The sequence below is a fragment of the Eublepharis macularius genome, chromosome 12 (assembly GCF_028583425.1).
Source record: "Eublepharis macularius isolate TG4126 chromosome 12, MPM_Emac_v1.0, whole genome shotgun sequence".
Lineage (NCBI taxonomy): Eukaryota > Metazoa > Chordata > Lepidosauria > Squamata > Eublepharidae > Eublepharis > Eublepharis macularius.
In genome coordinates, this window is record NC_072801.1 from 79,128,591 (window position 1) to 79,264,822 (window position 136,232).

At 52.6% G+C, this 136,232-nt stretch overlaps 9 protein-coding genes across 10 annotated transcripts; 7 read left to right on the forward strand and 2 right to left on the reverse strand.

Moving 5' to 3' along the window:
* The first annotated feature begins 4,629 nt into the window (after positions 1-4,629).
* Positions 4,630-14,350, forward strand: EIF5A (eukaryotic translation initiation factor 5A). 2 transcript variants are annotated; one of them, XM_054995226.1, is made up of 6 exons: positions 4,630-4,736; positions 10,167-10,354; positions 12,016-12,120; positions 12,774-12,905; positions 12,992-13,065; positions 13,179-14,350. In XM_054995226.1, the coding sequence occupies exons 2-5, from the start codon at positions 10,190-10,192 to the stop codon at positions 13,052-13,054; spliced, it is 465 nt and encodes a 154-aa protein (XP_054851201.1). In that variant the 5' UTR covers positions 4,630-4,736; positions 10,167-10,189; the 3' UTR covers positions 13,055-13,065; positions 13,179-14,350. The 2 variants fall into 2 exon arrangements, with proteins under 2 accessions (XP_054851201.1, XP_054851202.1); XM_054995227.1 differs by having other exon boundaries at positions 4,642-4,736; positions 10,164-10,354.
* A 1,097-nt stretch (positions 14,351-15,447) lies between these two features.
* Positions 15,448-26,972, reverse strand: GPS2 (G protein pathway suppressor 2). Its single transcript, XM_054995182.1, has 11 exons — positions 26,790-26,972; positions 24,608-24,717; positions 24,416-24,528; positions 23,905-23,984; positions 22,782-22,864; positions 21,935-22,085; positions 21,655-21,741; positions 18,476-18,555; positions 16,850-16,945; positions 16,345-16,428; positions 15,448-15,700 (listed from the first exon to the last, which is right to left on the reverse strand). Exons 1-11 carry the CDS (start codon positions 26,881-26,883, stop codon positions 15,617-15,619), a joined length of 1,062 nt encoding a protein of 353 aa, XP_054851157.1. The 5' UTR covers positions 26,884-26,972; the 3' UTR covers positions 15,448-15,616.
* A 1,257-nt stretch (positions 26,973-28,229) lies between these two features.
* NEURL4 (neuralized E3 ubiquitin protein ligase 4) lies at positions 28,230-64,350 on the reverse strand. The gene is made up of 30 exons (XM_054994552.1): positions 64,223-64,350; positions 53,943-54,237; positions 50,986-51,364; positions 49,685-49,750; positions 49,128-49,411; positions 47,815-47,926; positions 47,529-47,617; positions 47,331-47,403; positions 46,662-46,926; positions 45,968-46,149; positions 45,201-45,286; positions 44,816-44,978; positions 44,030-44,228; positions 43,054-43,130; positions 41,979-42,057; positions 41,175-41,350; positions 40,224-40,352; positions 39,924-40,069; positions 38,785-39,000; positions 38,235-38,333; positions 37,747-37,896; positions 36,365-36,523; positions 35,126-35,284; positions 34,319-34,498; positions 33,994-34,087; positions 33,017-33,124; positions 32,205-32,349; positions 31,873-31,985; positions 30,284-30,479; positions 28,230-29,829 (listed from the first exon to the last, which is right to left on the reverse strand). The coding sequence occupies exons 1-30, from the start codon at positions 64,348-64,350 to the stop codon at positions 29,625-29,627; spliced, it is 4,752 nt and encodes a 1,583-aa protein (XP_054850527.1). The 3' UTR covers positions 28,230-29,624.
* ELP5 (elongator acetyltransferase complex subunit 5) lies at positions 64,335-74,671 on the forward strand. Its single transcript, XM_054995192.1, has 8 exons — positions 64,335-64,400; positions 65,951-66,011; positions 66,547-66,627; positions 67,759-67,985; positions 69,146-69,339; positions 70,096-70,200; positions 70,623-70,723; positions 72,305-74,671. Exons 1-8 carry the CDS (start codon positions 64,349-64,351, stop codon positions 72,411-72,413), a joined length of 930 nt encoding a protein of 309 aa, XP_054851167.1. The 5' UTR covers positions 64,335-64,348; the 3' UTR covers positions 72,414-74,671.
* A 26-nt stretch (positions 74,672-74,697) lies between these two features.
* Positions 74,698-88,122, forward strand: CTDNEP1 (CTD nuclear envelope phosphatase 1). Its single transcript, XM_054995208.1, has 8 exons — positions 74,698-75,078; positions 81,411-81,477; positions 82,083-82,201; positions 82,700-82,771; positions 84,521-84,637; positions 85,448-85,559; positions 86,399-86,483; positions 87,567-88,122. The coding sequence occupies exons 1-8, from the start codon at positions 74,977-74,979 to the stop codon at positions 87,625-87,627; spliced, it is 735 nt and encodes a 244-aa protein (XP_054851183.1). The 5' UTR covers positions 74,698-74,976; the 3' UTR covers positions 87,628-88,122.
* A 2,470-nt stretch (positions 88,123-90,592) lies between these two features.
* Positions 90,593-94,397, forward strand: GABARAP (GABA type A receptor-associated protein). The gene is made up of 4 exons (XM_054995230.1): positions 90,593-90,821; positions 93,046-93,124; positions 93,464-93,582; positions 93,807-94,397. The coding sequence occupies exons 1-4, from the start codon at positions 90,732-90,734 to the stop codon at positions 93,873-93,875; spliced, it is 357 nt and encodes a 118-aa protein (XP_054851205.1). The 5' UTR covers positions 90,593-90,731; the 3' UTR covers positions 93,876-94,397.
* Positions 94,398-95,828: 1,431 nt separating this feature from the next.
* On the forward strand, positions 95,829-101,339 carry PHF23 (PHD finger protein 23). Its single transcript, XM_054995176.1, has 5 exons — positions 95,829-96,046; positions 96,391-96,422; positions 96,825-96,917; positions 97,859-98,570; positions 99,969-101,339. Exons 1-5 carry the CDS (start codon positions 96,025-96,027, stop codon positions 100,217-100,219), a joined length of 1,110 nt encoding a protein of 369 aa, XP_054851151.1. The 5' UTR covers positions 95,829-96,024; the 3' UTR covers positions 100,220-101,339.
* Positions 101,340-102,421: 1,082 nt separating this feature from the next.
* On the forward strand, positions 102,422-113,830 carry DVL2 (dishevelled segment polarity protein 2). The gene is made up of 15 exons (XM_054995125.1): positions 102,422-102,715; positions 102,814-102,883; positions 103,775-103,926; positions 104,149-104,258; positions 104,511-104,643; positions 105,992-106,082; positions 106,245-106,314; positions 106,964-107,103; positions 107,248-107,324; positions 107,423-107,490; positions 108,052-108,186; positions 108,867-108,998; positions 109,180-109,356; positions 109,963-110,187; positions 110,545-113,830. Exons 1-15 carry the CDS (start codon positions 102,513-102,515, stop codon positions 110,988-110,990), a joined length of 2,229 nt encoding a protein of 742 aa, XP_054851100.1. The 5' UTR covers positions 102,422-102,512; the 3' UTR covers positions 110,991-113,830.
* Positions 113,831-117,328: 3,498 nt separating this feature from the next.
* ACADVL (acyl-CoA dehydrogenase very long chain) lies at positions 117,329-135,218 on the forward strand. Its single transcript, XM_054995135.1, has 20 exons — positions 117,329-117,462; positions 117,653-117,713; positions 121,732-121,806; positions 123,192-123,264; positions 124,922-124,986; positions 125,182-125,316; positions 125,654-125,798; positions 125,995-126,124; positions 127,131-127,256; positions 127,544-127,742; positions 127,848-127,952; positions 128,481-128,567; positions 128,728-128,790; positions 130,551-130,652; positions 131,086-131,183; positions 132,101-132,173; positions 132,888-132,960; positions 133,323-133,395; positions 133,571-133,646; positions 134,545-135,218. Exons 1-20 carry the CDS (start codon positions 117,398-117,400, stop codon positions 134,680-134,682), a joined length of 1,962 nt encoding a protein of 653 aa, XP_054851110.1. The 5' UTR covers positions 117,329-117,397; the 3' UTR covers positions 134,683-135,218.
* The last annotated feature ends 1,014 nt before the right edge of the window (positions 135,219-136,232 follow it).

A 136,232-nucleotide genomic window follows, 5' to 3' on the forward strand; every position in this document is an offset into this window, starting at 1 on the left:
TGTAGTGAGTGGATCCTAGCTATGCAGAGATTGTGTAAAGCTACAGCAGGCGAAGGCGGCCGCATCTCTAGAAGCCTTACCTGAGAGAAAGCACCATCCCCAAAGTGGAACTTACGTGTGGCTAAACGTGTTGAGGGTCGCATTGCATATGGCAGATATATTCCATCTGCCAGATCAGTGGCATTCATGGCATTTACAAGTTGAATACTGGTTTGGCTTGCAGGGCTGTTGTAAGAATTACAAGAACCAGTTTTGCCATCTTCTGGGCATGGAGCAGGGGGCACTGGGGGTGTGGGGAGGGGAGGTAGTTGTGAATTTCCTGCATTGTGCAGGGGGTTGGACTAGATGACCCTAGAGGTACCTTCCAACCCTGTGATTCTAAGAAAATATATATTTTGAAAAATGCTACACTCATTTATGTTGTTTATGAATTCTTTATTACATTTTGTATCTCAAATATGTAGGCATTTAGTGTAAAATTGGCTTCTGGTTGTTCTAATTTACATTACATTATATTATATATCCTTTGTATTCACAATCAGCCACCTGCAGCTGCTATCCTGTGTCTGTCATCTCATGCACACACTTACTTTAGAGCAGCTCATTGAACTTAATGGGACAACTGAGTCATCAGGCTGTGTGGCTACTATGCATTACTTAAGGATAAAGTTCAAGCAGCTCTGGGGGAGAAGCAGCTTTTTATTCAGGAAATTGAGTTTGCAGCCGTTTTTGCAAAGCTTTTGTCTCTGACAGGACAAGGAGTGGACTCTGGGGAGAGCAGCAGTACCAGGTGTTTTATGGCAGGGTGCAAGCCATTCTAGGCAGGTCACGTATCTGGTCTCTGCCACACTGAGACGTGTTCACCCTAAAAAGGCGCTGCCTAGAGCCACTGTAGACTGCCCTCCCCAGATTCCCTCTGCCCTCTGCTTGCACCATCCAGACCCCATCCTAACATCTGATACAACAAAATGGCATGAATTGCCTCTGCAGTATCCCCCCATGTGGCAAGAAAGGGTTCTGGAATCCCCCCCCCCCCGTCCTGTTTCACCTACTGAACAAGAACTTGATTTTTTCCCTCTAAATCAGTGCATTCTAATCTCCTTTCTGTTATCCAGGGAAGGGAAAAGTCCAATGTTCTTTCTTCCTGTGTAATCATTAACAAAATAGGGAATGCCGTTCAATTGCTGGGAGCGTTGGAAAGTCATGTGTCTTAGTCTTGAATAAAGCAAGCACCTTGTAGATGGTGTGTGTATGTGTGTGTGTGCCTTTGTGAGATACAACAATGTAACCAAATGCTACTTCCCAATACACTCTTTTATCACCTCTCAGCTTTTGTATAGAAGTCAGTGAAACTTGGAACTTGCATCTTGCATGTTAAGACTTTTGCCCTATCTGTAGCTTACTTGGAAGTAAGTCTGCCACTGAGCCAGGGAAGCACGCACAGAATCTGGGTGCATCCATACAGGCTTGTCTGTTCTCTCTTTGTTCAGCTGTTTTTCTTCCCAGCCATTTCTCATTGGACTTGGGAGTTTGCTTTCAGCTCTCAAGTGAGGGACGTGATCAGTAAAATGGGGATGGTAACCACCTCCCCTGTTGTAGCTCAGCCTGCAGTCCTAAACATTTGTACTTACTAGTGACCATTGAAATTGGATACTGTATTTTTAAAATATATTTAACATCAGCAAAAAAGGACACACAGACTGTTACAGTTTAGGGACATCCCTGACAGATATAACCCAGAGGTAAATATTCTTTAATGAAAAGTGGCATGGCCTAGCTTGATGCTGTCAGATCTCAGAAGCTAAGCTGGGTTCAGTACTGGGGTGGGGGATCTGCAGAGGAAGGCGCTGGCAAACCACCTCTGCTTCTCATTTGCCTTGAAAGCCCCTTGCTGGGATCACCGTCAGTCAGTTCTGGCCGACAGCACATACATACATATAAATTAGTGTTTTTGACAGTAGTGAAAGCTGAAAATGCAGGGAAATCATCTAATTATACAAAACAGCCTCCTATTTTTTTTAAAAAAAATCTTGGTGACAAAGCAGGGGTTGGGACAAAATCCAAGACCAGAGGAAGGACATGTGTGTATGTTCAGACATTTTATCCCTGGATGACCCCTGTAGTCTGCTGGCTTGGAGCCTTCGTGTAGTCCGTAAATACAGATTGCTGAGGCCAGCAGTTGGTGTTGCTCACCTGCCACCCATTTCTCTACACACAAGGTGCAAAATCAGGCCTGTGGGGACACCCCAGACTTCTCTTGAAGTGTGCATGGACCAGATTATTCCTTGTTTCCATTCTGGGGATTGTTCACACGGACTGGAGCATCCAGAAGCATGTGTGGAGGAGGTAAGGGAAATGTACCCCCTCTCTTATCAGTACTTGTATGGGCTCTCTGCAAAGGAGAATGGGCTTTCTGTACCTTCAGCGGTTGTAGAGAAGGGAGAGTCTGAAGGAGAGAGGGAGCTTTGCCCGCCGATATTTGCTTTGTAGGCTGATGCCCATCTGTGCACTTTCTCTACTCATGCTGTTTGCTGTGACTGCCCCCTGGTGTCTATACTGGTACTCTGTAGTTTTTGCAGTTCATCTACTTAATCTCTGCTTAACAAGAGTAATAAAACGTTAAGACTGTAATTATCACCCAAAAGAACAGAATTGTTATTAATTGCATCAAAAGTTAAAAGCAACAGCCCACAACTCTACAATTTGAGTGAAAGGCTTCTAAAGCCTTGAGGTAAGCATGTGCTTAGTGGCCTAAGAGGTTGCCCACCTATGCAGGTCTGTTCGAGAGATTTGCTGGGCAAGGGGCAAGTCAAAAGGACCTTTGTCTCGGATCCCACCTAGAGCTGTTGCTGGCTGTATGTAGTCAGGCCCCTGCAGAATGGGACGGAGGATGCTCTCTCTTCGCTGATCACGGAAGATGCTCTCTTCTGGCAAAGGACAGGTTACTCTTCGGCCTGGCAGTATGGAAAATGCAAAAGTGCCCAGAAAGATTCTCCTGCAAGGAATATGGCCTTTCTGCAAGTGTCACTAGGGTTGCCAACTTCTAGGCATGGCCTGAAGTTCTAGAATTACAGCTGTTTTGAGATCGGTGCCCCTGGAGAAACTGCAGCTTCGAGTGCAGACTCTGTGGCATCACCTCCCTGGTGAACTCTCTTCCCTCCCCAAGCACTGCCCTGCAATCTCCAGGAATTTCCCAAACTAGAATTGGCAGCCCAAGGTGCCATGAGGGCTGCTATAACCCTTGGGCATGTACTAGTGTTTTCTCCATCCCATCCCTTAAGATTGTCACACTAAACCTTGAAAGTTTCTGCTAGAATAAAAACAGGTTGGCATGTTGAAGTGCCGCCAGACTTTCCACCAGGGGAGGGACCCTGGAAGCACCAGTCATGGGGAGGGGATGATGTATGGTGACCCCTCACAACCCCAGGCATATTGACGGCACGAAGGAACACAAACTGCTGGCACTCCTCAGGCTGAACAGTTCACCAGACTACTGCGAGGGCCAATTGGGCTTACGGTTGCCACCTCCAGGTTAGGAAATTCCTGGAGATTTTTGAGATTTAAATTCTCCATCTTGGCCTCCGGTCATGAGTTACTAGGCTGCATTTTTTTGGTCAAGTGCTCTATCATTATAACTAGGCCTGTTACACATCCTACAGGCCTGAACGGAACAACAGAGAGCCGCTGATAAGGGGAGAGTATTTCGATTAAGGACGTGCTTATTAGTCTTTAGTTTGCCAGCTCCAGACTGGGAAATTCCTGGAAGCTTGGGAGGTGGAGCCTAGGGAGGGTTGAGGTTGGGGAAGGTGAGGGGCCACAGAGGGAGACAATGCCATAGAGTCCCCTCTCCAAAGCTGTTGCCTGGAGAGCAGCTGTAATTCCGGGAGATCCCCAGCCACCACCTGGAGGTTGGCAACACATCAGAACTGCAGGTACATAGCGCGTAAATCAACACAAAGCGCGTGTCGATTATGTGGGGAGCAGATCGGATGGTTATTCGTTTGGCTTTTCCCGAATAACGCGGCTTGGATTTGCACCGGGCGCACCGCTACACGGTTGCCATGGCAAACATGGCGGCGGCCACCTCTCCCCCAAGATGGCCGGAGACCACGTGGGTCCCCTCTGGGGTTGGAAGAGCCCTGGGCCAGCCGCTCTGTCCCTCCTGCGCGCCTGCTCTATGGTAAGCGGCAAGAGTTCAGAAAGGGGCCTCGGAGAGCTGGAGCAGAATGCCGCCCGCGCGCATGCGCTCTGGCGGAGACGGCTTGGAAGCCGCGGCTGGAAAGAGGCGGAACAGCCCAGCGCACGTTACCAACACAAACGCCCGCAGTTCTAGGCGCCTGCGCGCTGCGATAGGTGTGGCCCTTCGATGACGAAGCGGGGCCTCTATGGACGCATGCGCACTGCAGAGGTAACTCCACCTCCTCCGATGGAGAGCATGCGTGTAGCGTCAGGGTGTTCCGCTCTGGTTGCTGCCCCCTCCGCCCCTTGCCAGGCAACGCGCATGCTCAGAGGCGGCCAGAGAGGGAGGGCGGCTTGCGCGGGCTCCGTCCCCGGTCAGTGCGCAGGCGCGGGGGGCGGTGCCGCCCTCGCGGCGGCCGCCTCGCTTTGGGCTGGGCGCGCGTAGTGCGCGTGCGGGGAAAAGGTGGCGGGGGAAGGGCGAGGGGAGGCGATAAGTGCGCGTGCGCACTGCGGGCTGGGTTGCAGCAAGCGGCGGCGGCGGTTGAGCTCGCGGGCGGGTGAGTGAGGGACGGCGCCGGGCGGGAGGCGCGGCCGGGCGGGAGGCCCCAGAGCGGCCCGCGCGGCTCCCGCGCAAGGGCGGCCGGGCGGGGCGGGGCGTGGCGGCGGGCCGGCCGGCCTCCCTCGCTCCCTCCCCCGCCTGCCTCGCGTGGTCGGAGCGGGCGGGCGGGCCCAGGCCGCGGCCTCCTCCGCCTCTTGCTGAGGGGACGCTCCTGTCGGGGGGCGGCAGGCCGGGGCAGGAGGAGGGCCTCCCCGCGGGGCTGCGGGGCGGGGGCCCTTCCCCTTCCCTGCGGCGGGTCTTCGCGTGGGCGCTGCGCCCTGGGCCGGGCGGGCGGGCGGGCGGGCGCCTCGGGGGGGGGGTGCCCGACGCTGGCGGGGTGGTCCCTGCAGCCCAGGGGGGATCTCTCCGTGCTCCCCGGGTCGGGAGGGTTCATCCCTGGGGCCGCGATTGGACAAGCGCCGTGGATCTGGGGAGAGACCCCCCACTGCTGGGCGAAGGGTCCCGGGGTCTTCGCGGGCTGCCTGCCGGCGTGGGAGCGGGCCTTAGGGGAGGCCGAGACGTGGCTGGGGTGGGGGCATGGGGGGCTCCCGGGCCCTTTCCAAAGGGTCTCTGCTCACGGCGGGTCTGTAGTGACTCTGGGGGCGGGGGGCGTCGGAGGCCGAGGATCTCGCTGGACCCCGAGGCGGGCGTGTCCTGGACTGAACTTGAGAGGCGGGCGGGTGGTGGGACTCCGGCGTCGTGGGAGTTCTGCCTGCATCGCAACCCACACGTCAGGGGTGGGTTTCTCCAAGGCGATGCCCGGGACTGAAGGGTTGGGCTTTTCCTGGGAAGCTGGGGTCTTAGGCTGGTGCTTATCTAAATATGCTTTGGGTGCATAGAGAAGTTGTAGATCCCCCCCCCCCCCCAGTCTTCATGTAGAAGGTGGGTTGAGGGGACTGTGATGGGCGAGGTATGCAGTAGACCTTGGAGTGGCTGTGGGAGCTCTGGGAAGTGGGTTCCCCTAAGGTAGAGGTGAGGCCAGGGGGTGGCTGGACGGAGGGGGTTGTGGGGTCAGATGAAGGGCTCTGCCTTTTGAGGAGAAGGGATGCCTTTGTGTTGGGGGAAAGGGTGCTAGGATAGGGGCAACAGGAGCTTATTCTGCTTGGGGTAGGAGGTTCAGGTGGTCTGCAGAGGGGGGAGGCATATTAGGTGAGTAGCCATGTTGGTCTATAGTAAAGAGCAAGATTGGGGTCCAGTAGCGCCTTAAAGACCAACTAGATTTCCAGGATGTGAGCTTTTGAAAGTCAGAGTGTGGATGCAAGGAGAATTGCGGCCATCTGTTGGTTGCAAGGGCGGGTGAGGTGCGGCAAGCATGTCTAAATCTGGCATTGGGGTACCCTTCAAAAGGAATTGTGGGAGATCAAGTTAGTCCAGTATGGGAAGGGGTTGGGGGGCGTTTACCCATGGAGGAGAGTGATTTGTTGGAAGAGGCAAGTGGTGTGGCTACTAGGGGGTGCTTAGGCAGGGGAGTAGGTTATTTAATTCCCAATGAGACAACCAGTATGCATAGCCCCCCAGGGTTGAGAGTCCCTTACTTCTTAAGATGGGAAGGGGCACTGGGATACATCGAGGCTGGGAATTCCTCCCTTAATAGCAACTGTATGGAGGTGGCTTCTTCCTTGCCTCGGGTACACCCTTTAGAACAGCCCTTCATTTCCCTCCCATGCACATGGCCTCTGAACCAGTGGGCGGAGAGGCAGGGAATGGTGGCTGGGTTTACATTGCATAATGGAGACCCTGGGCTGGGCATGAGCCAGGACTGGTGCGCTATTGATGGCTGCTGCTGACTCAGGTTTGAGAATGTGGAGCAGTTTGAGTATAGGGGGAAACAGTGAAAACCAGCAACGGAGAGTGCCACATTTGGGTAGGGGATGTTTTTCCTTCCCCTAAAATAGTTCTGGATGTGGGATGGCTATGGGGAGGTGCTGCCTTTCTTTTTGTAGAAGAGGGCTCCATGCACTACCGCCCCCCCCTCCCTTTGGCCATGTGGTTGAGGCTGGCTCTCTGCAGTAGCGGCTTAGCTGAATCATGCTTGGTGTTGGCAGGAAGAAAGGGAGTCTCTCCAAACATGTGGCATGGAGAGCCGCTTCTCGGGCCGCTTGTGAAGCGGGTTAGAACTTCCTGCCTTGCTCCGCAGCTCCCTCCCCCTTTCCCACTGCAAAATCGGAAGCACGTGGTAGTGCTCCAGGGTTATGGGCGGTGATATGGCTGCTGCCGTCTAGAAGGAGCTGTCATTCCGTTCTGCATGAGCTATTATGGTTGACAGTTGTCCTAATCAATTATCGGAGGGTAGGGCAGGTTAGGAGTGGCCTGGAGAGGAGGTGTGGCAGCTGCAGCAGCACTAAAATGAGCTCGGGAGCTCTCTGGAGATGGGAAATGAATCTCTTCTCCAGAGCTGAAGCAGCCGGTTTGGAGTGGCAGACTGGGGCCTGTGTAGTAGTGAGCAGCTGCAAGCGCCTTGTGCCTCTGCTTTGTCTTAATTCCGGGGCCAGTCTGCATCATATCCTTGCAAGTTCCCTCTATTTTTCTCTGCCCTGATGAAAGATGGGGAGGGTTCAGGTCACCTATAGAGCCGTGTGCCTGCAAGAGAGAGCACAGCCTGGGCTTTTGTTCCAGCTGTATCACAGTCTCCTAAGAAGCCACGAGCGGAACTGAAAGTTGCAAAAGAATGGGGATGACCTTGATCCCGTTCCTGATCTTGGGTGCGGGGGCAGTGAATCGCTTGAACAGGGACCGAGTACAGGGTGCGTGGATACTGGACTTCCCCGCTGGGGTTGTCATCCTCTACCCAGAATTCATAATCTGGGCCCCACAGAGGGAGAGGGAAGGGTGTGGCTTTTCTGGCTGTCTTGCAGGTGCAGGAGAACACAACACAGGAATAAAAGCTTATGTTTGGCAGCACAAACCCCGGTGAGGCAAAGCAAGGCAGTCGGAACAGGAGAGTGTGGGGGTGTATTGATCTTGGTTGACTGAGGAAGTGTACAGAACTGCCTTTTTCCATCTTCAGCAGGCCAGGCAGCTTGCCCCCTATCTCTCAACCCATGACCTAACGACAGTGATCCATGCAATGGTCACCTCCAGATTAGATTACTGTCACTAGCTCTACGCAGGGCTTCCCTTGGGCCTGACCCGGAAACTGCAGCAGGTCCAAAACGCTGCTGCTCATGTCCTGACAGGAATTTCTTTCAGGGCACATGAGACTCCAACTCTGCAGCAGCTGCATTGGCTCCCCATGGAGTTCCGGATCAGGTTCAAGGTTCTGGTTCTGACCTATAAAGCCCTAAACGGACTGGGACCAGCATACCTGAGGGACCGCGTCTCCCCATATGTACCTCGGAGAGCTCTTAGATCTGCAAGTAAACACCTACTGGTGGACCCTGGCCCCAGGGAGGCTCGGCTGGCCTCGACCAGGGCCAGGGCAGTTTCTGTCCTGGCCCCAACCTGGTGGAACTCTCTGTCGGAAGACACTCGGGCCCACCAAGATCTTGTATCTTTTTGGCGGGCCTGTAAGACAGAGATGTTTCGCCAGGCATATGGTTGAGGCCTGCACTGGATCCATCTAATTAGCCTCCCTGCCGGTCTCCTGTCAGTGGGGGGGAGTATATGGCCCATCTGCCTCCCCATGCTTGACCAACCCACACCTCCACCCTTTTCTTCCCTTGTGTATGGTGGGCAGGGAAAGGGAGAAGGGTGTCCCATTTGGATTGTGGATATCCACGAGATGTTACTATATTGGTTTTACTTACTGTATCTTATTTATGATTGTGACCCGCCCTGAGCCTGCTTACTGGGAGGGCGGGCTAAAAATCCAATAAATACGTAGCCAACTCTCCAGAGGCCTGTGGAATTGCTTCAGGGTTCAGCTACTTTAGGACTTGCCTCGCTCGTCACTGCTCCTGTGGCATAAAGCCTTGTTCTTTACTGTCCCCAGGATTCGAGGTTTACTTTATACAGAATGAAAACGGAAGTTCTCCTGATTTGTTTTTCCCCTCAAAGAGCCACAGTTACGATTGCCTGGCAAGCTGGAATTTTGAGGATGAGAGTTAAGGAAAGAATGAGATTCTGCTGTTGGTGCAGGGAGAATCCGTAGTTGTTTTTTAACATCTGAAAAGTGTTATGTGATACTTGTTGACAAATTACAAGATGAGTTTGGCGAGTAGTGTGTTTAATTTGTGTCTACATTTGCTTCCTCAGGCCCCATCTTCATTGCTGTTCTTTCTGGCTTCAATACTGCAGTAGTTTGTACACCTCAGAGATACAGCCTCCCTGGTGTGGCTCGGCAGGACCAAGTCACAGTGACAGCCCTTCTGTGCTTCTTAAAGCATCCTCATTCCTTGCTTCCTTTAGTGGTAGCGCCTGGTTTCACAAAGAAGCTCGTGCACCGTGAAGGGAGTGGGTATTGCCAACAAAGCAGGTTGGCTGGGGAGGGTTAGCTAGCCTCTGGCCTTTTGGCACAGTGTTGAGCAAGTAACTGTATAGGACAAGAGGTGAAAAGTTTGACCTTCTTCTCTAAATGCTTGGAGCCTGGTTAGTAAATGGCTGCATCCTGAGGGAAGTGCGTGTTAAAATGCATTAGGGGCTGGGTTGTCGTTTTGGAGGGCACCATTGTGGGGCCCTTGTATGAGCATTGCTGGTGAAGCCTCACTTCAGTCCTGAGGTGCACAGGAAAATGTCAAATTCCCAGGCTTAGGCATTAGATTTTTGAGGTACCAGTCTTGCTTGCCCCTGGTATTCTCCTGTTGAGTTAGAAATTGCCCAATTTCAGGTAGAGGAGGGGCTTGTTTGAAGGTACCCTTCCCTTTGCCTAGAGTCCGTATGTTGATGTACGGATACTCTTGCCTGGTCATACAGCTGCAGATTCCTGCAGATGCATGCTGGGTTGCATGCTGCAGGTTACGTGCAAGCAGTGTACTCTCCTTGAGGCAGACTGCTACTTAAGGGGTCTTGTGGTCACATGCCAGGGAATACCCACAGACGTCTCCGGTTGTCTCCTGAAGAGTTGCATGGGCTTGAGAGGCTGGCACAAGGTAGGCCAGGCGAAGAACTTTGCACTGACAGCTGAATGGAGTCTCCAGGCAGCCACTTGGTTGTCTTCCCACCAAGACTTTGCCAAATAGTTGGGCTGTGTCAGTCTCTTCAGCCATGGCCTCTACAAAGTATTCAGGGCTGAAGTTCTGAAATTGCTGGTTAAGGTGCTGGATGCAGAAAAATTTCTGCACACAGACAAGTCATACAAAAAATGCAACGCTTGTTCATGCCTAGTTCTTGGCACTTTCCTCTTTATGCTGCCACATTATTTTGGGCTATCTGAGCCCCTTCCCACAGAGGCTGATGTTGAAAGGCTCCTTCCCTTCGATGCGTCTTCATTCTCTTTTCCTTGTCCCAGCAGTTTCCCATAACACCTGATCCACCATGGCTGATGACCTAGACTTCGAGACCGGCGATGCCGGTGCCTCCGCCACCTTCCCCATGCAGTGCTCCGCTCTCCGCAAAAATGGCTTTGTGGTGCTCAAAGGACGTCCCTGCAAGATTGTGGAGATGTCCACCTCCAAGACTGGCAAGCATGGGCATGCCAAAGTAAGTGCGCATCATCCACAACAGGGAACTGTGTCGTCTCGGTTCATCGTGGGCTCAGTGGCTTCTTGTTGCAGCCTCTCTTGTTGTGGGCGGTGCTGTCTAGCAGGTGTTGGTTGTGTATGAGTTTCCGTGGGCAGTACTCGGGAGGGGGTATGAGTTTCTGCCTTGCCTTGGTTATCTCCCAGTGTACCTTGGCTTGTGTGTCTCATATGTTTTATCAGCTCACATCATGCCCAGACTGGCCGAATTCATATGTACAGAAGCCCATGGTATGCAGTGGTGTGGGTTTTCCAAGCAAACTTTCCGAGTCAAATTTAAATGATAGCAACATTTTAATAATGTGAGTAAAAGAAGGCATATAACCCATGTACAAGTACCAGGTTTTTCTGTATTTAGCCTGCGTGATGAATGATTTGCAGCACATTAGCCTTGAAAACTATAAATAAATAGACTATATACATGGTGCAGAAAATTTACCACAAAAAATAGAGTATCGGAAAATGTTCTTTTGAAAAACTCCCACCCCACATAACCAGTAGCTTGTTAAACTGGCTTATTTCAAGGGAGAGGGACTCTTGTTTGGAAACGAGCATTCAAGCTGACATTCTGACTGCGGGATCACGCTCGCCTCCCATGGGAAGAGATTAAATAGAACCCTTAATACGGGCTAGAATGCTGCAGCCAACAATTGGCCTGTTGGTCACATGAAAAGTGATCTTCTGCTCTCTGCCCTGCTCCTTACTCTCATTTCCCTGTAATGGTTGTCAGGTCATAATGACAGAAGCTATAGCTGGCAGAATTCCCCAGCAGACCAGTTCCTATTGTTTTATGTAGCTCCTTGCTTCAGCTGCTTGCTTCTGCATGCTACCCTTCTGTTGCCTTGTTTCCTGGGCTCTTCCCAGGCCAGCTTGTCCCACAAAACTGTATTAATGTCCTTCAGGTCTGTGTGAGAACTTGAATCTGAATTGTGGAAGTTCTCCTTCAGTTGGTGTCTTCATTGCTGCTGCTTTGGCCTTGCCAGTTGGTGCTGGAGGCTGCATTACAGCAGATACCTCATCTCCAGCGTCCACCTGGCCGTGCAGGCGTAACTGATAAGAGGTTGTCATGATTGCCATGAAAAGTAACCCAGGGCTGTGCAGGTGGATGAGCCGTAACATAGCAGGCCAGGCGTGGAAAGACGGAACAGTGTGAATGCTGCCGTTTAATTTTGGAGTTGGCCCATAGGGGGCAAAGAGGGAGCAGTCAAGCTTTTGGGTGTTTAAGGATGGCATTGGTGTCCAAGAGAGAAGGGGGGGGGGCTGGCAGAGTGGCCTGGAGGCTTGAGCATGAGGCAGAGAGAGAGGGCAGACACGGTGGAGCCAAAGAACCAAAGGGCTGTATTGACGTTGGGAGCTGGAGGCACCCAGAGAGGGCAGGGCTCCTGTTCTGGAGCAGTTTCTAAAGCTGTCTTCTGGGAGGGCAGTAGGAAGAACACGTTCCCTTATTCCTGCCTCTTCACAAGGAGCTTGGAGTGGCTTACGTGGTTTTCCCTTCTCTATTTTGCCCCAGAGCAGTCCTGTGAATGACGAATGAGGCCTGAGACACAAGTTACTGTGTGTGAGCTGTGCATCCAGTGCCCTTGCAGGGATGTCTGGTTAATGCTTCCTCTCCCTTATCCCTAGGTGCATCTGGTTGGCATAGACATCTTCACCGGGAAGAAATATGAAGATATCTGCCCTTCGACCCACAACATGGATGTGCCCAATATTAAGAGAAATGACTTCCAGGTAGGTGGGCGGAGGTGGTTCCCTCCATGAAGTTTAAGGTGCAAGGCAGCAGGAGGCCCCCTGTGTCTGAAACTGGCCCCACCCCCCATAAACAGAAGACATCGGCCGTGGGTAGCAGGTGTGGCTTTAGAAAAGGTTCAGTGACTGTTCTGAGGAGTGCTGGGCTGGCCGCGGTTACTAGCTGCAAGTGCAGAAGTGCCTTTGTGGCCACTGCCTGCTTCCAAAACCAACCCAAGAGTTCTTTCATGGTTGCTGGATTGTGCTTGCATGACCTGAAGGTTGACTGGGGTGGTCTGAAATCTGCCATGGGGTGGGGGCTTGAAAGACTGCCGAAAGCCCAGATCTTAAGGACTGCTGTTTGTTTCCTTGCCTCTGGGGTGGTGGGGAGGTCATAGCACCAGGCTGCTCTTCGTGGTGGAATTGGGGCTGCCAGAGCAACCCTGCTTGTGAGTGCTGGGTTGGGTGGGGAGGCTTTCTGACCTCTCCAGAGTGAATCGGGCAGATCATTTCTCATGATTCCCCGTTGGGATATGGCAATGGGCTGCTTTTCTGGAAGCGGATGCAGCCGCATGGGTTGGGTGGGGGAGCCGTCTGCTGCTTGCCCACTTAGGGTGTTTCTTCTCCTGTTCATTCTCTCTCCCTCCCGTCCCCAGCTTATTGGGATCCAGGATGGGTACCTCTCCCTGCTTCAGGACAGCGGGGAAGTGCGGGAGGACCTGCGCCTTCCTGAGGGTGACCTGGGCAAGGAGATTGAACAGAAGTATGACTGTGGCGAGGAAATTCTGGTAAGCGATGCCTCTGCTCTTCCCAGCGTTTGGGTGGGGGGAAGCGGCAAGCCCCCGTGAGATAACTCTCCTCGATTTCTTGCCAGATCACCGTGCTGTCTGCAATGACTGAGGAAGCTGCTGTTGCTATTAAGGCCATGGCTAAATAAAGGAACCGCAGGTGAGTCTGGTTACTTGGTGGCCAGGGCAAGAGGGGGAGCCAGGGACAGAAGCCTGGCGCAGCCCCTTCAGAGCAGCCACAGGGCCTCATGGCTTCCTCTCTTCCTGTTCCAGGGCAGCAGCTCCACCTTGTCATGAACCAGAGAGGATCGCAACCCGCAGACTGGCTCGATTTGGCTCCAAACCACCCAAATCTTTTTTTCTCTCTCCCCATCCTTTAAAAAAAGCAAAATCTCCCCCACCCCCTTTTGAATTAAACAAGAGAAAACAAACTTTTTATTTTGTGGTCTTTTAAAGGAGAAAGCTGGATGCTGATGTATTCCTTTTAATTTTTTGTTCCTCTTCCTCTCCCATCCCAGTTCCTTCCCTCTCTCCGGTGCTAGTAACACTACAGCTGTTTTCTGGCAAGAGATGTTGAGAATTTGCACTTAAGGAAAATATTTAAACTGCTAGGAGGAAAAAACCTTGCAAGAGACTCGTGTTGGAATTGTTCTTTTTTCAAGCTTAATGCTTCTGTGCTGAGGTGGTTGGGGTGGGAGAGAAGCTGCCCCTTTGCAGGAACAACTGAAATGGAGCTAAACAGCAGCGAGAGCTGAGGACGGCGCAGTCTTTACCCTGTCAAATGTGTGTGTTCTTGTGAGCCTTTCTGTTGAGGGGAGGTGGGAGGGGAGGTGTGGCCCTTCCCCCACCACACTTTTGAAGCTTTTTTCTCATTGGTGGTTGCAGCAATTTGGTCAATCCTATTGGATGGCATCCTTTCTCACAATGTGGAGGTTACCCATTCAATGTGTTTTTTTGGGATCCCTGCTCTGGTTGCTGAGCTTGCTTAACCCCCCTTCTTAATTCCTTCTAGAGCACACAAGCGCCCCCCCATCTGGAACGGGGTGGGGGCAGGCCCCTGCCAGGCTGGGAGCATGGCCCTGGCTCCAAAGCAGGAGCAGACTTGGTTCTTGTGGCTGCCTGGTCAAGGTGCGCAGTTTGCCCCGCCCCGCCTGGGCTCTGGTCCCTATCAATCATGTTCTGTTTTCTGCCCTTGCCCCAGAGCTGGCAGTTCTCTAGCACGGCCCCCCTCCCCTTCCCCAAGCCCTCCGTACTGGGTAACCAAGAGCTGTTCAAGGTAGGGATCTTCTGGGGGAACCAACTAGCACCCCGACTGTTTCCCTGGTTCATATCTTACCCCCTGCTGTTGACAGGTCAGCGCTGTGGCCTCCTCCCTTTCCCCCTCCCCTGTTAATCCAACACATTTGTTAATCAACCTCAATAAAAAAACAAGTTTAATATGAAAAGCTGGCTCCAGGTGTGTCATTTGCAAGGGGCTGGTCGCTGTCTGCTGAAAAGGGAGCCTGTGGCTCTGGCCCTCCCTCAAAGGCTTCTGGGGTAATCGTTACTTTTAACAGTTCTGGGCTGTGAATGTTTCAGTGGAGGCAGGTGTGTAGAACTGTGCGCTGGGAAGTGCATGTGCCCCATGTACTGCAGAGGAGACGCTCCCTCACTGCAGAAACGGCCTCTTTTGCTCCCCACCAGCATGTTTTCGCCTAGGCAAAGTCACTGCAGGGCATGCCTTCCACACACCTTCATCTAAAAATCATGTCTGTCGTAAAGTGCTGCGTTAATCCAACCGCATGGCTAAAAATGAAATCCGAATACCTGCCTGGAGCTCGTTCAGGACTGTGGGGATTGGAGGCTGGCTCTGGGACAGCACAGCACTGTGTCTGCTAGGAATCACACTGGCACTGGGCTGATGGGCCTCTCTTGGGCTGCACAGTAGCTGTGTAGCCATCAAGCTGCCTCCTGTGGCCATGGGTTAAACTTACAATTTGTCTCTGGGTCTGTGTTCTGACACCCAAGGCTCTCTGTAATACTCCTCCTCGCGGATGGGTTAAGGCAGGCGGGTACCTAGACAGTCACCAGGACTCCGCCTTTTCAAGTAGCACACTTCCTGCTGGCGGTGTGGATGAGAAGCAGCCGCCTCTTTCCCCAAAGGCCTGTCCTGTCTAAGAGCAGACTGGAAGAAGCTTATGCAGTCCAAAGGAAAAGGGGGGCGGCGGGTGAGCCAGAAGGTAACTCGGCGCCCTGGTCCAAGCCAGGCTCCAGCTTGGCAGCTCCATTCTCCCAGTTTTGGCTTCTATATGTACAATTGGCCTTTCTTGCTATAAACCATTCCAGCGTTTGTGGCAGAGGGAGAGCCAAACTCTGTGCGAACAAATGGTAGTTGTTTGTCCACATACAAGCCTAAATTTTACTACTGGGAGGAACAAAAGCGGGAGTCCAGAAGTCTGAACCACACTCCCCCCTTGCTAGCCCTGCATTTAATTCCAGCTCCAACCCCCCCCCCCCCACAAATCCCTGGAGCTTTTGAAAAAACACACCAAACAAACCCTGATGAAAAGAAATTAAGAGTGTATTGGGACTGTAATTCTGGTCACAAAAAATTGGTATTTCTAGAAAGGGAGGGTGAAAGAATAAAGGTGCCAGTGCGTTCAGTCTCAGAGGCTTTCTTCACACATGGAGGGGGGAAGTCAGGAACATCTGAAACAGCACCGCCGGTGAGCTCACTTGTGATAGAAACGCTGGCCCTGGGGGTGCTGGATGAAGGGGTGGCGGGGCGCTGGCTGCGGAGAGGCCTGGAACCCAGACTGCAAGGCAAAAGCAGATGGGGGGGGCCTTAGGAAAAGAATCCTTTGCAAGCCTATTCCTGGAGCCCTGCCTGAAAAGCTGGGCAGCAACTGCCTCAACGGGCCAGCAAGCCACAGCCATGGAGGGATGGAGGGGTTGGAGCACTGAATATCATACAGGCAGGGAGACCCAGGTCTGGGTGAGTCCAGAGCAAGTCCTTGGCTTTTTTATCAGAGCACTAAACGCAGCCGGCACTTCTCTACACGGAAGAATTCTTGGCCTTAGCTGCTAGAGGGGTCCCAGCATCGTGGAAGCCGTTTCCTTCCAGACGGGTCTTGAGGGATTCCCAGCATTACCTTTGCATTTTTAAAACGAGGAAACTGGGTGGGGTGGGGGGCACAGCACAGCTTTACTACTTTTTTGTATTCTGCCCTCCCTCCATGTCTTCCTTGCACCAATCCTGTGAAGGAGCTTAGACTGAGAGTGTGTGTGTGATTGGCCCAAGATCATCCAGTGATTTTCAGGGCCGAGTGGGTCCCAAGGGCCAACCATTACTGGCTTCGAGTTCCCCCGCCCTGATGTGGAGAGAACACCTCTGCATTCTCCCAGGCGTTCCCACCAAGCCAAGACTCGGCCCTGCTCCCCTCGCCCAAGGGACGCTTACCGTGTGTGGCTGTTGGGGGGCAGTTCCATGGGAGAAGCTGCCAGGGGAAGCCGGGCGCGCAGGGTGGGTGTAGGCCAGAGTAGGCTGCAGTGGAGAGGCGAGGGGGAAACAACAAAAGCTACAGTCAGCCCCAGAGGGGCTGAAATACCTAAACTGAAGTGACAGGTGCTTAAAACTATTTCTCATGGAGACTCCTCACAGCAGGGAGATGAGCAAACCAGGGTGACCCACCAAAGTCAGCACCAGTGAGCAGCAGAGCTGGAAAAGCCACCCATGAAGCTGCCTCATCCTGAGTCGGACCTTTTGACCCATCGAGACAAGCCCTGTCCATTCAGACTGGCAGCAGCTCTCGAGGGTCTCGGGTGGAGGTTTTTCCCATCCGAGATGCTGCTGAGGTAGGAACCCGGGACTTCCCGCGTGCCAAGCAGACGCTGTACAGCTGAGCCGCAGCCCCTCCCCAGAGTGGCCAGAGAACAGGAGACCCAGGGGGCAGGGGGACACTTACCTTTGCAGCTGTCTGCATTTGGACAGGGATCTGTGGGGCAGGCAGAAGCCCCTGGTTGGGGTGCAGGGCCTGTGGGTGCATCGGACGTAGGGTTGACTGCAAGAACAGCAGATACTTAGTATATGGTAACTAGATAGTCAATTCAAATGGTAACGAGGGGGGGGGGAAACAACTGCAGTAAAATTATATAAATGCATAGATAGCAGTCCTAAGCCAGTAGTGCTTAAAAACAGAAGAGCAGCAGTAAAAATTGCTAAACCTTAAAAAAAAAAAAACCAGTCATGAAACTTGTGCCTGGAAATTAACAGGCAAGTGGGCCTCAGAGAAAACAAGCAGGGAGGCTTAAATGCACTGCAGAGTGAGATGGTTCTAGCAAGTTTCTGGACAGTCAAGGGGACCTGTTAACATCCCAGGAGCAGGGAGTTCCACAGGCTGGGGCCAGGCCTGAAAAAGCCCCTTCCCCTAAACGATGACACACAAAACAGGGCAGGTATCTGGGTCCTGAGATTTTTGTCTTGAGGGTTATAAAAGTCAAATCCAGTATGGACGCAAAACTGGCCACCAGAGCAACTGAGCCAAGAGGATGGCCTCCAGGTGGGAGCCATGCAGCTGTGTCTGGGACCAAGGGCCGTTTCCGCACATTCTGCCCAAGGAGCTTCCCACAGCCACACAGCTCAGGTGTTACCAAGACAGGATCAGCCCTTCCCAGGAGGAAACTGCAGCCGCCCACCACTTGCTGGCAGTCTCCTCTGTCACGGGCTTCTCCAGTACCAGGGTTAGGCTGGGACTCCCCCAAACAACAGGCTGGACTCTCTCGGCTAACAACTGTGCCTCGCACCAGAGCAGCACAGCACCATCCAGCCCTGCAAATCTTGCCCTTCAGGGGGAGGGGAAACCAGGCTGGAAACGGAACCCCAGAGCAGCCCTTGCCTCCAGGCCACCTGAGCTCGCCTCCCTCCAGTTTGCATTCAGGTTCTGTTCGTTTGCCCCCTCCTTACAAACGCTGGAGGGTTTCCACTGCCTCCCTCAAATCCCATGGAGAGATCTGCACCCTGAGTGTGCCGCTGACAGGCAGGACTGTTGGCTCCCGTCCAAGTCTCTGGAGGGCCTCTGCCAGCAGGTTTGTTAACCCAGATGTTCAGCTACAAAGAAGGCAATAAACCTCTGCACCCCCTCCCCGCAAGCCAAGCAACTGAACAGCGGTTCCCTAAAACCAGTCTGCTCGAGATGTCCAGCGTGGTGGCAGCAGCACCGTCCCATTCTGGAGAGACCATCTAGAAGAACTGACTGATAGACCCTCCTCGCCAGGCAGCCAGCAGCACGGCCACGGGGGTTCCTGCCAGGGTGGAAGCCGGAAGGAAAAGCATCTGGCCAAACCACTGCACCCAGGAATGTCTGGATGGCCCTGAAAGCGCCGTCAGCTGCGCCGTCTCCCTCCTCGGGGGAGAAATACTCTTGGCACAGGGTGGTGGGTGCTGCTACTCAACACAGGCCAGGACTGAGCCCCAAGATTCAAGAACTCTTCCAGGCTCTATGTGGTGAAAAATTCGCCAAGGCATCCGAGTCACTTTCCGGACAGAGTCCGGCCCTGCTCCACTCCTTCCTGTTCCGGCACCAGACACTCACCGAATCTGTAAACCCCGACTGCTGGTTGGCGTGCTCCAGCTGCTTCTGGAGAGGGATGGTGGTACTTGGTGGGATGAAACCTGTATGGGGGTGGGGTGGGGAAAGAAGTGAGGAGAGAGGCCCCCGATAGGTCCGCTCTGCTCCTCAACATCGGGCTGCTCCCACAGCTGCCTCCCAGGCTAGTCTGTGGGCTCTCTTGCTCTCCCTCGGGCTTTCTGCTATTAGCTGATGCCTGCTTAGTATAAAGGTTTCCTACTGGATTCAAAAAGCACTTTATTGTATCTTATTCTAGATACTAAATCGCATTGAGAACCATTCAGCTATGAGTAACAGGGTAGAAGAGAAAGTCAAATGCTTTCAGGAGGCTTGGAGGTGATATAAAGCTGTTAAAATATAAACTTAAAAGAAATAGTATATGAATTCTGCATGTGTCGTTTACTTGAAAATATATACCTTAAATAGTCCCAAATATTATTCTAACATTTTTAAAGGTTGTGATTTTTGTACTCCGTACTTTAAAATGCTACTTTAAAAACAGTATACTACAGATTAGGAAAGAAAGGACACCAGCGTGGCTGAAGGACAACATCAAGCAAGCCATGAGAGAGAGCGCAAAGCATGCCCAGAAAAATCAAAGTCAAAGGAAGCACAAAATCTGGTAAAAGAAGAGTTGCTTTTTAACTGAAAACCATTTCATTCTCACTACAACCCTGTGAGGCAGGTTAGGTGAGCATATGAACGGTCATGGTGGGGGTGAACTAAGGTCACTGGCAAGTTTCATGGCAGAACAGGGATCTGATCTCAGATCTTCCAATATGTTACACACCAACTCTCTTCAATCACGTCAAAGAACCGGGGGGGGGGGGGGGGAATCCAGTCGACACGGTAGAGTCAGGCTTCTCAAATCCTGCTGACCTAGTCCCTGACCAAAGGCACCAAAATAAACTTAGTCATGAGACTACAGGATGGAAAATGACAGAAGGACCCCAAGCAACAAGAACAACAGCCTGCACAGTGGACAGAAGGGGGGAGTCCCCCCACGTGGCGCTGGTGTTCCTCGGAGGAACGGAGAAGACAAGCTTCGGATGACATCAAATTACCCTAAATGGCAAAACCCAAAGCAGCTTGGGGGGGAAGCCCAGAAGGATCCCTCTAAACTGGGCAATCCGGCAAACCAGTTGGAGGCGGGGGGGGGGGGGGAGCCTGGAGCTTTCAGATTAGAGAAAAGTGACTGACAAGGAAACACGGAAGAGGTTTCGAATGTGATGTGTGGGGCAGAGAGAGGGTGGACAGAGAACTTTTTCTCCCTCTCCCAAACCAAGAGAATATATGGGGCACCCACAAGGAAGCTGATGGGCAGCGAATTCAGGGCAGCAAAAGGAACTAAGTTGCGTCTTCACACAAATCACAAACTTACAGAATTCACTACCACAAGACGGGATCCTGGCCGAGGGCCTTTAAAGGGGATTAGACACATTCAAGGGGGAGAACTAGCAGACAACAGTTATTAGCCATGGGAGCCAAAAGGAAATCCCTGGTTAAAAGCCATTGGAAACCAGAGGGAGGGAAACCCCTCCCTCTGCTATTCAGCCTCTATGCAAAGCCCCTGGGAGAAACTGTCCATGGGTTTGAAATGAGCGGCCATCAATACACTGACAAAAGAAATACAGACTGAGTGTTGCCTAAATCGCCAGAGGGTGCGGGAGAGAACTTGAACCAGTTCCTTCCTGCTTTGTTTAAGTGGCTACGGGTAAGCCAGCTGAAACCGAATCTTGACCAGAGGGAGGTTGTGCTGGTCATGAAGGCTGAGGTCTTGATGGACATTTTGCTTCCCACCTCCGATGGGGTTGAGTTGACGCTCACTGACTTGTCAAGAGCCTGGGGGGTTCCACTGAACGCAGCACGACTGCTGGAGACGTTAAGGCATCTCACAAAGAAGGCATTCTACCAGCTCCATCTAGCCCAGAAGAAAGCCCCCTCACCTTGACTCGGCTGATCTAGCCACAGTTGCCTGGAGGCTAGAGTACTGTAACACGCTCTGTGTGGATCTTGCCCTTAAAGACAACTTGGAAACTCCAGCTGGTGCAGATGACTGCAGCTCAGTTACTATCAGGCACTAGGCGCAACATGCATGTCACACCCATTCTACAAAACAATCAGTTACAAGTTTAATTCAAGGTACTGCTTTTCATATACAAAGCCTTCCGTGGCCTTGGACTTGCATATCTGCAGAATCGCCTCTTCTGCTATGTTCCATTGCAACAGTTTCGCTCATCTGAGCACAGCCTTCTAAAATAGTAGAGTCCAGTAGCACCTTTAAGACTCACCAACTTTATTGTAGCATAAGTTTTTGAGAACCATAGCTCTCTTCGTCAGATGCATTGTCAACTTTCGAGAACCACAGCTCTCTTTGCCAGATGCATTGTCAAGTGCATCTGACAAAGAGACCTGTGGTTCTCGAAAGCTGATGATGCATCTGATGAAGAGTGCTGTGGTTCTCGAAAGCTGACGAGGCTTCTGACGAAGAGAACTGTGGTTCTCGAAAGCTTATGCTACAATAAAGTTGGTTAGGTGCCACTGGACTCTTTACTATTTTGCAACTACAGACTAACATGACTAACTCCTCTGGATCTACAGCCTTCTAAAGGAAACCACCCTGCAAACTGCTAAAATCAGCAGCTGCCTGGATACATGCATTCTCAGAGGTGCCTCCCAGCTTGTGGAACGGCCTGCCTGAAAAGGTCAGGAAGGCTCCCAAACTTCTTGTTTGTATCGTTCCCTGGTTCTGTAACCCTGGTCCTGTTGCATCGTTCACTGGTTGTCTTATGCTGCCTGACTGCGTTGATTTATATTTTATAAATACACCTTGAGTCTCAGCAAGAAAGGTGGACTATAAATAAAATAAATCAACTACGCTATGCTGGTGGGCTGCTTGGAAGTATCCAGCTGGCCACTGGATGCTGAAGTGACCCTATTGGAGCACAACTCTTTGTATGTTATGGGCAAGGTGCACCCTTGGGCTGTGAGTTGTGGCCAAAAGGACTAGGAACTTGGGTAGTGTTTTATTTTCGAACGATAACCCAGAATGTGAAATCCCACAACATATACTGAACGGGGCCTGTTTGTAACAAGGTTGCCTGGAAGCTCAAGTGCCAGAGGTTGCCTCCAGCAGGACTTACCTGGCTGGGCAGTGGGGAAGTGGCTGTGGATGGCGTAACCCGACTGCTGCTGAGATAGATACTGCATGGTCGGGAAAGCAGAAGGACCTGGAAAGAGACGGAGGGGCAGCTTGAGGCATGGCGTGGACAAAGTGGGACTCTGCACAGATGGTAGCCCACTTTCAAAGGGGCAGGCTCGGCTGGAAAATGCCCATTTCCTCAGCCAGTGCCATGCCAGGCAAGCAAAATTCTCTCTCCAGGGAGAAGGAATTTTGCATTTTATCACAACACCCACTCTCACCTCTGATGGACTGGCTGCTGGCATAGCTGACTGGCACAGTGTGTTGGCTCTGACCCACGGCATAGGGACTGTGGCCAGACTGGCTGCTCTGGTACTGCCCGTGCTCAGGGGTGCTGGTAGGGAAAGCTGGCTGCGGGGCGTAGTGCCGAGTCTGACAGGAGAGAAAAAGGCGTGTTGCAATAACAAACCTCTGCCTGGAAGCACAGGAGGCAACATGGATGTCATCACAGCCTCCTCTCTCCTGGCTTTCTGCAAATGATGCAAAACCGAATTATTCAAAAAGGCTTTTTACTCAGATAGGAAGGCTGTATTGTAGGGAGGGGGATCTCAGATGCTCTGCTAATGAGTTAGGGACCAGAGACCTCACCGCTATGTTGCCTTACATATTATCTATTGCTTTAAATATGTACTCCTATACTACCGGTGCTTCATGCTGTCTAACGTTAGGACTAGAAGTGATTATGTTCTGTTTCAGCATTTCTTCAACTCTGTATTGGATCCCTGATAATGCCATGTCTTTGTAAACTTGTATTACCCTATGGCATTGTTTATGGAAATATCCTTGACACTGTATGGAAATGTCATCGATACTGAATGTATTAATCTCACACTACGTAATCTGCCTTGAGTATCAGTGAGAATGGCGGACTAAATTTCTCTTCATGTTTTACTGCCCAAGCAAAGTCCACATTGACAAAGAGAGCCTCTTGCTCTATACTTTTGAGTGTCTCAAGCTGTTCTCCTTGTAAAATGTGCTTGTGTCAAAGCCAGCTTGGCTTCAGCAGGACTGAAAAGAATCACACGCAAACCTTCTTCATCTTTTGCTCTGTGCCGGGGTAACACTCACTGTGATCACAGGAGGCCCAAACATCTGCTTGGCCCTGTCAGCTGATATCAGGGTACCGGCCCGGTTATGTCCCCCTGGGCTTCCTATGGAGAAAGGGGAATTGCACCAGACAGTGACAAGGAAAACATAGGTGAAGACCAAGCCTCTTTCTCGCCCCAGCAGTCTTAACATGAGAGGGGCCGTGGATTGCCAGGTGTCACTCTTAGTGGACGGATACGAGGCATCTGACCCCCAAAGCTCAGTGGCTATGATGCGCTGAGCATGCCGACAGCCCCAGTTCCAATCCTCAGAGCCTTCAACAGCAGGGCGAGGAAAGCAGCCTCTCTGCCCCAGATCCCAGAGGGCCACCACCAGCACACAAGACTGAGCAAGGCGATCCAACCTAGAAAACGGAAATAGGAACCTTCGTATGGACAACGAGGCTCCTCATTTCCACTGCAAACAAATGGGCTCCTACTGGAAACGCTTCTTGGTGGCAAGAATGTTGGCGCGCCCAACCAATTGTCTAGCGAAGGCAGGGATCCAGGTAGCACCATCACACTTGCAATTTTTCAGGAACTGGTCAGACTCACATTCGTTTTAGGGGGATGTGGTCTACAAAGTGCCCTGACCTGGATAGCTCAGGTGAGCCTAATCCCATCAAATCTCAGAAGCTGAGCAGGGTCGGCCTTGCTTAGTAATTGACGAGAGTTGCAGAGGCAGGCAGCGGCCAACCACCTCTGTTCGTCTCTTGCCATGAAAACCCCGGCAGGAGTTGCCATAAGTCAGCTGTAACGTGAGGGCACTTTCTACCACCAATCTCCTAAGGGGTCTCATAAGGTTGTTTCCGGTCAAGGGTTCTGAACGGAGAAAATGAAATGCCTCCCCCGTCCTCAACTCCTCCCTCCCACAAACACCTTCCTCTTGTTGTTTGTGACTGTAAGTCTAGGGGAGCAGAAACAGGAGCTCTAGAGCTGGGGGGGCGGGTCCAGTGTGGCCGCCGCCGCCGCCGCCGCCACCACCCAGGAACGTCTCCTCCACTGCTGAAAAGCACCTGCAGCTTCTGACAGGGTTTACCTTCTCAAGGCCAGTCCCACCCCCTAGGCAGACTCTTCCCCACGCCCCCCCCCACCCCCACACACACCTTGCATGTTGAGGATGTGGGTCCCCGCGTGGACGGCCATGCCCTGCTGGTAGGCTGCCGCCGTCAGCGTCGTCATGTCACTGTGGCAACAAACAAGCAAAGATGATGATACACCTAGGAAGCCACCAGCTCCTGGCACTCAGTCCCACGCCCATCTGGCACGGCATCAGGCCTCCTTTTCCAACTCGGCAGCCCACTGCGCTGGTATTGTGCCATTCTGCACTTCCTGCCTCTTGCGGCAGAAGGTGCCACAGGAGCAGCCCCCCAACTCGGCCATTCCACATCGAGGGCGTCCAACCAAAACACCTTTTTCAGCAGTCTTCTCTAGAGGATCCTTCTGCAGCCCCACTACCCTTTTAAAATATTGGCTATCCTATTCCCACACTGTGTAATCCACCTTGAGTCTCAGTGAGAAAGGTGGACTATACATAAATAAATAAGTACACACAGAGGCTTAAACAGGGATGCAGTGGGGGCTGACAGAACAAAATCTGTTTGGATCCTCGCCCACCTCTGCTCTTTACGGCGGCGTTTCTCTTCCTCATGAAGGACTTTTTTCAGCTGTAGGAAGAGTTGGTGCTTCTCCTCCTGTAGAGCCAGAAGTTTCTCTTGCAGCTTCAAGATCTAAGCGTACAACGGGGTAAAGGGTGAGCATCCGGAAGGGCATTCTGGAACGAAGAGTTCTGTCCTGGGCACCACCCACCTGCTCTTTGGTCTCCTCAAGGGACATGCGCTCCTCCATCTCCTTCTTCCGCCGCCTCTCCTGCTCCTCCTTCATCTTCTGCTCCATCATTTTGTCCACTTCTTCTTCCTCTGCAGGAGAGAAACAGATGGATGGCAGAAATGACTTTCTGGAAAAGGTGGGCATAACTTCCACGAGCCCTTACTGCTTTCAAGTCAGAACACCCAAACTCCACAACTCCAACAGTAGTTGCAGGCAGGTTGCCGCGTTGGTCTGTAGTAGAACAGCAAGATTTGAGTCCAGTAACACGTTAAAGACCAACCAGGTTTCCAGGGGATGAACTTTCGAGAGTCAGAGCTCCCTTCGTCAGATGCTAGATAATGAAAGGAACTCAAAAACTCAACCCCTGGAAATCTAGTTTGTCTTTTAAGTTCCTACTGACCCCAACTCCAGGGGTGAGAGGGATGCACACAAAAGTTCCCAGGTTCAATCCCCACCCTCTAGTTAAAAAGATTTCTGGGAGCAGGTCTTGAGAAAAACCATTCACTGCACGAGTCCCTTTCCGGACTGCTGCCAGTAACAGGATGCAACAGGAGCTCAAGGATCTGCCTCCAGAGGAAGCGCTGCTAGCAATGGGGCTTGGATTTCACAGCACTAATGGAACCAGTGCTTCTGGAGTGGAGTGGAGTGGAGTGGCAAATTCTTCATGAGTTTGAGGACACTCTAGCTTGGATCAAACAACGGGACCTTCCAAGAGAACTCTGAATGGTCAGTGAGAGGTTCGATGAGGAACCAGATTTGTTTAAGGAAAGTTACACTTTCCTTGAACTTTACTCTTGGGTGCTGCAGAAGCGGGACGACGTGGCATCTCAGAAAAGATCTCAGCCCAGGAGGAAACCGGGTGTATGGTGGGTATGCAGACCATTCAGGTCTCAGTGCCAGGGAAATCTGGAGTTATGTACTACAGCATCTGTTCCTAAGGAGAAGAGAGAATTTTGAGGAAATGGTGGGCCTTCTTACCACCATGGGAGGAACGGTCATGGGAGATTTGGGATCATCTCCCAATGTATCCCACACTATTGAGGATATAGCATATGGGAAAGCATCACCTACAATTTATACTCCTGAGGGTGAGGGGTGGGTGGGGGGCATTTTCAACCCACATAATGTCCAGTAGAGATGCACTCTGTGAGGGTTTGGAGAGAGAGGTGGGCAGACATTGGGAGCCGCCGGTAATCCTTTTCAGAAACCAGCTGCAAAGAAAACATGCCAGGCTGTGAAAAGATGCGTTGTGTGCGTAGACAGCTACATCCAGCCCTTCAAGGGGGCGGCCCCTTGCTTTGCTACTTACTTAGGAGTGGGGACCCACTCCCCCCTTTCGAGTTAATAATGGGGGTGACTAGTCCCCGATGGCTCGTCCATCATTAGTCCTCTTCAAGAGTGAACGCAACACGCACATGAATCGCACAGCATGGAATAGTGTGACCGAGGAGGTAATCATTGCGAGATCCCATTGAGGTCAGGCGAACCAGTCAAGCCACTGTACAGTGCACACCACAAACCGGAACGTGTGTGGCGGTTTGGTAGGGGATGGGGAGAGAGGAGAGGATCAAATCCGACATGGTGTATGGTGGTTTCTTGCTTCGGACAAGTCCGATGGCATTAGGGTTGCCAGCTCCAAATTGGGACATTCCTGGCTATCTGGGGGGTGAAACCTGGAGAAACCTGGAGAAAGTGGGTTTTGGGGAGGGTAAAAGACCTTGGCATGGCTTAAGTCCATAGAGTCCATCCCCCCAAGTAGCCATTTTCTCCAGGGGAACTGATCTCTGTGGCCTGGAGACCAGTTGTAATTCCGGGAGATCTCCAGCCACTACCTGGAGGCTGGCCACCCTAGATCGCATTCACGGCTGCCATTTGCTGCCAAGGGATGGGGCGGCAGCCGGAAAGCCCCGCCAGGCTGCCTCAGAACAGGAAACCCACGGCCTGCGGGCACCCAGCCCCTTGTGCGCCCGGGCGGGTGTGCCGCCTCGGGACCGAGGGCCCACGCAAAGAACAGGCCCCGGGGCGGCAGCTGAGCAGAGCCCCCCGTCCAGGCGCAGCCTACCCCCGGGCGCCCGGGCCAAGGGGGAGGCCGCGGCGGGGGCGCTTCCCAGGGCAGGGCCGGCCCGCCCCGGCTGTCCCCCGGGCCCCCCGGCCGGCTCACCCTGCCGCTTCCTCTCCCGCTCGACCATGACGTGCCGGTGCAAGGCGCGGGCCATGGCCGAGCTGAGCTTCGGCCGCTCCAGCAGCGCCGGCATGGCCCCCGCGCCGCCCTCGCCGAGCCCCGCCGCACCGAACAGCCCCCGAGCCCGAGCAGGCCCCGCCGCCCGCCCCGCCGCTTCCCCTTCCGGGTCGGCCGCGCCGCGCCGCGCGGGACCCAGGCGTCCGGGGCGGGGCTTGGGGCTGCCCGGGGAGGAGCTCGGAGGCGCCCCCGAAGCCGCGCTGCGCCCTGCGGGCTGGAGCGCGGCTGTCATTCCGGGAGATCTCCAGGGCCCCTCCCCCGGAGGTTGGCACCCTATCAGGGCGGCCCCTTCCAGGATGGGAAATTCCACACTCCACGGCAGCCGTTTTCTCCCGGGGAGCTGGTCTCTGTGGCCTGGAGATCAGGCGCTTGGGTTGCCAGCTCCAGGCTGGGAAATTCCTGGAGATTTGGGGGGTTGGAACCTGGAGATGACGGGGTTTGGGAGGGGAAGGACCTCCCTAGGGTGTAATGCAATGGAGTCCATCCTCCAACGTAGCCATTTTCTCCAGGGGAACTGGTGATCAGTTGTGATTCTGGGAGCTCTCCGGCCACCACCTGGGGGCTAGCAATGAGCTGAAATTCTGGGACGTCCGCCATCACTTGGAGAGGGGGGGGGGTCAACCCTACCCACCCCCCACACAGGAGTACCCGGTCAGATCACCCAAGTCCCAGCCCCTGTCCACTTTTCTACTGATCTCTCCCACCTGCACCAATAAAAACCTTCCTAAGGGAAGATAGATCAAGATGGGTAGCCGTGGGACTCTGTCTGTAGCAGTAGAAAAGAGCAAGAGTCCAGTAGCACCTAGAAGACGAACAAAATTTGTGTCAGGATATGAGCTTTCACAAGTCTGAAGAAGTGAGCTGTGACTCACAAAAGCTCATACCCTACCACAAATTTTGTTAGTCTTAGAGGAGCTACTGGACTCTTGCTCTTTTCTATTTCCTAAGGGAAGACCACCCAGAACCCCTCAGGTTTCCTGGCTCTTCTACTGGCCCTACAGCCAGAAGGGAAGTTACCTGCCTTTCCCTGCCCATAGCTGCAGAAAGGGCTTCCCAACCCCCAGTCCCAAACTGGGGGGGAGGTGGGGGGCTTCTCTCAGCATCTCTCCTTGACCAGCAGTCTCCAGCGTCTCCTCCACCGTCCAATTCACCTGCTGCTCCAATTCAAACAGGATCCCACCCACCCCCCTCTCCCCCATCATGGAAAGGGCTATTCACGTGGTGGCACATCTACACAGTTGCAGCAGAGGAGACCACTCTGGCTGCTGTGGCAGGCCGAGGCAGCAGCAGCAACTCATCACACGAGGAGGAGGAGGAGACTAGATGAAGGTGGGAAGGAGACAGACAGCCTTACACACAGCATCTGTTGGACTCTGGTTTATAAACCCTTGCGAGGGCAAACACTCTGTACAACCTTTTAACTTCAAAGGAACAAAGCTTCAGACACGTAAAAAAAGATTAACGCATGTCATTTTTCAACAAATAAAAGTGAAAAAAGCAGCATAAATACAATTTGAAATATATATAAATCAAAGAGGAGGAAAGGGTGGGCATTTTAAAACCTTGCACCCTTCTTTTGCCTCTTAAAAAAGTTCACATTTTTGACAACTGATACAGGCATAAATAAATAAGGGGGAAAAGAGGAGAGGGAGAAAAAACATTTGGGGAAGAAGAAAATGTCGACTGTACAACTGGAGAAAAGTCCAGGGTCCAATGAGGAGAAGCTGCGGAATCGGGGGGGGGGGGTCTGAATGGGTGGAGGAAGAAAGGAGCGCATGTCGTGCGGGGCTGGGGCCTGTGTGGAGGAAGTCGTTTGATTATCAGAGCAGCTTGAGAAGAAATGGGGGGGGGGGGTCTAATCCTTGCACTTCTAGTTACTTTCTATGAATGCACCCCCTTCGTTTCCCCTGCAGCATGATTGGGCTGCATCACACACACGCCAAACAGCCCAGGATTGTCCAGTACCTTCTCGATGGCATACACAAATAGTACCAAAAGCTAGTGGAGGCAAGAAAGTTAAGCTTCTCTGAGAACCCCACACACACCTGGGTTAATGAAAAACAAATGGACGTACGCACAAGAAAGGCAAAGTCACCCAAACCACCCAAACCTGCCCTTGTGCTCTCTTCTAGGAGGGGTGGCTGGAACGCCCCCCCCCCCAATTCCTTCCATCCGTTGAGGGTTCAACCATTTTGAAATGTCTAATCCCTCGATGCAGCACCACAGTTCCCCGCTCTCCCCCACCTTCATCCAAATTCACTCCCAGTGGATACAGGCAACTAGGCAAGTGGGAGAGGAAGTCGAGTGGAGGGGGGATTTCATCCTTGTAGAAACCCCCCAAGTGTTCCAGAAAGAGTTCTGTCAAAGTTCCGTCAAGTCTTTTTGTGACACCCCATTCCCTCCCTTCAGCCCACCCCAGAATCCCCCACCTTCATGCTCTTAAACTTGAGGCTCAACTCAACACCACCCCTCCCCTCCCCCCCCCCCAACCTTTAGCTTGTCTTGCTTCTGTGCAAAAGAAAAAAAAGGGTGAAAAGGCTTCGGGAGCCCCTGGGAGGTGCTGCCCCCCTTCCCGGAGAGGTCCGCCACCAAGTCTCTTGTGTCCGTTGGTCGTAGCAGTAAAACCTTTGGGACTTGGAGGCTCCACCCAGTCTGTGCGTGGGAAGGCAGGTGGGGGGCGTCGTTTGGCAAGAACCACCCCTCCTGGCATGTCGTGGCATCTCATAGCACCCCTGCGGACAGGGTGGTGGGCCAGTCTCACTCCACACGGATCAGCAGCCCATTCAAGACAGTCGCCCCTTTCTCCTTGGTGACCCACTCAATTTCAGCACTGCTGAAGCGCGGGTCCAAGGGCTCCGGGGCAGCCAGTGACTGGGGACACACTTTGTAGGAACCGGGGCGCACGCAGACCTGGAAGGCCACCTGAGCAGCATGCTGTCGATGTGACTTTGGGTCTTTAAATCTGGAGAAGGGAAGGGAAGGAGAAAGGGAGTCAGGAGAGGGCAGAGCTATGAAGAGGAAGCTCAGAGGAGTGGTTGGAGGGCACAAAAACTTTGGGGTTCCCCGTCCCAGGGGAGAAAACACAGATTTGCCTAATTCCTTTAAAAAGAGCTCTCTCGTCATAGACTGCTAGTAAAGAGTCCTACAGGATAATCGCATGCTGAGCAGAGGAGGACTGCCCGTTGACAGTATAAACTGCCTGTTTCAGGGAACGTGCAGTCAACGCTCCAACACTTCCAAGAGCTTCCACTGCCCATTTCCACACCTTTTTCACCAGGCCTGTCGGCACCCCTCAGCCCTCAGTGCTAGAGAAACACACACTCCTTCCCCCACCCCCCAATTTATCCCCGCTCTCCTTCCTCCTCCAGTTTTGGAAGGAAGTCCAAGAACGCCCCAACGTGCCCCAAGACACCTACTGCACTTTGGTGGCAAAAGGCTCCAGCCCAGCGTAGCGCAGGGTGGGTGACAGCAGGACTCGCAGGAGATCCTCGCGGCTCTGTGTGCTGTTCTCCTCGGCCTCACGGTACCCTCCGCCGCCGCCCCCGCTGCCTCCGCCACTGCCACCCTGTGGGTCTGCCTTGACTGGGCGGCAGCTCAAGATGGATGTGCTCCCTGCAGAGCCAGGGAAGAGAGAGATGGCCGTGCAAGGAGTCAAGCCCCTGCCACACTTCCCCCACACAGCTGGCCGTGCAAGGAGTCAAGCCCCTGCCACACTTCCCCCACACAGCTGGTCAAGGCTGCGGGGGGACCTGCCCCTTAAAGACAGGCGGACACACACCCAGCACTGCCCAAGCTGATGGATGTGGCATCACATGCCAGTGTGAATTCGGGTTGTCTTGTCTTCCTCCCGCTTGAGCTGCAGGGGTGCATACAGCTGCAAAGGGTCAGAGGTTCAGCTCAGCAAAACAACACGACACGGGGGAGAAACAGCTCTCTGGGACCCAACCAAACTGTCATGGGCTGCCGTTGCTGCTGGGTTCTCTGGACGAGTAAACCCAAAGCTTAATCCCGACAAAACAGGTTAACAGTGGAGGCTGGGCTGCTGGGGAAATAAATACTGGTGCTCGATGGGGCCCCACTCCTGACCCCACCACTGTGCCACCTTGGTGCCTCCTACTCATTTAGCTGGCTTGCCAATGCCCCCCACTCCGGGAAGAGAGAGACCAGCCAGCTCTCATACTTGATACTTCTAGATAAAACAACTGCAGTGCACTCTAGATGGGGATGCATCTGACGAAGAGAGCTGTGGTTCTCGAAAGCTTATGCTACAATAAAGTTGGTTCGTCTTAACGGTGCTACTGGACTCTTTACTATTTTGCAACTACAGACTAACACGGCTAACTCCTCTGGACCTATTTTAAACTGGAAACTGAGTCAGTTTGTTACCAGACCCTATTAAAGCCCCCTCCCTAAGTCTTAAAAATCTTATGACACCAACCACAATTGGGCAGGTTCAAGAGATCAGCCAGCCAAACCCTGTTCTAGGTACCGTCTGCTGCAGATGCTGGGCTGTCATCTGTTAACAGCAGTGCCTTCTCTGTGGTGCCCCCAGCGCTGTGACATGCCCTCCCACACAAGAGACCTGTGTGTTCACTTGATTTGTTTTCCTGGATACAGGAAAAATGGTTTGTTCCACTCAGCTTACGGAATGCAGGATCTGCTATTTCTGGGCTCTGGAGGTTTTCTAACTCAGCCTCTGTAATGATCTAACTGCTTTCATCTGTGTGTGTAAGCCACCGTAGAACACTAGTGTGAGAAAACAGTATGAGAGTGTGTGCACCTGTGTGGGTCCCCAAAAGAGTAACATTGAGACTGGTAATGAGGAGAGGCTTGAAGGAGCCAAAGAAAAGGTCCTCTGATCTAGTTTTGCTACAAAGCATACTATTCTGGTCTTGGAACGCAAGTTGTCTTGGCACAAAACGTGGGCCTGCTGCCAAGGAGAGGCACTCCTCCTGTCGGGATCAGAGACGAAGCATCGTAGCGGTAAGCGGACTGCCCCACCTACCTGGCACCAACTCTCCTTGATCCAACGTGCGGCGTACAGCCCCGAGGCTCGTTCCATGATAGGCCATGTGCCACTTCTTAGAGGTACCGGCTACCTCCAACCGGGGATTGACTCTACCATAGTTGGGGAAAAGAATCGAGAGAGAGAAAAAAAGCAGAGTGTGTTTATGAAATCCTGTACAGTTAAGTTACTGAGCATGTCCAAGCCCCACCAGGGACCAAAAGCTCTTCGCTTCACTTCAGTCTCGTTCTCTCTGGTCACAAGATGGTCCGAAACTTCATGATTTCGTCTTTCAAGTGACATTCCAACATCTCCCCCACGCGCACACATACCTGAGGCTGAAGCGGCACCATCCAAAAGGCAGGGCATAATCCCGTGGAGGCTCCCCACGCTTGTAGTACGCCTCATCACCACGGAGCTTGTGGCAGGACTCACAATAGCAGAGGCTGTGCTTGGGGTCTTCCACAAAATAATCATCTGGGGAGAGGGGAAAAGACGGGCACCCCGTTTAGCTCAGGCTGGAGGAGGCCTCAGCCAGGGCTGGATTTCAGGCATTTGGCAGCAAGCGCAAAATTCAGATTTCCCATTTTAATTATCAGGATCGGACCCTATAGATCTGTTCCACTAGTCACGTAGCTTGTCCCCAGAAGGACCCTTCGCCTGATCTAAGATTCTTATTTCCAGAAAGTGAGGACAGGACTGGGCTGGCAGGAATTCTTGAGGAGAGAGTCCCGGAGGGAAGGCGCAGTGACTGAGAAGGTTCTGCCAACGCAGCCTCCTGCGAGGATTGTCATGTATTAGAAGGAGCATTCCCCAGGCAGGGGTAGCAAAAAGGCTTCTCGAAAGCCACTGCGCCACACAGACACTACAGGCTCCAAAGTAAGTAGCAATCAGAGTGCAGAATCCGGGGCCTCCTGCCCTCCCATCCTCATCTACGAGATGGCTTGCAAAGTGCCGAGCACCTGGACTCCCTTCCACTCACTAAGTTGCAGGCACACCCACCCATACAGACTGGCTGCTCTCCTCCTCCGCAACACCCCTCAAGGTCCAATGCTGCAGTCGAAGCCCCTCCCCAATTCAGTTCAAAGATCGGCACATTGAGGCTGACGCAGAGTTTGCTGGCCAGCGAGGACAGGCCGCTCACCTGGCAGGAGGAGGAGATCCTTGAAGCGAGCACAAAGGGCGTGGTATTCACAAGTCTTCATGGTGTTCAGGTCCACGGGGGGTGTCCAACATACGCTTTCCTTGATACCTGGAGCAGAGGAGGGGAGAGGTTTCCAGGTGGGGGTGGGGACGTCCGGGGCAAGGGCTGAGAATTACCAGCGGGAGAGGAAAGGGACGGGATACCCAAGCTGGTCCACAGCAAGACGTGCATTTGTTTCTGAATGGGGGATATGAAAATAAGTCAGCCTGCCCACCCGCAAAGGGCCATTTCTGAGGTCCGCTAGGGCAGAGGAGGTGAACGGGACGATCAAATGACGTCAGGCACTTCCTGGCAGGGAGGTCAGAAGGGATCATGGTGACACTGAAACGGCTGGCAATGGAAATATTCTATACACTGAAGCAGGGCCTTTTTTCTGGGGAAAGAGGTGGTGGAACTCAGGACCGCACGATGACGTCACTTTGGGTCAGCTGGAACAAGGGGGGGCGAGTTTTTTAAAGTTTAAATCGCCCTCGGTGAAAATGGTCACATGGCCAGTGGCCCCGCCCCCTGATCTCCAGGCAGAGGGGAGTTTAGATTGCCCTCCGCACCCAGCGATCTAAACTCCCCTCTGACCAGAGATTAGGGGGGGGGGCATCGGCCATGTGACCATTGTCAAGAGGTGCCGGAACTCCGTTCCAAGGCGTTCCAGCTAAAAAAAAATCCTGGAACTGAAGTATTCAGTGGTTCAACCGACCATAATCCTGTGATGCCAGGGATTTGGCTAGCAGGCGGCTGCACATGTGGCATCCTAGAATTATGGCCGGCTGAGCCACCAGCCACTGATGTATCTATTTCTTTGCTTTAGATGCAGCCATTACCAAACTGACAACCAGATTCTGCAGAGGGGTCAAGGTGAGAGCAGGGGGCAGTGGGCGCGCGCGTGTTGCAGCGTTAAGGCGCCACGAGCATTCACTCACCGTCCACCATGTCTGCTTTCTCCATATCTCCCTGGCCGTGGGGGTCAGCACTTTCTGCTCCCACTACAGGAGTATCATTTGTGACAATGGTAACCTGGGAAGACAACAGTGATTAGCTATCAAATCCTCGGGGGTGGGAGGATAAAGGTCTTTAGCTCAGGAATCAAACGGGCAATTGACAGAATCTGCCCGATCTCCTCCTCTAGGGAATCTCTCAGTAAAAGCCTCGATGTTTGCTGGGGGCTGCTTCAGCCTCCACCCCGGGCGTGACTCTGGACTGGGGTCCTTGTTTTCTGATGCCTGCATCTGGGCAGGCCAAACTCACCTGCTCACACTGCCCGTAAAGGTCAATGAAGACATAGCAGGGGCTGGGGATGTCCTGTGCCGCCACTCCCCGGTCTATCCCGTTGACATAGAGGTGGAGGCAGCCGCTGGAATCCACCAGGAGGCCCAGCACCGTCCCTTCGGGGCAAGTGTCCAAGTTGGGACCATAGTTCTCAGAGATCTGCAGCACGGGAGGGGGAAGAGGGCTTCGCTCAGTGCTGCGACAGAAGAGGTGCTGTGCGCATGGGCCCAGAACTCTGCCCTAGAAAGCCCCACCTTCTGATTGCCAGGGCTGCTTTGGCGGTTCTCTCCAGGGCATATATGACGGTTCGAAACTGACGGAGAGTTAACACCAGGAGGACACAGCAGCAGCTAGGCCTCCTCTCCAAAGAGGAGGAGCACATGTGATAACCTTGAGCCACCTCCAAGTTCACCTCCAGAGGAAACAGGAGCCCCAGGGTGGTGCCCTGGCCCAGCTGACAGGGCATCTGCTCAGTATGCAGAAGGCCATGGGTTCAGTCCCCAGTGTTTCCAGTTACTGGATTTCAGGTAGCAGCCTAACCTACCTGACAGGGCTGCTGTGAGGATAAGATGGGAGAAGAGAGGATACCGCTACAAAGCTCACTGCAAGAAGGACAGGGTAAAAATATACTAGACTTTTCACAAGTTTCCTGCTTCTCTATGATGGAGATGGGCAACTTGAGAAGGGCAGACAAATCATGAAGCAAAAAGAGAGAAGAAAATGTGCAAGCGGGACAGGCAGCCAGAGCTCCTGAGCACAAGCCCAGCCTGCCATCGCTCACTTCACCTTCAGGGAGTTGTGGAAGATGGAATCACGTTGCAGCAACCACGTGGAGCGTTTTAGGGAGCAGGCGGTGGCAGGGAAATTGAGCCGCTCGGGAGAGCTGCCGATGACCCCCAGAGAGAGTGAGGATGTCCACTGTGGATTCAGGGAATCGATCTGAAACTAGCATACAACCAGACAGGGCACAAGCAGTGAATTCTTGTGCTGTAGGAAAGAAACTGCGTATGCCACCCCACTCATACCTCCCTCCCTGGCAGGGGTTCGAAGGCCCCCTTAAGAAGGCACTAACTGTTGCACGTGAAATCGTGTCTGACCGTTTTACTCTGCAAACACGGTCGTGACATCACTTCCCTTTTAGACAGGTGGCACATGGATCTCACATGGAAAATTTCCCGTTTGCAGAGGCAACATCAAGGGGTCACCTGAGATGGTGACTATACAGGCCTGATTATCAACCTGGGTGGGAGACCACAGGACATCCCATGCAAAACCACAATAAAATGAGAGAGGGACCCCCACCCTGCTCATGGTGGGCTTTCCCTCCTACAAAGAAGCAGAGGAAACACCTCCCACCAGACAAAGAGGACAGAATAAAATCGACCAATAAAATCTCCAATTCCTCTTTTGGAAAGAGCGCCAGTTAGGCAGGTAACACCATTTTACCCCCACCCCCCACAAACGGAATTAGAAAGATGAATGCTGGCCTTTCCCCCTGGAACTGGAAGCAGTGAGACTCACATGTCCCTACCCCAGGGCTTTTTTTCTGGGGAAAGAGGTGGTGGAACTCAGTGGTGGAACTCAGGACCGCACAATGACGTCACTTTGGGTCAGCTGGAACGAGGGGGGAGTTTTTTAAAGTTTAAATTGCCCTCGGCGAAAATGGTCACATGGCCAGTGGCCCCGCCCCCTGATCTCCAGACAGAGGGGAGTTTAGATTGCCCTCCGCGCCACTGGCGCAGAGGGCAATCTAAACTCCCTTCTGTCTGGAGATCAGGGGGCGGGGCCACTGGCCATGTGACCATTTTCAAGAGGTTCCACCACGTTCCAGCTGAAAAAAAGCCCTGCCCTACCCTCATCTGACAGCAGGAAAGCAACCAGCCAATCCCTGCCAACGGTTTCATCCTCCTCCTCCTCTTGGAAGAGGGAAGCAGCAAGACGTCCCCCTTCGAGACAGGAAAAGCGGAGAATGGCGTCGACAGGCGCTTGCCCCAAAAGGGATGCCCCCCCCCCCGCCAGCCCCACCTGGAAGAGCTGCTGAGGAGGGAGGGGCTGAGCCACCACCACGATGCCCTGGTTGTAGCTGGAGACACGGGTGGCCGTCAGGCTGCCGTTGGAGAGGAGGATATTCTTGCCGTGGTTCTCAAGGAACTGCATGGAGGACGTTGCTGCAGGAACCTCGCACTGCCAAAGAGGAGAAGGGAGGACAGTCAGGGCTTTTTTCTGGGAAAAGAGGTGGTGGAACCCAGGACCGCATGATGGCATCACTTTGGATCAGCTGGAACAAGGGGGGGGGGAGTTTTTTAAAGTTTAAATCGCCCTTGGCGAAAATGGTCACATGGCCAGTGGCCCTGCCCCCTGATCTCCAAACGGAGGAGCATGGTGCCAAGGGGCATGGAGGGCAATCTACACTCCCCTCTGTCTGGAGATCTGGGGGCGGGGCCACCGGCCATGTGACCATTTTCAAGAGGTGCCGGAACTCCGTCCCACCACGTTCCAGCTGAAAAAAAGCCCTGAGGACAGTGACGATGGCTGGAGCTTTCAGGAGAAGAATGCCGGCCCTTCTTCATCCCTCCCACCTTTCTGGCCTGGCTCCATTTCCCTCTCGCTCCATTGTTTCTCCAGACTTTCCCAACGTACCTTCTCAGCTTTAAGTGAAGCTTTTACATCTTTATTTGCTGAAATGTTTCTATCCCACCCTCCCATCCTGCAAGGACCCAAGAGGGCAGCCCACAACCCATGTAGAGCTGAGGCTACAGAGCCCCCCCCCCACCCCACCGGCTGCTGCTGCCAGCTGGACATCTGCCAGCGCCTTGCTTCTCTTTCTGAAGTGAAAAGAGATGCTCTGCAGTAGTGTGAGCAACGGCGGAATGCGCCCAGCCCTGACCATGGCTCGAGCGGCCAGCCGACCCCTTCTTGCCACAGATTACGACTGAAGGGAAGAGACTCCAAGCACTGGCTCTCAGACGGTGAGTCCCAAGGCAGGCTTCAGGGTTCTCAGGGCATTCAGGGAAATGCTGATTGCCACTCTGAGATCAGAAACCAATTTTCTCCAGGCTAGTTAGACCAGAAATCCTGGAGGTTTTTTGCCATCTTCTAGGCATGGAGCAGGGGTCGCTGGGGGTGTGGGGAGGGGACACAGTTGTGAATTTCCTGCATGGTGCCGGGGGTTGGACTGGATGACCCTGGAGGTCCCTTCCAACCCTATGACTCTAAGACATGAAGGATCAGTTGCTCTGTGCAGCAGCAGCAGCAGCACACACCCAAGCGAGTCTTCGGGCCACAGCAAGAGACTGCCAGCTCCTCCCACCGGCACCCCATAACGGGGAGGGGGACAGGACTCGTGACACAGAACACCACCGCTGCCTCCTCCCTCTGTGCAAAAGCTATTTATGTGCAGCACTTACAGGCATGGCTTCCTCCTCCTCCTCCTCCTCGCTAAAGGGCTCCGAAGTGACCGAGGGGGGTTTGGTACCATCTGCCTCTTCCAGCATGCTGGAGCTGACAATGGAGACGGACGTGACCCGGCCATAGAGATCTAGCACCACATAGACATTCTGCAGGCAGAGAGAGAGGTGGGAAGCTCTCCTGCTCCTCCATGCACCTTCACCCTCTGGCCTTCCCGCTGCTGCCCGCTGTGCCCAAACACCAGAGCAGCAACGCCTATGCTTAGGCTCCGTATCAGCTGGGAACACCGACTGCATCCGCTCCCTCAGCACCGCAGCCTCCACCCAGGGCTCCCAGGAAGAAGCGGGGAAGGTACTAAACCCGACAGAATCCACAACACAGGAAGTTACACTACGTGCCTCAAGTCTCGGCAAGTCAAGAGAAAGACCCTCCCCCCCCGCCCCCCATCCTGGATCTTTCACTGGCGGGGAAAGGATCGAGCCCTCACCTTAGCCACCCCGGTCGCGGCAGGGCCCATGTCCTCCCCATCGATCAGGATGTGCATGCTGTCGTCGGTACAGTGCTTCACACCTACGCGGCTCCCCACCTGCCGGAAGAGCCCGGGTCACTGCAGCCCCTGCGGCTGGGTCTGGGTTGATCCCAACAGAGGATGGCCTGTACCAGGGGGACCCAGAGGGGGCAGCGGCCTGGCAAGCAGCCTTCAGACGGCCACTTGAATGGTTCTTTCACATTCTCCTCCAAGCTCTGGATGCCTTTCAGGCCACACCACAGCACCCCAGGGCATCGCAGCAAGGAGGCTGCTGCTCTGCTCCTTCCTCGCACAGGAGGTGGAGCTGTGGCTAAACCTTCCCACGTGGAATGCTCTCGCTCAAAGAGGAGCGGCATCTCAAAAGGCACCATCAGCTTACGCTCTACGACAAGCCCACCGAGGATGGGAGTGCGAGGGATTCACAGCCTCTCCTCCGTGGGCCCCTTGAAAACCAACAACATTGCATCTCTTCCACCAAACACCTGGCCTTCGCCACCAGCACACTCACCCCGAGGCGCTCCAGCGAACACCCGTAGTTTTGCTTTTGCAGGATGCCGTTGCGCCGCACCTCCGTACCCGTCACCAGCCACGTCACCTTGGAACGGAGCTCGAGGACAGAGGAGGGCAGCCCCGTGACAGCGTAAGGTGCATCCAAAGGCAGGAAGGTGGTTAACCCCACGTGAACCGAGCCGGACCACTTCTCATCCAGTTCATCAATTTTCACCTAGAGGGAGCGAGGGGAGGGGTGACCGCTTGTGGGCAAGAGTTAATATAATCACGGGAGGGCCCTTTTCAGTGGGGGCAACCTGTCTTCTGCCGGCAGGTGAATACTTTTCCGTTTCATCTGGCACACCCCCAGTAACCGCTTACTGACCAGCCTCCTGGCTGTGCGTGTTTATAGGTCACAATGTCTTACTGTATTTATATATGTATTTTAAGTGTAATTTTTCATAATAATAATAACAACATTCGATTTATATACTGCCCTTCAGGACAACAATGCCCACTCAGAGCAGTTTACAAAGTGTGTTACTATTATCCTCACAACAATCCCCTTGTGAGGTGGGTGGAGCTGAGAGAGCTCTGAGAAAGCTGTGACTGACCCAAGGTCCCCCAGCTGGCTTCAAGTGGAGGAGGGGGAATCAAACTTGGCTCTCCAGATCAGAGCCCTGCGCTCTTAACCACTACACCAAGCCACTGCATCAAAATACACACACGGGCACCTATATCACTATTGTTTAGGCACCAGACTAAGAAGTTTCTATTCATCCAAACTTTTAACTGGAACTTTCAAAGTTTATTTTCTCACTTGCTGGTACTTCTATGGATTTTTTAAAAAGGTCTTTATGCTGCCAATTCGATTGACCAACTGATGGTTTTTCAACTTACACAGGATGGGTTTATTGTCAGAGGCAAATTTTAGAGAATTGTTTTAATTGTGCTGTGTTTACGTACTGCTATAAACATCTATTAAGAGTTTCCCCCTTTCTGAAGCCACTTCACAGAGATTCTGGAAAGGTGGGGGACAAATCTCCTTTATACAGATCAACCAATCACATACTGTCTATCTTAGCAGGTATCCCACCACTTCTCCCTTGTGGCCCCCTCAGCATGTTACTCCCCACTCCCATGCAAACATGCCCTCACCTCAAAGATCTCATCCGTCTTCAGCTCTTTCATGCTAAAGACGATACCATGACAGTAGCCAGTCACACGCACGGCCCGACACCCATCATCCTGGAAGGCCACGTTCTTGCCACAACTGCTGTGGAAACGGTGGGCCACTCCGGGCACTACAACAGAACAAATACTTTGCAGGTCAGCAGCCAACTCAACACCTGGAAGCAGGGAAAGCCCGACCCGTCGCTTCTCCTAGGGAAGCAGGGGACACAGCTGCAGGGGAGAGGTGCAATGTGAATATACGGACTCCCTGGCAAGATTTCCCACCTGGTGAATGGATGGGGAAGGATTTTTCAGTGATGTTGCTGGTGGACAGGCTGTTGTCCATTGGTCCCGTGGAGCTGGTGATGGACACCTGGACACACTGGCCGTACAGATCGACCACAGCGTAGACCTCTGCATCATACAACGGAGGGAAAGGGGGACAGTCTACGTTAGCACAGGAAGCAGAGGATGCAGGAGATCGGCAGCCAAGCTCTTGGGGAGGGGGCTCCCTGAAGTCTCCCCCCCTTCCCTTAGAATCCACACAGTCACCCACTCAAAAGCCCTTCAGGCCTCACACACAGGCCCCTGGCAGAAAGCATCTCCCCAGAAATCACTCACGGGATGCCACTGGCCAGCCGGCCACCTGACAGCCTTTTACCCCTTCAGAAGTGACCAACCCAACTCATCACAGAACCTCACCCTCAGAGCACCCCATCTCGAATACGGTGGCTGCTGCCACACCCCAAAACAGCTCTCTGGCTTCCTTAGGTACTGGGCGAAATAACACTTCTGGCTGAGGGCCTGTCTCCAACCTGCTATCAAGTGGAAAAGCTGACCTCCAAACTTTGGAAAAGAAATCCCTTTCTGTTTCTTCTAGCCACTGATATTTTAGAAAATACATTCTCATCCTGTGTACATATATTAGTAGGCCATAAATCTCAACTGTCTCTCTCCCTAAATTTAAAATACTTAATATGCCTGTCTTTCGCAGGACCAAAGGGAGACTTGCTCCCCCTGCACGCGAAAAAAAAAAGTCCTTAGGGAACACAGCCCCTCCTCATGGTTGGTTCAGTCACCCGTTGCACATCTGTCTTAACCTCTCGACTCACAGGAGAATTTTTAGGCCTTTCTTTGCTGCTGATGTGCTGGGTGCTGCACAATACACAGAAGCGGTGTCCTGATTCACAGGCTCCACCAATCAAAGCACGCACACACACAGGCGATCACTCTCACCCTTTGCCGGAGGCAGTCCCGAGCAAGCCACTCCCTGGTCAACACCATTGATGAAGTAGTGCAAGTCACCCTTGGCCGTGCGCATCATGCCAATGCGTGATCCCGTGGTCAGCGAATCCAAGTCGCAGCCGTAATTGTTGCGCATGGTGTTGCCGTCTTGCATGATGGCCGTACCACTGGGAGGGGAGAAGGGGACCCAAGACTCATCACCTCCCCAAGCAGGGGCTCCTCTGAGCACAGAGGGGCCACTTTGCATCCTGCAGCTGCCTCCCCCCATTACACTGCTGCGAGCCGACAGTGGCAAGGCACAGAGGCTCCTCAATTACGTTTTGAACCCTCAACGCCACCTCGGAGGGAGGCTCCACCGCCCAGCTGGCTACAGCTACTCACAAGTGCCTTCGTCCCAAGCATGGCCCACCCCCGCAAATCCCTTTCAATGCAGGAAAGAGATTCCTATGAGGCTCAAGAACTTTTCAAGCCACCCTACAACCGCTTTAGCTGTGTTTGTGATATGCCAGTTTTCTACAGGCAGGGCACTCTTTATGGCTAGATGAACCAGCCCAAGCAGGAAGACCACGCAGCCTTGCCTTCTGAGGCAAAGAAGCTTGATTGCAAGGGCAAGGTTAAAACATTTTAAAACAAAATAAGCACTTATGTGGAGGGGACAAGGTGAGCTAAAGTGGTGGAGTCCCAGGAGGGGCTGTACCTTAAACTGTTCTCTGAATTTGTAAGGCAAGTTTTTCTCCGTTCCTCAGCAAATGAGCTCTGCTTGCTTATGCACTCACCCCCCCCCCATGCACTCACCTCAGCATCCACGTGTCATAGTCGATGTCTGTCATTGTGTTGGGGAACTCCAGGTCCTCTGGACGGATGGCAGTGACGCCTAAGGGGAGGGAGAGGAGAGGAGAACGGAGAAACAGAGTACCATTCCACAGAAACACGCCCTCGCTTCTGGGAGGGCTTCAGAGTTTGGGGCCCCTCTTCAGGGACCGGCACAGAACTCGCATCAACTTGTTTTGACAACACAACTACGCCCCTTCTTGGGGTGAGTAACGCCTCTTCCGTGGGTCTGTTCCCATGTAAACTACTGTAATGTGCTTTAAGGTGGGGGTTACCCTTAAAAGCAATTTGTAACTTTCAGATGGGACAAAATGCAGGTGACTAACACAGTGGGTTACAGGCAATATATCACGCCCATTTTTCACAAGTTTAGTAGGCTACCAGCTTGTTTCCAGGGGAAAAATTCCAGGTGCTGGTACTACCTTCACACATCATTTATGGCCTAGCTCTAGAATCCTTTGGAGAGTGACTAGATCTCACAAAGTATCCATCTGATTGATATGGATCTTTCCTGCATCCCGCCCCCCCCCTCCAGCAGCTCCCCACCCAGTACCTTCCCAAGGTAGGAAGTCATGGGACCTGTGAGCACAAACAGCCATAAGGCACCAGGGGGAAAAAAAACCCATTCCTGGTGTCCAGGGGCACAACCCTCCTCTGTCCAACATGGCTTTTTATCTGTGCGAGTCCAAAACTCCCAGCATCAGCATTCTGGAGGTGTGAGGGGGCTGCTGAAAAGGGGAGAGAGATCCATATTGCTGTGCCAATGTTTCCTAGGGTCCAACACATCAAGATCTAGAAGCAACAGTTCTGCTAACAGGTCTTTGTGCTGCAGAAAAGATCTGCTCTTAGAAAAACAGATCCACGGTTCCACCCATTTTTAAAAAAAAAAATCAAGATTTTATATTTTGGAACTGAAGCCACCTCAAGAGTTCTATACAGAAAATGCAGGTGAAAAGCACTTCAGTTAAACTAACGATCAAAGAAAAGTATTCTCAACAAACAACCCCGCCATTCCCTTTGGTGTCTGACTCAAACTCACCGGCTTCAATGGAGCCCGACCAGCGATCTACCATTTTCTGAATGACTATTTCAAACAATTCCCCATCTCGGAGCGGCCTGCAGGGAAAAGGGGGGTATCAAACCACATGAATGGCTTTGCTGGATTGATCGAGAGACCTCTGGTCCCCAGTGGCCAGCCAGAGGCCTTCAGAAAAATCAGAATCTCAGGAGGGCCAAGGCGGCCATCTCGGGGGGTCCCCAGAACCTGGCCCTCACAGGCACGCTCTTTCTGAACACACACACAGGTTTCAATCCTTAGTGCTCTAATGGTGAACTTTTCACAGTGATCAGACCCAAAAACCAAAGTGACTGCGTCAGCCCCGTGAGGCTTGCACCTCTCCCGATAACCGTGGGGAGGAGGCCTTCCATGCCCTCCAACCACTTGCAAATGCTATTGTTTGACTCCTCTAGACTCTAGTGGTTGGAGATATATGAACAAAGCTCAACCAAACACGTTCTGTCTGCTTTCAGCCTGATAAAGAGCTTGATTAATTGGTGCTGATAATGTTCCAATCAGCGCCAGGGAAGGATCCGATTAACAGGCCTCCATCTTTTGAAAGGGAGAACTGCCAGTTTTTGCCTCTCTAGGTGCATCTGGAATTCTGCTCTGTACTCAACGTCATCTGATTTAACTGAGCCTGCTTACAGCTCTTAGCGTCTGCCCACCCCACCACTTCTGTACGGAGCAGTCTGCCTGATAAAGAGTTCTGGCACTCTCAAAAGCCTGCTCACAAGCTTGCGACAATTTTGTTGTCCTGAATAAAAAGTTTTACCTCTTTACTAGCTTTCAGACAGACCCCTTGCAATCTTAACACAGACTGTTTCCCATGTACCAAACTGTCTGGCTGCCCTACTGCTTTGTAGAGAGGAGGTCAACTTTTAGGATTAGCAACATGGAGAGAAGCAGAGGGGAGGGGGAGCTGGGGGCACGGCTTGGCCTGTGGCCACTCACTGACCGGTTGGAGATGACAATGGCATCATTGAATTCACTACGGCAGTTCTGGCGCAGCGCCGTGCGCCCCCCATTAGTGATGACTGCATTGTTGCCATGGAGATGGTGGAAGCGCAGATCGCTGCCCGAAGCTACGGAGGACGGACTGCTGGGAGACAGCTGGTTGTTCCCTTCTGACAGGTCATCAGGAAGAGGAAGAAGGTCTGAGGAGGAAGCAGGGCGTGTCACAGAAGTGCAACACAGTTCCAAAACCTCGTCCTGCCCACCCACCCGCCCTGTGAAGATCCTTCCAAGAGCTCTCCCTAAGGGAGAGCACAGCCGCTAACAGAAGGGGTCTGCGGGGCCCAACCTAACATTCCAGCTGATCACACAGAACAGCGGAAATGACCAAGTGCTGAAGCCCACCCCTCCCCCAAGTCTTGTTCACCCCTGCTTCTCTTACTTTCCTAAAGTTTCATCAGGCACTCTCAACAGAGCCCTAAGCAAGAGAAACCTGGTTTTAAAAAACCCAAAACAACAATTACAGCCAAGTTTCTCAGTGCCCCAAGCTCTGCAGCCTTCACCACTGAATTTTCCACTCACGCAGGGTAAATACAGAAGCACAGCAACCACTGCTTTTGATGCCAGAACTGGAGTTTTTTGTAAAAAGCTAGAGTTGAGGTGACGCATAAAACCAGGAAGGACAGTATAGTGCAATGAGAAGCACAGTCAGACTTGCGGTGCCCGCTCAGCATCCGACATAAGGGCCCAACCCTGGCAAACATGCCAATCTGGCCAGCCCCCTCGTCACCTGCATCATCAGCTATGGTCGCCTGGGCTGCCTGCCCATACAGGTCCACAACAGCATAGATGTTTGGTGGGACGTTCCATGCCGCAGGGCCCTGGGCCACCCCATTGACAAAGAAGTGCAGGGTCCCATCCTCTTTGCGCACGACACCCACTGTGTCACCTGCCTGAGGAAGGGAAGAGGCCTCCATGAGGAGAGGTGGAGAGAGGCATATGCATTCCGTGCCCGGGCTGAGGGCGAGACTGTACTCGAGACCTGCTCCCGCAATTCCCGCCTTAGCTCAGCAGTCCATTCCTCTGCCTTTTACATCTCCATGTGACACCCCAAGCCCAGCCAACAAGCTCCTAATCATTTCTATGAATTCCTGGCTGCTGCCTCTTGCACTCGCCTTCAGGCGATCCAGGTTGTGGCCGTATTCATCCAAGATGGTCGTTCCATTGTGCATCACTCCATTCCCAGTCATCATCCAGGTGCCTGCAGAAGATCAGCCAAAAAGCAGGGCAAGAATCAGGCACACAAGACCAGGGGTCTGCCTGTTCCACATACAGACACCAGTACAGCTGGTGCAAGGAGAGGGGAAGGCATGGCCACAGGGATGGGCAGAGACAAGCAGAGGTCTTGAAGTAGACAAGGGAGGAGGGAGGACAAAGAGTCCTAGAGATGACAGTGATGGGGGGGAGGCTTCTAAACGGATCAAAGAAAAGAGGTCTCTCTGTCTCTTCTGCACACACATTCACAACCTGCAAAGACACGCAGTACAGGCAAGAGGTCTGCCAATTTCACACAAGATTGTGTAGAGTAAGCACAGGATGCCGCAGTGTCACAATTTTATTTGTTTTCCCAAACTGACAGTTTTTCCGCCCTTCTGTCCGTTGAGACGATACTGAGAATTTGCAGGTTCCTAAAGCCCTTCCAGAGTGTCTTACGGCCCCAAAGTTGCAGCGGCAGGAGTGGGATAACAGTGGGAGCAACAAAGACCTCCCAACACCTTCTGCTCCCTTTCTCTCATCCCACCCGTCTCCACCGCCTTCTGAATCTCGATCGGGAGAGTGTTAAGCAAATAACTATGTAAGTAGAGTCCCATTGGGTCAAGGCAACAGCATTTTAAAAAGGCACCGTTCCCACCACCGCCAAGAGATACCGGAGAGGCCTCACCTGACCGCAAGTTGGTCATGGTGGAAGGCAGCTGCAGGTAAGTGGGGTTGTGGGTGGTGACCCCAATCTCGATGGAACCTGCCCACTTGTCCACCATCTTGTCAATGCGCACCTGGAAGACCTCACCATTGCGCAGCGGCCGGTTGCTTAAGACCACTCCGTGGTTGAAATCATCTGTGGCACTGCTCGAGTAAGAGAGACGCGAGAGCTCCATTATTGCAAGGGGGGGGGCCTGTTTGCACACGGACCCACCAAAGCAGGACTGCTTACGGCTGAAGCACACAGGCATGGACTGCAAGGGCTGGAACGAAGGGCACAGACTCCCCCCAAGAGAAAGTACCATACAGAAGAGGCTAAAACCCCCAAAGATCACCCCCCTGCAAGCCTTCCCATGTCATAGACAAAACTGCAGTGTTGCCACAGAATGCTCGCAAACATACTAATTATAGTGAAGGTGCGAACAACAGAGCAGCTTCTACAAGGGCAACTATATTTAGTTTTGCCACCAGATCACTTCACACAGGACACAGGCCAATGGGAGATGTTTCCTGTCGGCGGACAGGAAGACAGAGGGTGGGCGACAGAAAGGTAGTGGGCAGTGTGAAGTTTAGGGGCAAAAGGCTGCAGGTCTCCAACACAGAACACAAGACATTTCTCTTAGCTGGAGGCCTCAAAGGTAGCAAGGAACACATACTGGGGCCGTAGAGCAGTCCGTCCCTCATTGATGATGGCAGCCTTCTGCCCACAATTTGGGTGGAAAAGCAGGCGCTCCGGCTCTGGTTCGTTCCCTACATCGATGGCACGGCGCCCCACATCTGGTGACAGGGCCCTCATGATGGCATTGTTACGCCGCAACCGGTCACTGTGGTTATGATTGTGCACAATAGTGACTTTCACAGCCATGCCGTAAAGGTCCACCACACCATAGACCACCAAAGGGGTCAGATTGGTGGCCACACCTGAAAGAAAAGGGGAGCAAGCAGGTGGTTGCTTGTCTCCACAAACGGACAAGCACACATACACAAACCGTGACACACACAGTCTGTTGACTCCTGTCCTCATTCAAGTGCTGCTTGTAATGACGTCTAGCCCACGTCCATGCTGATCTTTCATTATGAGAATCACAACTTTCTCCTCCATTCATCTGCAATGGCCATGTCGTTACAAAAGCAGCTGGCTTGCAACCAAGCCTTAGGAGGCCACGGTCAGCCCTCCATGCTCACTCCCCACCTACTCCCAAAACAGCCTCCTGCGCTCGCCTGCCCCTTGCTCACCCACCACACCTTCTGTGGCCCTGGCCATATTGCTGGAGTTCTGCAAATCCCAGTCTGAAATAAAATCAACGTTTCTCAACCGTACTGACCTTGATCAATACCATTGATGTAAAAATGAAGGGCATTGTTGGATTTCCTGGTCAAGCCAATATGGTCTCCTTCCTGCGGAAGCAGAGAGAAGGCGTGAGCAGAATTCTGGGGAAACAAGAAAGGGAGAAGGACCCCACTCTGGGGTGGATGGTGGCCAGGGTGGAGAAACATACACAAACTAGGAAGGGTTGACTCACCTGCAGCTCATCCAAGCTGAACTCACAATACTCCCTTCGCGTCCCCTTGCCGTTGGTCAAAATGCCACAACCACTCATCATTATGGTTCCTTGAGGAAAGACGAGGAACAAGGCTGAGGAGACCGACCGGCTGCCCGCAGAAGCGGAGCTTGTTGCGAGATGCAAAAACCCAGCTGTGGTCCCCTCCCCTTCTCTGCACTGCATCACCTGGCCCACAGGGACAGGTGCCACTCTCGAAGCGGCTGACCTGTCTCCCTGTCTCCCCCCCCCCCCCCAAGCAGACTACCTGAGCGCAAGTTAGTCATGGTGGCTGGGTACTCCAGGTTGTTGGGATTGTGTGTGGTGACGCCAATTTCGATGGATCCTGACCATTTATCCACCAACTTGTCGATTCGGATCTGGAAGAAGAGGCCAAGAATCTGCCGCCTCCTGCTGCTTCAAACTGAAGACCCCTCCCCTTCCACCCCAAATGCGCAACATGGAAACTGGTTCCCTCTTTTTTAACATGTAGCCTGGCTCTCCTCCCCGCTTCTGGTGCAAAGGAGGATGGAGCACCCTCCCTCGAACAACTCGGCCAAGGATGCAAGAGCCAGTAAAGAGGAACAGGCCAACATTTCCCAGGAGAAAACACAAACTCAATGGGCTGCTTTTGCCTCGGATCACTCGTTCTATCGGCAGCGGCGCCTCCAGTCAGGGCGTGCCCTGTCGGTCGGTCATGGTCCTCCATATAAGTATCAGAAAAGCAGGCAACAATGCAAGAAATGGTACTCCAGAGACAAAAGGGGAATTCAAACAGGGACCTGGTCAAACTGATTCCTCAGTGCACAGGCCAGTGTGGCGTAGTACTAGAGGGTCAGGCCAGAACTGCGTTCAAATTCCCACTCAGCCACAAATATCATGGGATGATCTTGGGCCCGTCATTCCTTCTTCCATACCAGTTTGTTCCAAGATTAACACAGAGATGAGGTGAACTACATAGGAGGAAGAAGGGCTGGATACCCATGTCACAGGTAGGCTCAAGGGCTAGATATGATCTTCACAGACATTGAAGGAGCCAGAATGCATCCCTAGGAACCCATTTTGAATGCCAGTTTAAGCAACAAAAGGAGTATGTCTGAGCATGTGCATAACAGCCTGCCATCACACACCTGATGCCCTCTCCGAGCCTGCGCACACACATCACAATCCATGCAGCAAACATGTTGCTTGGCTCCACCCATGAGTGGTGAAAACCGGTTATTCATAAAAATGTAAATGTCATACTTTAAATAAAATAAAGAAGGCTAGGACAAGACATAGTTGCCAGGGGGGCATCCTGGTGTACTACCGGGGCGGGGGGGGGGGGGTTGTCAGCGGGGGAAGGCTGCTTTCCTCACATCCTGCTTCTATGTTTCCCAGGGCATCTGGAGGACCACCCTAAAAAACAGGACGCTCGACAAAGTGGACCTTTGCATTTTGACATACAAACTCTCACTGCCCAAAGGAACTTTCAACCAACATGCCCAATGTAAGAACTCTGACTTGGTGAAATCATCTTGCAAGGTTCCCTGCTAAACATTAACTTGGGGATGAGGGATTATTCATGCAATTCTCACTCACCTCAAACATTTCGTTGTCGCGCAGCGGGCGGTTGGTCATGACGACGCCATTGTTGAATTCATCCAAGGGACGCCGCCGTTCTGCCGTCTTGTTGTTATTGCTGAGCTTGATGAGGGTCCCACACTTCTCATGGAAGAGGAGGGCATCGTTGGAGGTCATGGGTGGGGCCCCACAAGTGGCAGGGTCCGAGGGTGGGCTGCCCAGGCTGACATTCAATAGATTCCCATTGTAGGCCGACAAGATGGCATTGCTCACCACTTCAGACAGCTCCATGCTAGAAAATCCTGGCGGGGTGGGGGTGGGGGCAGAGGGGAAAAAAGAGGTTGATAGAAAGATATAGAAGCTCTTGGTACGGCAGAAAGACAGACCCTCCACCTCTGATCCCACAATGTTTGGTGGCCTCTACACCAACAGGATGGTGTCAGCCATCTTGCACCCTGTCACATGATGGGATTTTGTGCAGAATGAACAACCCAAAAGGAGCATCGCCAGCAGTCTCTGATCTGTACACCTGTTCTGTGTGTCACTGTTGGAACAGGACAAGGGGGAACACTTACCATTCTCTGACTCCAGGCTGTTGGGAAATTTATCGGGCCGGTTCTGATTGCAAGGCAGGTCCAAGGCTGCAAAGGAGGGGACAGGCGAGAAAGAAGCAATTATACGGAGACTGCCTAGCAGGTTCGCCGATCCCTAGGCCCATTGCCCAGCTCCTCCTCCTCCACAACAGCAACTTCAGAATGGTACACTGCCCCCCTCCCCATGGTCCACCTCAGACAACCCAGACCCACGTCTGCCACAAGCAGAGGACACCCACACACTCAAGAGCATCAGGCGACACAAGCTACAGACTCCCGGGGAAGGCAAACACATAAAAACCAGCTCCTGGCGCCAGCATTCCTAGCCAATCGAACCTGACTCCAGACTGGATGACCATGCTGACTCAGCAAAAACCTCCCAATGAGTCATCCCAAAGTACCATTGTGGGGGGAGGCTCCCGTGCACCCCCCAACTCTCCCATACGAAAGGCCCTGGGGAACGGGAGACACCTCCCCCTCGAGCTCTGGTGGAGGAAAGGAGGGAACCTCGAACTACGCATGTAACATTTCTGAAAGTTTTGAAGCCACGAGGGCGGGGGGGGAGACAAGGGTTTTTTTTAAGTTTTAACAACATAAAATGCATCATTTATAACTTTAGCACATATAAAACGTACTATTTGGCAAATGGTAACCTTACCCCCTACTTGAGAGAGCTGCAGAATGCTGCACCCTATGTTACTATGGCACACAAGTATCTTAATTTTTGCCATTGGGGCAGTAGGGGGGAAAGTTTAAGATAGAAAAACATGTTCTGCTGAAAACAAAGAAAGCGTATCATTTTGACAGAAACCCTCCCATACAGTCACAACATGTAGCACTATCAGCATCTATACATATTAATCTAAACTTTTCTGACTCTGACAACACTGAACTTTAATAACGTATTATCACGGAATACGTTACAACATATTAATTCTTGCCACACTGATGAATTTGAACCGAATATCCTTGAAAATGTAATATATGACTACAGCATACATAGGTATTATCGTTATCTAGTGCTGTTGATTGTCTTTAAAATTTTCATACTACTTTTTGTGCTTCGTTTCACTCACTCTAATAGGGAAAATGTTTCATAGGAGTTTCCACCCCCCCCATCGGTCCTTAAAATTCCCCACTTTTTCTGTTGGGAATATTTCCCCCCTGAATTTTGCCAGACTGTCACACTTCTGCCCCAAGCCACCACAAGAAGGTATCTGCCCAGAAGCTGACTGACACACACGTACACAACTCCACACGTTTCTCTTGCTGCTCACAAGTACCTTCATCGTGAGCAGTCCCCTCCTCAGTCTCCTCTGCACTGCCTGCCACGACAGTGATCTGGGTGCACTTGCCGTACAGGTCGACCACAGCCCAGACACGGAGGGGGATGCCGGTAGCAGCCACGCCACAGTCCTGTCCGTTGACCCAAAGCCGCAGCTCCCCATTGGCTGTGCGCTGGATGCCCACTCGATCGCCTTCGCCCAGCTGGTCCAAGTCTTGCCCATACTCCTCCAAGATGGAACGGCCATCCCGCAGCACTGAGCAGCCTGAGATGATCCAGGAGCCACCCTTCAGGCCTGTGGCACTGCTGGGGAAGTCAAGGAGGTTGGGATCTAAGGCCGTTACCCCAATCTCAATAGAACCACTCCAGGAATTCACCTGCAGGGAAAGGGGCACGGCAGTTCAGTGGAGATGCAGCAACGGAGCCTCCAACTACAAGTCAAAGTATTCTTGCACGCACACTAAATGGGTTTCTAGTTAACCGCCAAGAGAAGCTGGGGCTCAAACCAGCTTCAAAGCCTCAGGCCTGGAAACCCTGCCTCCTGATTCCAAAAGATCTGGGAAATGGGGGTGGTTACTTGTTGGAAAAGGAATGGTACTCTCCGGCAAGATTTGCTTGCATTTCGCCGGGCCTGTAAGACAGAGCTATTCCGCCAGGCATATGGCTGATGCCGGGCAGTGCCCCCCCCCGTGAAGGGGGGGTTAAACCATCGCCCCTATGCGAACACAGAGGCATGTATGAACCACTGGGCAGCATGAACTGTAATATTTAATGTTTTTAAATGTATTATTTAATGTTTTTAAATGTTTTAAACGGTGTTTTTATTTGTTATCCGCCCTGAGCCTGCGAAAGCGGAAAGGGTGGAATATAAATATAATAAATTAAATTAAATTAAATGTGTACAGAAGTACTATTTACTTTCCATCTTCCTGGACTGAACTCTGAAAATGGAGAAAAGCAAAGTGTCGGTACACAGAAGGAAACCCTGCAATGTGGAAGGATTGTTTTTTAAAGTCCCCCTGACACACCAGAGATGGGTAAAGTTCTCTCCATTAGCAAAAGGTTTTTCTTTCATTCTCTCTCTACCCCACCCACCACCCTGGCCATTTTGGCAAACTCTGAGCTGTCTAAGAACAGTGGGATCTGACCAGGATTTGCCAAGATGAAGGAGAATATACCACCAAGTGGTCCAGAAATACCATCATTCTACAAGCTCAAGCACAAGAAGAGTCCTGCCGGATCAGGCCACAGCAGTTCCCTCGAATCATATGACCCTGTAACACTGCCTTCTACCCATTCCGACTTCTGGTCCACGAGAGTTCTCTAGCAGAGACTAATCTTTCCCAGCCTTGGACACCCAATATTCTTTACAAGAATTGCTGGGAACTGAACCTGGGACTGTAGCGCTTGCAACACAGGAGCTTTGCCACTGAGCCACCTTGAATCCCCGTTCCTAAAGCAATCGGGCAGGTGCTCTGGGAAGGCCCAAAAGAGGCCATCAGCAACAATCCCCACTAACCTCTCTGGTACCCACTTGCCAATCACTTGGATGACTCTCCTAGAGCCATGCTTCTCTTACTCCAAACGTAGCCCCAGTTGACCCCTTACCCATTCATATTTCATGTGAATGTGATGAAGCAGCCAGGGTGCTAGACCTAGATGAAGAAAATCTCATCTAAATAGTCAAACTATTTTTGTGCTGCTTTACATTTTTAAATATTTATATTGTATGTATTGTGATTTTAATTTGTGGAATGTAAATTTTAAAGCCTATGAATGTAATCCACCCTGAGCCTGCTGGTGTGGGGAGGGCGGAATAGAAATTGAAAATAAATAAATATGTTCAAATTTCTGTTCAGTGCCAAGAAGGCTCCCTGGGTAACCGTGAACCAGCTGCAGTCCCTCAGCTTAGTGTTTTACAGGGATGTTGTGATTAAGGGCAGGGAGCCCTTGGAGAACAGACAGGGTGAAAACAATGAGTCGCTCCATATGAACACACATGAACACCTCTCTTCCTCCTTTACTGTCCAGCCTGCCAATTAAGATCTAACTCTCAAGGCCCGCTCTCTGTGCCTGCACCCCCCCCATCTTCTGAAGTGAGGCAAGTGGCAACCAGAGGCAGGGCCTTTTCAGTTATGGCACCTCGCTGATGAAATACCCTTCTCTTTGAGGCTGAGGCTCACCTGACACCTACACTTTCTTTTAGGTGCCAAGCCAAAAGTTTCTGTTCACTCAGGCTTTTAATGAAGGACTCGATGTTTTAACACTTTTTTTAGTCTGGAAACTGTTATTTTAAGCTGTCTGTGGCCTGTTTATTGTGGTGAGCAAGATCTGAGCCCAACAGAACCTTCAAGACCAACAAGATCTCTAGGGCACACGCTTCGGAGGGGCAAGCGCTTCTGTCACCACGGAACCTTGGCTCTGGAAAATAGATCCCCCGGAAATCTTGAAATCGGTGCTCCCGGACTCGAGTTCTGCTCCTTCTGCAGACCTGCACCTCTCACCTGCCTGGAACTGGTTTTACGGTGCAGGTTTTACACTGGGCTGCGGCCTTTTTAATGCTGGCTTTTAACTGGTGGTGGTGGAGAGCGCCCTCAAGTCATCGCTGACTTATGGCGACCCCTGGCGGGGCTTTCAAGAGAAGAGACTCTTGAAAGGTGGCTGGCCATTGCCTGGCTCTGCAATCCTTGGTTTTTGAGATCTGATGAGATCAGCCTCTCCAGGTCAGGGTGGCTTTTAACCAGCAGCTTTTAAAACTTGGATTTTTTTTTTGTAAGCCGCCTCAAGCGGGTGTCTGCAAAGGCGGCAGAAACATCCTCTCAAAAATGAACGGAGAAATCTCAAGCCAGCCCAGGCGGCGCCCGCGTCCCCCACCGGCCCCCTGCCCCGCCGCCGCCGCCCCCCGGGGCTGTTCCCGGCGGGCCCCCTCCTCGCCCCCTGCCCGCCGCCGCGCACCTTCCTGTCGATCCGGACGGTGAAGACGGCGCCGGGGCTGAGGGGCTCCCGGCTGAGGACCAGCCCGTGGTTGAACTCCTGGCCCGGCTGCGACCGCGCCGCGCTCCGCCCGCCCCGCGACAGCGTCACCAGCCGCCCCGTCCGCGGGTGCAGCAGCGGCAGCGGGGACGACCCGGGCCCCAAGCCGCCCGAGCCCGCCTGCCCGCCCAGCATCCCGCCGCCGCCGAGCCGAGCCGAGCCCTCCGGCCCCTCAGCCAGCGCCGCACGACCAGGCGACGCGCGACCGCCGGCCGCGCTTTACGGCGAAGGGGCCGGACGCCGACGCCCTTTACGGCAATGTGCGCAGGCGCGCTTCGGTGCTCCGCGAGCCCTGAGCGCTTTCGCGGCGGGGGACGGGCCCGGGGGAAGAAGTCGGCCCCAAACTAAAGGGCAGCAACGGCCCCCCGCTGTGATGATTGCCTGCAACAGTCATTCGTCAGAGCTGATGTATTATATTGTAAAGAGTCCAGTGGCACCTTTAAGAGGAACCAACTTTATTGTAGCGTCAGCTTTCGAGAACCACAGAGCTGTGTTTCTCAAGAGCTTATGCTACAAAAAAGTAGCATCTGACTAAGAGAGCTGTAGTTCTCGGAAGCTGATGCTACAATAAAGTTGCATCTGACGAAGAGAGCTGTGTTTCTCGAGAGCTCATGCTACAATAAAGTTGCATCTGACAAAGAGAGCTGTTGGTTCATCTTAAAGATGCCACTGGACTCTTTTTACTAGTTGGCAACTACGGCTGACTCCTCTGAATATTGTATAGTGTGTGTGTGTCGTACTCTGAAGTTGCCTCCTATGAAGGAAAGACCTCCAAACCGTCACATCCTTAACAGACTTGCTCAAATCCCGCACACTGGCTTCTTTTGTGGAGTAGCTTCTTTTATTGAGTCAAGCCATCTCATTTTAAGTCCTCTTTTCCTACGCCTTCCACTTTCCCTAGCATTATTAACTTTTCCAAAGAGAATCTTGTTTTTTCATGATGTGACCAAAGTATGATAGCCTCAGTTTTGTCATTTTAGCTTCTTGGGAGAATTCAGGCTTGATGTATTCCAGTATCCACTTATTTGTCTTTGTGGCTGTCTATGGTATCCACAAAACTCTCTCCTCCAGCACCACATTTCAAATGAATCAATTTTCTTCCTATCAGCTTTCTTCTCTGTTCAGCTTTCACATCCATACATAGTAATGGGGGAATACCATCGTTTGCATTATTTTGATCTTGGTCCCCAGAGAGACAAATTTATTTTTAAGGATCTTTTCTAGTTCCCTCATGGCTGCTCTTCTGAATCTCAGTCTTCTTCTGATTTCTTCATTGCAGTCTACTTTTTGGTTGATGATTGATATATTACATTATAGCAATCCTAAGCACAGTTACTCCTGCCCATTTATTTATTTATGTCATTTATAGTCCGCCTTTCTCACTGAGACTCAAAGAGGATTACATAGTGTGAGATTAGTACAATCAGTTTCAAGGACATTTCCATAAACAATGCCATGGGGTAAATAAACACAATTTACAAAGACATAGCATTAGTAAGAATCCATGCAGAGTTGAAGAAATGTTGAAACAGAACATAAGCAATTCTACGGCTGACAATAGACCACATGAAGCACAAGTAGCTCATAGGAGCACGTATTTAAGACAACTGGTAGTATGTAAGGCAAACATAGTGGTGAAGTCTATGGTCCCTAACTCATTAGCAAAGCATCTGAGAGCCCTTCCCTCAAGTCAATGGGCTTAGACTGGCATAACTCTGCATAGGCTATGATCTGATCTGATTGTGTTTGTCTGCCATAGAACAACAGGATTTGAGTCCACTGGCACCTGAGAGACAAAAGCTTATACTCTGAAAATGTTGTTAGTCTCTTAGGTGCCACTGGACTCAAATCCTGCTATATTATATCATAAATTTAGTATACTGGGCCTGTGGTATAATGGAATAGTGCAAGAGTCTGCTTTTGTAAGCGAGTAGGAGCGTTTATTGCAGCATTTATTGCATGTGTCATCTTGCTTTTAGTGCGTTGTTGTCTACCTTTGTAACTCCATTTTGGTAGGTCAGGTCTTAAGACAGTTTCAGGTGGGTAGCCACGTTGATCTGTAGCAGAACAGCAGAGCTGGAGTCCAGTGGCACCTGGGAGACCCACAAGATTTCCAGGGCATGAGTTTTCTGGAGTCAAGGATCCCTTCTTCAGATACCTGAAGAATATTTTATTTATTTATTGTATTTATATTCAATTTATATTCCACCCTCCCCACATCAGCAGGCTCAGGGCGGATTACAATTAAAATTTAAAATCACATTACACAGTTTGTATGATTTAAAACCATAAAGCATTTAAATACCATAATTAAAATATATATATGAAGAAGGGGACTTGACTCTTGGTAGGTCATCCCCTGAAAATGTTGTTGGTCTCTCTCTCAGGTGCCGCTGGACCCAAAGCCTCCATACCATAAGGCAGTTTTTTGTTTGCTTACATTGTTTTCCAGTTCTGCCATCCTAGTTCTGTTGCATTGTTAATGAGTGATTTATGATGTCTGACTGAATTGTTTGCTATATTTTGTAGCCCGGCTTGAGTCTCAGTGAGAAAGGTAGGCTATAAAGGAATAAATAATTAAATCCATGTTTAACCCACCGGTGGAACCAGGGGCCTGCAGTGAGTGCATGACATCACAGTCACATGACAAAAAAAGAGGACGAGTAAGTGGCTCTGGACCTGCCTGTGCAAAAAGGAGTTGTGTCCACCTTTCCTTTCCGTTCATCCTCATGCAAAGAGGCTAGAGGCATAGCGCTTTTGGTATACATGTGCATCAGCAACAGGTCCTTCCAAATGGGATCCAGCAAAGGGGGCTTAACCCGAGGGTCTGACTACCTGGGGGAAACTGGCAGTTAAGTCTGTGATTGGACAGTACCTATGAATGTGTATGCCTGACCTGGTTAGTCCAGGGTAGCCTGATCTCATCAGATCTCAGAAGCTAAGCTAAGCAGGGCTAGTCTTGATTAGTATTTGGACGGGAGGCTGCCAAGGAAGCCCAGGGTCGCTATTCAGAGGCAGGCCAGGGCAAACCACCTCTGGTAATCTCTTGCCTTGAAAACCTCATGAAGGGTCGCCATAAGTTGGCTGTATCATGATGGTGCTTTCCAGCACCACGAATGTTGTTGTTCTTAAACAGACTGTAATTAATACTGTGATTTTAACTTGCTTGGAAACTGCCTTGGGTGTGAGATTAAGTTTCAAGAGACTCTAGGCTGAGACCTGAACCCTGAATAATGGTAATACTGACACCTTACATTAACATGCTATAATAGAGTATTGTCACATGCACCCTACTTCTCTGAGCATTGGAAAGTTGCAGGGGCTAGTCCTTACCTGTTGGTTTACTCTGAAGGAGGGAGCACACTGGAAAATATTTTAAAATATTTACTTCATTTATCAATCTATAAATAGAGGACTGGTGAAGGCAAAGAAGCACTTCTACAAGGCAGCCGATCTGCTACCCCATCAGATCCTAGAAAGACAGAGAAATCCTAAGCCCCCCTTAAGCTGCTTCAACCAACTCTCAGCAAGGGCTTTTTGCCTCTCTCCCCGTTCTTCCCAGCGTAAGAATTGCACTCTTCTCACACACCTGCTAGGTTGCTTGACCAGAGACATGAAGGTCCATTGAGGGGGATATCTGCAATAATTAAGAAATATATCACCATTCCTTCTATCATTAAGGTTGTCAACAGCCCAGGAAAAACTGTCCCATCCCTTGAATAGGAGTTTAATGTGTGAAAAAGTTGGAGCTTCTCATGGCATGGAGCAAAATAACATCACTCAATAATTGCTGCAGGTCAAACTGATATTAAAGGGACAACTTGAGGGACCATCTTAAAAGTTAGCAGCCTTACCTGGAACTCTGCTCTTCTCTGTTGGACCCTCTTCATCCACCAGAAAACACAAGCACTGGTGTCTACTCTAACCACTATCTCTGGTTCATTTCCCTGCCCAGTGAATCAAACTTAACCCCGCCTCCAGTTGCCTTCTTGGCTGGGACAGGTGTTTGATGAAGGCAAAAAGCACATCTTTAATTAGCTGGTATAGGGGAGCTTATAAAGAGGTGCTGGTGGGAAAGGGGATGTTGTTTTTGGCATTCGTGCAGAATAAGCAGGATGAGGGGCTTTTTCTGGGCTTATATGGCCTGTGGGATGATATGGGTTGCAGCTGAGGCTCAGCCACGGGCACCAATTCTTCCTTTTGAAGGAACACAGCCTCCCTTGGGCCTGGTCTCCTTTTGGGCTCTGCCAACTGGTCCTCGCTGGGTGAAAGTAAAATGCAAAAGCCCTCAGGTGGTTGTGCTAGTGGAGAGAGTCCAAGCTGCCTCACTGCTGCTTCAAGCTCCTCCCATTTCCTTAGGGGCCTGTCCAGCGTCATCCCTTGGAGGAGACAGGGTTGTCTTTACAGTAGGATTCTGGCAGTGTGGCTCGTGAGTTACTCAGGTAATGGTTGCCTTTACCCTCTAGCTCATGTCATTTTTCAGGCCCTCTTTGGAAAATTGAGGAGGGGACAAATTCCTAAAAGAGCCTCCCTTGCCATGCTCGTAGTTATATTAGCTACAGAAAACAGGCCTGTATTGAAAAGCAAACTCCCGTTCTTTACAGGGAAATTTGTCATGTTACCAATAACCTGCCACCCCTACCACACATTCTTGGGTGGAAAAAGGTAGGAGTGGTGTTTCCAACTTTTTAAATGGTCCTTTAGATGCCCCTTTAATATTAAAAAATAATAAAGAGTCCAGTAGCACCTTTAAGACTAACTGACTTTATTGTAGCATAATCTTTGGAGAACCACAGCTCTCTTCATCAGATGCATTATCACCTTTCAAGAACCACAGCTCTCTTCGTCAGATGCACTGTCAGATTTCAGGAACCACAGCTCTCTTTGTCAGATGCATTGTCAGCTTTCGAGAACCACAGCTCTCTTCATCAAATGCATCATCAGCTTTCGAGAACCACCGCTCTTTTGGTCAGTTGCATGTGACGAAGAGAGCTGTGCTTCTCGAAAGCTGATGCTACAATATGCTACAATAAAGTTGGTTAGTCTTAAAGGTGCTACTGGACTCCTTACTATTTTGCGAGTACAGACTAACACGGCTAACTCCTCTGGACCTTTAATATTAATTGGAGCTGCAGCAAATCCCAGGTGATGTTATTGACCTCTATGCCATGGAAAACTCCAACTGCCTATTTCCATACATTAAGCCTCTGTTAAAGGGACAGGATTTCCGCCCCTCCAGGCCAGCTGCAATCTCTCAATGGGTGGACAAGCAAACTTTTGAATACAGGCAATGCTCCCCTTCTCTCCACTTCTGGTGGGGGCCGGGTGAAATTCAGATGACAATGCCTGGGGACTTCCATCATTCAGGCTGGGGTGGAACTTGTTCATCTCCTTCTCTTCCAAGGTGATTAATGCAATCGTGTGAAAAGCAAAGCCCTTCTGCTGTCTGTGTAGGACAAACCAATTGTTACCCAAAAGAAACCAACGAACATCAAAATGAGACCCTAAAGCGTCCCATTCAGAAACTCCTTGGAGAACATTCCAGTCTCTTAGGACTTTCTGTTGCTGTCCTGTAAGTTAACCTTTGCCAGCAGAAGAGCTTCTGTGGGCAACTCCCGGGTGAGAGAAACGGCATTTGGAATTTGGATTTTTGGATTCTTCACTGTGAAGCTTGATAGGATTTTGCCAGACTTCACTCCAGACATCTGGTTCTGGGCCACCTTAGGGATTGATTGGGGAGGAAATTTCAATGCTCCAAGTAGATAAAAATATCCTACAAAAGATATTCAATCTACTTAGTATGCCTGAGATCACCAATGACACCTTCTGTGAATGATCACTGTAGGTGTTTTTAAGACGCGAGTTTTACATGAAAATGTCACAACTTTTGCTAACATTCTGTGACTTTTTGAAGCAACTGTTCTAAGCTGTACTGGATAGGTCTCTCTACCAACACAGGACATAATTCCTCCATGTGACTAAGTGCAATGAATGTGTCTCCCACAATAAATCTGTTGGCTTTATATGTGCCACAAGAGTCTCTCATCTGTACTACAGCAGAAAAAAACAACTTATTTTTCATTTATACCCCATTCTAACCACTACACTGAACTTAGCCTTTGTCAAATACTTAGCTCAAGATCTGTACCCGGAACTTATATCCATAGCTGTACTGTCCTCCACCTTTGGGCCTATGGATGTTCGTGGAAGCACTTTCTACAGTGACAAGATACACACTTTCTCCTTTATACAGCTGTTTCCAGATGCTGTGATCTACAGAAACTGTTTGTTCTACAGACCAGAAACCAGAGGTTGCCCAGAGGCGGATTTGGTGCCCCCACGTGAAATTCCCATTGAGTGCCGGTACCCAAGGTATGTTTCCCCACCCCACCCCCCAAAAAAACTGGAGGGGGAGAATGGGAGGACTTATGCAGGTAGTTCCCAAGTTCCCTCCTCGGGGAACAGATCTCAGCAGCAGATGTCAGAAAAAACTTCCTCCCACGTGAGATCTTAGAGAGCCGCTTGCAGTCAGAGGAGGCAACAGTGAACCAGGTGGGCCCAGGGGACAGACTCTGGCAGCATTGCGTGGTGGCACTTAAGGCTAGGAATTCTGGGGGCAGTTCATTGGGAGGAATGGCCATGCAGATTAATGTGAACTGCAACCTGTTTTCAAACCTCAGTCTTGGTAGAAGGAGGAAGCACTATGTAAAGAGCACCCCTGAGCATCTGCCACGTGCCATTAAACCACCACCACCTGAGGAGGCGTGTCTCAGAGGGCAGGCTTCCAGGGCACATTTATTATGCAGGATGAAGTACTTAAGCCCCACCCTCCTTGAGCTTCATTCAAAGCAACCTGCCCATCAAGCACCTCTTCTGCCCACATCATGGGGGATTTCGCAGGCGCTGGGTGCCGTGGCTGTGGCCAGTCCGGAGGGTGCGGACTGCTCATCCCCGGACACTTAAAATGTGCTTGTCACCATTCTCTTGTGAGACACTGATGTCCAGGTTTGCTTCTTCACTGCACCAGGCAGGTTCCTGTAGAGGGCTACAGGAATGTCAGCAGAACGCAGGATTGCAGGCCACAAGCCAAGCGGAGACAACGGAAGAGATGCCTCTCTCAGCAGCAAGGCAGGGCCTTTCAAAATGCAAAGCAGCAGGCTGTGGCAAGATCTCAGAGGAAGGGGACTTCACGTTTGGGCTAGCAGCTTATCTCTTGCAGAGCTTAGCTTAGTTGCAGTAACACTGCTAAAGTGTAAGGTTTAGGAGGGAATTTGCCCGTCCTTTAAACTCCCTCTAAAAGTGCCTGGTAGATGGAACATCAGAGTCCGTCTTGGTGGGATCCAAAAGTTGAATATTACGTTGTTGTTTTTTTAACCTATAGAGATCTCATCCTTAGCCAAAACAGAGCCAAGCTTGGATGCAGGGTCTCTCCTAATCCAGGATACAACTAAGGAGGCTAAAGGGGGAGTGGAAATTGTGAGGTTGACATCAGCAGGTACCTTCAACGAGAGACCAGCAGCAGGAGAACTCTTGATTCCCTTCTATATTTCAGTCCCTCCTGCCTCTGAAGCTCCCGGCCTCCTCTGCCTGACTGCCAAACACAGCCTTTCCTAGTCAAGTTCCCTCCTGCTAAGCAGAGCATCTGCTTCCACCAAGATGCCATTCAAGACAGCTCTTTCCTGGGCAATCAGTCCTGGGTGAAAAGTGTCTTTCAAACAACTGTGTTGCTGCCCTTTGTCAGGAGGTCCTACCCCTACTCTCAGGCCAACTGCCGCCTCAAAGATATCAGGAGAACCAGTTTGGTGTGGTGGTTAAGAGCAGCAGGACTCTAATCTGAAGAGCCAGGTTCGATTCCCCACTCCTCCACTTGAAGCCAGCTGGGAGACCTTGGGTCAGTCACAGCCCTCCAGAGCTCTCTCAGCCCCACCCACCTCACAAGGGGATTGTTTGTTATGGGGATGATAATAGCATACTTTGTAAACTGCTCTGAGTGGGCGATAAGTTGTTCTGAAGGGCAATATATAAACCAAATGTTGTTCTTGTTGGAGTGAGATCTGCATCCTTCCACTGGACGCAAAACTAATGAAGACTTTGTGACTGATCAACTTAAGACTCACAAGGTACCGCCCAGGCTTGGAACACCAGTATTTGTGCTCTAAGTGTTACGCAAAGGTTGCTCATGCACCTTGGCATTCAGATTCTAAGCCATTGCCCCGCCCACTGTCTGGACCTAGGTTGACAAGCCCCTCTATGACATCAGAGCAGCTGAGCCAATGGCAGCTATAGCAGCACAGGTCTGCTTCAGGTCCTCTGGCGTTGGAGGCTTGGAAGCAGGGGCCAGCCAGCAGAATGCTCAGGCTTTGCATGCAGGACTAAGGCAGGTCAACTGCAGCCTCAAAGATATCGGGGAGAGGCAGGGGGGACAGGCAGAGAAAAGGTAGGAATGAAAGCTGGAGGATGAGACGGGAAGGCTCATCAAGGAAGAGCTTCAGCTTGCGCAGCCGACAGTGTTCTCCGGCCTTGCTGTGCATCTGCTACCTGGGTAGACAATAATGAAAAGCAAAACCAATTTTAAAATGACCCTAAGTTTGGCTCGTATTGCTTCCAGTGCCTGTGAAACCTGGGATGGTGTTGGCCTTGGTCCTCTTGGTGTCTGCTGCTGTCACAGCTTTTTTTGCTATGGGAGTCCTGCCGGAGATGGATTCATGGTGGTGTTGATGCTATGCAACCAGCTTTTAAGTAACATCTTTGTGTTCTCAACAAACACTCCAAGTGGATTGTGTGCTGTGTAAATGTATGTCCTAGGATTGTGGGAGGTATCCATGTGCCATTTGGGGCTATGGGATTCTATAACAAGGGCATTTTAGTAGGGAACTGTGGTCTTGGAAGTGGGGCGGAGTGGTGGCCACTTTTCAGATTCGAGTAGCAGCCTCATTGGTCCCAAGGCTGCCACAAAACCAGCCTCTAAAGGTGCCACAGGATGTATGGATTTACTGCAGCTGATGCCACGAGAAATCTCTTGGCCTTTACAAGGACCAAGACTCCCCTAGTAAATTGAGCCCCAGCAGAGGCCTTTGCCTATCGACTTTCAGGCAGGTGTCAGTCAGGTGGACTGAGATGTTAAATCAGCAGCCTGAGCTAAACAGCCCCCAAGGAGATGGCAACACCACAGAGTCTGCCTTATGCAGAGATGGGATGCGGCCAGGGTTTTCTGGGGAAAGAGGTGGTGGAACTCAGTGGGTTGCCCCAGAGAACTCCAAACTCTGCTCTTTCCAGGCTCTGTCCCCAACATTACCAGGAATTTCCTAACCTGAAGCTGGCAACCCAAAGTAGTCAGAGTGCTGGACTAGGATCTGGGAGACACAGGTTTGAATCCCCGCTTTGCCCTTTTAGTGACCTTTACCCTCTCTTAGCTCAACCTACCTCACAGGGTTGTTGTGAGGATAAAAAGGACCAGAGAAGAATGATCTAAGCTGCTTTGGGTGCCCACTGCAGGAAGGGGAGTGTAATAATAACAACTGTGCTTATATACCACTCTTCTAGAGAAATTAGCGCCCACTTAGAGCAGTGAACAATGTCAGTGTTATTACCCCCACAATAAAGCTGGGGAGCTGGGCTGAGAGGAGGGACTCACCCAGGGCCGCCTGCTGAGCTCATGGCAGGCGTGGGAGTCGAACCAGCAGAGGGCTGGTTTGCAAACCAACCAGTTGGTTGTGGCTCTGTGTACTCAGGACTCCCCAACTATGCTGTCTTTGTAAATTAGTCAAAAGAGAGACCCCGAAATTGACTTGAGGAGTGAACATGCTGCTCCTTGAGCCACAGAATGCTGAGAGTAGCTGAAGGGGGGGGGGGTAGAGAAGAAATGAGCCCGCGCAAGTAAGTCCCTGAGAATGTAGGGAATCCTGGAGAGGGAGATTTTGGGTGGGGACGACAGGAAAATGGCTCCTAGCGAGGACCTGGGACGAGCCTCGCCACGCTGGAAAAGCCCATCTCTGCATTCTCTTTCTCGACCAACCCCTTCCCGGCATGCTGGCAATTCAACAGGTTCAGCTTTCCCGTCAATGGCGCGGGTCACGGTTTTGCTCTTGCCCTACAAGGCACAGCGGGTCTGCCGAGCCCCCTTCCGGCAGAGAGGGACCTTCTCCGGCTGCGCGGCGCCCTCGTGTGCGCGCCTCCTGGGCCGTCCCGGGACCTGACGCTACTTCTTCCCTCCCAGCGTGGCCAACATGGCGGCGCCCAGCACGCCGCTAGACGGGCAGGCGTGTCCGTACAGTGGCGTCATCGATGTGCGCCGAGCACCGAGGAAGGCGGGGGAGGCGAGGAGCGGCATGCTGGGCAAGCTGGCGGCGGGCGGGGCCGAGGGGCTCCTGCTCATCCAGGGTGAGGTGGAGGAAGAGCTTGGGGTGGGGGGAGGCAGGGGACCGCCAGGAGTCAGGGTTGCCAGCCTCCAGGGGATAGCTGGAGATCTCCCGGAATTGCAACTGATCTCCTGCTCACAGGCATCAGTTCCCCTGGAGAAAAGAACTGGTTTGGAGGGTGGCCTCTAAGGCGTTATATCCCATGGAGGTCACTCCCCTCCCCCAACCCTGCCCTTTCCAGACTTCACCCACAGATCTCTAGGAATTTCCCAACTCAGGGTTGGCAACCCCATTTTGCATTACGGGTCTCATTTGCACTAGTAGACTAGTGATGGCCTTGAGGGTAATTGTCTTTCAAAAGGCGATTAGACAGATTCCTGGAGAAGAGGTCCTCCAAGGGCTACCTGGCCATGGAGAGTGATGGTATCCAGATAGTTTGGGTGGGTAGCCGTGTTGGGCTGCTGTAGAAGGGCACGATTTGGGTCCAGCAGCACCTTCGAGACCAACCAGATTTCCAGGGTGGGAGCTTTGGAGAGTCAGAGCTCCCTTCATCAGACACCACCCCCAGAGGCAGGCAGCCTGTGAATCCAAGAGCTGGAGGCCGCAGCAGGGGAAGGTCTCAGCATCCATGTCCTGGTTGGTTGTTGTGGATTTCCCGGGCTGTATGGCCGTGGTCTTGGCATTGTAGTTCCTGACATTTTGCCAGCAGCTGTGACTGGCATCTTCAGAGGTGTAGCACCGAAAGACAGGGATCTCTTGACACTGAGAGATCTGAAAGCCTTCGACAATACATGTCCTGGTTGCTTGGCCATCGTTCGTGAAGCGGGGTGCTGGGTTTGATGGGCCTCTGATTGAATCCAGGAGTGCACTTCTGATGCGCACTTTGTTGCATTTTCTTTTAATTGGACTTATGGACCCATGACGTGTGAGCCGCCTTGGGCTGCAAGCATGGGAGAGGACTCTAAAACACAACAAAGGGGAACCCAGAGCCCAGAACCTTTGGGGGTGAAGAAGAGGGTTGGCGGGGTTCCAGGTGGTCTGGGAAGAACTGACAAAGGCTGCGGTTCTAAGAGCACTTGCCTGGGAATAAGTGCTTTATGAAATGAGACATATCTAAGTGGACCTGCTTAGGTTTGCTCTCATAGTGGAGGAGGAAATGTACAAGAGCCTGGGAGATACAGATGCAGAGAAGTTAGCCGTGTTAGTCTGTGGTAGCAAAATCAAAAAGAGTCCAGTAGCACCTTTAAGACTAACCAATTTTATTTTAGCATAAGCTTTCGAGAATCAAGTTCTCTTCTTCAGATGCCTGATCTCTGTATCAGGCATCTGAAGAAGAGAACTTGATTCTCGAAAGCTTATGCTAAAATAAAATTGGTTAGTCTTAAAGGTGCTACTGGACTCTTTTTGATTTTGGGAGATACAGAGGAACTTTTCAGGTCGGGTGGGCCGTACAGACCCAGGTATTGGGGAGAGTGAGACTGTTGGAGGGTCGCAGGAAGAGAGGATGTTAGAGGCTTGGAGAAAGGCAGAAGGCTGGGGCTAATTGGTGGCTCATCTCTTCTTCCCTGGCAGATTCTGTCAGCTGTGAAGGCCGGACTTTGCTCAAGAGCTTTGCAGCAGCTTCAGCCCAAAGGTGGGTGACGGCAATGAACTCCAGGCCCCTTTGTGAAATGCTGCAAAAGGGCAGGCCTGTCCCCTGATCAGCCCCCGAGCACAGCCCTCGCCCCCCTGCTAGTTTGGCATGAGGATCCTCTAGATCATGCGAGGAGAAAATCATCTCTTGGCCTTCCTGATGATGGTTGAACGGCCAAAAATAGGAGGAGACAAAAAGGGGGCTGGATTTAGCCACCTGCTAGCTTTTCTTACTTAATCTTTCCTGTTGTGCACTCTGCTTGATGACGCCAAACCTGTTGCAGTGACATTGTTACCCAGCTCCGGACACCTGCCCTGCATTCAGCGCTGGGTCAAGCAAGGCATTTTGCCACTGCACGCATCCTCCTCCTCTGCCGCGCCCCCGTTCCAAAACAGCCCCGTATGGAGAGGGACGTTCTCTGCCTTCCCTGTGTCAGTGCCCTTAATTGCTTTCTGCCCCCCTCATCAGACTGCCCCACGTATTCCTTCTCTTGCTTGTGTGTACGATCAGCTCCTGCCTTAATTCCTTTCTTTAGGGGGGAATGTGTGCAGGTTCTCAGCTTTGACATCCCAGAGGAAGAATTCAAGGCTGGATTCTCAGCAGCAGCGGCCTCCCAGTGAGTTTCTTTCCCTCCTCACCAGCAATTGTTTCAATTTGTCTGCACAGTTAAATAGAGATTGAGCAACACCCTGCAGGCTCAGGCAGATGCCCACCGGGCCAGACAGTGTGGGAGTCCCAGTTGTTTGACTGCCGGTGGTGGGCTGTTTCTGCACCACTGCCGGTGCGGTCTGGCTGCTGCCCTGTGCCTGGTCAGCATCCGGTGGCTTGCTTGGGCTTTAGGCCTGGGGCTTCTGCTTTTGTGTATTATGGCGGCCACTGGCACAAAGTCTGTTGAAAGGCCTAGGATCAGCTCTTACGCCATTGCCGTGTCCTTTTGCAGTGGCAGCTGCTGTCTGCCTCCCCCTGCAGGTGCCACCTTGCACATGGGCAAAGTCAGCAGCCGCCCGTGCACGTGCATTCTCTGTGGTGGCCCGCACTCTATGGAATGGTCTGCCTGAAGAGGTTAGGAAAGCTCCCACTCTCCAGGCTTTCTGCAAATGATGCAGAGGGGGCTTTTCACTCAGATAGGAAGGCTGTACTGTGTAAGGAACTGGTCTCAAGAGAGCCATCAGTAAAGGGATAAGGAGGGACAACAGACTTGAATACTATTGCTGTAAATATTGAGGGACCTCAGACTTCACTACTGTTGCTATAAGTCTGATCCTACTGGGTTGTTGTTTAATATGTCAGTTGTAGAATCACTTGTGCACTGATTCAGCATTTCTTCAGCTCTGTATGGGATTTCTGCTGTTTTTTAAATGTTTGCAAATTTGCATCTATATACCCATTACAGGCTTATTGAAATGTCTTTGATATTGGCTGAATTAACTCACACCATGTAATCTGCCTTGAGTCTCAGTGAGAAAGGCAGACTATATAAAAGACATAGATAGGCAGACTATATAAAAGACATAGATAGCAGCAAAGGCACACAGGTGCTGTTACAGCAGCCTGAATTGCTGTGTGTGTTCGGCTTGTGTCGCTGCGTTACATGGAGTAGATGCTCATTAAATGTGGTGGGAGCATTTTGGATTGATTTCTTTTGACATTCTTTTGCCAGTAGACCGTCCTTTCTTGGCCCGAGATCATTATTATTTATTCACAATGGATGTCTTATTGTTATTAACAATAATAAATGTGACCTCAGGCTATTGTACCATGATGCATTTCGAGATCCCCTGGGCTGGACCGGGCAGGGCTGTGGTTTGGCCCTAGAAGAGTTTGGAACCTCAGAGCTGGTGGCACGGCTGACGGCAACAACGGCAGGCCCCTCCACGGTTGTGCTGGACTCGATCAGCTGGCTGCTTCTTCGCTTGCCATTTCCTCGCGTCTGCCAGGTCCTTGCACAGTTGCCCAAGAGGGCAAAGGTTGCCGGTAAGAGCCAGAGGGGAAGAGGGCAAGGCTCCAGGGGGAAGGAGGGGGTGGAGAGCTCGATAGGCTCCTCCTGCCCCCACCCCACCCCCTGCAGTCATCCACATGAGGGCTGTTGTCTGGATAGCTCTACAGACTTTGATGCCAGGATGTCTAGGACTTCTGGGAAAGCTGGATGATTGCAGGCATTGGGTGAGGGGGTGACTCTTTGAGGCTTCCGGGCTTGATTTGAGGAATAGTTTCCAGGGATGTGAATCAGCAAGTGTGAACTCTAAAGGCACAGTTGCCTATGAGCGTGCACAGGACGCCTGAGTAACTGTTTCCAGCACACGTTTGGGATGAGGGTGGGAGTCTTCCAGGTCAGATCACACAGCTTTGAGGTGGGCTTGTGACTCTGCGTTGCTTTGACAAAATGGTAAAGAGTCCAGTAGCACTTTTAAGACTAACCAACTTTATTGTAACATAAGCTTTCAAGAGCTACAGCTCTCTTCGCCAGATGCAACTTTATTGTAGCATAAGCTTTTGAGAACCACAGCTCTCTTCGCCAGATGCATCTGACGATGCATCTGACGAAGAGAGCTGTGGTTCTCGAAAGCTTATGCTACAACAAAGTTGCTTAGTCTTAAAGATGCTACTGGACTCTACTATTTTGCAACTACAGACTAACATGGCCGACTCCTCTGGATCTTTGCCGAAATGAACTCCTGTTAGGAATTTCTCCCTTTCCACTGGAAGAGTTTTGAGGGGTGGGAAGGGGTATTGTATCCTACGGTGGTGGAATAGTCTGTGAAAAGGTACATTTCCTAAAATGATCCGCAGTGGGGTTCAAGGGTGCTTGAAAATTCCACTCTTGGGCCGTGGGAAGTTTGTACTTCTCCAGATCCCAGAATTTCTGGAGGGCGTGTGTGTGTGTGTGTGGGGGGGGAGGGTAGTAATCCCTGTCCAGATATCAGGGGTTTGGGGGGGGCAAGGGGAAAGCTTTGTGATGGACCTTGAGGGGCATCTGTCTGGCTGCTGAGGGAAACAGGAGGTTGGGCCAGATGGGCCTGTCCTGGGAGCCCACTCTTCGGTCCTTGCCCACCAGGCTCCTGTTGGTCATGCAGCGGGGAAGCTGCAGCCAAGGAACAGGGCTGAGGAGTTCCTAATGCTTCTGTCCTCGGCAGGTCTGAAAATCTCTCGGATTGTGGCCCTCCTCCACGGGGACTTGCACCAGACCGGCCAGCTGGAAGCCCTGCACACCTTGGCCCGTGTTGTGGTGAAAGTGGAGCCGGCACCGGAGCCTGTGCCAGGAGGGGATGGAGCTGCCCGAGTGGCTGTTACGCTGCACAGAAAAACGGGAGGCAAAGTGATGCAGAAGGTGGGGGCTGGGAAGTAGGCGGGTGTCAGTGTTTCCCCTGTCTTTATAGGTGAGGTCTAGAGAGAGCGGCCTGGGCATGTTGCCTGGCAAAGATTCCCCAAGGGGCTGCATGCAGCAGGGGCCCCTCTATGCATTCCCAGCTATCAGTGGTGTGGGAGGGGACTGGCACCCCCCCCCCCCGGCCCACGCTGCTGTCAACTGGGTCCAGGAGGGGACGCGCATACCTTGTGTGGGGCATCAAAGCACCTTGAATCTGCCTGGAGAGCAGCTCCTCCTTCAAAGCTGCCTGGAAGGTGTGCCAGGGCCAAGCCTGGGTTTGAGCCTCCTGGTCTGGCCTCCTGCTCGACACACCTGCCGTTGTAGAGCTTGCCCTTCAGCACTGGGCACGGGGGCCTGTGTTTCCACTCCTGGGTCTTCCCATGGCAAGGGCAGTCGGGACCCAGCGGAGGTTGTTCTGGAGTAGCGAGCGACTCTTCCAAAGGGCTGGGCACAGGGGCTTTCTCAGAGGCCTCTCTACTCCTGGGTCAGAGCAAGGAAATTAGAGAGCTCTTCCGAAATTGCTCGGTATGGAGTGCAGCAAAAAGGAGCAGCAGTTTAACTCCCTCTAAGTGGGCATGTGTGAGCTGGACAAAAGGGAAAAACTTCACTGCTGCAGTGAATTCGGAGGGGTAGAAACATGCCGCTGGCCAAGGGCTGGGCAGCAAAGGCGTGGAGGTCTGGCTCCCTCCTCATCCACTCTTCCCCCCAATCCTTCAGAAAGAATACTTCACGGTGCTCCCAGATTTCATCCTCAAATGCCTCGGCGAACTGCCAGAGGGTGGCGTCTCCAGAGAGGAGAATGACCAAGAAGTCCCAGTTACGGTACGCTCCCTTCTCCTCTTTAACGGACTGCCCCCAGCTTCGTGAACTTGTGGGTGCCGTGGCTTGCAGCGGGTGCCCTGGGCTGGGGAGATTGTGTTGGGAGAGCCTCTGAGGGGAAGAAACGTTAGGTGCAGTTGGATGAAAGGGAATTGAGGGAGAACAAACGGCGGAGCCTGTTGTCGCAGAGAGCTTTGGGGCTAACAATTTCCTTTGCTAGGAATTGCCCCCTCCTCAGTTCCTCTGTTTGCAGAGGGGTGTCAGGGTCAAGCCCATTCTGAAAATTCCTAGACTTTGGAGGGGGGAGGCAAGGCACCTGGGCACACGCTGAGCAGCTTTGCCGTCATTCCTCCCTCCCTGTTCTAGAGCTGAGGCCTGGCTCAGCATCATTGCCGCCTTGTACCTTTCTCTCTGGACTCCTTCAGGTGGATCCTGCTGCCAATTTGACCTTTAACCTGCGTCTGTCAGAGGCTGAGCGCCAGGCAAAGGAGTCGGTTCCTCTCCCGTATCAGTTCAGCGAGGAGAAGTAAGTGCCCCGGACCCACTTTGGTTGACTGGCGGAGTCCTTTGTCTTTCTCCTGCTGCTTTTCCTTCTGGCTAGTCTGTGCTGAAACCTTCTGACCTTTCCAGACCTGGCTTTTTACTAATGTCTAATTTCACTATGAAGAAAGCAGTCCCTGGTCCAGGTTCCTCCCGTCACAACCGTCCTTCAACAGACTTAGCCAAGCCAGCCTCAATCTCGGGCTGTCCAGCTGCAATTGGGCGGGGAGGCTGACTTTGCTTGCATGGTTGCTGTACAGATTACAGGAGGGTCTCCGGAAAACTCTTTATTGAATCTTAAAAAATATGGCCTAGATGCTCAGTACGGTTGGTGCTCACCATTTCACATACAGGACGTCCGATGGCTGGTTGTCACAACTGAGTATGCTTGAGGGCGGCTGGAGATGTTTTTGCCTGCCTTGTCCAAAGTTGCAAAAGGTAGAAACTTCTTTCCAGGACCAATATCTGCCCCCCCCCCCAGTCTCTCACTAGAGATTATGTTGCTTCTTAAAGGACCGTGCTGTGTGCCGAGGACCTCCTGCTCGCCTTCATTGCTCAAGGTCTTGGGCCTTCACTGAGGCAGCTTTGGCCCCTAGTTTTGGGAAGCATTTGTGTGAACACATGAAAACAAACACAGTATGAGGGGATTATTCAGGACAGTGACCTTAATTCTGCCCTGCATACCCATTCTCACACACACACCCTACCGGCCCCTGTGCTTTTTGTCCTTCCTAAGGACTGTGGTTAGTGCACCTGCGTGGGTCTGCCAGGCTTGCTCTGCTTTTTTGTACACAGAGGTCAGCCTTCTCAGGGTGAACAGAGGGGACACAGGGCGGGCTGAGCATGAATTCCCCGCTGTAGTCTTCAGCCCCACATCCCTTTGCAGCCGTGGTTTCAAACCTTTTTGGTGCGGTGACCCACAAGTCCAAATTCTCTTGTTACGGTTGCCCATGCAGGAGTGGCCCTGTGGGGGATGCTTAGTTGAAGAGATGTGGGAGGATGGCAGATGTCAGCAAAGAGGGGGGTGGCAAGTGGCTCAGTGCAATACATCGCCCACTGCGGGTAGAGGACAGTGGGGTACTGCACGGCGGGGCAAGAGGTTGGGCTGCTGAAGGAGCAGCACCAGGACAGCCTATGCTCCCATGCATCTCTTTCACTTTTCCATGCGCTGAACACCTCCCACCTCCTTTCCAGCCTCTCCTAGCTTTGTTCTTTCAGCAGTACTGTTGAAAAGTTACTAGTTGCCAGCAGCTCCCCTCCCCCCACCCCCCCGCCCAAGGGCGAGGTGAGAATGGGAGAAGCTGGAAAGGAAGAGAAGGGTGCAAAGGGCAGGAGCCACCATTATTGTAATCCGCCTTGAGTCTCCATGAGGAAGGCAGACTATAAATTAAATAAATAAATAAATAGGGGTGGCTGGCCTGTAGCCCACTTTCAGAAGCTTCGTGACCCGCTTTGGGGTTGCGACGCACAGGGTGGGAAACACTGCTTTACAGCATTCCTCTTGCTCTTCCCGCCTGCTGCGACGCAGCTTGCGAAGGAGCCTCTAATGTCTTGTCTCCTCATTCAGGAAGTCGTCTTTGCTACAGACGCCAGCTAATCTGGGAAAGATCTATTATGAGCCTGATGCAGCTGATGACGTCGATGAAGAGGATCCCGATGATGATCTGGACGTCTGAGACGGAGCAGCTGGGAGCTGGGCTGACAGAAGACGGGCTGCCCTCTTCGCTGTTCTGCCTCTTGCTGTCAGGTGTACCCTGGAGGAGCTCTGCTGCAAAGCACTTGGAAAGGGACTGGAAGCCTTTTCAGTGCTGCCTTCTGGGCCGCCTCCACCGGCATCACCGCCAGCAGCACGTTGGCCTTGCATGGACCATCTCAGGGGAAAGAAGCACTCAGCTGTCGGGGAGTAGATTTCCATGGAGAACTGAAGGGGATACTTCCTTGAGATGAAAGGCCCTGATGGCCCTTAGAAGACCTTGAATATTATCAATAGCACCAAATATTGAGGTGTACTATTATGCTACTAGGCTTGATGTTCAGGAAAGACCAAATAAAACCCTGATGAGAGTTAAACAAGCAGAGAGGCTTGTGTGTTGGGCTAAGGGACGAAAAGCAGAGAACTACGTTCCTTCCGGACCGAATGCTGCCAGAAAAGCGGAATAAATACCCAGTTGGATCTGTGACACACTTTACTTATACCCTGATTCAGAATATTCTTTTTGTTGAGGCGTTTTAGATCAGGCAGCTTTAATACCCGGGTCGTAGCTGCATTAATGAGGTTAACAGATCTAATTAGGTATCAATATCTGCAAATCAGAAGAATGGTACATGTTGTCCAATCTCAGTATCTTTTGGCCATTAAATAAAATTGATTTTAGAAAACCCAACCAATTCAAAGGGATTTAGAGTCAAAATATGAGCGATTGATGGATGACAGCAGATGGTAGAAACATTTGCAAAAAGGTATCTCAAATGATTCTTGTTTTAAATTTCATATGGAGACCAACAAACTAAAATACAGGAATTTCATGAGCATCTTATTAATGTATAAAGAATGCTATACCACATCAAGATTAGTAAAATTGTCAACTTCAGCTCCATGTTGTATTGGAGATGTAGCAGAGAGTGACATGGTTTGATATTTGGAGACTGTGCCCCTTTGGTACAGCATGTTCAGAATTATGGGCAAGATACTAGGTTGTAAGTGTCCATGAGATCCAAGAATAGCTTTATTGGGATGCTTCCCTCAGGAAGTGAGATTAGTACAGATACTGACTGTGCTAATCTCACATGGTGTAGTCTGCCTTGAGTCTCAGTGAGAAAGGCACACCATAAATGACATAAATAAATAAAGTATAAGTCTCTGATTAGAAACATAGGAGTGGCGGCCAGACTATTAATATCCCAAAACCATGAAAAAAATCTATTCCCGAAGTTGAATGTTGACTGCTGAATTATTACAAGTTGAATTAAGGCTGTGGATTATGGCTGTGTGCACTTGTTTCTAAATAAGCTGACAGCATTTAAAACAGGTTCGGGAGAAGAAAAATTTCACACAAAAATATTTTAATATATGGCAACCTTTTTGTATTGTATTTGAATTAAACTGGATGAGTGTGTAACGAACAGAAAACTTGCACTGTGTATATATACCACAGACAAGCAGATAACAGAACAACCATGTATAGGATCAGCATAACAATATATAGTATTTAATTATAGCTTTGCATATTAGTATTCGAGGCGTTTTTATATTTCCAATAAAATATTAAGTTCTCATCAAAGTAATCCCTCTTATTCTTGCCACTTAAACCCCACCCATTCCATAGCTCCTCCCCATTTGGGGAGGCAGAGATAAGAGTGGCACAGGCAGCGGTGCTAATTACATTGTTTATTGTTATTGACGTGGCTTTGAAATTGAGTGTACTGACTTAGAGAAAGGCGGGCTATAAAAAACGTCAATGAATGAACAAAAAGACTTCTTCCCTTCCGCGGCCGCTTCCAGTTCCCCACCAGTTCATTTAATTAGCAGATCGGCTTCTGCAGACGAGGCCACGCCCCTTCACACTGGCCCCTCCCACACTTATGCCGTCGTAGCCTCGTCCCGCGAATCTCTTCTAAACTTCTCCCTTTCCCTTGCGCGATTAGCTCAGTACTTGTGCGCGTGCGCATTTCCCGCGCCGTATTCTCTCGGCACGCGTGGTCGTTCGCCCTTTCTTTTGTTGCCATCGTTGAATGAAACGCATGCGCAAAGAGAAGGGCGCGACTGAGCGGGGAGCCCGGGGCGCATGTGCATCTCCTTTTTCTGCCTTGCTTCGTTTCCCTTCTTCCAGCCGCTGCCGATAGACAGCGCACGCGCGCCATCCGACTGTTTTCTCCGTACTCCCGTTCCAGGGATTCTGCGCTTGCGCCTTTCTCGGGTTCTCATTGGTTCGGCTTTTCGACGCTCCGGAAGTAGTCGCTGGCGCTGTCGGTTGCCCCGGAAGTGGCCTGAAGAAGAGCCCAGAGTCGGCGGGGCAGGGGGAAGCGGTCCCTCCGGCGTCGGAAGTGACCGGCAGCGGCCGTCGTGGGCAGCGCGCATGGCGGAGCCCGCGGGCACGGGCTGAGCCCAGCCGGAGGGCGGCCGGTTGGTCGGCCGGGCCCTCGCCCGCCTCGGCGCCCCCTCCTCCCTCCCACGTCCTCCCTCCTTCCGTCCTGGCGGAGCTGGGCCGGGTCGGGGGCGCGGCGGGGCCCGCCGGCGGGATGATGCGCTCCCAGTGCCTGCTCGGCCTTCGCGCCTTCCTCGCCTTCGCCGCCAAGCTCTGGGGCTTCCTGCTTTACCTCCTGCGCCGCCAGGCCCGCACCGTGAGTACCTGCCCGGGGGGGGGAGGGGGCGCGCAGAGAGGCGATCCGCTGCCCCGGCACGGAACGCGCGGGGTTCGGGCGGGCCGGGCAGCAGCAGTCTCCTTGGCTCTTGGGCTGTGGGAGAAGGGACGGCCGGGAGGGCAGCGAGCAGGCGTCTGCTGGGCGGGAGAGGGATAGCGGAACTCGTCGAGGCTCGCCTGGAGCTGCTCTGGGTCCTCTGGCGCGCGGCCCGCCGGGGGAGCCCTAGGGGGCGGGCTGGAGTGTTCCTGCGTCCCGCTGCCTCCAGCGCCGCGCCATCCCCGAGAAGAAGGGGTGTTTGCGGGCTCTTACCTCGGGGTTTGTGTTCTGGTCTGGTCTTCCGGGAACAGCTTGAAATGCGGTGGGCCGGTTACTCTGGAGGCTTTTCCGACCCAACTCCTTTGTTGGTGGAGTGGCAAACTTTCTCACACTCTAGTATAGGCATCACTTGGGTAGCTTGTCGGTGTAACGCTCCGTTTTATGGCTTCTGCATGAGAGATTGAAGGGTGTCAGGTGGGCCTTCAGTCCTAGAGGGCAAAAGTTTTCTTTAAAAGCCCGCACCAGGGAAGTGGAGGGTAGCTTCCGTTTAGGTGGAGGCACTAGCAGTTTCCAGCTAGTTTTGTGCAATTCAGGAAAACACCAGTTACTCTGCACCAACTCTTCCTCTAAAATGCAGCTAGCCCCAGGGGGGAGATAGGCAATGATACATCTCCCTCAGATGTCTATGAAAACATAGTATACTTGTTAAGCTTACAAGGTTTTCAATGCATTTGTGCATTAAATAGTACCCTGAGGTTTCACGTTTAGTTCAATTTCACCTATCCTTTTGTGTAACTTTTCATCCTCTACTCCCCCACCCCAGCAATTTCTGTTTCACCTTCTGTGTCGCCTCTTCATGTGAACTGAGAACTGGAGGCAAAGGAAGAAAATCCGGTAGACCTGCATGTGGTGCAACAGCAAACACAAAGGAGACTTTTGCTGATCCTAGTGTGAAGTATCTTACTTTACTATCATTAGCATAGATTGTTGAGTTTAATACAGTGCAAGTGGACAGTGTTCCCTCAGAGTAAATAGCTGTCCTGTGCCTGCTTTCCTTTCCTTTTGGTGCAGTGCCATGCCAGTGGTGCAAGAGGCAGGCTGTTGTGGTTACTTTCCCCTAGTATCTGGGGGGGGGGGTTGAGAGACAGCTAGCCAGGATGCGTAGGTTCCCTTGGGGATCCAAAGTGCACAGGAGGATGGGATGCAGGACATTGTTGTCAAGCTGAAAGTTTGTGTATTCTTTTGCCTACACAATCCTGAAAAAAGAGAAAGAGAACCTGTGTATAGTGGTGGAAATGTGTTTGAGGTGGCTCTCTGACATGAGCACTACTTAGGTAGTGCTCACCTGGAGCTGTGCTCATGTTAGACCACCTACTGCAGTTAAAGGATTAAACAGGATTTTGATGCAGAGCTTCCAAATTCACCTGGAAGACTCACAGCACTTTGAGCCAGCCACTTGCCTTAGTTTTCTCCACTGTAAAATGGGACTGGTAGAGGTCAGCTGCTCTGCAGTGGTGTGGGGGCAAAGCTCTTGGCAAAGAAACTGCTGTGCAGTGGCAGGGGGTGGTGGTTGCCTTCTGGGAGAACTTTGGGAGGGGGCTTATACCATGCTCCTGGTCTCCAAGGTTGTTGTTAGGATAATTTGATCCAAGTCCTACTGGCCAGTGAGTCTCTTTGCTTGTAATTTGTCTCAGTTGTTAACTAACAGCACAGTGTCTTGCTATCCTGCCTCCCCCTTCAGTTCTCTACTTTGTGATATGTGATCAGAAACGTGTAGGCTGTTGCGTGGGCTATGCAACAACCTTTGGTCCCCTTCTTGTCCTGGAACAACTGAGGCCAGCAATGGGACCCCAGAGGCACTGAAGTGTTTTTGCTCTGTCTTATGTGTCCCTGTCTTTCACTTGCTGACTTCCCTTCCTTGCTGCTTGCTCAGGTTGCAGTGACTCCTTCACCCTGAGGCTAGCGGCTGCTGGATGTTTGGGAGGAAATTGTGCAAACAGCGGGTTGCATTATTTGCCGTATGCTGTAGAGTTCCCAGTTGCTGTCTAGAGTGAAAGATCTGCGGTCTGAGTGAGCAGAGACCATCTGGGGCTCTTGTATGAGGGCCTTAGATTTCATGGCTTCCTTGCACTGGGCACCTTGAGCAATCTGGGGTGGGCAGGAGTGCGTGTCTGGCCAGTACATGCTGGGAAGATGCATATCTTGCAGAGGCGGAGTCCAGTACTGTCCAAGGGGCTCCTGGTTTAGCTTCTTCTTTGACCAGGAGAAGAAGGGAGGGTGAGAGAAGGAGGCTCATGTGCATCAGCCGCTGTGTGCTTGAGAAATAGTAGAGTCCAGTAGCACCTTTAAGACTAACCAACTTTATTGTAGCATAAGCTTTTGAGAACCACAGCTCTCTTTGTCAGATGTGTTTTCCTCTCTTGGCCAAAGTGTTCTCTAAAGAAAGCAAATCACATGAATCTCCTGTCAGCAAAACACTAGATTTGAACTTTAAAAACTGCTGCAAGAGAAGGCTTGCTGGAAAAGAATAGTCCTCTCCTGTATAGCAGAAGGCACTAAAAAAAAAGTGACTGTGTAAAGACAATGGAAACAACATCTGTGTGTACAAACACAAGGCGCTCCAAAGACAACAAGCCACATTAACTACCTAACAGCAATTTATTTTGGCTTTGAAAGTGTCCTCTAAGGAAAAGTCTGCTGGGGGGAAATAATGTCCTGTGATCCTTGTGAAAAGTTAGCAGTGTTGATGCTTCCTGCACCACCTCTGGCACCCTCTCTTCCACAACACAGGGGCGATAGAGGCAAATGTATCCAGGAATGGGCGGGAGCAGACAGGCACAGTCGGGGGAGGAACTGGCATGAGGTGTGTAGCTGGCATAGAGCTTGATATGAGGAGAGCCAGTCCAAGGTCATGAAGGGCCTAAAAATGAAGACCAGCATCTTGAATTGAACTTGAATGCCAGCGGGTCAGATACATAGCAGCTCAGTCTTCTGAGTAAAGGAGTGACTGAACCATGCTCCTGAAGCTTCTGGGTTGCCTTTAAGGGCCGTCCTGTGTAGAATATGCTCCAGTAATTTGGACTTGTTACAAAGCCTGGGCCAAGGCATCTAGGCCAGCAGAGACTGAAAGGGAGGACAAAAGAGAACTCTGATCCGTGTCCATTTATAAGATTAGTTCCAAGAATTATGGGGCTTTCACCTGGGAGCAGGGGGGTTGTGGCAGGGGGAATATTTATAATGACTGCATTTTAGTCATCACTGCAAACGTTTGTCTTGCTTTTTCCATAGACTGCAAGTGTCATACAATATATAATATGTTTGCTGTTCACCTGTCCCTTCAGACTTTTTACTTCTGTGGTCATTATTGTAGAATTTCTAGGAGACTCCGTTGCTGGCTTGAGAACCTGGGTGGAGAAACTCCAAAGTAGGAGCGTGTCCTTCCCTCTCTGTGCTTTGGAGGAGGTGTTTGAGCATGCAGCCCCAGGAGAAGTACCACTGAGAGCACACAACAGGATAGTCATACTAGAAACTAAGCAAATCTTTTTTTGCTCAGGGTTTGGATGAGGATAGGAAAGTATACAAGCTGCCTTGAATTTTGTGCTGGTAGAAGGCAGAATGTCTTGGTGGGTCACTCTCATGCTGCTTCAAAGAAGCCAAAGATTAAGGTCATCATTTTAAGAATTGGCAGTGATTTTGTGTGTCTCCCCCCCCCCCCCCGCAAAGAGGTGCATCTGTCAGCCCCCTCTAGATTAAGTCAGGTGGCAGAGAGGCAAGGGATCCAGACCAGGAAAGTGAGTTGCGTGGGGAAGGCAGAAGCCCTGCACGAGTCTCTCCCCATGTCAGCCCGATGAGAAAATTCCTTCCTGGGCCCCTGTGATCTATTTATGCTTTGGGTTCAACGCCCTGCCACGGCCTAACATTCGAGGGCGTCAAAAGTATAGGAGTCTCCCTTCATCCACTGGTTTACCTCAGCACCTTGTGCTTGGAACATGGGCAGCCGGCCAGAGACCGGAAGGCGATCCCAGGAGCCGGGAGGCTGGGTTGGCTAATTTTGGAAGGGGGTGGGGAGGTGTCAGCCGTAGGCACGGACCACCATGCAGGTGCATGCCAGGGCACTTGAGGGGCAGCTGCTGTGGGATCATTGGGTCTGTGCCCGCCCTGATGCCCTTGCAGAGGAGAGGCAGCAGGTGGAGGACAGGAATAGATCTGGGAGTGGGAGGAGGGCGAGAGATAAGGAGCTGCCTCCGGTCAAGTCCCCCCATTGGTCCTTCCTGCCTAAGGAGAGGGGTGGAGTTCCAGGTCCTGGGAGCTTCAGCTCCTCCCCAGGTGGTGGGAGGGACTTGCGAGTTGGGGCTCTTTCCCCCTAACGCTCGGTGCGGTCTGGGTTCAGAAACCCCGGGGTCAGGGGTAGTTCTTCCCTTGCCTGTTCCAAGAGCAGTGGTTTATTTGCACTGTAACTTCAGTAGTCAAGTATTTAATTAATTTGCTTGTTTAGGAAATGTATTTGCTGCCTCACCAGAGAGTTGCTTGTGGCAGCTTGCAACAAGTATACCCCTTCTGTGTGCTTTTCCACACCCTCTTCAGTGGTGGTGGAACTGGGATCCCCCTTGGGTTTGCCCCAGTGCTGAGAAGGCCTGATCCCCATTCCCTGTAAGGCAGGATAATTGGTGGAGCTTGAGAAAAGGGCAATGTGGAAAACTCTAGTGTGCATTGGACAGGTGGGGATCAGAAGTGGTTGTAATCTGGCCCAGCAAGATCTCTTTCAACGGTCCCCAGGTGGAACAGCAGTGGCCTGGTGCTTTCCAGGAATAACATCCTGTCTGGTTATGCTGACCCCACAGTTCAGCAGTGAACAGACAGGACAAGCACACTGTAGGAGAGCCACACGCTGTGATCAGGATGTGCTACGTCCTCCTTGGTGTTTCGTTTGGCAAATTTCAAGTGTCCTAAGTGCTGCAAATACTGAATATAAGTGTAAATGGCTGGCTGTTGTACCAAACAGGCTGCCCTCCTCAAAATGTGGTTGATGATGATGATGATGATGATAATAATAATAATAGGGTGCTTATATACAGCACTTCTGGACAGATTAGCGCCCAGTCAGAGCGGTGAACAAAGTCAGTGTTGTTATTATCCCCACAATGCAGCTGGGGAGCTGGGACCAACAGGAGGGGCTCATCCAAGGCTGTCTGTTGAGCTGTGGGATTCGAACCAGCAGAGCGCTGATTTGCAGCCCAGCCACTTAACCGCTATGCAGCAGCAGCAGCAGCTCTGTAGTTGTGGCTCTGTGTACTCAAAACTCCCCAATTATGCTGACTTTGTAAATTAATTTGAGCCACAAAATGCTGAGATCCAGAGAAGATAGCCTTATTAGTCCAGTAGCATCTTTAAGATTAACCAACTTTATTGTAGCAGAAGCTTTCGAGCACCACAGCTCTCTTCCTCAGATGCATCGTCAGCAGATGTGTGGAAAATATATTCCCTGGGCCATAGGCCAGGCTGGGTGCCTCGTGTCCCTTGAGGCCAAAGAGGTTGGAGTTGTTAGTGGGGAGTGGAGGCAAAACAGTCCATTGTCGCCCTTTTCCTGTAGTCAGACTCAGCAGAAATGAGCAACTGGTCAGGTCTGATAAGGCACTAAGTTAGCAGCAGTTTCCGTGAAAATATCGGAGGAGGGGGGCGTAGGCTGAGTTCCAAGGGAAGTGCTCAGGGTTCGTAAAATCTTAAAACTGCAGCTTGCAAAGCTGGCACACTTTGATTTGCAAAGACCTGGAGGCTCAACTAGAAAAATGCCTACAAGTGAGGGTGGACTGAGGCTTGGCTTTCTGGGAGCTCTGTGTGTGTGTGTGTATGTGTGTGGGCAGGGTGTGTGTGTGTGTCACAATCTGATCAGCTGGGCTGAGCCTTTTATAGATTTTAGCCCTGGGTGGGATCCAGGAGGTCTTGTGCTTTGAGAAAGGTCTCCGTGTTTGTCTTTTGCTTGCTTGGGGAAACCTTTTTGTTCAGTTTTCAGAGGAATGAAGTGAGCAAGATTGGGGCAGATTTCTCAATAAATCTAAATTCTGTTCCCCCACTTCCCTGTTTTTTGTATCACTTTGTTCCCAAGCCCATTTCCTTCCTTTAAAGCATGCATCTTCAGGGCTTGAGGGTACCGTAACGTTTCCCGTTAGTCGTTGTATGAATGGCCATTGGGGGAACTTAGTGTACAAGAATTCTCGCTCTAATCAGCCACCTTTAATAAACATTTAGAATACTCTCTTTTTTCCCCCTTCTGGCAGGTGATCCAGTATCAGACAGTGCGCTACGACATCCTTCCCCTTTCCAAAGTCTCACGAGAACGGCTCAGTAAGTATAGTCCCTACTGAAATACCTTTTTTACATTTCCTTCACCCACCCTGGATATCCCCGTGGTTGTGCAGGATATTAGAAGATAGATCAAGATGGGTAGCTGTGTTAGTCTGTCTGTAGCAGTAGAAAACAGTAAGAGTCCAGTAGCACCTCTAAGACTAACAAAATTTGTGGTAGGGGATGAGCTCACTTCTTGGTACCTGAAGAAGTGAGCTGTGCAGGGCTTTTTTTCTGGGAAAAGAGGTGGTGGAACTCAGTGGGTTGCCCTTGGAGAAAATGGTCACATGGCTGGTGGCCCCGCCCCCTGATCTCCAGACAGAGGGGAGTTGAGATTGCCCTCTGCACCGCCAAGCGGTGCGGAGGGCAATCTCAACTCCCCTCTGTCTGGAGATCAGGGGGCGGGGCCACCAGCCATGTGACCATTTTCAAGAGGTTCTGGAACTCCGTTCCACCGTGTTCCTGCTGAAAAAAAGCCCTGGAGCTGTGACTCACGAAAGCTCATGCCCTACCACAAAGGATATTAGGACGCTGTAAAGAGGATGGCAAGCACACACAGCGCCTGGGCTGCCTCTGACCATGTCTCTTCCCTCCTTCCTTGGCAGATCAGGTGAAGAGAAAGATCCTCGTCCTAGACCTGGATGAGACGCTCATCCACTCCCATCACGATGGGGTCCTGAGGCCCACAGTGAGGCCCGGCACACCCCCCGATTTCATCCTCAAGGTGAGCTGCCCTGCACAACGCAGCACAAGCTGTCATGGGGCACTGGGGCACATCTGGAGGGCAGAGGCCCAGCTGGCATGCGGAGGTGGGTGGGAATGGGTTGGAGTTTAGCTTGTGCACAACCACTTGACATTCAGTAGTGGGGAAGGCATGGTTACAGATTGCACTCAGGTGGGGTGGTGGTGGGGGAGGGCTAGATTGGCCTCACGGGAGAGGGGGAGTTATGGCTTGTGATTCCAGGCTTCTTGGAGAAGTGCTTTAGCCCACTTCCTACATAATGGGAGTCTGGGCAGTTTTGGGACCGCTCGGTCCCACCAAGAATGCCCCTGGCTCTGGGGGCTTCTCTGCACCCTGCATGTTGGTATCCTTGCCGTGCCTGTACTGACTGAGAAAAGGATGGCTCACAGCTCAGAGGGCAAGCATGCTCTTGTTGAGACATGGGAGGTGTTGCAGCAGCCTCACTGGGTTCTGCTAAACGTTTTTCCCTCTGTTTTCCAGGTTGTCATAGACAAGCACCCAGTCCGCTTTTTTGTACATAAGAGGCCACATGTGGACTTTTTTCTAGAAGTGGTAAGAAGCCAACAGAACCTTGTTATGGTGTGTGGGAGGTGAGAAATGGAGGGCCTGTCCCGGGCAATCCAGAATTCAGAGTGGGGTCCTATGCCTCAGGCGGTACCCTTGGCATGTATGCAAAAGAGGTGTGTTGTCATCGGTTCAGTGCTTTCCTCTTGGTCAGCTTAGGGCAATGAAGCTGCGTGGAGGTCTGAAAAACAAGTCATATGATTGGAGATGGAAGGAGCCGGAGGCTTAGGGGATACCTGAACATAAGCTTCAGGTACCACGGGTCACGTGGGAAAGAGGGCCAAGACTCCAGAAAGCAAAGCTAGATCTAGCAGGCTTAAATCACGAAAGGGGAGATTGCAGCTGAACACGAGGAGAAATGTCCTAACAGAGAAAGCAATTTAACAAGATCCAGAGGAGTTAGCCGTGTTAGTCTGCAGGAGCAAAATAGCAAAGAGTCCAGTAGCGCCTTTAAGACTAACCAACTTTATTGTACCATAAGCTTTTGAGAGCCACAGCTCTCTTCGTCAGGTGCATCTGACCAAGAGAGCTGTGGTTCTCAAAAACGTACGTTACAGTAAAGTTGGTTAGACTTAAAGGTGCTACTGGACTCTTTGCAATTTGACAAGGGAGCTACTTTTAGGGGGTGGATGGGTTCTCCCTCACTGGAAGTCTGCAAGCTGAGCACAGGCACTGCCAGAGATGCTCCAGCACTGGGTTTCCTGCACTGAGCCAGGTGGTTTGGGCCCGTGAAGGCCCAGCCTGGCTCTGTAAGCGCCTTGGGTCCTTTGCTCTTGCCTCGCCGGGGAGAAGCCCCCGGGGATGACAACCTGGTGATTGCTAGCATGGCTTCTCCTGGGTCAGCGGAGATGAACGGAGAGGCCCTGCCTCCTGCCTCAACTTGATGCAGCCTCAGAAGGAAGTACAGGAGATGGGGAGATTCCGTTCCCTCTCCTCCCTCATTTGTTTCTTTTCTAGCAGCCAGATGTCAGCCAGACCCAACAACACTCTGGAGGACTTTGATATCAGGGATTCCTGGAATACCCTGTTAAGCTTTTTGGCAGGATAGAACTGAGTCTTAAAATGGGGAAGGAGCAGGGCCCCAGCAACTGGGCCAGAACTGCGTGCAAGAACGTGACTGGGCAGAGGCTGAGGGTGGCCCAGCCACCTCTGCCACAGTCCTGAACCGGAGATCCCTTTCAGGTGATGCAAACACCCTAGAACCAGCTCGTCTGGTCTCTGAGGCAAGGATGAGGCTTGGCCCTGCCTGGGCTGAGGGCAAAGAGTGCGGCACTCAGCTCTTGCCTGGCGGGCTCTGCCAGTCTCCAGGGACTCTCTGGTATCTGCCCATCCTTCTCTGTGGAGAACGGCTTTAACCCTTCAGAACAACGCCAGCCACTCTCCGTCCCCACTGGGGAGACAGGCAGGGTAGGAATGAAGCTAAAAAAATAACAACTAAAAGACCGAAATGACAAACGATTAGTGTGCGGATTGGTTCGTAGGCCTCTGACAGTACCGCCACGGCGCCCCAGGAGTCCCTGGCCCCAAGCTGGGAACTACTGGATTTAACACTTGTTTAAGCGTTGTGGAGGAGTGTGTTTGCGGGAGTCAAACGGGGCTGTGTTTCAAGCCACTGAACAGGGATGACGGGTCAGGGCTTCATTTGAGCCGCCATCTGTGCCTGTGTCTGGGCTCACTGCAACGCTTTGCCACAGCTGCTGCTGAATTTTCTGCCCTCTGTTTGCTTCCCACCCCCAGGTGAGCCAGTGGTATGAGCTGGTGGTCTTCACAGCCAGCATGGAAATCTACGGCTCTGCTGTGGCCGACAAGCTAGACAATAATAGGAGCATCTTAAAGAGGAGATACTACAGACAGGTAGGTCTTGTAAGGGCAGGGAGAGACAGGAGCCCCCGTGACCCCAGGTGGCTGGAGGGAAGGCTCCGTTGTGGCTCTTGGCCTGTTGTCCTTGGGGAACTGAACAAGGCCCGGGTAGTCCCCAGTGACTTCCACTGCTGGTCCTGGCCAAGCTTCATGGATGCGAACCCTCCCAGGCTCCCTTGTCAATGCCCTCCTGCCGCAGCCCGTGTCCACTGCACCCCCTGATCCCCCTTTCCTCTGCATCCTGGGAGTCACCACCCTTGAGGGGATAGCAAGAGGTCAAGACTGTGGTAACCCTCACGTATGGAATGGCTTACCTGAGGTGGTCAAGGAAGCCCTGACTCTCCTGGTGTACTGCAAACTATGCAAGACTGGATTATTCAGGAGGGCTTCCTACCCAGATTACAGAACTGTGTCATAAGAAATAGCTCAGAGACACGCCTTGGTAGGGACAAGAACTAAACGCTGTGCTGCTGGGCTCGCTGTGCTGATGTAGACACGCACCGACTAACGAGTTTCCACACTGATGAACATAGCTGTGGAAGTTAGTTACGCTTTGTTTCAGATAGATTTCATCTCTGTGTTCGGCTTTATGCTTGTTTAAAATTTCTCTGCTAGCATTCCCTATTGTATCTGTTTCCCTGTTGTCCATTATTGTACTTTGCTCAGTGAATGTCCCGTCCTGTCAATTATTTTGTATTTTCAATCATGCTGTTGTCATCTGCCTTGGGTCTCACTGGGAAAGGCGGACTGTAACCAAATAAATGTTGCGAGGGGGCTGATGGGCGGTGGTTCTCTTGTCTCCAGCACTGCACTTTGGAGCTGGGCAGTTACATCAAAGATCTTTCCGTTGTACATAATGACCTGTCCAGCATCGTCATCTTGGACAATTCACCGGGAGCCTACAGGAGCCATCCAGGTAGAGCCAAACACGACTCTGCACTCTCCAAAAGGGGGGTGGGTGTGGGGTTTGGCTGGATCAGCAGAGCTTCCGCATCCCTGCACTGCAAGGCCTTCCCATGGCCTCCTTTTTCTGAGTCCCGTCTGCCTCCAACTTTTGTATGCAACCTTCCTGGAAAGAGTTCATGGTGTTATACTGGGGCTTATCCCATTTTTATCATTGCAACAGCCCTTTGAGGGTAGGGTAGGCCGAGGAAGATTGAATTTGCTCAAAGGAGATTGATAGCTGAGTGGGGATTGGAAACAGGATGTCTGAAGCCGTAATGGCTCCCTTGGCAGCTGCTCCTCAGTGGGGGGAGGAGGAGGAGGAGGAGGAGGAGACCTCTCAATCTGTGCCTTGCATCAAGCAGTGAAATGCCCAGGAATTTTGAGGCCATGGAGAAAAAACAAGGTGCCTGGTGGTGTCGGGAAAGAACATGAGAAGTGGGACCGGGGGGGATGGGGTGTCTCAGCAGTCAGGGCTGTCGCGGAGATCAAATGAGGAAGGGCGTATCAAGGGCGCTGCCCCAAGCTCTGTGCAGGAATGGCAGGATAAAAGCGCACTTATACTTTTTGGGATCTCATATGGAAGCAGGGCAGAAGGCTGGGCCCCCTTGGTTCTGGGGTTGAGAGTTGGTCCCAGTTCCTTGCGGCATTCGGGCTGTACTGGTTTTCCCTGACAGGCTAGTTTTCTGTGTGCAAGTAAACGTCTTGTATAGAGGCGCATTCATGGGCAAGAGCAAAAGTGGTGCATCCCCTCAGAACAAGGCCAGGCTTAAAACCAAAGCGACGGCTGACAGAAGTGTGTGTCTTTGGCAGATAACGCGATCCCCATCAAGTCCTGGTTCAGTGACCCCGGTGACACGGCCCTTCTCAACCTGCTCCCCATGCTCGATGCCTTGAGGTAAAGCCAGGGCTGGGGCGAGAACTGGGAGGCGGGGCGTGGTGGTGGCGGGGTGCTGCTGAGACATGTGCCATTAATCTGTCAGTTGACACCATTTTTATCACACCGTGTTCATAGTCCTCCCTTTTTATCCTTGCCCTGTGAAGTAATTTACTCTGAGAAAGAGAGTGACTAGCCCACTCAGCAAGGTTCCAATTTGGTGTGGTGGTTAAGAACAGCAGGACTCTAATCTGGAGAGCCGGGTTTGATCCCCCACTCCTCCGCTTGAAGCCAGCTGGGTGACCTTGGGCCAGTCACAGCTCTCTCAGAGCTCTCTCAGCCCCACCCACCACACAGGGTGATTGTTGTTGTGGGGATAATAACAACACACTTTATAAACTGCTCTGAGTGAGCATTAAGTTGTCTTGAAGGGCAGTATATAAATTGAACATTATATTATATTACGGGGATGATTCTGTTGTAGAGTCAAAATTCAATTCTTGGTCTCCCAGATCCCAGGCCCCTTTAACTACTACAGGCTTTCTATTGGGTATGGGATGTCATATTCAGTTTTTTGATCCAGAATGACATTCTTTTTTGCATTTAGAATGCATGCTTTAAAAAATGTTTCAAACTGTTTCCTGCTCTTCACCCAAAGAATGTGACAGGTGCCGATTGCAGTACTTCAAGTCACCTCAAGAATTTTATTAAGTCTTCTCTTGTACCTCCCAAGTTCTGCCTTTGGCTGCTTGTATGATATTTGTACTCTGCCCCTTAGTACAGGGCAGCTTGGTGTCGTGGTTAAGAGCCAGCGGGACTCTGATCTGGAGAACTGGGTTTGATCCCCCACTCCTCCACTTGAAGTCAGCTGGGTGACTTTGGGTCAGTCACAGCTCTCTCGGAGTTCTCTCAGCCCCACCCACCTCATAGGGCGATTGCTGTGGGGATAACAACATACTTTGTAAACTGCTCTGAGTGGGCATTAAGTTGTCCTGCAGGGTGGTATATAAATTGAATGTTGTTATTGTTATTAAATGGGGGGTGGCATTAAATGAGGGAGAAGGTCCCAGGGAGCCGGCACTCACTCTTTCTCGCTTGCTCCAGGTTCACAGCGGATGTCCGGTCAGTGCTCAGTCGGAATCTGCACCAGCATCGCCTTTGGTGACAGCGGCTCCTCCTTTCTTCAGGGTTTGGCCCACAGTCTCTGCCTTATCCTGCCACCGTGCCCCTCTGCCCTTGCCACCTGGACTCTGGTGACCGTGTTTGGACTCAGCACAGCGGCTGGGAACGGGCTTGGTGCAAACCAGCCTCCCCTCACATGAGCCCGCGGGCGCCTGCTTCCACTTTGGCCTGTGCCCCCTGCGCACCTTCTGCTCATCGACCGGCAGGGTGGAGGCCCACAGAGATATTGGGGTGGGGGAGAGAACGGCACTGTTGGCGTGGCACCAGCTGCTTGGGGGCAGATGGGCAAGAAAGGGGGTGAAACAAGCCAGACGCACCCTGGAGTGCGACAGACACTTGGAGACGAGGCTGCGGTTCTCATTTTAAAGACCTGGCTCCCTGTACCAAGAGCTCCCTTCTCCGGCTTCTTTTTTCCCCTTTTTGACCTTACTTTCCGGATAAAGACAGAGGCCCCCTTCATCTGATAAGGGCTTCTAGATGTTTGGCTGGTCTGGTCTAGCTTAACTTTCCATGAATTGTGACAGATGAGGCTGGTCCTCTTCCCCCGGATTGGGCTGAGGCTGCAATTCCTGGGTAGACCCTTGTCAGCGGGGGGGGGGGGGGCGGCGGCGCAGGGGGCAGGGTGGAGGCATTGAAAATTCTCTTCCATGGAGTTCCTATTGTAGGGCAGGAGGAGGATTTATTCAATGGGCTTAAGTGGCTGATGGAGCATTACAGTTACTGAATATATTTATTCCCCCCTCCAACCCATACACACACCTGCTGTATTTAGGGGGGGAGGGTTCTTTATTCCCCAGCTTCACCTTGGAATGGATTGGAAGAGAGGAGTCGACATCAGTGTAGAGCTTGGGGGAAGAGAGGGGTCATTAAACTGCAGAAGGAGTAACATTTGTGGAGCCGGGAAAATGGGTTCTAGAGGGCTGCAGCAGGCCATTGACAAAAAATGGTCTCTTCATCCCGCCCCCCTCCCTGCCAGCCTATTTGGTGGGGTATAATGGAGGTAAATTGAGGCCAAAAGCAAGAAGCGGCTTTGGACTCCCAATGCTCTTTGGTTACTCTGGTCAATGGGCTGACCTGTGGGTTGTCGTCCTTCTCTAGCACTCGGACCTTGAACAGTGCTGACTGCTGCTGCCTTCAAGCAGGATGGAGCTCTCTCCTTGGGGGAAGGCGGGGGGGGGGGAAGAGCAGTTTCCGCTGCCAGGGCCTGAAGGGTTTGGGGTGGGGGGCAGGCGGAAGAGAAAGGGCTGTGCTCTTGGACAAAGCGGCCTTAGATGCTCCCAAGCAGGCGGCGTCATCCCTTCAGGCCCTGGCATCGATCCTTTCTTGGTACTGGTGCCCCCTTCATACCATCTGAATGGTGCAGATGCGGCCCAAGGGCTGGTGAGGGTGGTTGTGTGTGCAAACCTACCTCTCTGGTACATCTTTACCCTGCCCTGTTCAGCTGCTTGATGGTTTTCCTTTCTACACCACTCTGACAGCAACCCTAGCAGATGGGGTGGGGGAGCGTGATTGGACCAGCAGCTCCCCCTAAGCCCTAGTCCAGTGCGCTAACCACTCTGCCTCCTTAATGCTGTACAACAAAGGGGCCGCCCCTTCCTTTTCTGCCCCAGGGTTCTGGAGAAGTTCTGTTCCATTTTTTGCTGCTTTGCCCTCCTATTTTTGCTTTGGGTGTGGAGGGGGGGGGCTCTAGAAGAGCAGACAGTCCTGGGGTGGGTGGGTGTGTGCGTGCGTGCGCCTCCTGTTTCCGAGGGAGCCCTGATCCCTGCCCCTCCCAGAATGGTTATGTGGACAAGGGAGCTTTTGATTCTGGCAGCTCCTGGCCTTGGATCCCCTTTCGTTTGGCGTTGAGCCTGAGGTGGTTTCTGCCCCCTGACTGGCCTTCCCCATTCCTCTCCAGGGTTGCTGGATGATCTTGCTCCTTTCCGGCCCCGTACTTGTCCTAGGAAGCTGCCCCCATGTCTACTGTCGCCTGCCATACACCCACCCGGGGCCCTTCCTAAAGCGAATAAGCCCCGAGGCACCTCCGTCCCGGTTTGACCTCGGGACGCTCCTGGTCCACCTTACAGGGTTGTTGTGTGGGCCGCTTGGAGCGCCAAAAGGGCCCCTCCTGCTCCCTCGCAGCGGCTGGAAGCGCCCCGCCTCATTGGCCCGTTTACCACGTGATCAGCCACGCCTCCCGGATCTACTTGTGGCGCAAGTGTGCGTGATAGTTTTCGGCTGACGTCAATCACATGACTTGTGATTTCGTCTGTCCCGACCAAGACCGATCCTTCCGCTCTTCGGTTTCCCCAGGCCCTCTTTTTTCCCCACCCTCTGCGGTGAGCTCGACTTCCTCCGCCTCAGATCGTCCCGTTTCCCTCCCCTGGCCGATGTGGCCCTCAATTCGGTAGAGGGGGACGTAGCGTAGCCCGCGAACTACTTTGTTTTGGTGTATTCCAGTTAACGTAAATGGCGCAGCGTTTGCGCCAAGGCAGGCTTTGTGAATCTCCCACGGCGTACAGCTTTGGCGAGGGTTATATTACGGAGGGGGGGGGGGCGTTCCGGGCAGGGGTGCGGGGATTGCCGGTGAGGAAGATCATGAAGAAAAGCCGAGTTGAACATTGGACAGAGTCTGCAGAGAGCACCGCGCAGCTGCCGTGCTTTACGCAGCCGACGTAAGCCGCTACTTTTGCGGAACGTACGCCGCTTCCGTGAACAGGGCGCATCTACCTCCACCGTTGCCTCAGAACGGGGAGTTGTGGCGGCCAAGATACGCCAACAGCGTACCTCCCGGCCTGTCCCTGACCCTGCACCCTTACGTAAACAGCGCCGGCGCCGGCCAACTATCCCCTCACCGACTCCTGGTAACGCTAAGGACACTGCGAAGTTGGCGTAAGGCTGAGCGCTGCGCCGTCTCCGCTTCCCGGCATACGTCGCAAGCGGAGCGCGGGCGGGCGGGCCGGCAGAGGCGGGGCCGTGAATCGGGAAGCGCGGCGGCATATCACTGCGCGCGGGGGAGTGTGCTGTGAGGCGGCCCGGCCTGGTCCGTCGACTCCCGCTCTCGTTCCCCTTCGCCGTCGTTCTCCTCCTGCCGCCGCCGCCGCCGCCATGAAGTTCGTCTACAAGGAGGAGCACCCCTTCGAGAAGCGCCGCTCCGAGGGCGAGAAGATCCGCAAGAAGTACCCGGATCGAGTCCCGGTGAGTCCCTTGGAGGGTCGCCTGCGCCTCTTGAGGGTATCCCTCCGCCCACGAGAAAGAGTCCCCCTCCCTGCTGGCAAGGAGGAGGGGGGCGGGAGGGAGGGTCGCTTCAGCGCCCCCTCCCCGGCCGCAAAGGCGTCCCTTCTCCCCCCCCCCCCCGCCAGCGCGCTCTGCTCGGGGCCACTCGGCTGTCAACAGCCTCAGCGCCTCGTATCCCTCCGCCGGCCTTTTTCCGCCTTTGACGCCCCCGCCTCGGCCCCTCTCGCCGCGGGGTCCCTTGGGGGGCGGGGGTTCGCCTCCAGACGGCGCCCCGCCCGCCCCTCGCGGGGGCCCTTCCTTCTCTCCCGAGGCCGGCGGGGGTTCCGGGAGATCTCCAGGCCCCGCCGGGATGTTGGCTGCCTCGGAGGCCTTGGAGCGGCGGGGCCGGGGCTCGGGAGGGGGCGGCGGGGCAGTGGCCAGGCGGCGAGAGGGCGCCTCCGCAGAGCGGCCCCCTCCCTGCCCGCCGCAGCGCCCGAGCCGCGGAGGCGCCGCTTGGCTCCGCGGGGGGTGGGGGCGGGCCGCCCTCTGGTCCCTCCCGGGCTGGGGCCGGGAGCCTGGCCTTAGGTTGCCGAGTCCAGGGCTGGCCGCCCGCTTTCCCACCTGAACGCCTAAGATGCGAGCGGGACGGGGCCGGCGAAGAACTCTTTGCTGTGCCGGGAACAGCGACCCTGCAAGGGAGCGCAGCCTTGGGACTGGGCGGGCGGGGCGAGCGGCCAGCGGGCACGGGCTGTTTAAACGGCTGGGCGAATTTGATGAGGCCCTGCCCCATTTGCCCGGCCCAGGGTCAGAAGCGAAGCTGCCTCTCCCTGGGAGACCACCGGGGACGCGGAGGGCTGCGCCACAGAGGCAGGTCCTGGCATACCCACTTCTGTGTCTTGCCTTGAAAGCCCCTTGAGGGGTTGCCAAATCAGCTTCAAAGGGGACACTATTGCAGGCTGCTTCTCTCACGCAAGACCCTCCCGCTATTCTCGTTGGCATGAGCAGTTCTGTTTAGATGTCCACACGCCTGAATCCCGCCCCTCTGCCCCCCATCAAGGAGACCTGTCAAGAAAACAGTGTGGCCCTTTGCCAATTCAAATGAGTTGGGGCACTGTAGATCTCAGGCCTTTCTGGTCCTTTCTACATTGAGCAACCAAATATTTTAGTACAAATGGAAGTGCTCACCTTTGGAAGAGGGGGCTCATTGTTCCAGTTTTGATCATTCAAACTTGGAAGCCAGATCTCTATATTTTTATATCTTGAACTGCGGCATCACTGTATAATAGGAACGTAACTGATTTGTTTCTCCACATGGGATCCAGCGTGTGTGGACAGAGGGAGAGACACCTGTTTGTTTTCTGACCGTCGGGCCTGTTTGGGAAAATTTGGGAGTGTTAAGTGAAGTTTTAAATAGTTTCACTGCAGGTTTCACACTGCAGGTGTGTTTTGCCTAAATCTCCAATGGAGCGTGTACATCCATCAAACTGTAGAGGCTTCTCCATGTGCATATATAACTTTTTTCTCTGTTCTGGTGAGAGTCATAAAAGGGATTTAGAATCTGTGGGTCATGCCAGCCCTATGGCTCCTCTCACAGTTCTTTTGCCTTGGCTGCAGCTGTGCCAATTAGTCAACAAGTATAGGGAAAATGCTAGGCAGAACTTTTGGTTAACATCCAGTTTAAGGAAAGCCTAGAAACACTTCCTTAAACAAAGGCTGTGATCTGTGCGGAAGCTGACAGAGGCTATAAGGTGTGAAATGCTCAGCTCTGCATGTTGTTTCAGAAGATGAGGTTCTGGGGTTGTTGCCTGCCTGCAAGTCCTTACCCTGGTAGCTTCAGGTTCCTGAAGGGCAGAAGAGCCTTTCGGTTTTGTCCCTCCCCCGCCCCATGTGTTCCAGGGTTGAGTTGTGTGTTGGAGTTGGCTCTGGGGCTCAGGGTGGCTTCATCGCTCCCTGTCTTGACAGGACTTCCCTGAGTCATGTTGCCTCACCAGGATGTCCTGCTTTAACTGTCCCTAGCCCAGGTCTCTCCTGGGGAAGGTGATCCCTTGGATGGCTTCCGGGATCTGCCTGTCTGGTTGCCCAACCGTCCCTGTAATTAGGAAGCTTGTTTTGCGGTCAGTGCTTGAACTCTTGCTGCTGCTGCTGCTACCGCCACCACTACCTCCTGCCTTTTGCTGATGCTGCTTGTGTCTCTGCACCCCTGCAGGTCATTGTCGAAAAGGCGCCCAAGGCCCGGATAGGTGACCTGGACAAGAAGAAGTATCTCGTCCCTTCAGACCTCACAGGTACTTGTCTGGCCCCAAGGCATGGGGGCGGGGGCGGCGGGTAGCTAGCTGAACGAGGGTCTCATAGCCTGGCCAGATTTTGATAAAGTATTTCTTGGGAGGGGCATGTGTGTCAGTTATACAGCTATCGACAGGGGGCCCTTTAGATCACCTCCATCCCCCTGGACTACCAGGACATTTGTTGCATGAGCCTCTTTTTGTTTCTTGCTTGTGGTGGCTGGGACACTGGTGTAATGAGAAGGCAGTGAAACCCAGTTGCAATATTTTGGGGGTTCCAGTTTAACAGCTTTTCCCTTTTGCCCTCCTGCATCAGAACGTTCTCTCCCTTCTCTTCCTCAGTTGGGCAGTTTTACTTCCTGATTCGGAAAAGGATCCACCTTAGAGCCGAGGACGCACTCTTCTTTTTCGTGAACAATGTCATCCCCCCAACCAGTGCCACCATGGGACAGCTTTACCAGGTATGTGTGTGCCTGTGATGCTGTGTGGAAACCTCCCGCCCCACAGTGCTGCTGCCCTGGAAACATCCAGAGCACCCTAAAGCAGGAAGTAGTAGGATTCTCTGTGGAAGGGTGGAGCAGCCTGCGAGGACTGCTGCAATCACGGTTTTGTCTTGCGTTGAATCTCTGTGCTTGGACTACAGCCTCTTTGTCTTCTTCTCCTCCTCCCCCCCCCCGCCCCCCAGGAACATCACGAGGAGGATTTCTTCCTTTACATTGCCTACAGTGATGAAAGCGTCTACGGCAGCATGTAAGGCCTGCCTCCACCTGCCTCCACCACCACCACCGGGGCGGCACGTGCTCCTGAAGGGACCTGCACTTTTTGTTGTTTGTTGTTGATTTTATGTTCAAGAGCCTTTTGTCCCAGGACTGGGGAGGATTGTGGGGTTTTTTTTCTTCTTTCTGGAGTGCCGCACTCCCATCCCTTTAACGCCCCCCCCCTTCTGTTATGATTACTCTTTCCCTTAACCCCCCTGCTCTGCCCTGGGCTTTCTGTTGAAGTGGTTGTGAGATTGCGGCTACATGAAAATACCTCTTCTCCTGCATTCTTTTTGGTCTCCCCACCCCATTTTTCACTTTTTTTTTCTTGGAAGGGGTTAGGGGTCTTAAATTCTCAACAACAAAAAAATGTCCTCCCCTGTTTCAGATTCTCAGCTCCACTACCAGGCCCTGAATTTGCTCTTATCCGAGGGTTCTGCTCTGCCTGGCACCTTCTGTAACCAGAGCAGGGGATGGCGAATGCTAATAATAATTAAAAAAAAAAACTTAAGAAGAAACTGCTTGTTACTGATCTGTATTTTTTGACATTTAGGAAAAAGACCCTAGTGTCAGACAACTCGGTTCAGGGTCAGTTGGGGAGGAATGGCTGGCAAAAAGTGTAGTAGGGAAAGGTCTTTGGTGGCAGGAATAAAAAACCCAAAACCAGATCAGAGTCTCTGTGCAGATTTGACATCTGAGGCACAGACTGGTCGGGGGGCACCTGTGCAGTTAGTGGATCTCCAGATGGAAGGAGGGTGTGTGTATATCTCCGAGTGGAAGAATGAGGGCCTTGTGATACTGGTATGGGTTTTCCTGTGTTGGGAATGAGCCAGTGTGGACTGAGGTGGGCACAACTGCTGGGTTTGGGGGTAGAATTGAATTCTTCAAGGTCAGTGAGGTCACCTCAGCAGCCCTTCCGTTGGTCTTAAAGAGGGTAGCATTGCTGCTGCCCAGAGGGATGCAACCTTTGTTGTTACTTAGGTCCAGGGACCTGAAACGAAATGGCTGGAAGCCTTGGTCAGAAGCAAATTGGCCCTGGCCCAGTGCCTGCTGCCTCTTCTGACTGCATGGCAGCTTCTGCTCAGACTGCCAGCTTAGAATTGACTTGTCCTCAGCAAGAGCCTGCCATGGTTTGCCCATGGCCCTGAAATTGATGTTCGCTGCAATCTCATCCATTTGTGGCAAAGACATCTGGAGCTTCATGTGCTGGAGGGGAAGGAAAGACCCTTCTGGTGCATTGATCCAGCTGGTTGGTTGGGGGAGGGAGACGGTCCTCCTCTAAACTAAGGAGGGTCTGTTTTCTTTTGATGTGAGTTACCAGGCCAGTCTAATTGCAGGAAATTTAACACCTTAAACATTTCCCTGTCTCAAATGCACCTGAGGTGTGGGGCTTTCCAGAGCTGCTCTATACATAGGAAAGGGAACCATCTGTGACTGGAAGAAACCAGTGTTTACAAGAAGGTGCATGAAGAGGTGGGAGAAGGGAAACTGTTCCTGAAGCCCCCACCAGGTGGGGAGTGTGGAAGGATTTGCTGGTTGCTGGAGCCGCCTTCCAGCTCCCCCCCCAGACTTAGAGCCCGAGTTAAACAACCGGGGGGGTTTACTTGGTCGTGCAGCCAGAGTCCTTTATTTACCCTCTTCGAAGACTACGACTCCCGCCATCCTCACGACTGTCTCATTCCGGGCTGCTAAAACTACATCCCCCAGCCTGCACAGCTTTCTGTTTCCCTTGGAGTGTGCCGAGAAGAGGAAGGAGGCGGAGCTGGAGTGTTTGCGTCCGCGCTCTGCCTGCTGGGACTCGTAGTGCGGCTCGTAGTCCTCTCCGAGAGCTTCGTGGGGAGGTGGACTTCACCTCCCGAGATGCTTGGCGGCGGGGGCGGGGCCAGCGCGATGAGTGAGCCCGGAGGGAGGGAGGGAGGCGAGGAGGAGAGAAGAGGGGAGGGGGAGCGGCGCGCTCGGGCTGGACTCGAGTCGGCTCGGGCGGCACCGGACGGAGCGGGGAAGGGGCGGCGGGCGGGCGAGCGGGCGCGGCAGGGCGGGCGGCGGGCCGGAGAGCGGGCAGCAGGCGGGCGTCCGAGCCCCGCCGTCGCGGGCCGGGAGGGGCCGGCTGGCTGGCTGCCCAACCGCCTGGCTGCGGGGCCGGTCATGGCGGAGCCCAGCCCCGAAGGTAAGGGCCGCGAGGGAGAGCCCCGGGGCTGCCGGGCGAGGGAGGCGGGGGCGCCGTCCGCCCAGCCGCGTGGAGGGGCGGCGCGGCGCGGGGAGCGGCGGCGGCGGCGGCTGCCCGGCCGGCCCCTTGTTGTGGGGGCTGGGGCGGGGGCCGGTCGCTGGGGCGCCCCCTCGGGCCGGGCTGCCGCCGGGAAAGTTCCAGTGGGGGGCGGGCGGCCCGATCCCGCAGCCAGGACCCTGCCGCCTGCCTTCTCGCGGGCCGGGAGAGGCGCCTTGCCTGGGCTGGGCTGGCCCGCGGCGGGCGGGGGCCGCAGCCTCCCCCTCACCGCCCTCCTTCTCTTCCAGATCCGCCGCCGAGCCTCAAGCCAGAGACGCAGGTACGAGAGCGGCGCTGCCGGAGCCCGCAGCCGCCGCCCCCCCCCCGCCACTCGTGGCCCGCCGGCAAAATGGCCCCCCGGCAGGGCGACGCTCCGACCCGGTCCGGGTTGCGACATGCCCGCGTGTGCCCGGCTGCGCCCGGCGGGCCCCTGCCTCCGCCCCGCTCTGGCCTCGCGCCTGCCTCGCTCTGGGGGCGTCCGCCACGGGAGGGAGCCGGAGTGGCGGGGCTCCAAGCGCGGCCCGACGCCTGTCGCCCGCTCGGGGCATCCCGGCGCTCCCACGGCGGGCCACGGAGGCAGGGCGCCGCCAGCCAGCCGCGCTCGCTGCAGCCCGGCCCCGGGAGGGGTTCCTGGCCTCGGCCGGCCACTCACCTCGCCCCGCTTCTCTCCCCACCCCCGCAGCCCCCGGAGAAGCGCCGGCGGACCATCGAGGATTTCAACAAATTCTGCAGCTTCGTCCTGGCGTACGCCGGCTACATCCCTTCCTCCAAGGAGGTGAGTCGGGCGCCGCGCGCGCTGCTCTCCCCGTCCTCCGGCCCGCTGCGCGAGGGGCTCCGCCGGGCCTTCGCGGGGGGGGGAGTCGGGCGGGGGTCCCGGCCAGGGCCGCTTGCGAAAGAGCAGCCCGGCGCGGCTCCCGCTCTCCAGAGGCGCCCGGCGCGGCGGCTCGTGCCCCTTCGGGGCTGCCGCGCTCTCGCTCCCTTTGGTGCTTTTAGCGCTGCGCCTTTTGATCTCCGGCTGCGGGCGAGCGCTCGCAGCTTTGCAAACTACAACTCCCAGGTGGCCGTGGGGTGTGGCCATTTTTTTCGGAGCCGCTGGTTGGGTGCATGCCGGGAAATGTAGGGAACTGCTGCGGGAGTAAGGGGCAGACATGTCCTTGCTTGTTGTGTTATGGCTGAGAGATTTCCACCCCTAGGTGCATGTTGGGAGTTGTAGTTTATACAGCTACTCTTGCCTCCTGTTGTTCCAGCCTCCCAGGGCTTACTTTTCAGGCTGCTGGGTAGGTCAGGGCTGTGGCGATCCTTTCCCATGCCAGACTTCAACTGAATGATAGGCTGAGCAGGAAAAGAGTATTTCTGAGAATGTACAGGGTTTTTTTAAAACTATCAGGATTTGGGTGGACTGGGCAGCCCATCAGATGGTGAGGCTCCGCGCCATCTTTTCTGGCCTCAGGCGCTGAGCATTGAGCTTCATGAATGGTTTCCTATGAGGTGTGTTAAGCCCCCTTAGTATTCAGGGTGCTGTCTCTCTTTTAGTTCCTGGTGGTTGATGTGTGAAAGTTTAAGCCATAAGAAAGGGCCTTGTTGCTCTTAGGAGGGCCAGGGCACCCGGGAAGAGTTGCCTCTTCCCTGCATTCCATCATGGTTGGGGAATTTAAGTATTTGGTCTGTGAGTAAAGCGCAAGTAGAGAGAACTGACTTTGCTTGTCTGCCCATCAGGAGAGTGACTGGACGCCCTCTGGCTCAAACTCCCCCATCCGCCCAGAGAGCGTGGTGGATAGTGATGGCTGGGAGTCGACGCACTCCGACCTGCACACCATCGAGACCTTTGTGAAGAAGGCCAAGTCCTCAAAAAAGAAAGCAGCTTTCCGCCACCTCAAACCAGACAGCTCACTGCTGGAGAAAATGAAACTCAAGGACTCCCTTTTTGACTTGGACCCTGTGGGCAAGCAGCCGCCACCACTGGCGGGGCCCAAAGGGGGCACGGAGAGGAAGAAGGACAAGCGGAACCGAAAAGTCACCATGGAGGCGGGGGGTCCCAAGCGCAGCCGGGGGGACCCAGGGGGGGAGAAGCGCTCCCGCATCAAGAAAAGCAAGAAGCGGAAGTTGAAAAAGGCGGAGCGCTCTGAGAAGAAGCATAAGGCTTCGCTGAGTGAGACGGACTCGGAGGAGGAGGAGGCGGCGGCGGCGGCAGCAGCAGTGACACCTCTGGCAGGGGTAGCTTTGCGGCCAGGCAGGGAGGAGGAGGGGGCGACCACGGCTCTGGTCAGTGTGCAAGCCCCCCCCGAGCTCTTGGCAGTCAGTTTCCCCGTCAAGGGCGAGGACACAGAAGGGAAGGAGGGCCTCAGTACAGAGACCAGCCAAGACGGGGATGGCAGTTCCAGTGAAGGTGAAATGAGGGTGATGGATGAGGACATCATGGTGGAATCAGGTGAGGAGCTGAGGGTGTCTCCCACCAAGCCGTGGGTGTGGTTCGTCCCAAAGGCTGTTGATTTCATTCACACGTTTGGCTGGACGCTTTTTAATGCAGGGGGAGGGGTCTCTGTCACCTTTATTCATCTCACCTCACAGCAGAAGATTCAAATGTAAAATGGGGCTGGGTGAGGCTTTTTAAGCCCACTTATGAGACACGCCCCCTCCCAGGTTTTTGGGTACTTTCAGAACCATGCCCGAGTGATGTGTGTTGGACCTCCACGTTTCTTTTAGTTTAGTAACATCTGGGCTGACATGAATGTGTGGTCAAATTAAAAATAATTGGGATCCTTTTGAAGCATTGGGGGGCGGTGTTTAGTTTGCACAGGCAGAGTGTATTTGAGATTTCTTGACATGAAATTAACTATAACCAGTAAATGTCTGACCTGAGTGTGAAGAAGATAAGTGGGCTTACTAAGTTTCAGGCATGGTTCTCCCCGCCCAAGAATTCCAACAACCTGCAGGGAAGAAAAGCCCCCCCGCCCCCCGTGCTCTTGCATTGTTCTGCTTGTCTGAGCCCAGTGGGGAGTGCAGATTGGCTTGGACCACACATACCAGAGATGATTCCAGATCAAGGAATTTCCCTCTGTCAGGTTTTTTTTTCCATTTTTTCTCCCCATGCTAATTGCTTTTCATCATTATTATTGTTTATTTATAGTTTGCCGCCTTCTCTGAGATCAAAGGTGGATTATATACTGCAAGTGAATGCAATATAATCAATAGCTAGGACATTTGCAGAGCAAAAGCACAACACGATTGGTAGTTAGGGCATTCAATGAAAACAGATATGGTAGCAAAACTAGCAAAAAGCCCAACACAGAGACGAAACCTTTCTGAATTTAAGCATAAGTAATATAACATCTTTAACAACGTCAATACCCAGTAGGAGCATATCTACATAGCTTTTAAAGGTATTTTCTGGTCACTGTTGCAGAAACACCCCCGACCCTTTTAACTCTGCAGCGTATTCTAAATAGAATTCAAATAGTTCACAACAGGGAGGCAACTTCTTTTTTCCATTAATGTTCCTTCTCAACATGGGACAAATATCAGCAACAATGACAGAGCAATGTAGTGTGTGTACCCCGTCCACAAGATTTCCTGTTAGTGCCAATCTGTTTTTCAGGGTGTACCAGCCACTGCCCAAATAGTCTGAAGCTTGTATCTGCCTCCCTGAGGGCTAGGATCTTAAACATGAGGAAATGAAAAACCAAACAAAAAGCTGATTGATTCTGATTGATTTGTGAGGGATACCCAACCCTTTAGAACTTTCAGCCATTAATGCCATTGGTACAGGCCTGGTTACACGCTGGTTTCTGACCCTGCCTCTCTCTCCTCCTCCCGGTTGCTGCTTCAGGGGATGATTCGTGGGACCTCATCACGTGTTACTGCCAGAAGCCATTTGCAGGTCGGCCCATGATCGAGTGTAATCAGTGTGGCACCTGGATCCACCTCTCATGCGCCAAGATCAAGAAGACCAATGTTCCAGACATCTTCTATTGTCAAAAATGTAAAGAAGGCTCTCGAAAGCAGCCGCCACCACTGCTCACACCTGCAGCTCCGGGTGCGGCAGCTGCCATTGCGTCCAGGGGAGGTGGGGAGCCCTAGCATGGCAGGGGAGGATGGCTGCATGCCAGATTTCCGCCCCAGAGGGACAAAAGACTGGACAGGGTGGAGAGTCTGTTCTGGACTGGTAGCCACACGAGCCTCAGTTCCTTGGGGTATTTGGGTGGGTGACAGACCCAGTGGTGGAGGGGGAGTCCTACCCCCACAAAACTCAGCAGATGCTGTCTGGCATACCCCTCGCCTGACCCCTCCCTTTGTGGGGTTGATACTGGTCCACCTCCCTATTTTTAGGAGTAGGATGGCATTAACCAGGCTGAAACGATTGAGGGGAGTGAAACTAGCCAACACAGAGGTTCCTGTTTGTACCTTGGGGTGCAGACAATGTTGGGAGGAGAGAGGGCAGTAGAAGTGTGGGGGTAGAATTGTCTTCATTTTTCTTCTAGCTCTTCCCCAGCAAAGTTCAGTTGTACATAGACAGAAAGCAAGTTAGCTTCTTCCCCATACTGGGATTTGTGTCTGTTTCCCTGTTGGAAAGCTTTTGTATACCCCCCCCCCCTTGGAACTCTGTAATTGTCTCATTCCTCCTGAGGCAGGAGGTAAGGCACAGAGCGTGCCTACTGAAAGAGAAAGGAGATCTGGGAAAAATATCACTTATTTTTTATTAATTCTTAGGGTCTTTTTGCTGGTTGCCATGAAAATGGATTTTTAAAACATGTTCCTGGGATGGGGTGGGAGAGGAGATAGAAGATTGACTTCGTTTGCCAAGAATTAACTCCTCCAAACTTATTTTTCTTTGGTGGGGGAGATTAATAGTCCACGGACTCCCTGGTAATTTTGCTGTTCTCAGAATAAGAAGGGACAATTTAAGTGTTAAGAGGAATAGGGAGACTGAGTACTTGCTTTCAGACACAGAGACCTAGAGGATTTGGGGGCTAATGAAGACTGTGCAGAGTCACTCCAGAAGCAGGCTCCCCTCGCCAGGATCCCTGGCTCTCAGAGAACTCTGCTTCTGTTGCCCCCAGCCTGTGCCCCACTTGAGGTTAGTCTTTTGATCAGTGGGGGTTTTGTTTTTGAGGTCCCCCTTATTGATGCCTTTTGTTCTAATATTTGCAACTGTATACATGGCAGAGTTTTTGAATGTAAATAAAAGATGTGGACCCTTTTGGCGTTTGTACAAGCTTGTGATGTTTGTTAATATTCTGTGAGCTGTCTGCACAGGACAGGGGCAAGGTGCCTCTTGAGCCTCATGGCAGGACAGGGTGAGCATAAGGGAGTGACTCTGACAAGGGAAGTATGCTTGATCCACAGCCCCCCCCCCCCGCATAGCAACCCACTGCATCCCCCCCCCGTAGGTAAGTAGGGGTGGGGAATCTCTGGAGATTTGGCAGTGGGGGGGAGGGTGCGCAGCAGGGGATATAATACCAATAAGCAGCCATTTTCTACAGGGGGACTGGATTCTGTGTCGTCTGGAGAGAATTCTGGGAGCTCCACAGCCACCACTGGGGGGTGGGGCGGGTAGGCAACTGGCTCCTCCCGACACTGGCTGCCTGCCTCCCCGCAGCATCAGTGCTGCCTCCGACGTATGGCTGCCACTGAAAAATTCCTGGAGATTTGGGGGCGAGGGCGCCAGCGGAGGATGGGGTCTCAGCGCGGTAGAACGCCACCCTCCGAGGCAGCCATTTTCCCCTGGGGAGCTGATCTGGCTGGGCTGGAGATCTCTTGTAATGTCGGGAGATCCAGGCCCCGACGGGAGACCCCCGGGCGGCCTGCTTCCCGGACAGGAGGGGGCGCCGACCGAGCCCAGCTCTGCCGCTGCCCCTCCCGCCTGGGTGCCGGGCGAGGCTCGAAGGGCAGACGCGCCTCTGACCGCGTGCAGAGTACAGGCGGCGGCGCGTCCGTACTCTTCCCCCGCACCCCCCCGCCCGGCCCTTTAGCACTTCCGGCGCTCGGGGAGCGGAACCTCCGCTTCTCACGTGACGGAAGGCCATTCCCGTCAGGACAAAGGACGGGCCCTTTTCCCTTCACGGGGACGCCGTGCCCCGCCTCTCGGCGTGGGGGCGTCAGTCCCCTCTCGCCCACGTGACACGGAAAAAACCACGTGACGCCTTCATTCACGTCCTCCGGGGTGGCGCGGCGCTCGAGGGGCCCTGCCTCTCGTCACGTGACAGGGCACGCGCGTCGCTCCCCCCGAGGCTGTTTACGTTGCTACGCGATGACGTAAGAACGCGCCGGGAAGGCGCCGCCGTCCTTGCGCCGAGAGACGCTCGCGCCGCGCGCCGCTCCCCCCGCCCCCCGCGTCGGCCCCCGTCGCGTCCGCTGCCCGCGCGCGGTTGCCATGGCGCTGGCGGCCCCCTCCGGGCCTGGCGCGGCCCCCGCGGCGGGCGAGACGAAGGTGATTTACCACCTGGACGAGGAGGAGACGCCCTACCTGGTCAAGATCCCCGTGCCGGCCGAGCGCATCACCCTGGGCCACGTCAAGGCCGCCCTGGCCCGCCCCGGCGCCAAGTACTTCTTCAAGAGCATGGACCAGGACTTCGGGTAGGGGCGGCCTTCTCCTCTGGGCTCGCCTCGGGCTCCTCCGCCCTGGCCCAGCAAGGCCGCCCCCCTGACGGCCTCTTTCCTTCTCTCTCTTCAAGGGTCGTGAAGGAGGAAATCTCGGACGACAACGCCAGGCTGCCCTGCTTCAACGGCCGAGTCGTCTCCTGGGTACGCGACTGGCATTGGGCGGAGGGGCTCGTGGCAGTCTCGCCGCCCTGCCCTTTAGCCCTGGCGATGGAGTCCAGGGGCTGTGAGGACAGGCCGTGCTCCCGGAGGCCCCTGGACCGCAGAGGGCCACTCCCTCAGAGCCGAACAATGGTTATGCCTGCTCGCAGCGCAGGGCTGTTGCCACAAGATCGTGTGCTGGGGTAGCACTGAAATATTAAGCAGAATTACCCCAGTCTAAGCTCATCAAAATCAGTGGGCTCAGACGGGGGTAACTCGGCTTAGAATTTCATTATACATGTTGCTGCACAGGTCTTGTGCGCGAGCCAGACGTGAGCTACTGTCTTCTGGCTTGAGCAAGTTACTAGTTTTTATTAAGAGCGCTCAAAACACCCACCAATTTTGAAAAATAAAAATAGTTGGTTTTAGGGGCAAGAATAATGAAAAATAGCAGAGTGTACATATGGCAGGTGAACATTTTTTTAAAATAGCTTTGTGGACTTTCCACCACCAAAATAACACATCATTGTAAAATTTCATTTCAAAAACTTTTTTCTGCTTTTGGCCTTTAGGATAGCTTACTCTTTTTGCTTACTTTGTAGAGAGAGTTGTGTTTTTGGCTCATTGCTTGTTTCTGGCCCTTTGTTTCATACAGCATAAACTGGAAAGAAAGAAGACCACGTGTGTTTACAACGCAGTGCTTTTGATAATACTATGTGACATTTCCAGTAATTGATCTTAAGTTTCTGTGTCTTTTTTGCCCTCGGTGTAAGTGAGTTGGTATGGAGCCTTTGGAGGTTCCACTTGCTCTTATGCCAAATGTTCGTCAAGGAAGGCAGATGGGAAGGGTCATATCCTGCTAATGTATACCTTATTTTTCTTTCCTTTGCACAGCTTGTGTCTTCAGAGACTCCACAGCCTGAACCTCTGCCGCCACCCCCTCCCATAGAGGTACGACCAGAGCCGTCACCACCCCCACCACCTCTTCCTCCGTTGCCTGTGGAACGGACAAGTGGTATTGGGGATTCCCGGCCTCCTTCTTTCCAGTGAGTAAAGGATGACAGATTGTGAGACATTTCTTCTTGCTCACCATGAATCCTGGGAGGTCTCAGAAGGGGAAGAGATTGAGCCACATAAAGTTACTGTGTTCATCTCATTCAGTTTGTGGGGGGAGTGTGTCAGGACCAATGGTTCTGGAAGGGCCTCCTTGCAAAGCTTGAGGTGGGGCTGCAAAGAATTAATCAACAGGCTCTTTCCTGGTTTTGTAGTCCAAACATTGCAGGCAGCCGTGAAAACCTGGACCATGAAACTGAGCCAGAGTCAGTTGTGTCGCTTAGGAGGGAGAGGCTGCGACGCAGGGAGAGCCTGGAGCAGGGAGGTGAGCTGATGGGCAGAAGGGGCATCCTTTTCCCTTTTGTTTTTACCTGTTTAGTCTGCTGTATTTATAGTTTGCTTTTCTCACTGAAACTAAAGGCAGATTATCCAGTGTAAATTAATATAAACAATAGGATGAAACTTCTGACAAGCAGTGTAATAAGGCTAGGATTACAGTCATCTGGAACAGAGCTGGAGAGGTGGGGGTTAGCAGCCATGTGGGCATTCAGCTGACACTCTCCTTCCCCCGTGCCAGGTGGGCACCGACTGAATGGCCAGTCACGGCTGGAGCGTCACCTCGCTGGTTATGAGAGCTCCTCCACTCTGCTAACCAGTGAACTTGAAACCACTAGCCTGTGTGACTCTGATGACGACGACACCATGAGCAGGTAATGAGACTGGGTCTTGGACTGAAATGGCTTTCTAGGGCTGTAAGCTGAGAATCGTGTTTCCTTTGGCATCCTGAGAGATACACAAGTCAAAGTCTGGCCTGGCCATGGATACGTCTAAGTCAGAGATGCGAAGGTGGGTGAGACTGGCTTCTGAGCGTCGGTGTCTCCCCATCTCCAGGCATGTCGGCTGCTAAGGGCTATTTCCCCCCGCCCCCTCGTTTTGACTGAGTCCAGTGAACTTGTCTTCCTCAAGGTGTGTCAGGAGTCTACCTACAAGAGACACTATCCCCATCTTCCCACCTGTGGTGTGAATGGGCAAGAGGAATATTTTGGCTATTGGATAGGAGCGACTTGCATTTAGGAATGACTTGGGGGTGGGAGGGATATTGAAGCAGGCGCTCTATGCAGCGGATGCTCCTGCTGGGACAGGGTGGATGGATGTTGTGGCTCCCACAGACATCCAGAAGAGTAAGGAGGGTTGCTCTTCTGTTTTATGTGCAAGGGAAGATACTTGTGCCAGATTGTATTGTTCTTTCTTTAATATACTCTTTTTGCTTGTGGTTAAAGGATCCAAAGCGTTATGGGATTGAAGTGCAAGGAAATGAGGCCAGCAGGTCACTGGCTAGGGCTTCCTGTACACTCTCTGGAGGTGGCATTCCTAATGGTGGTCTTATTGTGTGTCTTGAACCTCTTCCTGCTTGGGAGGCTGCTGCTCCCCAGAGAGAAAAAAACTAACCTGAAGATGCTTCCTTGTCGTCCAAGATGTCAGTGCCCAGAACGGGGGGGGGGGATTTGTGGGTGTTTGCCTGTGTCTGGTGGGGAGCACAACTGAAGGCTGTGCCAAGGATCTCCCTTCCTGTCCATCCAAGCATCCTTTGTCTTTATGCCACGAACTTTGCTACCAGCAGCGTGATCTTTATTTGTTGGTCAAATTGTTCATAGCCCATTTTTCCTCTTGGCTCAGAGTTGCTTACCAGGTTAGTAAATAAAATATAATAGGTTAAAACCAAATAAATTTTTAAAAAGCGGAAGTACTTTCCTGCCATGTTTGTTCCTGCCCCATCAAAAGTCCTTGCAAACAAGCCTGTCAGCGCCTTCTGAATATCTCCAACAAGAGGGCTTCCCTCACCTTTTCTCAGACCCCATGCCACAGGGTGGCTGGGGCTCCGGCCAATGCCAGGCAGGCCACCCGAAGCTGAGGAAGAGCCAGCTGGATATGCAGACCTGGTAGAGTGAATGGTTTTGGACTGCCAAAAAAAAAACCTTTTGGGGTAGATACAGCAAATGTATCCGTTGGTTTTCCATGAGGCTTTGGCTTTTGAGTCTGTATTTCTACTCATTGCAGGTTCAGCAGCTCTACTGAGCAGAGTAGCGCCTCCCGTCTCCTCAAGCGCCACCGCAGGCGGCGGAAGCAGCGCCCGCCTCGTCTTGAGCGGGTAGGGATGAGTCCTGCCCGAGGTGCTGGCTAGAGGGGCATCAGCGATGAGTCTGCCCACGCAGCACGGGTGGAGGAGTGGATGGGACGGCTGCTGTCTATGCTTCAGGGGGCTTTTGTGCCAAATTGACTTTCCCTGCCTCCCCCCACCCCCTTGTTTCAGACTTCTTCTTTCAGCAGCGTCACAGATTCTACCATGTCTCTCAACATCATAACAGTGACTCTGAACATGGGTAAGAGAATAAGTGCTCTGGGGAGAGGGACATGAGGAAGACGTGAAAGGCTGATGGTTGGGATTTAGACATGGAGGATTCCAAATGTAGAGGAGTGCAGAGGTGGGCCAGACAAGAGTCAGGAGGTGAGGCCGAGGCACATCCAACATGTGGGAGCTTTCCCATCCACTCGGGAGTTGCTTAACAATTTGCCTAGTGGACCACTGCCTCCCAAGTTGGAAGTCGGCTCTCCCTATTTCAGGGTCCAGAAAAGCAGGCCCAGATGTGGCCTGCAGGCTGAAAACAACCGCCCGCCTCTCTGCCAGGTGTGGTGTGTATGACCCACGTGCAAAGGGAGAGGGCAGCAGTCAGAGGGGTGATACTTGGTTCTTGTGCCGCCAATTGCTGCCTGTTTCTATGGCTACCGCAGGCCAGGCCAAAAAGGTGGGTGCCGAGGTGGAAGCTGCCTCAAGAGACAGCAGAATAACCTTTCTGGGAAGCCTTCAGGGAAAGACTGGGCAGGCATCGGTCTGGGCCAGGCTTGGCTCAAGGGCAGCACCTCCTGCCTCCTGTGGGGCTGGCTTTGTTGGGTTGCTGGAGTTTTTTGTCTTGATCTGTCTTCTTACCTAAGGAGAATATTGGCCTTAGCCTTCTCTTCCTCCCCGCTCAGAGAAGTACAATTTCTTGGGCATCTCCATTGTGGGGCAGAGCAATGAGCGAGGAGATGGTGGCATCTATATTGGTTCCATCATGAAGGGTGGAGCAGTTGCAGCAGATGGCAGGATCGAGCCAGGGGACATGCTGCTGCAGGTGAGGCCAGCGGGAGTCCTGGGGGGGGGTGTTTCCACGCTTGACAGTCTGGGGAACTGGGGGAGGTCCCTGCCAGAATGGACTGGGGGAGGGCGGAGTTTGAAGCAGCCTCTGTGACGTGCTCATCTTTGTCTTTCCCCCCAGGTCAACGACATTAATTTTGAGAACATGAGTAATGATGATGCCGTGAGAGTCTTGAGAGAAATTGTTCACAAGCCTGGGTAGGGGCTGTTCTGCAAGAGACTCCATGTTTGGCAGGGGGAGCGGGGAGCGGGGCAGCACTTACAGCTGCTGGCTCACTTCCTCTTTTTCTTTGCAGTCCCATAGTGCTGACAGTGGCCAAGTGCTGGGATCCCTCCCCACAAGGATATTTCACCCTCCCGAGAAGTAAGTGACAAGCCCAGCCCTTGCATAGCGACTGTCCTGCTTTTAGGGGCTTAGCCCCTTTTGTATCCCTCCTCCTCTCCCTAACAACCCTGTGCGGCAGGGTGGGCTGAGAGAGAGTCTCCACCACTAGCCCATTCTGCCTTCGTCAGGGATGGGGGAGGGAACAATCCTGGCTCAGGATGCCCAGAGGATGGGCAGGATCCTGGCTGTACCTGGGTAAGTCTGCGGCTCCAGACCCACCCAATCAAGGCCAAAGATGTTTTGCCAAACAAGGCACTGAGTTCTGTGCTGTGTTCAGACTGGCTCAAAGGCACCTGGATCTAGTCCTGTGGCATCAGAGGGTGTGACCTTTGCCCAGCAGCCAGGGTGGCAAGGATTCTGGAGCTGCTTTCTGGTTGATGGCGGCTGGGTTGCAGGTGGGAATCCATCCAAGCAAGCTGCAGGAGGGGGCTGGGATCTTCTCTGCTCTGCAAGGAGGTGTTGCCTTGTTTTTTCTCGCTCTTCTCAAGCCTTCTGCGTCCCCCTTCTCTCTCCACTCGGACTCCTCCCTCCTTTATCCAGATGAGCCTATCCAGCCAATCGACCCTGCAGCTTGGGTGTCCCACTCAGCTGCGCTTACGGGGGCCTTTGCAGCCTACCCTGGAAGCAGCTCGATGAGCACCATCACCTCGGGGACCTCGGTCACGGAGACAGAGCGTGAGTGCTGGGAAAGGGGGGCTCACAGCAGTGTGGCTGAGGAGGTTTTGGGAAAGACGCCAGACTCTTGAAATGCCCGTGTGGGTTTTCCGAAAAGGCACTGCAGCAGTGGATGTTGGGCACTGAGCAGCAGGAATGAATTCCAGCCCCGCCCCCCCGCCCCCAGCGTATCCATGGGCAAAGCAAGGGGCCGTCTCTTGGGAACCGAGCAGTACTCATAGCAAGTCGGCAATTCTGTCAAATTAGAAATAGCTCCTGTAGCCTTTTGTGCTTCGAGCAGGCCGACTTTAGTGGGTATAGGCTGCTGCTGCTGCTGCTTGCCAGCTTCCTGGAGGGAGCGTTTCTTGAGTCTGCCTTTTCACTACCTCCTCTCTGCAAAGAGGCTTCTGCAAAGCCCTGGAAATCTGCCTGCCACCCTTGCTTTTCATGTGTGCTCTTGAGTTGTCAGCGCCTCTTGCCTGTTCATGGGAGATGAAGGGATGTCTCGTGTCTTGGACATTCCCATCCTGGTCGCCAGTTCGTTCTGATCCTGAGTTCAGCTCCAAGGCTGGAGACTTTGCAGCCGGCAAATTGTGCCAGAGCTCAGATGTGCCTTTTGGAGGGGGAGGCTTTGGTGCTGCTTTGACGTCCATGAGTCTGCTCACTTCCTCCCACCCCCACCCCCGCCATCTGTCTTTTAGGCTTTGATGACTTCAATCTGTCCGTCCACACGGATATGGCCTCAGTCACCAAGGCTATGGCCTCCCCTGAGTCTGGCCTGGAGGTGCGCGACCGTATGTGGCTGAAGATCACCATTCCCAATGCCTTCTTAGGTACCAGCAGAGATGGAAGAATCTGGCGGAGGGTGGGGCGAATCCTCGGCCAAAATGAGACAGCCAGTAGCAGCAGGGGCTGGACTGGAGTGGTCCCTCTGAAATTCTGACTGTTGGTTACTGGGGGAGGGGGGGCACACCCCCATGGCAACCTGACATGCGGCCTTCCCTCTTCCACCAGGTTCTGATGTGGTGGACTGGCTGTACCACCACGTGGAAGGTTTCCAGGACCGCCGTGAGGCCCGCAAATACGCCAGCAACCTGCTGAAGGCCGGTTTCATCCGGCACACAGTCAACAAGATCACCTTCTCAGAGCAGTGCTATTATATCTTTGGTGATTTCAGTGGTTGTGAGAACTGTAAGTTGGAGTCCCCCCCCCCCACACACACACCTTCATTTTATCTGGCTGGAGGAGGCGCAGAAAGGGAGGGGGGCTGCCTTTGGGGCTCTGGATCTTGTACCTGGGGCCACCTGGGTGTGTTCAGTTGCTTGACTGATTTTGACTTGGTGTTGCCCTCCTTTCAAGGGCTGGTAACATTGCTGCGTGTCTTTCTGTGTGTTTTGGGGCTCTACTGGTCCAAGGACTCTGGGTGTGTGGGCCATTAGCAAAATGGGCAGTGTACAGGCTTGGCGCAAAGCTGTTCCGCCATTTAAGTGCCACCTCGGATGCATCTATTCTGTGCTGCTGCTCTGGTGAGCACCTTGAGCGCCATGGGCGCTGCTGGACTTGCCGAGTGCTGCCCAGGTCCCGCTTTGTTGGCTTAGATGGTCATGAACTCTCCCTGCCTGTCCCCTCCATCATCTCCCTTATTGTCAGATACTTTGGAATGTCCTGAATGCTGGGAGCAGAACTGTGTTTCCTTCACACGGCACACCACCAGCACTTGGAGGTACCCAGAAATGGGCAGAATCTCTGCTGAAGCTCCCACTCTGATTTCAGGCATGGTTTCCTTTTCTTCTCTAGACATGGCCAGCCTCTCCCTCAATGACAACGATGGCTCCAGCGGGGCCTCTGACCAGGACACGTTGGCCCCCTTGCCTCTGCCGGGCACCACCCCGTGGCCCCTGATGCCCACCTTCTCCTATCCGTACCCAGCCCCTCACCCGTACAGCACCCAGCCCCCGCCTTATCACGAGCTGTCCTCCTACAGCTACGGCATCGGAAGCGCTGGCAGTCAACACAGTGAAGGTAGGGCGGCCAGCCGGGGAGGCCTGGGGCGGGGAGTCCTTCCTTCTCTGACCCCTGCAGTGGGTTCCTGGGCGAACTGAGCAGAACCCCCTGAAGGGCAGCCTCCTGGGCTTGTGTGATGCCGGGGCTGGCAAGCGACGAGGAGGACGCGGGTTTGCGGGGGAGAGCGTGAAGTTCACCAGCAGGTCCTGGGCTTGAGGGGACGAGCCAGGGAGCCTGGATTGTCAGGGCAACGGAGTTCTTGAGCACATGTGATTGGCAGGTCTCGGGCGTCCTTCCCGCTTGTACCTCCCCATCGTCGTCGTGACTTGCAGGGCCTCTCTGTGGCTGACGGTTCCTTTTGCTTCTTGCTTGCAGGCAGTCGGAGCAGCGGTTCCAACCGCAGCGATGGAGGCACCGGAGGCAGCAGCCGTGGGGCCAGCAAGCACCAGGAGGAGAAGGCGGGGGCGGATTCCAAGTCAGGCAGTGGGAGCGAGTCCGAGTATTCGACCCGCAGCGGCAGCCAGCGTGGAGGGGCTCTGGCAGGGCCCAGTGGGGAGGGGGCTTCGCAGCGTAGCCTGCACTCCCACCATTCCCTGCATGCAGCTTACACGGCCCCCGGGGGTGTGCCTTTGGCCTATAACCCCATGGTGGTGATGATGGTCCCACCCCCTGGCCCTCCTGCTGCCGCTGCAGCTGTACAGCCCCCTGGGGCCCCCCCTGTGCGCGACTTGGGCTCTGTGCCCCCGGAGCTCACAGCCAGCCGCCAGTCATTCCACATGGCCATGGGCAACCCCAGCGAGTTCTTCGTTGATGTGATGTGACTCCTGGCGGCTTCCCCCTCCCCTCCTCCCAGAGCTGCCCAAAGTCTCCTGACTGCCCACTTGCATTTTGTGGGCTCCAGCCACAGAGCTTTTCAGGTCCCAGCCTGACCAAAAACTTGCTTGTTCCAATGACACAGCTCTGAGGTCACCTGCCCTTCCGGTACCGCTCCCCATTGGCTGGACTCATCTTGTCCTGTGTTTTGGCCTGGAGCAATCTGGCTTCCAGTCTTGCCTTACAGCTCCTGTGACCCCAAGTAGCCTTACAAGTCCCGTCCTTCACCAGCAGAGCCGTTTGCCTCCATGCAGTGACCTGCCACTTGTGGCTACACGACGGTGTCACTTGCATGGCCTGTTTTGCCTTCGTGATCACTCAACAGATCCTCCTTAGTTAATCAGCTGGCTCAGCTCGTCACCTTGTGACTTCTGTATCTTGAGCCTCTTTTATATATCCTGAGGCCTGTTTGGCCACTTTTAAAAGATGTGACTCAGGTCTCTAGAATCACGTGACCTCTGCCTTCCTGTTTCCTGTCTGCCTTGACTTTGAAGGACGGTTGGCCTCGTGGCCTCTGCATTCTGGCCTCCGGGGCCCTGCGCCCATGTCTTTGGTACCAGCTCCCTCTGGCTCTTGGATGTCAGGCGCTGCGTTGGGCACGCACCACGGCTGCCTGTCTTTTCTTTCTCCTGTCACATGGCCAGGTCTTTGAAGGGTTTTGTGATTGGGGGTCCTCTTTGCCTTACTGTCACTTAGTTATGCGTCACAGAACTTCCACCTTAACTGTCTTCCTCCTCCTTTCTCAAGAAAACTGAGAAGTTGGGGAGTAAGAAGTTGATCTTTGGTACTTCTGGCTCCCCTACCCTTTTCCTGCTCTTGATGATCACAAAACCGGTATCAATGAAGGTAGGAATTCTGTTTGTTTTTTCGAATTGTTTTTTAAGAACATTTTTTATTCATGTTTTCAGAGTTAAGTTGGTTTGTTTTTTAACTTCTTTTTGTATAGAAGCCTTTCCGTCCCCCCTCCCAAAAGTTCCTTCTGAACACTACATTCCCTCTTCTCCCACCCTTCTGACAACTTGAGTTTGCCTCTTTGCCTTTTAAGGGTCCAGTACCAAAGTCTGACTTGAAAAGGTTTATTCCAGGGTCGCCCACATGCATGCACGCCCCCTCCCTCTTCTTCTCTTGTGCCGCTGGCTGCTCTTTGCACTGTTCTCACTGAGGGCCAAGGTCACTTGAGGCAAAATTCCAACATCACTAGCTCTGGCCGGTGAAATGAGGCCATTGATGTGGTTATAGGTACAATGGAGACTTCTCGGGAGCTTAGTTCAGTGTCTGCAAGAACTGTGGGGCAGAGTCCACATCACGCAACATCTTGGGGGAGGGATCCCAGCTGAGGCATGTCGAGTTTGTGCCTGGTCTGCAAGGAAAGTCCGGGGTGCATTCCCAGCATTGCATGGAGCCGCTGCAAGGAAAGGCCCTTCTTGGCCGCTGCTGCCAATCAGAGAAGGGAGTGTTGAATGAGGTGTTTTAGGTCACCCAACTAGAGCCACATTCCTACCCACCTGCCTGTGGGAAAACTTTTTCGTTTCCCCACAGACCTGCCTCGCGGGCAGCTGACGGCCTCTTTCCCTTGCCCTGATCTAGAAACATTGCCACATTGGGGGATGGAAAGAGTTGTAGCCGAGAGATCTCTTTTTCCGCCCAAACCCAACTATTTTCTTTAAAGAAAAAGAAAAACATTATTCGAGAGAGAGAAAGATCACCGTTAGTGAGTCCTTTTTTGAAGAACCTGTGTTGCCTTCGCATAGAAATTTCAAGACTACGTGAATCTCTTGTATCAAGACAGCCCCCTCTGTCAGTCTCACTCAGTCTTGCTGATTCGTACCATCAGCCAGTCTCAGGCAGAGATAAGAGTCCTTCCCTGTCGCTCCTGCCTGAGCTCTGGAACCTGAGATGTTGGAGGCTGAACCTGGAAGGGCAGCAGATTAACCAGTCAGCCAAGTCCTCTCCACAGATTTCATTTTGAAGATGCAAAATAATTTGAAGCTCTCACCTGCGTTTATTCTCATAAATTTATAAACATAAAATGAGAGAAAATAGCCAACTTTGCACAGTGTGATAAGGAAAAGTCCAAACGAAGTGGAGAGAGTGAAGGGGCTGTGTTGAATATTTTAGGGGGTATTAAAAATCCCAAAGGGTTTCTTTCCCTCCAAGTTAGGCAGATGGGGCAGAGTTTGGAACCTGGAGTTTGTGTGCAGGTCTCATTGAAATTCAGAAAGGGAGGTTGGGTGTTTGTGGGAAGCAGAATAGCTCCCCGTCTTACCTACGGTTTCTGCTCCCGTCCCACATCAATGCCAAACAGTATTTAAGGCAGAGTGGATGTTGCTGTTTTCACATTGCCTCTTGGGGTTTTGGACTTGACTGTTTTTAAACAGTGTCAGACACTCTTTTTGGTTCTGCTTGCTCTCCTGGAACTCTGGCCCCTGAAACAGCTGCAGCTGCCCCCTTTCCCTGGATCCTTCCGAGTATCATTTGTAACGGGAGGTAGGGGAGAAGGGAGTGTGCATTTTCTTCCCTCAAACGGGGTACGATCTCTCTTCCCTGCTCTCCTCAGAGGTGCTAGATGTGTCCCACCCAACACGCCATCCCAGGGCAGTGGAGCAGCAGGGAGGGCAAACCCCTCCCTTGGGATTGAGCCCTGAGTATTTCATGCTCCCTTGCTTCTAGGGGGGATGTGCGTGCAAGTGTGAATGTGTGTGATCAGTAGCAGATAACTATTTTGTAATAACATATTTATTTTTTAGCTCTTTTGTGTACAAAAAAGCGTTCAATAAAAAACAATCTCATAAAATCCTTAGCTGGCAATTCTGCATTTTTAATTTTATTTATTCATTTATAGTCTGCTTTTCTCACTGAAATCCCAGGTGGATTGCACAGTGCAAGTGAAAGAACATAATCAACAGCTAGGACATGCGCTGAACAAGTACAACAATGAACAACAGTTAAGACATTCAGTGAAAAGCTACAATAGGGTACAGTATCAGAAAATTTGAAAACAAGCATTAAGTTGGGCAGAGATATGAAATTCTTCTGAAACAGTGCATAATTAATTTACATGGCATGTTAAGCAATGAGAAAACTCCCCAAGGGTGAATTATATTCTGCCGATATTGTTAGATCTATCAGCAGCATTCGACACGGTCGATCATGACCTGTTGGTCCACCGCCTTGCCGATGTGGGGATTCGAGGGACAGCTGTGCAGTGGTTTGTCTCTTTTCTCCATGGTCGGGGACAGAGGGTGGCACTAGGGGAGAAGTTGTCATCCCGCCACCCGTTGGTGTGCGGTGCCCCTCAAGGGGCAATACTCTCCCCCCTGCTATTTAACGTATATATGCGCCCCCTCGCCCAGCTGGTACGGAGTTTCGGACTTGGGTGCCATCAATACGCAGATGACACCCAATTGTATCTGATGATGGACAGATGGCCTGGCTCTGCCCCAGATGTCCTGGAACGTGCCTTCGGAGCTGTGACTGGATGGTTGAAGCAGAGTCGGCTGAGATTGAATCCCTTGAAGACGGAGGTCCTGCATGTGGGTCTAGGGTCCATGGGTGCGGGACTCTGGCTCCCCGTTCTCGATGGAGTGCCACTTACGCCGGTGTCGAGAGTGAGGAGCCTGGGGGTGGTCCTGGATGCTTCCTTGTCTATGGAGGTACAGGTCGCAGCTGTTGTTAGATCCTCTTTCTTCTACCTAAGACAGTCTCGACAACTTGTCCCCTACCTATCGACCCATGACCTTACAACAGTGATCCGGGCAACGGTCACCTCCAGATTAGACTACTGCAACTCACTCTACGCAGGGCTTCCCTTGGGCTTGATCCGGAAACTGCAGCTGGTTCAGAATGCAGCTGCACGAGTGGTTGCCAGAACTCCAGTCATGGCACATATAACACCCATCCTCCGTCAACTGCACTGGTTACCAGTTGAATACAGGGTCTGGTTCAAGGTTTTAGTGTTGACCTATGCGAACTGGGCCCAGCATACCTTCGGGACCGCCTCTCCCCATATGTTCCCCGGAGGTCACTTCGATCAGCTAATAAGCAGTTGCTGATGGTCCCTGGCCCCAGGGAGGTCCGCCTGGCCTCTACCAGAGCCAGGGCCTTTTCAGTCCTGCCTCCAGCCTGGTGGAACTCTCTGTCTGAGGCGACTAGGGCCTGGCGGGATTTGTTACCTTTCCGCTGGGCCTGCAAGACGGAGATGTTCCGCCGGGCATTTGGTGGGGGCTGGGCTGTCCTCTCGCCGGCCATACCACTGAAGACCTTCCACCACCCATGCAGGACAATGCTGCATTTTAATATTTTATACCCACCAATTTTAATTGTTTTGATAAGATGTTTTAATGTTTTTATAATGTTTTTACTGTTTTAAGCTGTTGTTAAACCGCCCTGAGCCCGTCTGACGGGGAGGGCGGTCTAGAAATGTGATTAAATAAAATAAATAAATAGTCTACATCAGCAGACTGTACCCAGTAGTGTAGCATATGGTCCCTGTCCCTACCATAGAATGTGTCTGAGCTATTTCTTATGACATAGCCCTATAAACTGGGTAGAAAGCCCAGAATAATTCAGTTTTGCATAGTATACAGAAAGCCAGGAGAATAGGAGCTTTCCTGACCTCAGGCAGGCCGTTCTATAAGGTGGGGGCCACCACAGAAAAAGCACGTGTGCTGACAGCTGTCGATTTTGCCCAACCCACAGGGTGGTATTTGCAGAAGGCCCTGCCCAGATATGCAAAACTGCTGTGGCTGAACATGGGGGGAGAGGCAGTGAGATGTGAGGGGCCAAGGCCGTGAAGGGCTTTGAATATGATACGACCTTAAGTTGAGCCCTGTAAATGATGGATAGCCAGTGGAGTGATTGGATAATGGGAGTGTTACGCGTGCTCCAGCTCGTTCCTGAGAGTAAATGAGTTGCTGCATTCTGCACCAGCTGGAGTCTCTGGGTTGACTTTGAGGGGAGACGTACCTGTGTAGAGTGCATTACAGTTGTCTAGTTCCGGTGTTACTGTGGCATGAATCCGGGTGGCCAGATCAACTGTGTCAAGGTAGGGGACCATCATCCAGGCCAGTCTGAGTTGGGAGAAGGCCTTTTTTGCCACTGCCTTTACTTGCTTCTCTGTCAGCAGTGCTGGATCCAGTAACCCCAGGCTCTTAACTGAGTCAGCCAGGCTCAACCCCATCAAAGGTTGGAAGCACAATGTCCTTCAAAATCTGTGCTCTTCAAACCAGCATCACTCTGTCTGGGTTCAGTTTCAATTTGTTTGCTTTCAACTGTTTGACAGCAGCTGTCAAGGTGCGACTCGGTACTTCTACTGCATCGCCAGGACATTTGGTTAGTGAGATACAGAGTTGGGTATTATCTGCATATTCATGGCATCCAATTCCATAGCTACAAATTAGTTCTCCTAAAGGCCTTACATAGAGGTTGAATAACATGGGGGATAAGATTGTGCCTTGTGGAACCCAGCATGATAATTCCCACGCTGAGGGTTGCTGGTCTCCAGTAGCAGCCCTTTGAGTTTGTCCCATGAGGAACCTTTTAAACCAGTCCAAAGCAAATCCCTGATACCCAATTCTGCCTCTAAAGGCCTCACCAGGAAAGCGTGATCTACATTGAAGGCTGCCCATAGATCTCAGAGAAGCCACAATGAAACACGTCCTTTGCCTACAATCAGGTGGAGGTCATCAACCAAGGCCAAAAGAGCCAAGGGTCCAGAGGCACACCAGAATTGTGCAAAGAGGCACAGAGCTGGTCAGCGGCTGCTCTCGCAACCACTTGGCCCGGAAAAGGCAGCTTATTTTTATTTGTTGTAATTATTTTTCCTGCGAGAGCCCAGGCAGGTTACACAGAGACAGGGCCATCATTGTAAAGAGTCCAGTAGCACCTTTAAGAGTTACCAACTTTATTGTAGCATAAGCTTTCGAGAACCACAGCTCTCTTTGTCAGAGTTGACGATGCATCTGACGAAGAGAGCTGTGGTTCTCGAAAGCTTATGCTACAATAAAGTTGGTAAGTCTTAAAGGTGCCACCGGACTCTTTACCAGTTTGCAACTACAGGCTAAGAGGGCTACCTCTGCTGGCTCTAGGGCCGCCATCGGCCCCCTCGGAATGCTCTCCCAGGAGCGGAGGGCCAGAGCGGGGCGGGGGCCTCGGCAGGGGCTCGGCAGCATCAGCAACGCCCCAGCCACGTCTGCGCCGCGAGGAACTACAACTCCCAGGGTGCCCCGCGCTCCGTACGCGGGGAGGGGGCGCGCGCGAAGGAATTCGGCCTCCCCCAGTTGGGCCGTGCCGGGGGCGGGGAGAGGCGGAAGCCGGAGCCGAGCCGGGAAGCTGCCGACCGCGTCGCTCGCCCGCCATGCACGCCCTCCGGCTCCCCCCGCGCGCCTGCTGGCGCCTTTGGCAGCTGCGCCCCGCCCGGGGGTGAGTGGCGGCCCGGGGGGGGGGCGGGCGCTGCTTTAATTCGGGGTTGCGGCGGGCGGGGGGCGGGGGAGGCTGCCTCCGGGGTTCTGCGAGGCGCCCTCAGCAACAACCCCCCCCCCCCCGCCGCCCGTTGCTTTGCCGCGCTGCGCTGCCCGCGGGTGACCGTGGCCTCTCCGTCTGTCTCCTCCAGGTCCGGGGGGGCCCCCGCCTTGGCGCTCGGGGCCCGGCTCTACGCCGCGCAGGCTGCCCAGGTAAGGGGCTGCTCTGGAGGAGGGGGGGTGTCTGCCCGGCCTGCCCCCCGCCGGCTCGGGGCCCTGAGGGGCGGGGGGTGCGTGGGCGCGGGGCGGTTCCCGCATAGGGGGCGCCTGGGGGCCGCAGACGGGTCCGGCCGCTTGGCGGGCCCCCGACCTCGGCCTGCCAGTCCGTCTCTGCAGGGATCCCACCCGGTGGGGGGGGGGGAGACTGGAGCAGGGGGCTCAATGCCCCCCCCGCCGGACTGCCCTGTATCTTCTGGTACTCCGCCCCCCCCCTTGACTCTTCACACTCAAGAAGCAAACCAGCCGGTATCTCTCGAGCCCGGACCCCTCCCTCTTTCCCCCCTCCCTCTACACAACCTCCGTTCCCACTTTGTTTAGTCATGAGGATCCCAAGGGGTGGGGGAGGGAGCCCTCGATGCCAGCGGATGCCCCCAGGGCAGCCTGGCTGCTCTCCCCCACCCCTGTAGCCTCACCTGCTGCCTGAGCCGTGGCTCCCCCCCCCGAACCACCTGCGGCCTCCCCCCCTCCCCCCGGGGGCTCCCGCTTCCTCTGTATGGGGCTCCCACAACCTCTCCAGGGTAAAGGTCATATTGTCCCCGGAGTAAGTAGGGCAGAGGTGACTGTGCAGACGCTGCGCCAAAGTTTGGCAGGTCTCTCCTAGGGGACAATGGCAGCTTCAAATATCCCAGTGCTGGGATCCTTGCCAGGCACTCCAAGTACCTTTTTGGTAATGATGTAGCCCTTCCCCACAGCTGTAGGATCCGCCTGCCAGAAATTTGGATTACGGATAGTCTTCTGGAGTCTACCACACAATTCTCCGTGCCTGGTAGTCGCTAAATGCGTCAGTGTTCAGAGGTAGATGGAGGTTCCATTTAGCTATCAAAGAGTCCAGTAGCACCATTAAGACTAACCAGCTTTATTGTAGCATAACAATAATGCTGACGATGCATCTGATGAAGAGAGCTGTGGTTATCGAAAGCTTATACTACAGTAAAGTTGATTAGTCTTAAAGGTGCTACTGGACTCTATAATTTTGCAACTACAGGCTAACACGGCTAACTCCTCTGGATCGTTTAGCTATCGTGGCTGGTAGCTGCTGATAACCCCTTCATCCTCCGTCAGTTGGTCAGTTCTGGGTCACTGGTTGCCATTGTATCTGTATCTATATATCTATAGCTGTGGATATGTGGGCCGTGTCTGAAATGAAGTAACGCTTCCATTGCCATCTGAGATGTTTTTATTGTATGTAGTGTTTTAAATTTTATTGTAATGTTTTTATCTGCTTTTATGTGTTTTTATGTCAATTAAAATGTTGTGCTCCGCCCTGAGCCCACTCAGCGGGGAGGGTGGACTAAAAAATCTAATATAATAAATAAAAATAAATAAAATATCATAGATCCAGAGGAGTTAGCCCTGTTAGTCTGCAGCAGCAAAATAACAAGGAGTCCAGTAGCACCTTTTAGACTAACCAACTTTTTTGTAGCATCAGCTTTCGAGAATCACAGCTGATGAAGAGAGCTGAGGCTCTCAAAAGCTTATACTACAATAAAGTTTGTTAGTCTTAAAGGTGCTACTGGACCTCTTGCTGTTCTGTGTTGTGGGAATGACTTCCTTTAAGATGTTTGTGTGCTGTCAGGAATCTGGATTCAAGTTGCTTCTTGGCCATGAGACCCCACCGGCGGGCCTCGAGCAAATGGCTGGCCTTCACTCACCCAGTGATACCCCACAGTGTTGTTACGTATTTAGAATGTTTATACTCGGTCTTTCCAGAGTCAGCTCATAAAAGAGATGACAGGGCAGTAAAATCATGAAAACAATAAAATAACTATTGCAAGTAGCAAAAAGCTATAAAACAGCAATCAGCACCTAAAATTAGATCTACAAAACAGACCATAAAAACAGCAGAGAAAAAATTAAAATCCATTAGTTATAAAAGTGTGGGTTAAAAAAAAATGGTCTGGGGCATAAAAGTAAGTAAAGTAGGTGTGAAGTGAACTTCAAGGAAGAGGACATTCCAAAGGGAAGGTGCTGCCGGGGGGGGGGGGGGGAAGCCTCTGGTTGCCATCCGCCTTGCCCCAGCAAACAGGGACACGGAGAACAGGGTTTGTGAAGAGGAGCCCAGATGGTGGCTGGACAATGTTGGAGGAGGCTGTCTTTCAGGTCTCCTGACCCCAGGACATTTAGGGCCTTATTATAGGTAAGTACCAGTGCTTTGAACTGTGCTGTAAACAGACGGGCAGCCACTGTTGATCCTTCGGTATGGGGTGACACGATCCCTGTATTCTGCCCCTGGCAGTAACCTGCCTGCCGCATTTTGAACTAGATGACATTTCCAGACACTTGTAAGGCAGCCTCACGTAGAGTACATTTCATCAGTTTAGTTTGGGGGTGATCCGAGCACGCATCTCTGTGGCCAAATCATGCTTTTTGAGGAAGGGCTGTAGCTGGCATATCAGTGGGAGCTGACAAATGGTGTTCCTCCAGCTGCAGGCAGAATGCGACCCCTCCCAGGACAGCCTGACTTCAGCCCTCACACAGCTTTGTGACTGGCCTGCAGCCCCTCAATCTTGACTGGGTGGAGCTTCAGTTTATTGACCCTTGTCCAATTCCCTTACCTTCTCCAGGCACCTGAACTGGAGTTCCACAAACCCCTCCCAGCTCCACGGGAAGAAGGAAAAATCGAGTTGGGTGTCAACCACGTATGGGTGGCACCTCAGTCCAGATCCCGAGATGACCTGTCTTAGCAATTTCGTGTAGGTGTTGAACAGCAAAGGGAATCTTGCAGGGCCTTTTAGCATAAGTCCTGTGGGGCCAAGCAGCACCTTCCAGAACCTTCCAGAATCTGCCAGCCAAGAAAGAGTGGAACCACCTAAGCATGGTGTCCCCCCACCCCCGAAAAAATAAGCTAGCTTGCCTAGAAGGATACCAGGGGTCGATGGCCTTGGAAGCCCCCAAGAGCTCCAGGAGAATCAACAGGGCGTCCCTCTCCCAGAGTCATGAACCCAGGCCTGAATCTGGATTGAAATGGGTCGAGATGTTCTGTTTCCTCCAAGACCCACCTGAAGTTGCAAGGGCACCCCCTGCTCAAGCACCTCGCCCAAGAGTGGGATGGCTGAGTGGCAGTTGTGCAGGGCACTGCGGTCCAGGGACACCTTTTTCAGGAACTGTCTCACAACCGCCTCCTTCAACGCGGTCGCAATTGCGCCTGCCCACAGAGAGGCGTTTACCTTCCTAACTCAGCTAGATAACATCAGCCACAGCCTTGACTTGATTCACCAGTTTAAAGTCATCTAGAGAGCTAAGGGTTACTGACCTGGTTTAGCAGTGGTTTGCACAGGGATGGGAAGGCGGGAGCGTTTGTTCCAGGCTGATTTTGTGTGGCGTGCAAAAAGTCTGATTATTGCAGTCCTGATGGGAAAACGGCACTGCGGGGCCGTCCGTTCTCCTGAAGTCAGCTTGAGTCTTTGATGACTGAGGAATAACGAAGGCGAACCACAGTCCCGGTCAAAGTTCATCTTGCCCAATAGACAAATGTTGCGTTGTCAAGACTGGGGGGCTCTTTTAAACAGCTCCACAACAGGTAGAAATTCCACATGTATGGTTCTTTTCCCCTTGTGGACATAAACAATACTGAAAGCTTCCCTGGTGGGCTTCCCAACTGTTGTGTAGCTATTCATGGGGCTTCCCTCTCCACCCCACCCTGAGTCTCGGTGATCATTTTCTCTAAACTGGGACCCTGCAAATGCTTGTGAGCCTTTTCCCCGGGGGAACGCATTGCAGCTCCCAGATCGCTAGAGCTGCCCTTTCTTGTGCTTCTTCCAGCTCTTCCATCTCCTTTGACATGGGATGACAGGAAGAGAGCTCTCTTCTCTGTCCTAAGTGGCACTGCTCCCTCCAAGGGCATTTTGATCGGGGCTGTCTTGTGCTCAGTCCCCTTCTTAGTCATCCCCTAGTGGGAGCGCTAACACACCCACATGTGGTTTGATAACCAGCCTCTTGTCTTCCTTTGCAGGCTGTACTGGATAAATCAGGCACCGGCGTGGCTTCTCCTTCTCAAGCTGTGTCGGAGAAGAAATCTCTAGCTGCAGTAGGTGCTTTGTGGAGCCTGCTGGGTAGAAATGGATGTTAACTTATTAAAATATTGATGCTCGAGGCAGTGTAAGATAAGCCATTCAGTACAACCCACCCCCCCAACTAAGGTCAGCTCAGAAAAACACGTGCAAAAGAAGCCCACCTTGGCATCTCCTATCTAACTGGCTGTGGAAAGGATGCCCAATTCTCACAGCGGTTGCCACAGGGAAAGCAGGCGCTCCGTCCGGGGGGAGGAAAAACTGACCCGCAAACTGTGATTGGCACATGAGTTCATATGGGGGAGGCCCTCCTTGTGGTTATGTGGGTTCCAATTTGCACAGGTCTTTCAAGGTAAGAACGAACCCATCAAATTGAGCTTGGAGTCAAATGGGCAGCCAGTACAATTACTTTGGAGCAGATGTCCCCTGCCCCCGTTGTTTGGCAGGTCACTGTGTTTTGCACCCACTCTGGTATCCAAGTTGCCTTTCAGGGCTGCCTCTTGCGGAGTACGTTGCAGAAATCAAACTGAGGTTACAAAAACAAACCCCTCTCATTTCCCTTAGCATCTTTTAGGGGAAAAAACCGGATCAGTCTTTGATACAGGAGTTCTTGTGGTGGGAATGGAAGACGTGGGTTAGGGTTAAGTGATGAGTTGCATGCTTTGCTGGTTGGTGGCTGAGCTGATGCAGTGGTGCAGAATATTCACAAACATTCTAACGGTTCAGGGGTAGTGTGGGCAAGGGTGAATGGAGCACAGGTCGATGATTGCTAGCCAACTAATTATTTACAGGCCAGGTGTAATTCCAGAATGCGCATGTGTTCTCACACAGACCAAAGTTAGTGCAACACCTGAATCCGCCTTCTCTGTGGTTTACGACGGGCAGCCTGCTCTCTAAGCTCCCGGGTGGAAGTCCTCGCCATGCACAGGCCTGATTCTTTTCACCAGAGAGGCTGCTGGGGTTGCACCGGGGGCTTCCAGCTTGCCCTGAGCCACGGCCCCTTTAGTGATGAATGCTATTCTGTGCCTCTTTTTAAAAAAAAAAAGTTTCCTTCTGGAGTGTGTTTTGGAAAACATATTTCCTTCGCTGTTATTAAAAGACGCAAGTAACCGTCACAAATATGCAAATCCCATTGATTGCAGCTAAGCTCTGAGTGAAAACAAGCAAAGACTCTCAAGGATTTGAGTGACAAGTCGGGAGAAACGTTTCTGTGTAAGCTCAGAGCGTGCAAGAAAACATGGCTCAGTAACACTCTGAGGGAATCTGGTTTCTCAGGGCCTACGCTTCGGCTTTCCCCTTTCCTCCTGAACCCGGAGTGTAGCTGCGCATAAGCGGCCAGGTGTGGTTAGTCAGTGGGGAAGAGGGCTCAGCACCTACCAGTCCTTTCTTTCTTTCCACCCAGGAATCCAAGTCGTTTGCTGTGGGAATGTTCAAAGGCCAAATCAATACTGAGCAAGTGTTCCCGTATCCCTCAGGTAAATTGCTGTGTGTGTGCGTGTGCTTTGGGATGTGACTTCTGTAACTGCCAGAAGCCCGACTTGTTTTCGGAGACTTTGATACGCTATACCGATGTGTTTCCCGAGTATTCCTCATGAGACCAGCTGCTCATGAGACCAGACGGTTTAGTGTGTGTGTGTTTGTGCTGAATTTATAAATTGTTTGTTATTTATTTATGTCATTTATAGTCCACCTTTCTCACGGAGACTCGAGGTGGATTACACAGTGTGAGATTAGTACAGTCAAAATCAAGGACATTTCGATAAACAGTGCCATAGGGTGGGTAAATGTGAGTTTATGAAGAAGTAACGTTTAGCAAAAATCCAATACAGAGCTGAAGAAATGCTGAAACAGAGCCTAAGCAATTGTAGGGATGTCATTGGACAACATAAGACTACTCAGTCGGGGTTTTAGTGGGAAAGGCCAGTACAACCCTTGCCTGTGAGATCAGATCGCTTAGCGCATCGCCCTGTGGGCCTGTGCCCTGGGGAAGCTGCTGTTGGGAATCAGGCCGAGGTCCCCACCGTAAATAAAAACAGGCCGCTGTACTTACATATGATTAGAGAATCCAGTTTGGGCTTTGAGGCAGCTTTGGGCCTCAAATGTTTCTGGAGCAGCCAGGTGAGATGGGAAGATCGTTTCATTAGGCTGGGGGCAGGGGTGTATTTGGGTTCTAGAACTGCAGAGGGGCCCAGCGGAACGAGGGTGGTAGCCTACCCAGTCCTGCATCCTGTTAAACACAGTAGCCAAGAAGCGAGCCGTAAAGGCCAAGGCCTTCCCCGACACTGGGATTCAGAGGCTGGCTGCGTCTGTATAGGGAAATTCCCTTTAGCCATCGGGGCTCGTAGGCAGGCTGGGCCTCTCCTCCAAGATTTTGTCTAACCCCCTTTTCAGGCTCTCAGCAGTTGGCCATCACTGTGTCTCCTGGCAGGGAATTCCACCGTTTAGTTACTCATGGAGTAAAGAAATACTTCCTTTTGTCTTTCCTGAATCTATTGTCCATTCGTTTCATTGGATGAAATTCTGCTATTGAGTTCGGGTGAGGGAGAAAAAGTTTTCTCTGTCCACTCTCTCATCCCCCTGGATAATTTTATAAACTTCTGTCATGTCCTCCCTCAGTCTTATTTATATACCTAAAAGTCCCAAGAAAGGGGTTTCAAGCCCATAATAACAACCATATTTGATTTATATACCACCCTTTAGGACCCTTTAACACCCTCTCGGAGCAGTTTACAAAGTATGTTGTTATTATCCCAACAAAAACAATCCCTCTGTGAGGTGGGTGGGGCTGAGAGAGCTCTGAGAGAGCTGTGACTGGCCCAAGGTCACCCAGCTGGCTTCAAGCGGAGGAGTGAGGGATCAAACCTGGCTGTCCAGATTAGAGTCCTGCTGCTCTTAGCCACCACACCAAACTGGGCCTTCTTATCTGGGTTGCTCTCTTCTGTACTTGCCCCAGCTCTGCGCTTACTTTAAGGGTTTCAGAGGCACAGTCTCCTAAATGAGGCTGCACTACCAGTCTCTCCGGGGCATCTATACATTGGCAGTTTTGTTTTCGATCTTTTTCTGAGAAGGGCAGCTTGGGGTAGGAGGCAGGTGGGATTGGCAGGGCTAACGCTTCTCCTCCTGCCCCCGCAGTCCTCAGTGAAGAACAAGCCCAGACTCTGCAGGAGCTGGTGGGGCCGGTCTCTCGCTTCTTTGAGGTGAGGAGGTGGAGGGAATGGTTGTGCTGACCCCTCTTGGAGGGGGTGCAGAATGAGAGCAGGGGCTCTCGGTCCGTGGGGCTGTGAATGGTGGCGGCTGGTGAGGCCTGGTCTCACAGTCCATGCTAGGACTTGAGGGAGTTGGGGGGGGGGGCTGTTTCCCTACCGTGACCCTTTTTTCTGTCCTTCATGCAGGAGGTGAATGACCCAGCTCAGAACGACATGTTGGAGCATGTGGAAGAGCGCACGATGCAAGGCCTGAAAGAGCTCGGAGCGTTTGGCTTGCAGATTCCGATTGACTTGGGGGGGTTGGGCCTCAGCAACAGCCAGGTGAGACTTGGGTCTCCTCTAGAGTTGGTGTTCTTTTTTCGCCCCCTCCAACACACACGGGGAAAGAACCCCTAGGAGACTATAGCTGTCTACTAGTAAAAATAGGTCACAAATCCAAAAGCAGCCGATTATCAAGAAGCTATATTTCTGCCAGCCCAGATTTCATCTGTTGTGTGGCATGGAACATTCACAAACATTCTAGCTTCTCTGGAGGAATAGAATCACGTGGTCACTTCCTGTCCTTGTTGAAGAAGGAAGAGTCAGGCTGGGGCTGTTCAGTGTTTAGGAAAACTGCCAGCGATTACAGACGCTCTTCTTTCTTCTCTTCATGCTGCAGTATGCCCGGCTGGTGGAAATCGTGGGAATGCATGACCTGGGGGTGGGCATCACCCTCGGGGCTCACCAGTCAATTGGGTTCAAGGGAATCCTCCTGTATGGCACCCCGGAGCAGAAGAAAAAGTATCTTCCCAAATTGGCAACTGGTATGGAGATGTGACCGGGGTGGGGGACTTAGGAAGGGGGGGGGATGGAGCGATTATAGGTGGGAAGGTGAGATGGTGAAGTGTTCTCCCTAATACGGGCCCCGGGGTCAGCTGGCTCCCACCAGAGAGGGCTCCCCTCTTCTCGCCCTGCCCCCAGCAAATGCTTCTTCACAGCTGCAGCTTCCCCCCTCCCCAGGTGAGACCATCGCCGCATTCTGCCTGTCAGAGCCTTCCAGTGGTTCGGACGCAGCCTCGATCCGCACGACGGCTGAGCTGAGCCCTTGTGGCACCTACTACACTATGAATGGCGGAAAGATCTGGATCAGGTGAATGGCGGAGGGGGCACGGTTGTGAAGGGGAATGAATGCTGGATCCTAAACAGGAATAACAAAGGGAGAGATGAAGAGGCACAAAGCTGCTTGGAAACTGCCTCTCCCCACACACACCTCATTTGGGAGGGCTTGGAGTTAGTTTGGCTGTGTTATACCTGGTTGGAGAGAGTTGAGAGGATCCCCCCACCCACCCCATCACACTAGAATTCATGGTCAATTTGATGACTAATAAATTTAGGACAGAGAAGGGAATGTGCACACATAATAGCCTTGAAATAATTAGCTTATGGAACTCACTGCCACAAGAAGACTACTAGCTTAGGAGGCTCACGTAGGAAATGAGTCATCTTGCTATTCCTCCCAAGGCAGCATAAGCAGTTTCCCCATTTTGTTCTCACAACAACCCTGTGAGGTAGGCTGCCTGGAAAGCATCATAGTTGAGTGGAGACTTCGGGTCTGTAAGGTCCTTCTCGTGGCTCCATCATGCAGGTTAATAGGTCTACCTATTAGAGCCCATCTGTGGGGAGGGCAGGGTATAAATCAAATCAATCAATAAAATATACTGCTGAATAGGGGCGTCTTGTGGGCTTCATTCCCTTGTTGGCTTCTGAGAAGCATTCGGCCCAGCTGCTGTGGGGAACCATTGGGCCTGATCTGGCAGGACTGGTCTGTTGTGTTCTTTTGTGGTGGTAGTGAAAAGTTCGGGGGGGGGGGCGGGGGGCTTCTGCCCATGTTCAAATTGGTTTTTCAGCCCTGTGGGACTATTTGGTACATCTACATTTCCCTTGCCTGATCCTATTTTTAGCTAGATTTAGTGATGCAAAAGCTGTTTCCGATGCCCACAATCTAGCTGCGGTGGCTCAGTTCTCTGCATATGCTCAGAGACATATCTGCCAGAGCTGGAACCTGGCAATGGGAAAAAGGTCTGGCTCTCCATTCGAGCTGGAAGAGAGGCCTTGTAGGGTTGGGGCCTCCCAGACTGACTCTGTGGTCCTTGCAGCAACGGTGGGCTTGCTGAGATCTTCACAGTGTTTGCGAGGACGCCCCTCAAGGATGAAGCAACTGGAGAAGTGAAGGACAAGATAACAGCATTCATTGTGGAACAATCTTTTGGGGGTGTAACACGGTGAGTAGCTTGGGTGGGGAGGGGAGAGAAAAACCTTTATCGAAGAGAGGGCTTTTCCTGAGCCTGCTTCGGACCGGGGCTGGTCCTTCAGCCAAGCGCAGCCTGGCCAGGGTGGGGTGGGGTTGCCGTTCATCGATTTGCTCCCTGCCTGGACTTCACCAGCAATGGCTGGGCTCAGGGCTGGCCAACAGCAGCGCAGGCCCAGGAGGGGGTGGCAACAAAGAGGCCCCGGTCGAGATCTGCTCCTGGTGTGCCAGGCATATAATGGCATCCCTCTGCCTCTCCAGCGGCCCCCCTGAGAAGAAGATGGGCATCAAGGCATCCAACACAGCGGAGGTCCTCTTCGATGGCGTTCGTGTCCCAGTAGAGAACGTTTTGGGGGCCCCAGGTGCCGGGTTCAAGGTTGCCATGAATGTCCTGAACAACGGGCGCTTTGGCATGGCTGCTGCAATGGCCGGCACGATGCGTGGCATCATTGGCAAAGCGGTGAGCCAGCTCTGGGGGACCTCGATGGCGGCTCCCGCGTCGCCTTCCCTCTCGCTCCTCTCGCCTCCCTTGGCCTGACGGCTGCCTTCCCTCTCGATCTCAAAGGTGGATCACGCTGCCAACCGGACCCAGTTTGGGGACAAGCTCTATAATTTCGGAACCATCCAGGAGAAACTGGCCCGCATGGCTATGCTGCAGTACGTGACGGAGGTGAGACCGAGCAGTCCGAAGGCACAGAGATGGGTGTGACACTGGGGGGGGGGGGGAGTCCTACCCCGGTCCTTGCTTATGTTTCACCAGACGTTGCCCACACGTCTTCCAGCCAAGCGTTTTGCCTTCCAAAAATGAAGACTGCTGTGATGTGGACACATCTGAACTCAGCATCTTTAATTAGTTGGGAAAGGTTAACGAAAGCCCTTAAGTAACGGTTGGGGAGGGGGAGGGGGTGTTTGTCATGGGGCGAATACATTTTGGAATGAGATTCAGCACCCTGATGGCTGTTGCGCCAGCCCTTTATGAGCAGCGTGGTGAAATGTTTAGACTAGGGATGGAGGATCTTGGGTTCCAGTCCCCTACTCTTTCAAGATGTTCATTGAGTGACCCTGGGGCAGTCACTCATTCAAAAGGAGCTGGGCGGAGAGGAAACCCTGAACTTCTCAGAGGAAGGGGGAGAGAAAAGTGGGTCAGCGGAAGCCTCCTTGAGCAGCACAACCAGCCCTGGCCTTCTTCTTTCTGCAGTCCATGGCCTATATGATCAGTGCGAATATGGACCAGGGAGCCTTGGACTTCCAGATTGAAGCCGCCATCAGCAAAATATTCGGCTCGGTGAGAAGGGGCCGGGGGGGGGGGCTGAAGGATGGTGCCCAGTAGAGCAGCCAGCTTTCTGGGCAAAGCCTCTCTTGCAAGCATGCTGGCTTCTGAAGAAGTGTTTATGCATCCCCATTTCACTGACTGCCTTTTCCCCCTTTTCTCTTGCATTTGTCAGGAAGCTGCCTGGATCGTGACCGACGAATGCATCCAGGTCCTGGGTGGGATGGGCGTCATGAAGGTGAGGGGCATTGTGCTGGGTGGGCCAAGGCCCTGCCCCTTTCTGTCAGCCGCCAGTCCCCCCTGAAGGGCTGTTTGGTGCGTGTGAGCAGAGCTGCTGACGGTCAGGGCCAGATGGGGCCAGAGTGGAGGAGGATATCTGTTCAGCTGCCTGTTTTGGGTCAGCAGAAAAGAGCAGCGGCTCACGCAAGCTCACACCCTACCACGACTCTTGTTGGAGGGGCTGTTGGACTCTTGCCCTTTGCTGCTGCTGCAGACAGACCCCCAACACTTTTCATTCATTTACTGGATTTGTAGTCCGCTCTCCCTGCGAGGCAGGCTCTGAGGGGATAGCACACAGATTAAAACAGTACAATATACAATAGCAATTTAAAATGTATAACATGATATACAATATAAACAATTAAAAACTGGTAGCAGCAACAGGGTAGTTGTGATTCCACAACCCTCTTTCAGCAGCGCTTATAGTGCAGCCCTGCCTATGACCATCCTGGGTCCAGGGCGGCAGGTGGCCACAGCAGCAAAAGGTAGAGACCGGGAGTGGGGGGGGGCGGCGGCAGCAGTGGGAAGCCAAAGAGGAGGTCCGCTCGCCTCCTGGCTGCTCATCTTAATCCGTTTTGAATCAGATATTTATTTATTTAATCACATTTCTAGACCACCCTCCCCGTCAGACGGGGATAGAGAGTTTGTGCCTCCAGAGGGTTAGGCTGTGTGTGTCGGGGGGTGGGGGGTGGGGGGGGTGGATCCTTTCTCAGGAGACTCTATAGGTCTCAGAGCCTGGCTTGTAGGGAAAGCAGGCTAATTTAGGAGGAGCCTACAGCATTCACAGAACTGAGTTTCAGGGGGAAGCTGGCTAAAGAACTGGAATTTCCAGAAGGAGCTCCCATTTAGACAGTGGGACGCCTGAGGCTGTGGGAGGTCTGTTGACGTGCCTGGCCACTATTCTGCACCCCTAGGAATGGACAGATGAAACATTATAACTGAATGAGCCCAGCAAATCTGTGTCCTTTTATATAGTTTCAAGCCTCTTTACTGAACAAAGGTATTTTATCCAAGGAAGTTAATAAAAGATTTTGCTGTTTACCTCATGCCTCATCTGAAATAGTTGCATTTAGACCTCACTTGGATTCAGTCTTTCCAGCAGAGGTTTGGGTAGAGGCGACACCTCAGTGGTCCATCTTCACATCACACAGCCTTATTCAAACGTCATTTAAAACCGCAACTTTCTCAGGCATCCCCTCCCACACAGATCTTTGTTCCTTAAAAGGAATTCCTCAGGCCCTGTTCTTCAACATGGAAGGCGTTATCTCTGCCCCAAAATCTCAGGGCTGTCAGGGCTGTGATTACTTATGGTTAAGCAGGATAGTTTTAGGTGGGTAGCCATGTTGGTCTGCAGTAAAGACAGCAGGATTGGAGTCCGGTGGCACCTCGGAGACCAACCGGATTTTCAGGGTTATAAGCGTTGGAGGGTCAGAGCTCCCTTCTTCAGAGAAGGTGTCTGAAGGACAAGACGAGGCGCCTAAAGAAGGGAACTCTGACCCTGAGAATTTTGTTTCTCTCTAAGGTGCCACTGGACTCACATCCTGGTAAGCCAGAGGCACTTTGTACATGTCCAGAAGCAATCTCATTTAGAGTTACACATCCTCATAGACTCAGGCCCCCCACCCCACCCTGTAACAGATTGGGGGGGGCTAATCAACCAGTGGCCCCAACTCCAGCCTACTTAACGCCCCCCCCCCTCCTCCTCCTGTGTTTCTGCAGGACGCTGGTGTAGAACGGGTGCTGCGCGATCTGCGCGTCTTTCGGATCTTCGAGGGCACTAATGACATCTTGCGGCTGTTTGTCGCACTGACCGGGTTCCAGGTTGGTTGACTGAGGAGGGGGGATACTGGCCAGGCGGGAAGGGAGCCTCGGGCTGCGGGATAGAGGGCCCATGTTGGAATCTGGGGGGTGAGAGGAAGGGGCCTGAGGCAGCACTGCAGGAGGCAGAGGTCTGATGCCCAGAAGCGGGGAGGGGGTGATTTCCAGCCTGTTTAGGACTGACGTGGAAAAGCTGGCGGCTTTGGAAGGGACGGACAGGAATTGCCCATGGAGAGTTGGCCTCTGTACTGTAGGCCCTTTTGGGGGGTTCGGCTTGTATTGCTGACGGCTGTCAGTGGGTCACTTGGGAGCAGGCTAGACTTAAAATTCTCCCAGTCCAGTTTTCAGGGTGCCGTCAGGCAGGAGGGGGCCAGCCAGAGGTCTTTCCTGGCAGTTGCGCGCGCTTTGCAACTTCGCCCGTTCCTCTGCCTCCCAGAATGCAGGGAACCAGCTGCGTGGATTGCAGAAGGCCGTCAAGAATCCCCTGGGGAATGCGGGCCTGTTGGTCAGCGAGGTGGGCAAGCGAATGCGCAGGTGAGGCTCTTCCGCCCCAGGCTGGGGTGTGTTTGCGTGTGCTGAATGGGTGTTGGTTGCCCATGACGGGAGGATTTTACACCCCTGCTCTTAAGAGCCTTTGGCATTTTTTCCCTTGGAATTTGGTGTGCTAAAAGCGAGGCTTGAAGACTGGAATGTACAGAACGCTCTCTGCCTGGACAGGGAAGCGTAAACACACAGACACACACACACACACACACACACACACACACACACGGGCTTTTCTAATTCGAAGAGGTGGACCTCTGCCATATCCGATCAAAGGACCAACCAGGCTGGTAATCTTTAGTCAGTGGTGAGGCCAGATGCCCCACATGGCAGGAGTATAAGCAAGCAGTGCCCAACAGCATTGGCTAACTCCTCTTGTTGGTCCCGGGCATCTGATACTTGGAGAGAAACTGCCCTTGAACATGGAGGATCTGTGCTTGGCTGCCGGGGCCAGTAGCCATTGGGCATCCAGTCCTCCTCCCTTAAATTGGTCTAGTCCACTTTCAAAGCCACCTTGACCAGTGACCATCACCACATCTTGTGTTGGTGAGTTCCGAAAGCTAAGTGTGTGTTGCGGGGCAAAATGCATCCTCTTGTTTGCCTCGCCTTAAGGTGGTCACTTCCTCTGGAGGATTCTAGCAGTGCAAGAGGGAATCATTTCCCTCTCCCCATGCCATTCATAATTTCGTGCAAAAGTAAAATCCTAGCTCGCCCCCGTTGAGTCATATTTTTTTTATCTTTCTAAGTTTCCTTAATGGTCCATCACCCCTGCATGTTTGAAGAGTCCTTTTTCCTGTGTGCCATCTGGCTACTTCAGGTCCAGCTGGCAGGGGCGGGGGTTAGTAAAGGAAACCGGGTTATAGTGCGGGGGGAGCCTCATACCCTCTCTCTGCCCTCACCCTTACTAGGAGAGCTGGTTTTGGAACTGGGATTACGCTAAATGCGGTTGTGCATCCAAGCCTGAGCACAAGCAGCAACCGGGTGAGTGTACAGAGCAGTGTAATGTGAAAGGCTATGGGGCGGGGGGTAGTTTCCCTGAAAACTCCCTTCTCCCCCCCCCCATGGAGCCTTGCTTCCACCTTGCACGTATTTATCCTAGAGTCTTCTCTCAGTAGCAAAGCTTATTGTCTTCCTGCTAGCATCATTTCTAGCAGGTAGCAGGGGAGTAGGGTGGGCTTTTGAGGGGGGAAGCTCTGTTCGGGGTGTTACATACTTACTGTGACAGTATTAAGGAAGAATCCAGTAGCACCTTGAAAACTAACCCATTTTATTGTAGCATATGCTTTCAAGAACCACAGCTCCCTTCATTAGATGCATCAACAGCTTTCAAGAACCACAACTCTCTTCGTCAGATGCATCAGCTTTCGAGAACCGCAGCTCTGTGGCTCTCGAAAGCTTATGCTACAATAAAGTTGGTTAGTCTTAAAGGTGCTACTGGACTCTTTACTATTTTGCAACTATAGACTAACACGGCCTCTCCAGGCGGCCTCTCAGGACAATGTAGCACTTCATGTTCCCCCTTTGGATGTCCAGTGGCTCAAGAAACTAAGGCCATCAGCCCTTGGCTGTAGAGCATCCGCTCCACTATGCACTTGCCTTGCAGGGGAACTGGCCCTGTCGGCCCTCTGCGCCTCTTTCTTTTCGTGCGGCCACCCCCGTTCACTCTCCCTGCGCCCGTTTTTTCCTTCTCCTCAGGCTGTCCAGGCGATCGATCTTTTTGCAGGGGTCGTGGAAGAACAGCTGCTGAAGCACGGCAAGAAGATCATTGGTGAGCTGCCCGGTTTTGTCTTGAGCCTGTGGGGTCCGTGTTGACAGGCTTTGGGAAGAGTGCAAGGCACGTGTCCCCTCCCCTTTCCTCTCTTCAAATTGAAATGGGAAAGGCTGGTTCCTGGCTGGACTCTGGACTCCCCGTGCCAGGCTGAATGAAAAAGCCTTCCGAAAGATGCTTGGAGTTGTCTCCTTGCTAGGGGGTGGGGGGAGCAGAGTAGCGTGGAGATGCAGCCATCGGGTGCTCTGGCTGTGCGGGATCGGACCAGAGCTGGCTTTGGCCCCTGCTGGGCTGTGGTGCTCGTCGTCGTCGTCTTGGCCAGACTCGGCTTCTCCCTTCATTGTCTCTCCGTCTCTTCCCAGATGAACAATTTGTGCTGAAGCGCATTGCTGACAGCGCCATTGACCTCTACGCCATGGTGGTGGTTCTCTCGAGGTGAGCCCGGCCTCTGGCTCTGTGGCAGGCAGAAACAGGTGCAGGGGGGGAGGCGCCCACCGCAGGGGATGAATGGCCACTGTTTCCCCAGGGAGGGACTGCACTATCCCTCTCAACGCGTCCTCCTACCATTTCCGGGCTCCCATTCCAGTGCATCTGTCTCTCTCTGTGGCAGAGCATCCCGGTCCCTGGAGCACGGGCATCCCACAGCCCAGCATGAGAAAATGCTTTGTGACACTTGGTGTATGGAGGTGAGTCCCCTGTGGCAAGAGATTGCGGGTAATGGGGGCAGGTCACGTTGCCCTCTGTTGGGTTCAGTATCTAAGTGTTCAGCCGGCTGCCATTCAGCTACGTGGATAATTCTGCTTCAATTAAGGGCACTGTGCAAGCATAGGATTTGTTTCTCCTTTCATTTTAAGGAGAAAGCAAGTTTCTAGTCCTTATGGATACAGGAACCAGCTCAGAAGCACGTTGCCAGTCTTTGCCATATGTCAGAAAACAAAATAGAGGTCGGCAAGTGAGCAGGGCTTTTATGGGGATGGGGATGGGGCTTCCATACTCTGCACAGTTCCTTTATCTCTCCTCCATGTAATAATAACAACAACCAACAACATTTGATTTACGAATCGCCCTTCAGGACAATTTAATGCCCACTCAGAGCGGTTTACACAGTGTGTTGTTATTATCCCCACAACAAGCTCCTTAGAAGCTGCGACTGCCCCAAGGTCACCCAGCAGGCTTCAGGCAGAGGAGTGAGGAATCAAACCTGGCTCTCCAGATGAGAGTCCTGCCGCTCTTAGCCACCACACCAAACTGGCTCTCAGAATTATGAAGGCAGGGGCCCAGTGAGGCAAATGTGCACAGTTCCTAACATGTTCATTTGTGGCATTTAAAAAAAATATTTTTCATTAGTTTCCATTGGGGATAGGGGAAAGAGGGGAACAGATTTCAAAAGTATCATACATTCTGCTTGAAACATCACTCTGCTTATCTACACAGTTGCCTGACAAGTTCATTTGTGACATTTTGGGAAGGGGCATGCCGTGCCCTTCTTGTTTGGCTCTCTTGGTTTTCTCTAATCTGGGAAAACCCCTCTGGGGAGCTGCTGTCTCGATCTCGGGACTCATTTCTCACCATTCTCTTCCACAGGCCTCTGACCGGGTCACTCAGACCTTGCGGTCCCTGCAGTCCAACTCCACACGGCAGCTCTTCAAAAACCTCCGGAGCATCTCCAAGGCACTGGTGGAGAATGAGGGGGTGGTCTCCCCCAACCCCCTCGGCATCTGAAATGTGCCCATGGTTGCTTGTAACCTTTGTCTGAAATGAGCACACCACACATGTAACAAAACTATTAGGGCCTGTTTATGAGGGGTGGGTTCATTCTTCCCTTTCCCTCCTCCTCAATTCAAAGAGGGCTGGTAGCTCCTTTGGAGAATAATATACCTCTTTGCTCTATTAAATGCCTTAATGCCTCTCTGGAGGTGGTGGGGGGGGGGGGAGGTTATGTTGCAAGCCGTAATTGCCACTGCTCCACTGGCCAGTTGTTCTTGGGGATGTCTTCATCTCTTGATCTGGCACATCTTGAACTTGGCACTTTGCATCTATGAACGGCAAGACTTTTTATCACCTTAAATTTTATGTTGACTTGGGGCAGAACTCTTCCAGTGGGAATACCGGAGCTGACTCCCGATGCCCCCGGCTCGCCTTTTTCCGTGATGTCTCACAAGCTGTTTGGGTTGCAATATTTAGTCACAAATCAGTAGCGGTTGCTCCGATACCGACGGTGGTATTTTCTGTGAATAATTAAATTACTTTGGCAAATGTCTGGAGTGATGAAATGCTGTTGGTGGGGCGGGGGGAGGAAGTGTTCAAAAAAGGGTTTATTAGAGCTCACCACCAGCACTCCATGCAGCAGTGGGGCCCCTGCACACTCAAGAGTGTGGACTAGGGTGTGACTTATGCAATCTGTAGGACATTTTTTTTTAAAGAGCAGCTTTCCTGTCCCTGTTGTGGCAGAAAAAAATGTAAAGCATATGGAAAATTTCCATGGCACACTGAAGGACTTGCACGGGAGACCGAAGTGCATCAGAACTACCTCCCCCTCAGCAGGTACCAATCCCCTGGCCACCCCAGGTTTCTCTCACCTTTTACTTTATTTACTTCATTTATAGGCCCCCTTTCTCCCTGAAACTCAAGACAGGTGACAAACAATGCAGTACTGACAGAATAATACAACCAGCATAGCGAATGTATCCAGAATGGTAGTTTCAGATGGACAGCCATGTTGGTCTGTAGCAGAAGAGCAAGATTCATGTCCAGTAGCACCTTAAAGATTTCCAGGGGATGAAATTTCGAGAGTCAGAGCTCCCTTCGTCAGATGCAAGGAGTGGAAAGGGGGATGATTATAAGGAGCTCTTCCTTTTTCCACTCCTTGTATCTGACGAAGGGAGTTCTGACTCTCGAAATTTCATCCCCTGGAAATCTAGTTGGTTTTTAAGGCGCTACTGGACCTGAACTATGTTATCCAAAATGAGAGAGCATTGCTCTAAAAACAAAATGGTGAGATGTGTTTAGCCTGGAGAGGAGAGGACTGAGAGGTGATGTGATAACCATCTTCAAGTACTTGAAGAGCTGTCATATAGAGGATGGCGTGGAGTTTTCCCAGAAGGTCGGACCAGAACCAACGGGTTGAAATTAAAAGAGTTTTCAGCTAAATGATAGGAAGAACTTCCTGACAGTCAGAGCGGTCCCTCAGTGGTGGAACAGAGGCTTCCTCGGGAGGTGGTGGGCTCTCAACCTTTGGAGGTTTTTAAGCAGAGGCTCGAAGGCCATCTGAC

Bases quoted from the DNA above. Each gene is read 5' to 3' on its own strand.
- DVL2 (XM_054995125.1), top strand. From the start codon at position 102,513: ATGGCGCTGGCGGCCCCCTCCGGGCCTGGCGCGGCCCCCGCGGCGGGC. The intron at 103,927-104,148 runs GTGAGTAAAGGA...CTGGTTTTGTAG, and splicing joins TCCCGGCCTCCTTCTTTCCA to TCCAAACATTGCAGGCAGCC. The intron at 110,188-110,544 runs GTAGGGCGGCCA...TCTTGCTTGCAG, and splicing joins TGGCAGTCAACACAGTGAAG to GCAGTCGGAGCAGCGGTTCC.
- PHF23 (XM_054995176.1), top strand. From the start codon at position 96,025: ATGGCGGAGCCCAGCCCCGAAG. The intron at 96,423-96,824 runs GTACGAGAGCGG...CCACCCCCGCAG, and splicing joins GCCTCAAGCCAGAGACGCAG to CCCCCGGAGAAGCGCCGGCG. The intron at 98,571-99,968 runs GTGAGGAGCTGA...TTGCTGCTTCAG, and splicing joins GGACATCATGGTGGAATCAG to GGGATGATTCGTGGGACCTC.
- ACADVL (XM_054995135.1), top strand. From the start codon at position 117,398: ATGCACGCCCTCCGGCTCCCCCCGCGCGCCTGCTGGCGCCTTTGGCAG. The intron at 121,807-123,191 runs GTAGGTGCTTTG...CTTTCCACCCAG, and splicing joins AGAAGAAATCTCTAGCTGCA to GAATCCAAGTCGTTTGCTGT. The intron at 124,987-125,181 runs GTGAGGAGGTGG...TCCTTCATGCAG, and splicing joins CGGTCTCTCGCTTCTTTGAG to GAGGTGAATGACCCAGCTCA.
- GPS2 (XM_054995182.1), bottom strand. From the start codon at position 26,883: ATGCCGGCGCTGCTGGAGCGGCCGAAGCTCAGCTCGGCCATGGCCCGC. The intron at 23,985-24,415 runs GTGGGCGAGGAT...TTGTTGCCACAG, and splicing joins CGCCGCCGTAAAGAGCAGAG to TGACATGACGACGCTGACGG. The intron at 21,742-21,934 runs GTGAGAGTGGGT...GTCTCTTTCCAG, and splicing joins CAGCAGCCAGTCCATCAGAG to GTCCTTCTGCTTTCCCGACC.
- ELP5 (XM_054995192.1), top strand. From the start codon at position 64,349: ATGCTGGGCAAGCTGGCGGCGGGCGGGGCCGAGGGGCTCCTGCTCATC. The intron at 67,986-69,145 runs GTAAGAGCCAGA...TGTCCTCGGCAG, and splicing joins CAAGAGGGCAAAGGTTGCCG to GTCTGAAAATCTCTCGGATT. The intron at 70,201-70,622 runs GTACGCTCCCTT...GGACTCCTTCAG, and splicing joins ACCAAGAAGTCCCAGTTACG to GTGGATCCTGCTGCCAATTT.
- CTDNEP1 (XM_054995208.1), top strand. From the start codon at position 74,977: ATGATGCGCTCCCAGTGCCTGCTCGGCCTTCGCGCCTTCCTCGCCTTC. The intron at 81,478-82,082 runs GTAAGTATAGTC...CTTCCTTGGCAG, and splicing joins AGTCTCACGAGAACGGCTCA to ATCAGGTGAAGAGAAAGATC. The intron at 84,638-85,447 runs GTAGGTCTTGTA...TCTTGTCTCCAG, and splicing joins AGAGGAGATACTACAGACAG to CACTGCACTTTGGAGCTGGG.
- GABARAP (XM_054995230.1), top strand. From the start codon at position 90,732: ATGAAGTTCGTCTACAAGGAGGAGCACCCCTTCGAGAAGCGCCGCTCC. The intron at 90,822-93,045 runs GTGAGTCCCTTG...GCACCCCTGCAG, and splicing joins AGTACCCGGATCGAGTCCCG to GTCATTGTCGAAAAGGCGCC. The intron at 93,125-93,463 runs GTACTTGTCTGG...TCTCTTCCTCAG, and splicing joins CGTCCCTTCAGACCTCACAG to TTGGGCAGTTTTACTTCCTG.
- EIF5A (XM_054995226.1), top strand. From the start codon at position 10,190: ATGGCTGATGACCTAGACTTCGAGACCGGCGATGCCGGTGCCTCCGCC. The intron at 10,355-12,015 runs GTAAGTGCGCAT...CCTTATCCCTAG, and splicing joins GCAAGCATGGGCATGCCAAA to GTGCATCTGGTTGGCATAGA. The intron at 12,906-12,991 runs GTAAGCGATGCC...ATTTCTTGCCAG, and splicing joins ACTGTGGCGAGGAAATTCTG to ATCACCGTGCTGTCTGCAAT.
- NEURL4 (XM_054994552.1), bottom strand. From the start codon at position 64,350: ATGCCGCTCCTCGCCTCCCCCGCCTTCCTCGGTGCTCGGCGCACATCG. The intron at 49,412-49,684 runs GTAAGTGTTCCC...CCACCCCGCCAG, and splicing joins CAGCCTGGAGTCAGAGAATG to GATTTTCTAGCATGGAGCTG. The intron at 34,088-34,318 runs GTGAGTTTGGCC...TTGTCTTCCCAG, and splicing joins TTTACGGGCAGTGTGAGCAG to GTTACCATTGTCACAAATGA.